This window comes from Cupressus sempervirens, chromosome 5 (genome assembly GCF_028749045.1).
Source record: "Cupressus sempervirens isolate cs-2001-9-10 chromosome 5, ASM2874904v1, whole genome shotgun sequence".
Lineage (NCBI taxonomy): Eukaryota > Viridiplantae > Streptophyta > Pinopsida > Cupressales > Cupressaceae > Cupressus > Cupressus sempervirens.
In genome coordinates, this window is record NC_143122.1 from 49082709 (window position 1) to 49226887 (window position 144179).

The 144179-nt window shown below is 35.2% G+C and overlaps 1 protein-coding gene across 1 annotated transcript; it reads left to right on the forward strand.

Annotated features, from left to right (window-relative positions):
- The first annotated feature begins 58401 nt into the window (after positions 1-58401).
- Positions 58402-114216, forward strand: LOC149554486 (universal stress protein PHOS34-like). The gene is made up of 4 exons (XM_089828539.1): positions 58402-58896; positions 60175-60278; positions 60647-60765; positions 113882-114216. Exons 1-4 carry the CDS (start codon positions 58689-58691, stop codon positions 113958-113960), a joined length of 510 nt encoding a protein of 169 aa, XP_089684665.1. The 5' UTR covers positions 58402-58688; the 3' UTR covers positions 113961-114216.
- Positions 114217-144179: the final 29963 nt, after the last annotated feature.

Below are 144179 nucleotides of genomic sequence, written 5' to 3' on the forward strand. Positions count from 1 at the left end.
GACTAAAATGAATGGAGGGAAATAGATGTGAAGGCTAAACATGAAAGGAATGAAAATAAGATAATCATAAGATAGCTCACAAGATAGCCAAATGTTTGTGTGTAGGTCAACATTTTTAAGATCAAAGAGAGAAGATAGAATGGATGAAGATGTAGAAGAATTACGCATGATGCCTGATTAGTGTCTCGAATGGTGACTCGTAGCTCTCTATTCCTGGAGTGCAAGGGTTTGCAATGGAGGCCCTCAATTTGACCTAGTTCATGCTCATGCAAGTACACCATGAAATGAGAGATTCAAAGAGGAAAAGCAAGAGTGCTAGTCTCCATGATCATCAAATATTTATGAAAATGAAGATGCAAGCTAATCTAAATGATAACAATGCAAAACAAAGCAAGATCTAATCTATGAAAGCAAATATGACTCTAAACTAATATGCAAATGCAATGATAAAAGCCCATGATGAAAGCCATGGGTGCAAGAGAGAATGAGACAAGAAGATAGAAGTTCTCCACAAAAGCTTTAGCATTCAAAACTCCTCCTTCAAAATTTTCTCTCCAATCCTGCAACATAACAATAGCATAATCATGGGTATCCAAAATGAGGAGAGGGCTCTCCCTTATAAAGAAGATTGAACGATCTAGATTGAGAGGAAAAAGATTTAATCAAGGGTGGAGAAATAATGATCCATGTGAAATAAGGATCCACCAATGAGAAAAGAGGAGTGGTTGGGAAGAAAGTGGAAAGATAAGTCCCACTTAGAAATATGTGCATTTAAGTGTAGAGAAATTAAATAAAAGAATTTATTTTATTTCCTTTTTCATCAAAAAGAGATATTTAAGTGAAAATTTCATTTAATTAAAAGGGAGCAAGTTCTTTTAATTAAATAGGAGATATTTAATTAAATTAAAAGAGGGTTTTTTCTCTTAATTAATTAAATGTGGATGAATTATTTAATTAAAAGAGAGGTTTTCTTTTAATTAAATGGGGACTTATTTTATTTAATTAAAAGATGAGATGTTATTTTAATTAAATAAGACTTAGGATAAAATGATCAACCTTAGAAAAATAGAATAATTGAATTTGATCAAGGAAATTGATTTAAATTTAATTAATAAAATATTACACACCATTGATTCAGGAAATTTGATAAATTGATAAATTGAATAATGGGGGCCCATAGTCTAGGCAACCATTTTAGGGTGTATACACTTATCATAACTCCTAAATCTTTATCTCTAATGATTTAATCTGATGCATGATGTCTTTGTACATACTTTTTCAATATAGGTTTTGGTCTTCATTTGTCTTGTTATTGTTCAGTAGATTTAGCATGTTCAACATATTCAATTGTCTATGGATGCAACTTGGCTTCTACTGCCTAATGGTCGACATTGTCTATCTATGACTTAGCTCCTATAGCCTAATTCTCGATAGCCTATTGATGCTTAACAACCACCTTTTTTGGTTTAGGTAAAGTGTTAGGTTTACCTTCATAGATATAGACAAACTTTCTATGGTCTTCAAGTTCTTTCTTGCATTCTTCTTTATTTTTCTTTGCAAATTCATCAACTCTAATATTTGCACTTTCCAAAATTTTGTTAGTGTTAGAATCAAACACTTGTAAGCTTTTCTCTTAGTGGAACAACCTATAAATATGCCTTCATTAGTTTTTGCATCAATTTTACCTTTTCTTGCATCTTTCAATATGTAACACTTACTTCCAAAAACTTTAAAATAATTCACATTTGGGGCATATCCATACTAGAGTTCAAAAGGTGTTTTATTTGTGCCTTTATTCACTTGAACTCAATTTAGAGTGTAGACTAGAGTGCTAAAAACCTCTCTCTAGTACTTCTGTGAAACATCCTTCTCCATCATTAGCACTCTTGCACAATCCATAATTGGTCTATTTCTTCTCTTAGCAATACCATTTTGTAGTGGATTCCTTGGTGCACTCATTTGTCTCTTGATACCTTTGTCATTTTAGAATATATTGAACTCGTCTCAAATGAATTCACCACCTCTATCTAATCTCAAGTATTTTAGACTCTTTCCCATTTCTTTCTTAACCCTATCCAAGTACCACTTAAACATTTAAATATATCATATTTTTCCTTAAGAAACATCACAGTCATCATTCTAGAAAAGTCTTCAACAAACAAAATGAAATAGTTATCACCATAATAGCTCTACACTCCAATAGGACCACACAAGTTAGTATGAACCAACTCCAAAATATCATCAGAAGAATAGGTCTTGCTCTTGAAACTAGACTTTGTTATTTTACCCATTTGACATTGTTTTCACTTCACTTTATCAAGTTTCCTTGATCTTGGTAACCCTATAACTCTTTTCATCTTACTTATTATTACCAAATCATCAAATTTTACATGACACAGCCTCTGATGCCATTACCAAACATCTTCACATTGTGAAAATATACAAGTATCTTCAAATAGGTCTAGATAGAATACATTACTTCTTGTTTACTCTCTACCTCTAACTAGTTCACCAGTAGCATTGTAGACCTTTGCCTTCATATTTTGGAAATCAACTTTGTAGCCTAAACTTATAAATTGTGCAGCACTCAACAAGTTATATTTTAAACCATCAACCCAATATGCATTTTCAAATTTGATCTTATTATTCAGTTTAATTGATCATTTACCTTTCACATAACACGGTGCAACATTACCAAACTTAACACTACTTCCATTATAATGATCTAACTTTTCAAACTTACTTGTATCACCAGTCATATGATGTGAGAAAACACTATCAATTATCCATCTATCATTATTACTCAAATGTGAAATCAATTCAGTTTCCTCATCTTTATATGAATCATCTTTTATTGCAAATTAAATAACTTCTTCATCATGATCATCAAGATTACTATAAGAACCATCATCTTTAGCAATATAGCAAGATTTTGTACATGTGTCCTATATGCTATGAAATTGGTGTCTAAAGAATATAAAAACTAATGTAACATTCACAAACTATATTAAACAACAATACATATGATAAGACAAAGGAAACATTGTAGAGGAAGGCAAACCAAAAATGGTAAGCTCCCCAAGTGTGACCTTGATATTTTGGTGTGTCCAAGCGATGATGGGTGTATGCTTAAATGTGCTTCAAGCCTTTAATGGATATGAGCCTTCAAAGGGGTAAAACATGGTGTATGGGGTGAGTATGGATTCTTGCATCATAAGAGTGAGTTTTGATGATTTTTTATTCAAAGGGGCATTATAAGTTTGCATGAGAGTTGGATGATTTGTGAGAGGGGAGGGGCCCAATTTATAGGCCAAGGGGTAGTGAGATGGAGGGTCAAGATGCAAAGATGGAGGTTTGATGAGGCAAGGCTAGGATTCAAGAAGGTGAAGCACATGGATTGTGCTTCTTCCAAGCCATAGCCTTGTAACACATGTCACAAGGGGATTGGACAAGGGAAGAGGGTCAAAATGGGTGGTCAAAGGGAATTGTGAGGGAGGAGTGTGGAAGAGGGATGTAAGAGACTTTTAAAGGTCCATTAATGCATGTAAAAGCCATTAATGCTCTTGGATAGTAATGTAAGAGGATGATTAGGACTTTGACTTTGGCTTGGATTAGAAAGTCTTAACACTTACTTAAAGGTGTGCACAAGTTTAGGAGGGTGATTAGGCTTGGCTTAGGAGGGGATTAGGAGGCAAGTGGTAGCATTAATGAGATGGGGTAACTAGCTGGCTAAGTGAGGTTAGTATGGGTGAATGGGTTGGATTTGGATAATGATAGGATTATAGGGAAGGTCAAGAGTTAGGAATTGATTTATTTAATAAAAGGGGATGTGGAATTAAATTAAATAGGTATATTTCAATTATTTAATTTAATATAGGAATAGGGATTTAATTGATAATTAGACTTTGGGTTGTCATTTGATTTTATTGATTGGACTATAGTTAATTACATGAATTAATTAAATGGGGATGATGATTAATTATTTAAATATAAAATATTTAATCGATAATGTCCTAGAAGATGACTAAATAAGATTACTTAGTGATGTAATCAAATTTAGGTGTCTACATTTTACCCCTCTTTGACATAGTGTTGGGACAACACTATTTCAAAGAAGTTTGAACATAAATAACATGGAAAATGTTTTTAAATAAATAGGGTTTCCCAAGTCTTGAGTAGAAGAAGAGAGACTAGACTATGTAATGCCCCCTCAAGAAGGTAGTGGGGACAAAAGATGAGGCTCAATGACTTCTTGAAAAGGACAACAATTAGAGGTGAGCAGCAGGACACAGAAGGATTAAAAGAGTTTGTTGCAATAAAATTGCAAAAATAACATGACCAAAGGGAAAAGGGGGGCTAGAGGGGTCAAAGAGGGAAGTAGGACACCCCAAGGGACCTATAAGAGGGTCAAGGAGGGCTAGAAAGGATTAATTGCTCTTATATTTATGGTGATATATTGCTAGTTTTGAGCTCTGATTTGGAGGACGTGATGGTTGCACAATTATGACCAAAATATTAAGTAGACATGGTACAATGAGTATAGTGCAGTAGACACCAGACCAATCAGTAGGTGCTAAAACTTTTCTCTTGTGAATTTAGTTTTTCTATTATAGTATTCTTGAAAAATCAAAAAGGTATTCCCACATGCACGGGTTTAGCAACATCGCTCTAGAGATCCATGGGATCACAATCTCGCAAAAGAGTGGACAGTAAGGGGTCAAATGGTGGGTTTTAAGTTCTTTTCATAGGAAAGTGAATGTGGGTTATAGCCCTTATGGGTTAGCAGTCCTAGCTTATGGTTTTGTGGGATAGCGATTTAAATAGCGAGAAAGTGTTCCCATTAGGGGGATTGCAGTTCCACTGGCTAAGGGTGGGAAAGAGTAAAAGTCAACATGGGAACGAGGAAGATTTTTACTAGAGAGGGGAAATTTGGAGATGTGTTCTTGTTGTGATCTAAAGCTATGGGAATGCAGGAACACAATCCTACTTGCAGGAATGTGGATAAAGGTTTTTTAGTGTTTTAAGAGGTAAAGAGAGGGTTAGGAAATAGAGGTAGAAGGGGTTAATTGAAAGAAGAATTGACTGATGTTTGATGTTTTCTAGATGCATTAGTGTCATGAGAGTGACACGCCATGGTATTGTACGCCAGAGAGGTGGTTCACACCAATGGACTAGGCTAGGATTGACATGATCAAACTAGGATATCTAGCGAGGTTGCCCCATACAAGCACATACATGGTGATGGTGACATTATTGTGCAAGCACTAGCACATTGAGATAGGGACATTTCATCTATTAACACATGATATGATCATCAAATTTGAGGATGTCTACAAGATCTTTCAACTGCCAATGCAGGGCATGCTAGTGATGGTAGACAGGGGAGTCATAGGAGAGTAGGCAGTGCGATGACTGGTGGCACCTAAAGTCTAGTTTCAAATCTAGAGCGGCAGTTCACTTTGGATGAGCACTTGGATTAGGTGGTCATAGATTGATCGATATATTTCTACATGTGTGGGCTAGTGTCAGGATATATATCCCCAAATACTAGTGTGACAGGAGTGACACTTTCATCGATTCCTATGATTACACAAATTGTAGAGAGTGAGTCTCAGCTACATGGAGCTCACTGATGTTGGAAGAGTTGTACTAGGATTTACATAAAATTATGTATCAAGACACAAGGTACCATTAGGGAAGGAGCATGGGCTTTCTAATCCTACTACAAGTTTTGGCTTGCAAGCACATTATAGTCTTTAGACAACTGGGCAAAGGGACAAGCAACCAAAGGAGCCAATGGTATAAGTTGGTGAGATCCACTAGCATACCACCATATTGAGGATGTGGACTACTAGTGAGTCTAGATTGATGAGATCTAGGAAGTGACATGGAGGCCACATGTGGGCCTTGGGCCATGGGTGAAGGAGAGGTAGCAGTTATCGTACACCATTTCGTTGTGTTTCATTTTTGGTCGGTGGGAGTACACAGCTGAGTGATATCAGTCAAATAGGGTGTTGCAATAGTTTTGATAGCCATTGGATGTGCTAGGGGATCCAGTCAGGTACCATAGAGTGACCAAGGAGTCAATGATGTTTTTTGGGGCACCTTTATAGATAGATGATTTATTTCAAACATGGCAAGATCTAGCACTCCAGGATTGGGACCGGCTCAGTGGGGTTGTAGATGTTGGGTCCACTTAGGGCTATAGGGATTCGTTTTAGTGCCTAAGGCTAGTGGGAAGGGAACACATGACTAGGGAAGTTGTGGTAGTATGGTAAATTGCTTGAACAGTGAGGAGCGGGAGGTACAAGGTGAGGGGCCTGAGATAATAGGCAGAGGTTGTGGTGCAAGGTGAGGCACCATAGAGGAGGAGGCAAAGGGAGTGAAAGGAGGAGAGACATGAGGAAGGGAGACATGAGGAGGTGATACCACATCTAGATATGCCACAATAGGAGGGAGGAGAGGAGGCACAGGGGCTAATTGGGTGAGGAGGAGGAGGATCATCCATGGGTGGAGGAGATAGGGGATTAGTAGGAGATATGCATCCCTATAGTAGGAACATGAGGCTATGTACCAAATATTGAAGGATACTCAGTAGGACAGGGACCAGCTTAGAGTTGAGGGAGATCAGTTCTAACAAGAGCAGGATGTGACTCAAGGATAGATGGACAGAGTGGAGATTGTGTAGGGGGGACTACAACTAGAGTTAGGGTGGTTGGAGGGGAGAGTGGACGTGATGGAGTCAGAGAGGGAAAGGCTCCAAGGGAGGGTGGACACTGTTCAGGAGGAGAGAGACATGTTGGTGGTAAAGGTGGTGACTCTAAGGGCACATATGGTGGTGGGGGGAGGTTTGGAGGAGTTGAGGTGGCTAAGGAGGGAGGTGGAGGATCTACAAGAGAGAGAAGGTTTCTACAGGGGGAAGATATCATGCACTTATGTTAGCAAATCAAATTAAGCACTACAAGAAATTCACATGATCAGGTATAGCTAGCACACATAGAGGTATGTAGAGTGGTAGGGTGAGTGGGTGGAGCACTAGGGGCTCCTAGAGGATGGGTGGATCTCAACAAGTAGAGCAGAGCCATAGATCAGGGCAGAGCCAAAGACGGGAGAGGGGGATAGCTAGGAGGAGAAATAAGATGAACAGTTTAAGGATAGATGGGGATAGGATGAGGCCACCGCCGCCAGTGGTGGGAACGGATGTAGAGAAGGATCATTATGAGTCCTATAGAGAGGAGGTGATTGATGAGAATACAGATGAGAAGTGATATGTTGTAGTTTTTGTGATCGTTGGGATATTTTTGATGTATAGATACAGATTTTTGTGGGCACAAACCCAGATGTATTTGTATGGATAGGTGTACTATATGAACATGAGATTGGACTATGATAAACATTGTTTTGTATTCTTTCAAGGGTGGGTGATGCATTCTTTATTCTTTGGAGGATATATATATATATATATATATATATATATGTGTGTGTGTGATGAGCATTCTTTGGAGTGGGATATGTGTGTAATGAGAACTGTGCCTTTAATATTTTATTATGTCATATTTTTTATTTTATTTTTGAAATATATGTGGATACATGTATGAGATGGATAGACAGATGATGCAAGATGTGATGCTTTATATGAGATGTATGATATCCATGATGGTACTAACACTTTGTTATGTAGGCTAGGATGCTTTATATGAGATGTATGATATTCATAATGGTACTAACACTTTGGTGTAGAATGTGATATGTTATAGGAGTGATATGAGATGAATGATGGTACTAACATTGTGATGCAAGATGTGATGTGTTCTAGGACAGATATGAGATGCATGATGTTACTGACATTTTGATGTAGGATGTGATGTTCCTTATGGTTTATAGAAGATGCAAAGAATGATAATATAAAAAAAATGAATTTAAAAATATTATGATGATGTAGAAATAAACCTAAAAACTATGATGATGTAAATAATAACTTAAAAATGAATTGAGAAACTATGATGATGAAAATGATAGCTAAAATGAATCTAAAAACTATGATGAGGCAAAAAAGAAAAAAGAACCCAAAAGCTATGATGATGGATGATGGATAATGGATAACATAAAATGAACCTACAAACTACGGTGATGTAAATGTAACTGAAATGAACCTACAAACTATGATGATGTAAATGTTAACTAAAATGAATTTAAAAACTGTGATGATGCAAATGTTAATTAAAATGAACCTACAAACTATGATTATGCAAATTTATAACTAAAAATGAACCTAAAAACTATGATGATGCAAATGGATAACTAAAAATAAACCAACAAACTATGATGGTGCAAATGGATATCTAAATGAACTAACAAACTATGATGATGCAAATGGATAACTAAATGAACTTACAAACTATGATGATGCAAATTCATAACTAAAAGAACCTACAAACTATGATAATGCAAATGGATAACTAAAAATGAACCTACAAACTATGATGATGTAAATGGATAACTAAAAATGAACCTACAAAATATGTTGATGCAAATGGATAACTAAATGAACCCGCAAACTATGATGATGTAAATGGATAACTAAAAATGAACCTACAAACTATGATGATGCAAATGGATAAAAAATGAACCTAAGGATTATGATGATGCAAAATTGAGATCTAAAATGAATTTAAAAAGGAATCTAACATGTATTATGATACAAATGATAACGAAACCTAAAGAGACCATGATAATGAACTAAGAGATGAATGGATGTGATGTGAATGCAAGTATTATGGTAGGGAATTGAATGTGGAAGTAGGGGATGGATAGGTTGGATGTGTAGCATATCACTAATTGATTGTAGCTTCAGTTGAAGGGATGAATGTGCACAAATTTAAACATAGGTAGTGAGAGATAGGATCTAGGGAGAGTTGGTGGGATAGGGAAATGGGGAAAGGGAAGAGGGATAGTTGTTAGATTGAACCTAGGAGGTGGAGTGGAACACGAGTGTATGGTATGATAGGAATGGGTAGGAGTGATAGTATGGATGTGGTAAAGTGAGATGAGGGAGTTTTTCTTTTTTAGGAAAAATAGAGGTAATGGGGGGGATTGAATTATGCTTGAAGCTTGAGGGTGGGTTACTTCATAAAGAAGTACCACCATGTAGTTTAGTTTGATATAGGAATATTGGGGATATGCTAAGGTTACCAAGAACATCAAGGCATGTTCACCAATATTACATAGGACTAACTCAAAGCAAGCACACAAGGATTTCCCTAGTATCACACATGAATCCCAAAGGAATTAGAGTGGAAATGATACTGGGTGATCCACAAGTGAATGATATTTCCCAGTTACACCATGTCATCAGAAATGATCATATGTTTGGAACATGCAAGGGTCACATCCAATTGAAAAGACCTGATCAACACCTCATTCTCTAATTGCCCCATTTATAGCACACCATGATATAAAAGATCATGTCAACCTTGACAAGGAGACTATTGAATACAATTAGTTAATTGTGTATTGTCTCTGATTTTACACAAAATGACATATCTTTGCTAGTCAATATATGTCAGGCTTACTTGAGAATTGAAGATAGTCTTGTGTGTCAGCCGAGCATTCCAAAGATTGCCAAGTTTAGAAGTCAGTGACTACTGAGTTCACTCGAGCATCAAAGAGAAGTTCACAAAAATTGAGTATTAATTGAGCTCACTCGGTTAATGAAGGAAAAGTTGGATGGAACCAGTGTTAACCGAGCTCACTTGGTTATGAAAGAAAAGTTGTAAAGATGCAGTGTTAGCTGAGTTCACTTAGTTAACACAGTAAAATCATTTCTGAGTTAGAGTCTATCGAGTAGGGTTGGCTAATGAAGGATTTTCTTATTTTGGCATATTGATTTTAATAGATTTATTTGTTGGTTCTATCCAACTAAGGAGATGAATATTAATTATTCTAAGATGTATTCAATTTGACTTGACAAGGCATAACATATAAGTATAAGGTCAAGTTGAAGATTGAAAGTGGGAAAAGAGTATTGAAGAATAGAAGATTCTTAGAGGAAGTGAAGTAGAAGGATAAGCATAATATCCTTATGGAGCTACAAAGATACATTCAATTGAAAAGGATCAAATATAGAAGCCAAAATTGAGATTTGAAATCAAAAATTTAGTTGCATCAGAAATCAAGTCATCTCATTGTTACTCTCTAACCATTGTAGCAGTGATCTAAATCTCTTGACAAAGTTGGCTTAACAATTATTTGTAAATCCTCTAACAAGGTGGCATTTATATTGAAGTGTCTAAAGACCTCTAACAAGAACACTCCTAACAGGGTGATTAAATCCTTTAATAGGGTCACACCTAATAGTGTGTTTTGTAACCTTTAATAGGGTTGGCTCCTAACAGGGATCACTTTAGAAGAGTGAAAATTAGTAACTAGTTGCAATTGGTGGTTTTTCCCAAATTGGGTTTCCACGTTAAATCTCTATGTCACTTATGTTCATGCTATTTATTTTATGTGCATGCAACTAAGTTAAGTAAGTTTAATCACATATAATATCTTAAGATCTACATGTTAAGTAGTTGCCATGTTATTTTAGTGTTTGTCAAGTTACAACATTTTCTAGTGTAAATCAAGTGAATGTGTGTTTATTGAGCATCATTATTTTTAGTGAAGTTTATGTGTATTCTAACATCTAAGGGATCTAGGATTTATTTTTGTGGTAATTGATTCACCCCTCCCCTCTTAGTTACTCCTCTTATATTTCCAACAATTGGTATCAGAGCTTCTTGGTGCTTACAAAGAAGGTTTCAAGGACCTAAGATAAAGATCAAGATGTCTTACAAAAGAGAGATTCCCAAGATGAACAGAGATAAATTTGAAGCATGGCAAGAACTTATGAAGTTGCATTTGGAAACCATCAGTGATTCAGGTTTGAAATATTCAAACACTACTTACAAATCTCTTATTGGTACAATGATTGTGAAGGAGATTGTTGAAAGAAAAATCATAATATCATGGTGATTAACATAGCATCAACTCTTAACTATGTTGAATTTGATGAGGTCAAAGGATGTGCTACTACTCATGCCATGTGGAGCATCCATATTTTCAGTGAAGTTTATGTTTCTTTTAACATCTAAGGGATCTAGAATTTATTTTTGTGGTAAATAATTCACCCCTCCCCTCTCAGTTACTCCTCTTATATTTCCAATAGAAAAAACCAAATTGCTTAAAAGGGATACTTTAAGAGCCGAAAGGTGAAATCCAATATTGAAAGAAAAGAATAAATCCATATAAAGCAACCTTTTGCCAAAGAGATTAGTAGGACTAGATACTGATGGACCAAGATCAGACATGAGGAAGGATGTATCTTGCATGGACCTATTGGTAGTATTTGAGGCTATGACAAGTTTGAAAACTATAAATTTCTAAGGACAATTCTTTGATTACAAGAGATCTCGCATAATGATTCACAAAATTACTTATTCAAGATAATAGTAAATTTTGACCAAACATGAGCTTGTTGAAAACAATTGGTTCATTGTGTATTGTCTTTGATGTTACACAAAATGTCATATCATTGCTAGTCAGTGTATATCGATCTCACTCGAGTGATGAAGATAGGTTCCTATGTCTATCAAGCATTCTAAAGTTTGTCAAGTTTAGAAAACAATGTCTACCAAGTTCACTCGGGTAGATCACAGAAGTTGACTATTAACTAAGCTCACTCGGTTAATGAAGAAAAAGTTGGATGGAACCATTGTTAACCAAGTTCACTTAGTTACCAAAGGAACTTTATGAATATGCAATGTTAACCAAGTTCACTTGGTTAACACAGGAAAATCATTTCTGAGTTAGTATCTCCTAAGTAGGGTTAGCTAATGAAGGATTTTCTTGTTTTGGCATATTGAGTTCAATCAATTTTTTTGTTGGTTCTAGCCAACTGAGGAGATGAATATTAAGTATTCTAAGTTGTACTTATTTTTACTTGTCAATGCATAAAGATATAAATATAAGGTCGAGTTGAGGATTGAATGTGTGCAAGTAATAGAAAATTTGAAGATACTTAGAGGAAGAAAATTAGAAGGATAAGAAGAATATCCTTGTTGAGTTGCAAAAATACATTTGATTATAAAGGATCAAGTATACAAGCCAAAATTGAGATATGTAATCAAAAATTTAGTTGCATCAGAAATCAAGTCATCTCATTAGTACTCTCTAACCATTGTAACAGTGATCTAAATCTCTTAATAGAGTTCTCTTAACAGCTATTTGTAAATCCTCTAACAAGTTGGCAATTTTTGATTAAAGTATCTGAAGACCTCTAACAAGGCCACTCCTAAAATGGTGATTAAATTATCTAATAGGGTTACACCTAATAGTGTGTTTTGTAACGTTTAATAGGATTGGCTCTTGGGCTCACTTCAGAAGAGTGAAAGTCAGTAACTAGTTGCAATTGGTGGTTTTTCCCAAATTGGGTTTCCACGTTAAATCTCGGTGTCACTTGTGTTCATGATAATTTTTTTATGTATGAAACTACATTAAATAAGGCCAACCACAAATAATATCTTAATATTTGCATTTACCAAGCTACTATTTCTATTTTAGTGTTTGTCAAGTTACAACACTTACTAGTGTAAATTGAGTGCCTATATGTCAACCGAGCATTAGTATTTTTAGTGAAGTTTATTCTAACATCTAAGGGATATGGGATTTATTTTTGTGGTAACTAATTCACCCCTCCCCTCTTAGTTACTCCTCTTATATTTCCAATCAAAGTTTCTTGGTGCTTGCAAAGAAAGGTTTCAAGGACCTAAGTTAAAGGTTAAGATGTCTTATAGGAGAGAGATTCCCAAGCATAAAAGAGATAACTTTGAAGAGTGCCATGAACTTATGAAGTTGCATATGGAAACCATTAGTGATTCAGGTTTGAAACATTTAAATACTGCTTAAAAAGATCCTATTGGTACAATGACTTTGGAGGAGATTATTGAAAAGAGAAATTGTAATATCATAATGATTGACATAGCATCAACTCTTAACTATGTTGAATTTGATGAGGTCAAAGGATGTGCTACTACTCATGACATGTTGACCACATTGAAGGATATCTATAAAGGTGATGATAATGTGAAAAGAACTAAAGTAGAAAGCTTGAGAGGTTAGTTTAACTAGATGAAGATGAGAGAAGATGAAAACATTGTAATATATGTGTCATCAGAGCCTTTGGAGGAACAATTGAAGATGTAACAGTGGTAAGAAAGGTACTTAGAACCCTTCTTCCTATATATGCAATCGAAGTGTCTACTATTCAAGAGATGAGATGTGATCTAAATAATAAGATAACCTTGGATGCTCTAGTTGGAAGATTGACTGTATTTTATCTAGATAAATATGATAATTATACTCCTAGTTCTAGCAATCTTGAGTCTGCGTTTGAAGCCAAGGTATCACTTAAGAAGAAAGCTAAAATATCTAAAAGAAAGCAATCTAAAAGAGAGGAGGAAGACAATTCTAACAGTTATCTTGAATCCATTGAAGCATTGCTTGCAAGAAGGTATCCCAAAGGCAAAGGAAAGTATAAAGATAAAATCCCTTTAATATGTTTCTCTGATGAAGAAGTTGGACATATTGTTACAAGATATCCAAATAGAGAAGACAAAGATGAAAAGAAGCCCAACAAGTACAAAGGCAAGAAGGATTTCAAGAACTTCAAGGACTACAAGGACAATGGTAAGAAATCTTGTTTTATGGCTAAAGATTCAGATAATAGTGAAGATGATGAAATGGTTTGTATTATTTTAAAATATGAATATGATGATGAAGGAGATAAAATGGCACTTATCTCTCATGTTAGAAAAAATGATACATGGATTATTGATAGTGGCTACTCACATCATATGACTACTGACAAAACAAAGTTTAAATATATGGAACATTATGATGGTGGAAGTATACGATTTAGAAACAATGAACCATGTTGCATAAAGGGAAAAGGTTGTATCTCACTAACCAATGAACTTAGATGTGATAATTCTTATTAGGTTGAAGGATGAAGACATAATCTATGAAGTGTGGCACAACTAAATAACATTGGATTCAAGGTAGAATTCATGAATGGGAAGGCCAATCTATTGGATGTAAAAGGAAATCTAGTTGGGTTTGGAAAACAAACAAAAGGTAACCTATTCTACTTAGATCTCAGTGAAAGTTCATATTTTATTGCTCAAATAGAATAAAGTTGGTTGTGGCATAAAAGGCTATCTCATGTGAACTTTGATAATCTAATCAAGATAAACAAGAAGAAAAGAGTAAGAGGTATTCCTAGTCTAAGAAAACCTGATATGGGCCTATGCAAAAATTGTCAAATTTGTAACATTGGAAAGACAAGTTTCAAAAACAAGGACTATCATTCAGAAGAAGTCTTGGAGATAGTTCATACAAACTTATGTGGACCTATTGCAATAGAGAGCTATAGTGGAGATAATTATTTTATTCCTTTTATTGATGATTATTATAGAATGATGACTATAATGTATCTAAAAGAAAAGTCTAAAGCATTTCAAAAAATTAAGTGGTATCTAGTAAGAGTAGAGAAAGAAATTGGAAAGAAGCTAAAGTGTTTGAGATCAGACAAAGGTGGTGAAGTCATTTCTAATGAGTTCAATGAATTCTTCATTGAAAGAGGAATTAAGAGACAAGTATTAGCCTCTAGTACAGAACAACAAAATGGTATAGCTGAAAGAAGGAACAGATCCATCATGGATTGTGCAAGAACTTTAATGATGGAAAAGAGTGTTGCAATCAAATACTAAAAGGAAGTAATCAATACTACAATGCATACCTTGAATAGAGTATAGTTGAAGAAAGACTCAAAAAAAACTCCTTATGAACTATGGTATGGCTACAAACCTAATGTAAGTTACTTGAAAGTATTTGGTAGAAAATCTTATATCCCAGAGGAATCCAAGAAAGGTAAATTTGATGTCAAAGATGATGAAGGCATAATCCTAGGATACTCCTGCAGAAGCAAAGAATATAAATGTTTAAATTTATAAATTCATAAGATCATATAAAGTGCACATGTAAGAATTAATGAGTTTATAGAAAAGAGTGAAGAAGAAAACAACAAAGAACCTAAGGATTATAGAAAGTTTATCTGCTATGAACTTGATACATTGCCAAATCAAATTGGAAGTCAACAGACTTCACCTCTCGAGTCCCTAAAATCTCCAAAAGCTACCAAGTTGTAACCAATGCAACCCAACTCATAGTCTGAAAGACCTGAGTAACAATCACAAGCTACCAAGTTATTGCCAGAGAAAACCATGTCTGATGGAACCGAGTCATAGATACTAGACCCGATCTTGATATAGAAGATCATGGTGAGGTTAGTGGAAAAAATTCCAAATCCAAAGTACTTGCATTAAAAAGATATGTCAAAACACACCATGCACCTAATCAGATCATTGGAGACAAGTCAGATGGAACAATGATAAGAAACAAATTGAAAGGTACATGTTTGCTTGTTTAATTTGAACCTAGATCAGTGAAAGATGCTTTGGATAATGAAAGTTGGATTAAAGCTATGAATGAAGAAATAGAGTAGATAGAGAGGAATAATAATTGGACTCTTCTTCCTAGACCCAAGGATAAAAATGTAATTGGCACAAAGTGGGTTTTCAAAAATAAGTTGAATGAAGATGGAGAACTTTCCAAAAACAAAGCAAGGTTAGTGTGCAAAGTTTATTCTCAAGAAGAAGATATTGATTATGGTGAAACTTTTGCTCCTATTGCTAGATTAGAAGTTGTTAGAACTTTACTTGCTTATGGTGCACATAAAGGATTTAAAGTTTATCAAATGGATGTAAAATCGACATTCTTCAAAAGGAAGTATACATAGAACAACCTAAAGGTTTAGTGGATCCTAGCAAAAAGGATATGGTTTGTAAATTACACAAAGTGTTGTATGGTCTTAAGAAAGCTCCTAGAGCTTGGTATGAAAGACTTCATTACTACTTAATAAAGATTGGTTTTTTAAAAAAAAATAATAACAATAGCTTGTATATCAAAGAAGGACCAGACAAGAAGATTGTGTTGGCATGAATCTTTGTGGATGATACTTTATTTACAGGAAATGATGATTTATGCAAGGCATTTTTAGAAGAAATGATTAAAGAATTAAAAATGAGTAAATGCAAGGCATTTTCAGAAGAAATGAGTAAAGAATTTAAAAAGTTCATGTTTGGAGAGATAAAAAATTTTGTTGGATTACAGATCCAACAAAAGAAAGATGGTATGTATATTACTCAATCTAAATATATCAAGGAGATACTAAAGAAATTTGGAATGGAAAATTCAAGACCATTTGGAATGTCTGTGTCTACTAGACATAAGATTTCCAAAATGATGATTTAAAAGAGGTAGTGTATACTAGAGAATTTGACCTATTGGAAGCAAGAGCAAACAAACAAACATTAGTTGCACATGGATATTATGATATTCAAAACAAAATGCAACACAAATAATGTAATGCTTGATTTTTGAAACTCAAAGAAACCAATAAATCAAGTCCTCAAGCAACCTCAAACAACTCAACAAAAGACACCCATGAGAGGCCTTGTTGGTGTGTTAAGATTGGAGGGATGTTGGTGTGCTCTCCCCAAACACAACTATGGTGAATCTCTTGATGTGAAAAATGCAAGTATTATAATGAAACTATGCTATATGAAATGAAGAACACCTCAAACAATGGCTATGGAAGAAGCCATGTTTAAGAGCATTCAAGTGGATGTGGAGATGGAATGCGATAAAGAAACTAAGCTAATGTGAAAACTAAACTAGTATGCAAGTGAAATGAAGATGTAAATGCATGAACAAGCTAATCTAACAATGTAAATGCAATGAACTATCAACTACCAAAGGTTAGTATGCAACATGAAAATCACTATGAAAGCTCTAAACTCAAACTAGCATGATAACAATGTAAAATGAGGGAGATGAAAATGCTTGAGACAAGGGCTCTATATATAGGCTTGAGAGAGGCCCTAGTGAGGTGGAATCTATGTGGCATCCACATAGGTGCCACGAGGAGACATGTAAGAAAGCCATGCAAATGGTCAACATTCAAAGTTTGCTCACACATATGTGGCATCCACATAGGTGCCACGAGGAGACATGTAAGAAAGCCATGCAAATGGTCAACATTCAAAGTTTGCTCACACATGTGTGAGCAAACTTGGAGAGAGGAGTGGGGGACAAAGTTGTAAGAGATGTGGAAGGCATGAGAGGTATGGAAAGTGTGAGTGTTCCTCACACATGTGTGAGCACACACTTAGGATTAAAAGGGGATTTAGCAAGGTGATTAAGGTAAACTAAGTGGGATTGAGTGGTGGGTAGGCTTAGAAGGATGAAAGTGATAGGTGTAGACTAGGCTTTAGGCTAGGTTTAAGATTAAATTAAATAAGATTTAATTTAATCATAGGTTTAGAGAAATTAATGAGATGGAGGGGATTAAATAAATAAGATTTATTTAAAAGGGGATTTATGGAGGATCTTGCATTAAATAAATTCAGTACATTAGGGATGGAAGTATTTAAATTAAATTTAAATACATTAGGAAAGTGAACCTATTTAATTAAATAAGTATAAGAATATGAAAAATATAATTAATTAATTAATAATCAATTATAATGTCAAGGGAGATATTAAATTAATTAATATAGCTTTTAGGACAATTTTAAGTGTTTATAGATAGATCAACCCACATACAAATTAATGAATAGAAAATTGCAATATGTAGTGCACATAAGGTCTGATATTACATTAGCAGTTGGTATGGTGGCAAGATTCCCTGCAAATCCCAAAGAAAATCACATGATGGAAATCAAGAGAATCATGAGGTATTTGAAGGCTACTAAAAACTGTGGATTATGGTACAAGAAAGAAGGCAATCTAGATTTGAAAGCCTTTACAGATGCTAATTGGGCAGGTAGTGTTGATGATAGGAAGAGCACCAGTGGTGGAGCATTCTTTCTTCTTAAAAGACTAGTGCCCTAGACAAGGAAGAAGCATAATTGTATTTCTCAATCTACAATAGAACCAAAATATGTGGTAGCAGCAGTTGATTGTTCCAATGTTATTTGGTTCAAGCAACTGTTGGCAGTTATGAAGATAGAGATAAAGGATCTAGTGGTTATCTTCTGTGATAACACCAGTGAAATTAATATATCAAAGAATCATATGATGCATACCAAGACGAAGCACATTGCTATAAAATATCATTTTCTAAGAGAATTGGTGCAAGATAAAGAGGTAAGATTAGAATATGTGAATACTAAAGAACAAATTACAGACATATTCACTAAGCTATTGAGATGCATTTTTGTATTTAAGAGGTACATTAGGGGTCATTCCCCTATCTGAAGCTCACTAAATAAAGTTTAGTGATGCATCAAGAAGAGCATATTTGAAGATCAATTTGTTGATGCAGTATTGAAAAGGACAGATTGCATATGAATTAGTACATAAGGTACATTGATATTTACAAAATATTATCATTTGCATAAGATGTCAAAGAGGGAGAAGTTTGTGTGTCATATCATAGAAATTTTGTTTGAAGATGTCAAAGAGGGAAAGAAATGTCAAAGAAGAAGAACTTGGTTTGATATCAAAAAGAAGGAGATCTTGCTATTAGAAGAAGATGTTGAAGAGATTTTTGTTGACGAAGGGAGAAATTGAAGGCATGGGGAGTTCAAACTAATAGAGGTAGTTCTCATGGATGAAAATTAGAATGAAACTAAGGATATGTTCCTTACTTTATTCTTTCTCTAAAATTTCATTGTATTATGACATGTTGTGTTGCCACCAATGCCAAAGAGGGAGATTGTTGAAAATAACTGGTTAATTGTGTATTGTCTTTGATATTACATAAAATGCCATATCATTGCTAGTCAGTGTATTTCAAGCTCACTCAAGTGATGAAGATAGTTTCCTATGTCTGTCGAGCATTCCAGTATTTACCAGGTTTAGAAGATAGTATCTATTGAGTTCACTCAGGCAAATCATAGAAGTTGAGTGTAAACTGAGCTCACTCAGTTAATGAAGGAAAAGTGGGTTGGAACTAGTGTTAACTGAGATCACTTAGTTACCAAAGGAACTTTATGAATATGCAGTGTTAATAGAGTTTAACATAGGAAAATTTTTTTTGAGTTAGAGTCTATTGAACAGGGTCTACTAATAAAGGATTTTCTTGTTCTAGCATATTGAGTTCAATTAATTTATTTGCTGGTTCTAGCTGACTAAGGAGATAAATATTAAGTATTCTAAGTTGTATTCAAGCCAACTTGGGAATGTGTAAAGATATAAATATAAGGTCAAATTGAATATTGAATGTGTGCAAGTAACAGAAGATTTGAAGATACTTAGAGGAAGCGAATTAGAAGGATAAGAATAATATCCTTGTTGAGCTGCAAAGATACACTTGATAAAAAAGGATCAAGTATACAAGCTAGAATTGAGATCTATAATCAACAATTTAGTTGCATAAGAAATTAGGTCATCTCATTGTTACTCTCTAACCATTATAGCAATGATCTAAATCACTTAATAGAGTTGGCTTAACAACTATTTGTAAATCCTCTAACAAGGTGGCATTTTAGGATTGAAGTGTCTAAAGACCTCTAATAAGGACACTCCTAATAGGGTGATTAAATCCTTTAGCAAGGTCACACCTAATAGTGTATTTTGTAACCTTTAATAGGGTTGGATCCTAATAGGGCTTACTTTAGAAGAGTGAAAATTAGTAACTAGTTGCAATTGGTGGTTTTTCCCAAATTGGGTTTCCACGTTAAATCTTGGTGTCACTTGTATTCATGCTAATTTTTTTGTGTATGCAACTAAGTTAAATAAGGTTGATCATAGATAATATCTTTGGATTTTCATTTACCGATTTACTATTGTTATTTTAGTGTTTGCCAAGTTACAACATTTACTAGTGTAAATTGAGTGCCTATGTATTAATTGAGCATTAGTATTTTCAATGAAGTTTATTTTGACATCTAAGGGATCTGAGATTTATATTTGTGGTAACTAATTAATCCCTCCCCTCTTAATTACTCCTCTTATATTTCCAATAGAACTGACATGAAAAAATGAGAGATGTACAATGGGACATAGTGAGGGACTAAGTATAGGGATATATTGATGTAGGAGCATCTTGGGTTGCCTTGTAATCCTACACTTTTTGTTCATTCTACCAGTGATTGTCAAGTACCAGTTATTGTCAAGTGCTAGTTACTGTTGAGTGTCAATTATTGTCAAGTGTCAATTTTTGTCAAGTTTCGGTTGCTACTAAGTTCTAGTTACCACCAAGTTCCATTTGCTTCCAAGTTTTCTAGTGTTGACTGAGTGTTTCTTCATGCGCCGAGTGAACATGTTATTTTTTGATACTTGGTTCCTTCTTTGGCCTAGTTGTCTTTCTTTTAGGTCATAGTAGGAGCCAACTTTCATATTTATTTTGGATCATGAATTTAATGGTAGGATCTTGTTTAGGGATGAGTGTTGACCATTTTGGGTTGGTATTTCTTTGATGTAATGTTCTAGAATCTTTTGTAAGTCATTTTGGAAAGTGTAAATAAAGTGCTTAGGCCTAGGTTAAAGGGAGAATTTAGAGGATTTCAAAAGTTAGGGCATATGTTTTTGGAAGTGCAAATTTGAAGCTAGATCGTGGATCTTAAATGTATTTTTCTATCTAGTCATAACCCAAAAGGCCTTACAGCTGGGCATGTATATTGATTACTTGAAAAATTAGTAAAAGTGTTTAGTTCTCTCTCTCCTTGGTGTTGTTCTCTATTGTTTTCTTTCATTGTGTTTACTCTACAAGGTGCTTTTGATAGTTGGGTGTGCCTTTGGCCCTAGTTCTTCATCCCTTCTTACATCAAGTGGTATTGGTTCTTACCAAGGAAGAGGTAATTCTTATTCTAGAGGTGGTTTTTGGGGTAATTGTTTTAGATGTGGTAAAGAAGAAAATAGATCCTTTGAGTGTAGATCCTCTAAAAGTGGGAAAGGTAATAGAAATGTTGGGGTTCAAGGAGACAGTGAAGGTTCACCAAGTAAAACTAAAGTTGGAGAAAATCTGATGTTGAGAAGAACCTATGTAATAAGAGAAGTGACAAGGAACTTATCCCAAGAAGAAGTCTTTTCAAGACCAGATGTAAGATGGCTAGAAAATGTTGCAAGGTGATAATTGATAGTGGAAGTTCTATAAATTTGGCATTAGAAGAATTGGTTACAAAATTGCAGCTACAAAGGTTGGAGCATCCTAAACCCTATTATGTTTCATGGATCAAAGATGAGCATAAGATATTGGTAAGTGAACAATGTATTGTAAAGTTCAAGATGGGACATTATTTTGATGAAGTTCTGTGTGATATTATGCCTTTGGATTGTTGTCATATTTTTTTTGGTAGACCTTCTAAATATGATACATATTCTATACATGATGCAATATTGAATCAATACACTCTTTGGATCAATAGAAAAAAAAAAATATTACTACCTTTGATTGAAAGTCCAAATGAGGTTAATTGTACAAATGTTCTTTTATGCAAGAGGAGATTATGAATTTGGGATTTTTGATTTCATCTTATGCCTTGAAGTGTTGGAAATATAAGATAGGCTAGGTTACTAAGAGAGGAGGGGTGAATCAAGAACCAATAAAACTTATTCTTATATCATCTATTAATCCTTTATATATATTCTGATCTAATTGCATGCATGAGAAATTAAAAGCATAAAAAACATTCATAACACTTTGACACATAATATGGTGACCTAGAAACTATCCAAATAGAAAGTAAAACTAGTTATAAAGTTGGCTGGTTAAGGCTTACAATGATCACTTCTGATGATCTGCCTTGTTAGGAGCAATAAAAGGATTTACAAAATATACAATGAAGTATGCACTCGGTAAAGAGATCTACAAAAGACTATTAAGTCTACCTTGTGAAAGGATTAAACTATTCCACCTAATAGGATGAACCAGTGGCTAATCTCTTATCTACAACTTTGATTTGCTAGTTGAGATTCCTTTGGAGTGTAATGATCACCTGTTGTGATAGATAAATCTTTGCTACTTCTTATATTGCTTGTATCCTTCTTACTTCACACTTCTTATCTTTTACTTACACCATTCTTTATTATATATTATTCTTCTTGGATGTGATACAATACATTACATATATACCAATCCAAGTTACAATTCATCAAAGTCAGCTCCAATACAAGTTTTACCAAAATCCACAAAGTCAACCCAACTGTTGGCATTTAGGTTTTGAAGACAAACTCGGTGACCTTCTGATACTCAACAACCATTTTAAACACTCAAGATCATCATGCTCTCGGTAGACGTAGAATCTTGGTTCATACTAATCACTTCCAAGTAGTCTGAACTCGGTCAACATTGGTGACTTGATGAACACTACAAAACTTGGCATATAAATTGAATCACTTGGTTGACACTACATAGCTCAGTCAACACTATTATTGTGAGCATAGTATAAATTGAATCACTTGGTTGACACATCCTAGCTCAATAAACAATAGATTCACATCACTGAAGCTAGGAACTCAATAAACACCGGATAACTTGGTTTGCATTGAGAAACTCAGTAAACACTATGAAGCTTGGTTTACACTGATAATCACCAACTTGGTAGATATTTCTTAGTGCAAACTGAATACTATTTCTAGAACTCAATAGCAACTATAGAAATTGGTAGAGTCGAAATTACATGGTTAACACTATAAACTACAAGATAAGCTTGGTAGCTGCTAACCATTTCATTAAGTGTGTGTGTCACTAATAAACAAACTTGACTATAATGTTAGCAATCTCCCCCTTTGTCATTAGTGACAAAAACACTATTTAATCAAAACTAAATTCTCAAAACTTTAAGTTCAAAACAATCATTAGTCTCCATCTTGTGTGTTCAACTCAATAACATACTCTATTTTTGAGATTTTTCAAAATTGTTTTTGTAAGAGATGTTTTCTAATTATCTATACATGTATATGTATAATATTATGATGCTCCCCCATACATATATATACATCATGCTTTACTTTCTATATACATATATCTCATGTCCCTTATATTATATCTTCTCTTCTCATCTTCTCCCCATTTTTGACATAAATGCCAAAGGTGTATGCTACACGGTGATACCAAAATGTGACAAGAAGTCAGAATGTACCTTTCAAATCACTGACATTATCTTGTCCCAATTTTCTTGCATGCAATGCAATTTGCACTTTTACTGATAGCTTCATCATGTGATCAGCTATGGAGAAGTTATTTTCATGGATGAGAGTTTTGGCATGTGCAATATTTTTTTGGAATGCATCCATATTTGGAAGAATCATGCCTTGAATGTCTACAAGTGTGGCCCTAATCTTTGCTTCTTTCCTTAATAATTCTACCTACATATTAGTTAGAAATCTGATCTTTGAATGATGAGCAGAACTGTAGCTCAGGTCAAGTGACAATTAGTGTGCACTTACCTTCAAGTCTTCATCTATATTGGAGAGTTTATCTTTGATTTCCTAAGTAAAGATAGATGTATCACATAACTTGCTAAATAATGAAGTAAAATTATTTTTAGAGGTTTCCAATGGGCTGAGGATAGCAGACAGGTCTACTTGATATATTGCAATTTTCTGTGCAACTAGCTCCAATACTTTATTTTCAAATTTATTCTTTGCTCTTCGTGACAACATTTCTTGCCCATTTAGATCTTCATTGAATTTTTGAACAATTCTACTAATTGAACCAAAATAGTTTGAGTAGTATCAACCTCAGTACTGAGTGCACCTACAAGTATCTTCTTTGCATAATCTAGCACTTGGTTTTCTCTGTTCTTTTCCTCTCTAAGCTTCTATTGTTTAACTTTCTTTTGCAATAGCTCACCTACTATGTGTATTATATCCTCATCAAGATCAATGTCTTCTTCTTTACTTTTTCCTTTAATTGAAACTTTAGTACTTGGTTGAGGCTTGCTCTGAACTGTCTTTGTACTAACTATTGTACATTGGGAATTGTAACAATAGTGGAAATAGAAGGACTAGCAACAAGAGTAGATATTGTATTAATAGTAGAAATATCTAGTTGTTGTGTAGCAAAATCTAATGAAGGAGGAAGCATTGATTTCTCAATAGATGAAGTGTTGTGATTGCTTAGTAGATGAAGTATTGATTACTTCAGTCAATGTAGTACTTAGCTAAATAGGTGCAAAGATCGGTTGAGTGATTGGAATTGCAATGGTTGCCACAACCAACTTAGCAGAAGCTTTCTCTAAGATGGATGGCTTTAAATATTTTCTCAAAGAGTGAGGAAATGAGGCCATAACCATTGTTGTAATCTTCTCTGGGTTAGTTTCTTTAATACTCTAAAGCTTAGGGAGATTCTCCTTGATAGCTTCCTATTCTTGCTCCTCATCATCCAAATTAACATCATTTTTTTCTTCTTCATCATCATTTTCCTTGTCTTCCTTTTCATCTTTATCATCATCTTTATCATTGACATGAACAACAAAATCACTCTTCTAATTAAGATTGTAGATATTCTTCCATGTAGTAGTGGCATTCTTCACCACATATTCTATGTCATCAACTAGAATCAAGCAAGTGTTGAATTTTAGAGTAAGTTTTTCTTCATTCCTCTTGATGAATTCTTTCACTTCTTTATCATTAAGACTCAACATGAGCTACCTCAAAGTCTATTCAAATATTTCCTTTGTAGTCTTCTTGGCATGTTCTCATCTTGGTTTTATTCTTTCCATTAGTTCATTGGGAACTTTCTGCACAAGTTGATCATATGAATATTTCCATTTACCTAACTTGGACATAGTCATGTCTTCAACTTGCTTCTTCTCTTCTATGTTTCTGGTCTCATATCTCAATGATTTAAAGTTTTCCATGCCAACTCATGCATCAATCTCTTTTAGTTTCTCTTGAAATGCAGGTGGAGGTCATTTGAAAATAACATCCTCTACTTCTTCTTCACCTAATTTCAACTTCTTTCTTGATCTAGATGCTCTTCGAGTGAATACTAAAGCAGATGACTTGGTAGGTCTAATTATGACAATCTTACCTTTCTTCTTGATTGGCTCTTCTTCTTCCAATTTAGTTTCTTCTACCTCATCTTCTACATCATCTTCTTCCATGTCATCTCCTTTACCTTTTTCTCAGTAGGAGAGTAGAACTTGTTTGCCTTAGTTTTGTTATCCTCTTCTTTCCTTTGATGACTTCTTCAGGAAGCTTTATTTCAAATTCTATTTTGGCTTTGGCTTCATCATAAGTACCAAAATAAGTAGCCTTGGGATCAACTAGTTCATTCAAAAATGCCTCAATGATGTCCTTGGTGTCATCAATGTTAACCTCATAGCTTAGAGGCTTAACTCACACCACTCTAGGTTTGACTGCTTGAATGTATACCTTGTCACAGTCTACCATAAAAAAAAACATCATCCTTGTAATCTTCTACAAGTTTCTTGGGAATTTTGAATCTTTTATTCATCTTTTTCTTGAATGAATCAAAATAAGTATCCATGATATTGATATAGTTTTCACCCATTTTTGCTATATACTCATTGATCTAGTATAGTACAGGTACATATTTTTTCCATATGACTGAACCTTTTGAGGGGAAAAACTTTTTCACAAAGAAGAATAAATAGCTTAAGAGTCAACCAAACTTACATGGGTTATTCTTTGAAGTCTTGATGCTCTCCATATTTTTGTTGAATTGAATTAACATCAGCTCAGCAAGGTCGAAGGACATGTTATTATTCACCACCTTGAGAGCCAGATCAACTACCTCACATGATACATTGTTGAGACGAATGGAGCTATAGATCTTATGTGCTATCAAATGGATTCCAAATTTTAGCTCCATGTTAGTTACACAGATGATCTTCATACCTCTTCCATCCCATTTGACAAGAGATTTTTTTCCAATTCTACTTGACTTGGGGTTTTGGTAGATTTTTCCTTGTTTAACATTTGAAACCTTGTGACTTGATGTATCATTTTCTTTATTATAGGAATAGGTTGCTCCAACCATAGTTTCCCATTGTATACATGGCTAAGGATGAACCTTACCCATTTTATCTAGAAATCTCGTGGCATATGTGGAATGTGGGTTAAACCCTTGGTCTCTAAGTGTTGATGCTTGCACTTCAACGTACCATTCACACATAAATTTTTTAGACCATCATCCATTTCTAGGGTTCCAATGTCTTGAATTGAATAATGAAAATGTGAGTGAATATCATTAACTAGTAGTACCTTTGTTGGAATCTATGACTAAGCTCCAGTTGGATCAAGCATTTTCGCAATTGTTAGACTTAACTTGAAATCTGGTGGCTTCCGATCGACTCCTCAAACCAACATCTAAGATCCTTTCTCATTCTTGTTGTTAGAGGATGTCATGCTCAGTAGAGTTTCTAAAAACATGGAAAAATTCAACAACAAATTGCATAGATCACTTGGAAGCACTGAAATCGTTCTTCGCAAATGGCTCTTCAAAAATTTATGGTGAGAAATGAATTTGATTTTTTTCTTTTTAACAAATTTCACTTTCTAATAGTCATAAATGCTTGGTACGATCACTTGCTTGGTGATATACTATCTTCCACTCGGTTCAGTCTTGGCACTCAACAAATTCATCCTCAGCTCGATGTCCACACAATGTTTGGTTACTCCCAACCTTGCTCGGTAGGGTCTTGCAACCCGACCTAACTCAGTAAGGTCTAGATTTTCCTTAGACACTTGGTGATCCCTTTGCATCTTTAATGCTCATATGGATATTTCCTTCTAGCTTAAGATTTTTGCTTTATAGTCTTAATTCCAGTTGTCCCTATGGGAGATTAAGTAGAAATGCTTGAGTCACCCAATTCTTGAGTGACATGTGCTTCATGGCTTGGACTTGTATTTTTAGAAGATTTTGGAATCCATTGTTGTCTCATCTACTTTCTGATGTTTTCAACCTTGGTTTTCTTTTCATCTTCTATCCTTCTACCATTCATACAGTTCTTGGCAAGGTGTCCAAGTTTTGTATAAATAAAACATCTTCTTGTGGTGTCTCTTGTCCTCATGTGATATTTTTGCTTTAATGTGTCCAAATTCTCCATAGTAGTGACATCTACACCATGTGTTGTAGTCCCAACCAAATATATCTTTCACAATCTGTTCTATTAGGTTCAATATCTTGGTTTTGCATTCAGAAGATTTGTGGCCATGCTTCTTGCATTTGTGACATTTTCCTTCAAATTTAGGTTTCCCTTTGCATTCATTAGCTCTATGACCATGCTTATTGCAATTGTACCATTTTCCATTGAATTTAGCTTTACCATTACTCCAACATGTGTTTGATGTATGACCTAAATTACAGCAGTGATTACAAGTAGGCCTTTGATTCTTTTGAGCTCCTTGCTTGGATGATTCACGTTCTTCTATATATCCTATTCCTGCTTTGCCTTTCTGTCTGTATTGACTTTGCTCATTCAATTGATTCATGTCTGCTTGAGATTTCATCATCCTGTCATTGGTTTGTTTTTTAGTGTTTAGATCATTTTGGAATCTTTCATTCTTTAATCTTGGATTCATGATTTCTTCATTTACATTAGTAAGCTAATCAATGAAGTCTTCTTATTCAAGGGATAGATGTTGAATTTCATTATTCTTTCCTTCTATCTCTTCTTTTTCCTTGTATTTTTCTTCCACAACTTTACATAATCTTACTAACTAAATTTCTTGTTCTCTTTTCAGCTTTCTAACTTCTTCTCAAAGGTTACCATTTTTTCTAACAGTTCTTTGATTGCATCATTTGCTTCATTTGAATTACTTTCTGAATGGATATTTTCAATTCTTTCTTTAGTGTAGAGTTTTGCATTCATCTTTACTACAATATCTTTTCTTCTTCTCAAGGATTGAGAGAGTTGCTCTTTTGCTTTCTAAAGTTACCCAATAGCCAATTCCAAATCTAGCTTTTCATTGTCAATAGCCTTATTAAGTCTGAATACCTCCATTGCCTCTGATCTTTGCTCAAGCTATTAAACTTCTTTTTTGAGAAGCACAAAGCTCTAAGAACAATTATTAGAAATATAAGATATGCTAGGTTACTAAGAGGGGAGGGATGAATCAAGAACCAATAAAATGTATTCTTATTTCATCAATTAATCCTTTATATATTATGATATAATTGTGTGCATGAGAAATTGAAAGCATAAAAAAATTCATAACACTTTGACACACAATATGGTGACCCAAAAACCTTCCAAATAGAAAGTAAAACTAGGGTGGGGATGATACCCACATGCTTTAGTACTATAGTATAAAGTTGGTCAGTTAAGGCTTATAATGATCACTTCTAATGATCTTCTCTATTAGGAGTAATAAGGACTGCTAGGTCCACCTTGTAAGAGGATTTACAAAACATATAATGAAGTATGTGTTACAAGATAGAGTTGTCGTTGCACCAAAAGATCGACCTATTAATGCTCGATACAACCACTAGACTTATAAAACATAGGAGGCAATTAAGCTATGTCACAAATTTCAAAGGGGAAGGTTGGCGGTTAGTCCAAAAATTCCACCCTCGGCATTACCCAAGGAGATTCGAACCTATAACCAAGCTGTGTTACCACTTGTTACAAGATAGAGTTGTTGTTGTACCAAAAGATCAATCTATTAATGCCTAATACAACCAGTAGAATTATAGAACACAGGAGGTGGTTAAGCCTTATCACAAATCTCAAAGGGGAAGGTTGGCAGTTAGTCTAATAGTATGCACTCGTTAAAGGGATTTGCAAAAGACTATTAAGTCTACCTTGTGAAAGGATTTAATTATTCAACCTATTACGATGAACCAATGGCTGATCTCTAATCTATAACTTTGATTTGTTGGTTGAGATTCATTTGGAGTGTAGTGATCAACTGCTATGATAGACAAATTTTTTTGCTCCTTGTACTACCTTTAGCCTTCTTACTTCACACTTCTACTCTTTTACTTACACCATTCTTACTTTGTTATATATTATTCTTCTTGGATGTGATACAATACATTACATATATATATCAATCCAAATTATAATTCATAAAAGTTGACTACAATACAAGTTTTACCAAAATACACAAAGTCAGCACAATTGTTGGTACTCAAGTTTTGAAGACAAACTAGGTGAGGTTTTGATACTTGGTAGCCATTGTCAACACTCAGCATTGTCATGCTCTCAATAGACATATAATTTTGGTTCATACTAATCACTTCTAAGTAGTATGAACTTGATCAACGCTAGTGACTTGGTGAACACTACAAAACTTGGCATATAAACTAAATCACTTGGTTGACACTACATAGCTCATTCAAAACTATTACTGCGAGCTTAGTATAAAATGAATTAATTGATTGACACATCCTGGCGTAGTCAACACTATATTCACATCACTAAAGCTGCAAACTTGGTAAACACTGGAGAACTCTCTTTACACTAAGATACTTGGTAAACACTATGAATCTTAGTTTACACTGATGATCACCAACTTGGTAGACACTTCTCAGTGCAAACTTAATGCTATTTCTAGAACTCGGTAGCAACTATAGAACTTGGTAGAGCTTGAATTACTTGGTTAACACTATAAACTGCAAGACAAGCTCGGTAGTTTCTAATCATTTGATTAAGTGTGTGTGTGTGTGTGTGTGTGACTAATAAACAAACTTGACTATAATGTCAACATTGAAGATGGGTCTCAAAAAGGTTAGAGCAATTTTGGAATGGCCTACACCTAAGAATGTGGCTAAGGTAAGGTCATTTCATGGTTTGGCTAGTTTTTACAAGAAGTTTACAAGGAATTTTAGCTATGTTTGTAATGCTATCACTAAGATAATGAGAGGATATAAAGAGGAATTCAAGTGGACACATGGAGCTGATAACAGTTTTGAGACTTTGAAAAAAAATGTTGTTGAGTTACCTATATTGGCTTTGCCTTATTTCAATAAGGTATTTCAAGTTGAATGTGACACAAGTGGTAGTGCAATAGGAGTTTTATTGAGTCAAGAAGGTAAACCTATTGTTTTCTTTAGTGAGAAGTTGAATGATGCTAAAAGGAAGTATTTTGTGTATGATCAAGAGTTTTATGCTATTGTTCAAGCCTTGAAGAAAGTGGATATATTATTTTATTCCCAAGTATTTTGTGTTGTATACTGATCATAAAGCCTTTTAGTACTTAGGAAATCAATATAAATTGAATCAAAGACATATGGAGTGGGTTGAGTATTTGTAGAGTTTCACATTTGTGATTAAGCATAAGAGTGGTGTCAATAACCAAGGTGTTGATGCATTGAGCAGAAGATGTTCTTTACTGACCGAGATGATGGTTAAAGTTCTTGTTATTAATCAGATGAAGGAGTTGTATGACACTAATCCTAATTTTTCTAAGATGTGGAGAGAGTGCAGAGAAACTAGTTTGACAACACAATCAAGTAAGTTTGATGGGTATTTTTTTCAAGAAGGTATGTTGTTTAAGGGTTTTCAATTGTATATTCCTAAGAGTTCTACAATGTTAAATTTAAATAAGGAAAAGCATAGTGGTGGATTGGTTGGACATTTTGAAATTGATAAGACATCAAGTTTGTTGAAGGAGAAGTGTTATTGGCCTTAGATGTACAATGATGTTCAGAAGTTTGTAAAGAGTTGTGGAGTGTGTCAAGTTGCAAAAGGAGTAAGTAAGAATACTAGTTTGTATACACCTATTTCTATTCCTGAGAAACCATGGAGTGACATTAGTATGAATTTTGTTCTTGGATTGCCTAAGATAGTGAAGGGATATGATTCTATATTTGTTTTTGTGAATAGATTCTCTAAAATGGCTCATTTTATACCTTGTAAGAACACATCAGATGTCGAGCATGTTGTTGAGATTTTCTTCAAAGAGATTATTAGATTGCATGGATTACCAAAAATTATTATTTCGGATAGAGATAGTACGTTTGTTGGTTACTTTTGGAAGACTTTTTGGAAGAAGATGGGTATTTAACTGAGATTTAGTTCTACATTCCATCCACAAACATATGGACAAATAGAGGTCATAAATAGAAGCTTGGGTAATTTTCTGAGATGCTTAGTTGGAGATGAACCACATAATTGGGAGATGGTATTGGCACAAGTTGAGTTTGCATATAATAATTATGTGAATAGGAGTATAGGGAAAACACCTTTTGAGATTGTTATAGGAATACAACCTAGAGGAATATTAGATTTGAGGAATATTGCTAGTGAAGAAAAGAGAAGTGTTGCAAGGGAAGAATTTTCTAATTTTATGGAGTCTTTGCATAATGAAGTAAAACTAAAATTGGAAAAAAGTGATCAGAAGTACAAGGAGAATGTTAATAAGTCTAGAAGACATCATTTTTTTGAAGTTGGTGATGAGGTGATGGATCATTTGAAGAAAGGAAGATTTCTTGTTGGAACATACAATAAATTTATGATGAAGAAGTTTGGACCTTGTCGGATCTTGAGAAAGTTTGACACTAGAAATTCTTATGAAGTTGAGTTACTTGATGACATGGATATATCTCCTATATTCAATGTTTCTTATTTGTATAAGTATCATGAGTCAGATAATGAAGTTTCTGTATAATATGATTATCCTAAGAAGCAGATTGAAGAGGTTGAACATGCATTAGATCAAAGAGTTAGTAAGAGCACAAGAGGGAAAAGATTACTATGAGTATTTGGTGAAGTGGAAGAATAGACCAATAGAAAATGCTACATGGATTTCTCAATCTCAGTTGGATTCAACTCAGATTGTGACACTTGTATGATTCAGGAGAATCATTTCTTTCAACCCTAGTTGTTTGATCCAGGAGCATCCTTGGTTGCCTTGTAATCCTACACTTTTTGTTCATTCTGCCAATTATTGTTGAGTGCCAGTTATTGTCAAGTGTTAGTTACTGTCAAGTGCTAGTTGCTATCGAGTGCTAGTTGCTACCAAGTTCTAGTTGCTGCCAAGTTCTAGTTGCTATCAAGTTCTAGTTACTGCCAAGTTCTAGTTGCTACCAAGTAGTCCAGTGTTGTCCGAGTGTTCCTTCATGTGCCAAGTGAACATGTTATTTGCTAATACTTGGTTCCTTCTTTGGCTAAGTTGTTTTTCTTTTAGTTCTTAGTAGGAGCCAACTTTTGTATTTAATTCAAATCATGAATTTAATGATAGGATCTTGTTTAGGGGATAGCATTGACCATTTTGGGGTCGACCTTTCTTTGATGTAATGTTCTAGAATCTTATGTCAGCCAATTTGGAAAGTATAACTCAAGTGCTTAGGCTTAGGTTAAAGATAGAACTTAGAGGGTTTCAAAATTTAGGACATATATGTTTGGAAGTGCAAATTTGACATTGGATCATGGATCTTAAATGTATTTTTTATCTGGTCGTAATCTAGAAAGCCTTACAAGTGAGCATGTATGTTGATTAATTGAAAAAATAATAATTTTTTTTAGTTATCTCTCTCCTTGGTGTTGTTCTCTATTGTTTTCTTTTGTTGTATTTACCCTACAAGGTGGTTTTGATATTTGGGTGTGTTCTTGGCCCTAGTTATTCATCCCTCCTTGCATTATATATACAACAAATAGACCAAGGGATTCACAGGAACTACTATTCCCAAGAATAGAGGGATGGGACACTTAGTATCATAGGTGAGAGGTTTTATGTATAATGGAAAAAGCTCAGGATGAGGAAGTAGTGGGAAAAAGATGATATGGGGCATAGATTATAATACAGGGGTATGATATACAGATATGATACAATTGATAATTTGCAAAGATACGATATAGAGGATATAATAAATGGGGTAGGATACATGGATATGATACATGAGTTAGGATACAACTTATAGGATACATGGATATGATACACATGGGAAGGGGCATGATAAAATGCATTGCTCTAAAGTGGTGTCCAAACTCACAGAAGGGGATAGTGATAGTGATAGTGTGGTAATTAGGATTGTTGGAACACCTTGGGGAAATAAGAAGATTGGCAACGAGATGTATGGGGAGATGGTTGACAGATGTAGATTATTGATAGATAATAAAAATGTCAAGTACATAAGGTGCCTATTTGCTAGTTTTTCAAAGAGGTACCTATCCAAGGCACTTGAATTGCCAGTTTTTCACCGAGGTACCTATCCAAGGCACTTGAATTGCCAAGTTTTCACCATTGGATGCTTATTTTTCTTTACTATTTTCTTTTGCTTCTTTTTTTTTGGATATTTTGATTTTTTTGATCTTTTTAATAGGATTAGTAGGATACACTAAGGACCTTATGCATAGAAATTCTTGAGGTGAATGATGTTGGTAGGATCATTTAGTGTTTCACCTTCAAGTGTTGATAGTTGATATGCTCCTAAGCCAAAAGATGTGCTGACAACATATGGACCAAGCCATGTGGGCTCAAACTTTCCCTTCTTTTCTCGGTCTATTTGGAATTTCATATTTACTTTGAGGACCATGTCGCCTACTTGAAGTTATCGTAGGTGAACCTTTTTGTTGAAGTTGCACTGGAGGAAATTTTGATAAACTATGAGATGATCATAGGCTTGTTTCCTTTTTTTCATCAAGTTGATCTAGTTGTGTGAGTCTGGCTACTCTGTAATCCTCATTTGATATTTTTCCTTGTAAAGAGATGAACAAAGATGAGAGTTTAACTTCAATAGGTAGGACTACTTCAACATCATAGACTAGGGAGTATGGAGTCATGCCTGTGGATATACAAAATGAGGTACGCTAAGCCCATAAGGCTAAGTTGATTTGCATATGCCAATCACAGCCGAAATCATTAACAACTTTCTTGAGGATTTTGAGTAGGGTTTTGTTGGTTGCATCAGCCTGATCATTACCTTGTGGGAAGTACAGGTTGGAAAAATGGTGATGAATGTGGAGGGAGGTGCACAACTCCTCCATATTGAGGTTTTCAAAATTATCTCCATGGTCAGTTAAAATAGTAGCAAGGACACCAAAGTGGCATATAATGTGATAGAGGATAAATTTATATACCTAAACTCATGTGGCCATAACAAGTGAGACTGCTTCCACCCACTTGGTGAAATAATATGTTGCTATAATTATACATTTTTGGCCTTCTAAAGATAGAGGTGCAATAACACCTATAAGGTTGAACCCCCAGTATCCAAATGGCCATGACAATGCAATGGGTTAAAGATCTTGAGCCAGAGCTCGAATTAAATTTGCATGCTACTGACAAGGTAGAAATCTTTTGACAAACTTATAGGCATTACGTTCTATAATAGGCCAATAATATCCATCTCAGAGTATTTTTATAGCTAGGACTATACCCCACATGTGAGCACCACAAAGCTTGACATGTACCTATTCGAGAGCCATTGTGGCCTCATTTTGGTCTAAACACTGAGAGAGAGAGAGAGAGAGAGAGAGAGAGAGAGAGAGAGAGAGAGAGAGAGAGAGAGAGAGAGAGAGAGTATCATGATAACCTCGATGATATAGGGCGTTAGCTACAATAGTGTAGCAAGATGCTCTGCAAGTACAGTTGTGGCATTGGGTTCGTGTAAGGTGAGGAGATATGATACCATTTTTTAGATAAGCATGGATTTCATGGTACCATAGAGATTGGGGACCAACTAAGATGCATACCCATGTGGATCCATTATTCTTGTATGCAAGCTCATGTAGTTGCTCGATTAAGAATTCATATTGTGCAGCCTCCTAAGGGATCTCCAAGAGTGAACTGATAGTGGCCATGGCATCTGCAACCTTGTTTTGCAATCTAGGCACCTGTGTGAATTGGATCTAAATGAAATGTTGTTTTAACTAATCAACCAATTCTTTGTAGGGTTGGAGTTTATCATCCTTTGTCTAGTAATCATCAAGGACTTTCTTGATAATCAATTGTGAGTCTCCAAAGACTTGTAGTTTTATAATGTTCCATTCAACTACTATCTTGAGTCCTACAATAAGATCTTCATACTCTGATATTTTGTTGGTGCACTAGAATTGAATTTTGAAAGATTTAGGAATATAGTCACCTTGAGGGTTGACTAATAATATGCCTACTATGGGTCATGGAATGTATAAGATCCATCAAAGTATAGCTTCCATGATGGTTGTTCCTCTATCACATAGAGATGTTCATTTGGAAACTCCATAATAAGAGGGTGATCAATGACTAAGGGTGCATTAGCCAAATGATCTATTATAGTTTGTCCTTTGATAGCCTTTCTATCGACATATTGGATTTCAAATTCACTAAGAAGCATAACCCATTTGGCTAGGTGACCTAAGAGTCGTGTGTGTGATAACATGTGTTTTAAAGGATCAATCTTCGATATGAGTTGCATTATATGACTCAGCATGTAATGACAGAGCTTTTGAGTGGCCAAAAACATAGCTAAACAAGTCTTTTCCATGGGTGTGTTATTAAGCTCATAACCAACTAGAGTGTGGTTGATGTAATAGATAGCCCTTTCCTTTCTTTTCATTTTTCATCAAGTTGTGCTAGAAATACACCTAATTCTATTGGAGTATATTTTATGTATAGTATCAATGGTCTTCTAGAAATTGGTAGAACCAGGATAGGTGGGCCAGCCAAGTATTGCTTTATCTATTTAAAGATGCACTGGCAAATAGGATCCCATCTAAAATTCTGATCCTTTTTAAGAAAAATTGTGAATGGCTAACATTTATCTACAAGTTGCGAGATGAATCTTCTGACTAATTGCAACTTCCCATGGAGAGAGTGAAGTTGTCAAAATATTTTGGGAGGAGACATATCCATGATGGCTTTGACCTTCTAAGAGTCAATTTCAATACTGCATCATGATATAATAAAACCTAGGAGATTTCTAGATGTGATGCTGAAGACACAATTTTTGGGGTTCAACATGAGATGGTACTTGGCCAACTATTCAAACACTTCTTCTAGGTGAGATAAGTGATCAAGAACATTAAGAGATTTGACCAAAATGTCATCAACATAATCTTCAGGGGTTTTATGGATGAGGTCATGGAAGATGATCGTCAAAGCTTTCTTATAGGTTTCCCCTACATTCTTTAACTTTAATGGCATCATGTTGTAGCAAAAGGTTCCCCAAGGGGTAGTGAATGTTGACTTATATTGGTCCTCTTCTACTATTTATATCTTATTGTACCCAAAGAAATCATCCATGAGAGATAAGAATTCATGGGTCGTTGTGAGGTCAACAATCATGTCAATATTTGGTAAAGGGAGATCACATTTTGGATAGGCTTTATTGAGGTCCCTAAAATAAGTGTAGATTCTAATATCACTAGAAGACTTGGTGACTAGCACCATGTTAGAGATCAAATCTGAATAGTTAATGGGGCAAATGATCTCCACATCTAGCATCTTTTCTAACTACACTTTGACCAATAAAGAAACTTTGGGATGCAACTTTTGAAGTTTCTACTTGACTAATTTAAGTCTTGGATCTACAACCAACTTAGGATCTAGTCCTGGCATGGCTTGATAAGACCATGCAAAGTGTCCAATATTTTCTTCGAGCACCTCAATTAAAATATCCACTTGTTTTGGTGATAGAGATATCACCATGTATGTGATCCTTGGGGTCTTCGCTAAGATGGTGTTGACTGGTTTGGTGTCCTCTAACAAGATTGATAATACTATAGGCCCATGATCTTTGAAGGAAGGATGAAATCTCCATCCTAAGGTGCCTCAGAAAGTTTTCACCATCGGATATATCCTTTATTTTTATTTCATTGTTTGAATGATCTAATGGTGCTCTAGAAGATTTTTTACTAGGGGATAACTTTGCTTTTTATTTTTTTTCTCTTGAGTATTTTTGCAACTAGATATTTCATCCTCCCCAAAGTAACCTTTGGGATCCAACTTGTAGACATAAGCTGATTGTGGTGGTGGATTTATTATCATGTCTTGGCTCCCATAAATATAAGGAGTGCATGCTCTATAGTAAACTTATCGACATGAGTAACACTTGGTTGGTCCCAATCAATGAGTTTAGGGTGAGCAAGGGGTAATTCTGTGAGGTTAATGGATAGCTAACATAGTACATAGGCTCCTAAGATGAGTTTGCCAAGGAAAATATTGTCATAGGATTTCTTTTCAACTTTTTCTAGGATGTCCTCAACTTATTCAAGGTTGTTTTGGATGTTTGAAAGGACATGACCATTTTTAGTGGTGCCTCTAGTCATGGGGAGTCCATAGCATAGAAATTTCTTCTTCTCCTCTTTGTATGCTTCTATAGGTTTTCTGATGCCTAATTCTTCATAGTCGAAACCACCTCCTTGATAATCCCATTGTTCGATAGCAAGGCGGTGTAAATGTGGATATTTCTATCAAAAATAGTCATGGAGCTCTATACCTTTTGGAGGTGGGTCTTTGTATAACCAGGTACTAATATCAAGGGTTGTTTCTTCTCCATTGAGGATTCCATTAGAAAAAAATGTGGTGGGTTGAAGTTGTTTGAGCTGGGGAGTTGTGTTTGGCTTTGGTCCCTAATAGATCAGGCACCTTTGAGTCTATGGATCAAGTGGTAGAGCACCAAAAACAAAGGCATTTAAAAGACTACATTCTCCACAATCTTGGTTGTTGATCTTAGCTATGGATAGAGTGGAGGATAATATGGTATCTAGATCGTGGCAAGTACCAAAAGAGTTGGCCATGGTATTCCCAATCTTGATTCTAACACAATGGTTATCATATGAGGCATCTACCACATTACAATAAGTAAAAAGTTTAGGATCAGTGTGGATGGTTATCTCACTGCCATGATGCAAAAATTTGATGCACTAATGAAAAGTGGAGGGAATGATCTTCATAGCATGAATCCATAGTCAACCAAGGAGGATGTTGAAGGGTAGGTTAAGATCAACCACATAAAAAACTATTTCTTGAGTGGCAAGGCCAACTCTGATAGGTAGCTAGATAATTCCCTCGGTAGTCTACTCCAAATTGTCATAGGCTTTGATAGTGATGACTTCATTTATAATATCTACCTTAGTGTATCCTACTTGTTTGATGAACTTTAAAGTACATATATTTAAGGTCGATTCATTATCTATCTTTTGATAGCAAAGTCAAAAACCATGATGGGTAGGTAGAGTGGAAGGATATGATCTTGCTCAATAGCTAGAATGTCAAAAGTTTTGAAGGACAATGTGCATGGGGTAGAGAGATGGCCTACCAGGTTTTTAAATTCTATGGCATTGATATCAATAGGGACATGAGATCATGTGGAGTACTGTCAAGGATTTCTTTGTAAAGTGGACTAGTGAGCAAAAGGTCTAGAATAGAAATTCGGGTTGGAGTCTGAAGGTGTTCCAAGATATTATACTGTGGGCCTCATAGAGTAGATGTAGATGGTTCGGCTATGTTGAGTCAAGTTCTTCTTGTAGTAACTACACATTGGTTATTTGGGCCTTTGATATTTATCACATTTACAAAAGGCTCTACCTGAGATATGTAACCAATCAAATTATCATAGTCTAAGAATGTCAATGTATAGTTCTATAATTTGTCATGGTTATCTCCTTGTTTGTTCTAAATAGTATTTGGTTTGTTAACATTACCAGTAGTGGTATCATTTACAAGGGCTTTTCCCATATATTTTTTGTGTGGGGGAAATTCATTTTGATAGATCAATAATCATACATTCAGAGAGGTTTGTGCCCCCACTGTGATTTCCTTTTTCTTGATGAGATATTGTACTTAATCTTTTAGCTACATACATTTTAAGGTGGGATGTCTTTTAACATGGTGAACTTGGAAAAACTCATTTTCTTTATACCAAGATACCTTTGATTGATTTTGGTCTAATGGTTGAGTTTGTGGGTGTTGGATAAGATTTTTTTTGGATAACTTTTCAAAGATGACATCAGTGGTTTGCCCAAAGGCATGTATAATTGGGATTGCCTCTAGACGTGCAGTCTTGGCCCAGCTGTAATAGAAATGACATTAGTTAGATTTTGAGGTTTTGGTGCTTGTGTATTATGTTTAGTGTGTTATAATGGAGGTTGTTGGTAGGATTGTTGGTATACACTCTATTGATAGGAAGATTGTTGTTGTTGTGGCATTTTTTGATAAGGAGTATTAAGTGCACTAGGTGCTGCTCCCATGACATGAACTTTTTAGGTATTAGTGGCACCATCGATGACTGTGTTTTTGTATTTGTTACAATATCATGGTTTTTCATTGTATTGCCCTCATTCTTGGATGTTTTCTTTATAAATTTTGATGAAACCATCTTTAATGAGTCCTTTCTTGAGGGCCATCCCCTTATCCTTGATATCTTTGTATGTTTGCAGGAAATGCATAACCATGTGGTGTGCAAGACTAGGATGTGCATTATTAATGAACATCTTGACAATGTGGCATTTAGGCATGGTACATGAGATCTATGTTGTGAGGGTTTTTCATTGCTATAAGTAATCTGTGAGGCTTTCCCCTCCCTTTTGTTTGGTGTGGGCTAGATCTACAATAGATAACTCGGTCTCAACTAAGTGAGCATATTGTCCCATAAGCTTCCAAAAGATAAGCAAAGGTACTAATTATGCCCTAGGGTATGCGACTCAACCATTCAAGAACAAGACCTCCAAGAATTTTAGGAAAAATCTACATGAGGAATATGTCATTGTAAGCCACTTCTTGGTAGTGCATGTAAAGCTCTTTGACATGTGTGATTAGACCACCTTCTCCCTGAATTTATCAAATTTTGGGATTTCAAAGTGTTTAGGGAAGAGCATAATTGTTATAGTCTTGTCAAATGGATATGAAAAAACCATTTTCAAACTTAAAGGTCTTGGACTCATTTCCATCCTTGAGTGCTTTCAAGGCACCTTTCATTTCTTCCCACTCAGAGTTGATAGGAGTTATTGTTGGTGACTCCAATCCTAGTGCCCACGATGGAGGGTATGTAACAGATCAAGTAGGTGAATGTGAATGACTTTGGCTTGTAGGTTGCAGTGGATGAAATGCTAATTACACTACTACTAGGATGGGAGTTATGGGTTTTTGAAATGGTAATTGGACATATTGGTGTACCTTCTGGATACAGTTTTGATAGGATGGTTGTTGTAGAGGAGGGTAGATGTGAGACCATTGTCCAGTTGGTGGATTCTATATGGAGGTTTGGACATGCGATGACTGCGATTGAATTTTTTGGAAGGGTGCAGGTGATGGATATACTGGTGGTGTAGTTTGAGATTGTGTACTTGGCAGAGGTGGCAATTGGGATTTATATGGCACGAAATAGTTAGTGTAAGGAAATGTGCCTATTGTTGGGACTGACTAGTGTGGTATGGTTTGGCTGCTTCCCAAAGGTGGCATGGAAAAACTAATTTATGATGGTAGGTGTGGGAGTAACAAAGGATGGTGGTGATTGGAAATTAGGCATGAATGGATTGATAGTGAAAAGGTTGGTAGGTGGACCCTATGATTGCACAAAATTCTAAGCACCTAGTGGAAACAAGGTGGCAATGCTACAATTGGTAGTAAATGGGTTGTTATTAATAGTGGGTAGGATAAAAGGTGGATTGCTAGACCCTAAGGAGGGCATCCCTATGGTGCAATGAAGTGTTGACTAGTTGTGTTGCTGAAAGGGATGAACTACACTACTAGTAGAAGCATATGAAGTGGAAGTGGAAAATTGAGGGAAGGAGGATGCAACACTACTGAGTGGGATAGAAGTAGATTGAAAATTGGAGTAGTGAAGGTGGTTTTGTTTATAGATGCAAATGGTGTAGTAGTGGTATGTTGAGATGTTGTTTGAACTAATGATTATGTTATGGTGGGTTGATTACTTTGTGGTATGGGAGCAACGAGTTGGGTTGATGATATATTTGGATCTATGGGTTCTAGTTGCATCATTTGATGTCCTCATTCTAGTATGAAAACAAGATCATTTGGATCAAATGGACCAATAGGAGGTGGTAGCCTTCCAAATAAGGGATGGGTAGGATCAAATATGTCTAAAGGTGGTGGCCTCCCAAAGCCAAAGACACCAACATTGTCTCTCAAGAAGTTTGTCATGATGATTTCCCTATTTCTATCTATGATGGCATTAATAATGATTATGTGTCCTAGTTGATTCATAAAGGCATCTATGTCTAGTGAGGGACCTAACTCTTCTGGATTCTATAGTGACGGATCATGTGTGATTATCGATAATGTTCAATGTAGTTGTGCACTAGCTAAGCTACCACTAATATTAGGATCTATGTCTTTCTTCTTCCTTTTATTCTTAGTGAGATGTGTGGTAGGTGACATGAACTAATGATGTTACTAAGGAACCAAAAGGCAACAAAAAGAGAAAGAAAAAGAGGGAAGAGCAAGAGATAGGGGGAAGGAAAAGAGGAAACAATAATACACAAGAACCTGAAGAGCGAGTAAGAACAGAAGCCAAGAAAGCATCAAGGATGGTGGGGTTTGTTGAGCATGCCAAAATGGAGGTTATCAAGGGTATCGAGCATGGGGTGCCATGAATGGTTAATGGACCATCCATCATCTTGATTGAGGTTAATGGAATGATAGCTAATGGCAATGACCTCTTTCAACTTCATCTTGAAATAATTGTCCTCCTTGGATAAGATTTTGGCATTCTCAAAACAACTATGATGCTTGGTATAACCTGAGTGCTCAGCTAGGGTAGATTTTTGTACCCTCTCATGCTTGATGTCAGTATTGTGCTCTTAGATCCTAGTGATAACAGAGCGACTGGTTTCACCTATGTAGGGCATGCCACAAGAGCACTCAATCTTGTAGACCCCCGAGTCTAGAAGAGAGTTTTTTGAATCCTTGAGTAGGGGAATATAATTTCTTAACTTAGAAAGGGGTTTGAAGGCAACATAAAAGCCCTTATGGTGAAGATTTTTCCAATTGAGATGCCCTCCACAAAAGGAAGAGAAATATTAAGGGGAGGTGGGTTAGCGGAGATCTAATGGCTGCTACAAGAAAGATAAGAGGACTTGGCTTGGGTAAGGGCCTTAGAAATTTTCTTATGAGGGTACCCATTGAACTTGAAAACTTGGTGCAAATGGTCAAGCTCTTGGGGTAATTTTTCTACATCGCAAATTCTATAGGCTCTAAGGGAAAGAGTCTTGAGGATACCAACTTTTTGGGAAGGGTGGTGGTGGGATGAAGAGTGGAGGTACAAATTAGTGTGGGTGGCTTTACAATACACCCAACGACCAAAGGTACCATTGTACTTCTTCATGATAAGAACGTCATGAAAGGGTAACTTGTTGTCAGATTCAAGCTCCTTGGTGAAGGAAATGATCAGGGAAAGCTTGTTGATGTGTTCATCAAACTCCTCAAGTTTTTCCAGCCCATGTGGCCAACACACATTGGTGTCATCAACATAACGCTTTCACCATTTGGGTTTGAGGGGAAAGGTGTGGAGAGCCATCTCTTCAAAATACTCTGTATAGAGGTTTGTTATGACAGGGGAAAGGGGAGAACCCATCGCCACCCCCTCCACCTGTTCATAGATGACATTTTGGAATGAGAAGAAAGTGGATCTTAAGCAGAACTCAACCAAACTAGTGATCTCATCCCCAACCTTACGCCTCACAATTAGTACAGAGTCATGAATAGGAACCTTGGTGAAGAGTGAAACAACATCAAAGCTGACCAAGATATCACATGGCTCCCACTTGGCATCCTTTATAAATTGGACAAAATGACAAGAATCTTTGACGAAAAAATTGGAGTGCGTCAATAAGGGAGAGATAATCTTGGCAAGATGAGAAGCTAACATGTAAGTAGGGGATCCAGTGGTGTCCAAAATAGGTCGCAAGGGAACGCCCTCCTTATGAATTTTTGGAGCCCCATATATGTGAGGGGTCACTTCCTTGGAAGGTACCAATTTTCTCTTAACCAAGTCTTCAAAAGAGGAGTTAGACACACAAAGTTTGACTTTATTCAAGATTCTAGAGCATGGATTACGAGGGAGGATCTTGTAGCTACTAGGATTTGAGAGTAAGTCAAGCATCTTAGAGATATAGTCTTGCCTATTTAGGATGACTGTGGTGTTACCCTTGTCAACCTTGGTAATAAAAATATCATTATTATTGACAAAATCATGGAAAGCACATGATTCTACACCCAAGTTGTTGCATCTGGGTAGTTTGGCATGTTGAAGAGCGACAACATAATCTTGCCTTACTTCTTTTGCAACGCCAGACAGGAGGGATTAGATAGTGTTCTCAATCTCAAGAAGGAAATGAAAGTGAGGAATGGAGTAGGGGGAACTGGAAAAATTAAGACCACACTTCAACAAGTTAAAAGAAAGGGGGTCGATGGTGGCATAGGAAAGGTTCACAACCAACCTATTTTCCCAATCAGCCACCAAGCGAAGAGAAGAGGAAGCAAATGAATATCATGTGTGATACAACTGCTTGTTCTAAGGTTGGTTAAAAGGAGGCTTAATCTCACAAGGAGGTAAGGACCTCGCCAAGTGGAACCTACAAGAAGGATGGGGTCTAGAAAAAAGAGATAAGGTGTATGACATTGAATTTGAGGAAGATAACAAAGAAGATATAGGATGATCACACTAGTTTACCATAGCCTCCATACGAGACAACTGCACATGTTGCTCGATGTTATATTTGGTGACAAGACCTAATTCATCCAAGTGGGGGGTTCAATGAGAGATAAGTTGTTGGGAATCATCATCAGAGAATTTAATGATAGTATTCTCACACATACAAAGAGAAACAGAGGGACAGTTGTGCATACCTATGCGATCTAGTAAGGAGCTATTACAAGAAGGTGAACATTGGGGATCAATAATGGGTGCATTAGGTCGAGCCTCATGTGTCACAAAAGTGAGAATCGAAGCCATTTTAGAGTCAATTTTTAGTTGACAAGAGTGCCCTTGGGAGGACATAGCCATGGGTGAATCTCCATGCAAGAGCGATAGTCCTTTGAGTAGTGAATCATGTTGTATGGTTTGTGGTGAGTCCTTTCGATATGCTTCTCATGCTTCCTCAGCCTTAGATGACACCGAAGGATGTTGACACCTAGGTGAGGACCGGTTGTTGTGAATTGTTTCACCATTGGAGTTAGATGCCTTAAGGAGAGACATGTTAATGGGCGGGGAAATATATTGATGCGGCTTTGCAAGAGTACCTAAAGGGTGAGGGTGTATAGAGAAAAGGATGCCATTATGGGAATGATGCCACCTATGAGATCTATTAAGCATAGCACCAAACTTCTTCTTTTGTCTTTTGATGCACTCTGCTTGACATCCTAAAGCTCTAGCAAAAGAAGTATCCAAACATATCCACAGGTCTAGATGAAGGGAAGCAACAAGCTCCAGATGAAGAGACATTAATCTGGCATTGATGTGGTTGATCATCCTCCTTATAGACTAGATGACCGATTTGAGGGGAGAGAGAGCAGCTTAGAAGAAAATATGTTGAGTGTGCATGATCCACAGATGGTGGTGCACACATATAAAACCTAAAATTAGATTGGAATCTCTGCAATGATTGAGAAAGGCTAAGTTTGCAACTTTTCTCATTAGCTTAAACCTCAGCACTTCTAGTTGTTTAGATTTGTGATATAGCTCCCTCCCATGAAGGGTGTCAATTAACAATAACAAATTACCACAATCCATTTATAAAATAAGATGTTTTTTGGATTCAAAGATGTTTTCTAGAGTCGAGAGCATAGTGTCAACATCAAGCATGACAGGGTACACAAATCTGCCCTGGCTAAGCACTTAGCTTCTACCAAGCATCATATTTGTTTGGAGAATGCCAAAATCTTATCCAAGGAGGAAAATTATTTCAAGAGGAAGTTGAAAGAGGCCATTGCCATTAGCTATTATCCCATTAACCTCAACTAGGATGATGGGTGGTCCACTAACCATTCGTGGTGCCCCCTGCTCGATACCCTTGATAACCTCCATTTTGGCATGCTCAACAGAACCCACCATCCTTGATGCTTTCTTGGCTTTCTCTTCAGGGTCTTGTGTATTGTTGTTTTCTCTTTTCCTTCCCCCCCTCTCTTGCTCTTCCCTCTTTTTCTTTCTCTTTTTGTTGGCCTATTGGTTTGTGTCCACCTCCTCTCTGTCTCGATGTGTGTTGATCTCTCTCTCTCTCTCTCTCTCTCTCTCTCTCTCTCTCTCTCACACACACACACACACACACACACACACACACACACACACACACACACACACACACACACACACACATCATGCATCATTCATTTGAGTGTATTTCATGCTTAGGTCTTTTGTTCTTGTCAATTTTTATTTTAGGTCCCTCTTGCTCTGAGATTTATTCATTTATTATTTTATGTGTGTGTCTGTGGCCTTTCTATTCTACTAATTGGTTTATGGTTTCCCTGTTTATTGTTTTTGCATTTTATTTTCTCTTTTATTTTTATGTGCTTTGTAGCTTTGATAATTTCTTGCACTCACTTATTTTGTATATGTATATATATATATAAACATACACACACACACACACACACACACATAGGTATATATATGCATATATACATTTTTTTTTACTGATATATATACGTGTATATGTGTGTGTACTTATATATGTATACTTATATATCTATATATAGATATATATACACATATATTGATATATTAGCGCATATCTATATTTTATATATATACTACTATGTTTCATAAATATTCTCATATATATATATATATATATATATATATATATATATATATATATATATATATATGTATGTATATATATATGTATGTATGTATGTATGTATGTATGTATGTATGTATGTATGTATATACATATATATATATATATATATATATATATATATATATATATATATATATATATGTATATATATATATATATATGTATATATATATGTATATATATATATGTATGTATATATATATATATACATATATATATACACATATATATATATACATATATATATATATATACACATATATATACATATATATATATATATATATGTATGTATATATATATATATATGTATATATATATATATACACTTAGAATTTTTCATTTTTCATTTATTTATTTTATTTAGTGGTCTATTGACCTTGTTATCATTTATTTAGTGTCTTTGTTCTTTTTTTTTATATTGGTAAACGGCCAAGGCCTTTATATATTAATAATTCAAAATTTACAATAAAGTACCTTCGTTCAAATGGGCACTGGTAGGAAAGAACAGAGAAGAAAACCTCCAATCTTTCCCAGGACCTTAGTCCTATATAATTATAGATTAAGAGGGGCATACCCTAGTTTTGGAAGTTATGAAATAATTGAGATTAGAAATATACATGATACTTTTGATTTTTATTCTTAAATAGTATCATAATACAAATAGTTTGATTCATGTCACAATCTTGGAGTTAGATTCCATTTTTATTTATAGATCTGTTACTCTGTAGTACACTTACGATGCACATTAGTTTGGTTAGAATTAAATAAGATAAAATAAATTCTCAAATTTTGGATGGTGAAATACCTATCATTTTAAATGATTTTTCTATCTATTTTCCTGAATCAAAGATGAAGGTAGAAGTTCATATTGAAAATCCTATTGAAAGACAATTGATACATGTTTCTTAATCCTCATAAACCAAAAATTGATAATTCTATATTTATTCTAAATATGCTTTTTAGAAGTAGAGAATTGGATTAATATTAGACCAAACTTTCTAAACAAAGAAGATGAATTTTAGTTTATTCGATTCAAAAAATAAATCTTATTACTTAAATTGTCCTACTATTATTCAGGAAAATTTCATGACTGCTACCTTATTATAGAGGCTATTAAAACAACTTAACATATATTCTAATATGAAAAAACCCTTTAGAACATCAATTTCTATTTGCTAATTCTTAAGACAGACACATCAATATTTACTAGCCAAAAGGATAAGTTCAATAAGACTTTTAATGACTACCATTTAATATACATTCTGCCTCATTCTTTACATAGAGTTAAGAGTAAGTAAGAGATACGAATGATTAAATATGTTATGTATCTTATAAAATGTGAATCAGATTACTAATCTATATTTGGTCTTCCCATCTTGAAATAATCATTACTACTGCTTTTTAGCTCACTAGGCTACTATGTTTAACCCAATGAATAAAGAGGGAAACAAAGTCAAGTTATAAGATTAAACAAAACGTTATTGTAAACTAGATTCATAATCTCTGTATCACTAGGAAAAGACTCCTCATATATCTGAATCAATGAGAAAACACAACCTCCCAAGCATCCAAGATACAAGAGCCCATGAATTTAGAAAAAAAAAGTCATAAATATAACAACCTTCTTTATCTATTAAGTAGGAAGGATACAAGTATATAAGGAAAATATGTGAAGATCATTCTACCTGCAGCCTAAAGCAACAAGGGGAGCCTAATCGAGAGATATAAAACCAAAATATTTACCTTCCATGCTATATATTACAAAATGGAAGGAGGAAAAAAACTAGATAGAGGACCTAGAAAACTAAGGGAAAGCATAAACCACCATCCAGACCAAGGTCAGAACAAAGAAAAAATAAACACCAAACTAAGAACAGAGCCACAAATAGGGGACACTTATGGCCAACCAAATAGACAACAAAAATGAGGATAAAATGCTAGCGAAAGACTTGAGAGCCCGCCTATTTCTAGTAGACCATGATGACTTCTGATATGTCATTGGGTTTCTCTGGCTAAAAGTTGGGCAGGAATTCAAAGTCAAACTTCTCCCTGTTGGACTTTTCCAAGTTTGGGGTACTAACATTTAGAGCCTCAATGTTACTGAACACCACCCTCGGATGGATGTAGGCTTTAAACAAGTTGAGGTAATTAACAAGACATTCCTTGCTCTCATCCTCTACAATCCCTCTCCAATAGAGGAGGAACTATAAACTAGCCTCCATCCTTGGCCACTCCTGATAGAAGGCCAAACTCTCTCGAATAACTAAGGAGGGGCATTGAAAAACTACCTCTAGGTTAGGGCTGCCCAGAGTGAGAGCCGTGTACATTTTTGAGAGGGGAATCTAGAGCTTACCATCAATTATTTTAACTTCTTCTCCTAGCCCCTTCTGCTAGACTCGGTCAAAAATGTTACAACATAGCCTTATTATGGCCCACGACTCCACCCTGGCTCTGGCTAAAATGCCAATGAATGCACCACCGATGTCACTATTGGTCTACCATGTGTATTTGTAATTGAAAACTCCTTCACTGATGGCCCTACTAATAGCTATCCTTATCATATCATCGACTAGCTTCAAAATTCTACTCCATCTCTCTAGTTTAACCTTACCTCAGAAAGCCATGGTTCTAATTTTTGAAGTGTGAAAGAGACTAATGTTTGAGTCCATCTATAAGAGAAGAATAAACCCAAGGCCAGTGAAAGATAGCTACATCCAATGATTAAACAAAAGGAAGAGCCTAGAAATGCCTAGAAGCTATGACATCATCTAAGGATGACACCAACTTGGGAAAAGTCACAACTTACGTACTAATGATGACTCTGATGGGGAAAGACAAAAAAATCATAGGAGGATGATAGGCTAGACTCAAGTACAAATAGGGCCCGACAAAAGGCAAAAAAGAACCAAGAAGGGAAATAATAGAAAAGCTAGCTCCCTAATGAAATTCATAAGCCTAAACTTAAATGGAAAAAGAAGACACTGACTAGTAAAGGGGGTGCCGAAATAATAAAGACTAAATCAAGCCTAAATTGAGCTACAGGGCTAATTATGCAGATAGAGCATAAAATAATAAGATTAAATACAAGGAAGGGAGGAAGAAAGGAGGGAAAACCAAATTTATCCAATAACTACTTAGAACTATATATTATTAAAAATTAGAAAGTCTTCTCCATTAGCGCCTTTATTAGCCAATTTATCGACCTTTTGGTTACCTTCCCTAAAAATATGTTGTATTTGTATATCTAGGAAGAGGTTCAAACTATTAAGAACTTCTTCTAATATGGAGTTGAGGACCCAATTTGGCATCGAGCATTTCTTGATAGCATTAAGTACAATATGAGAGTTACCTTTGATAATGATGTTTGTAAATCCTAAATCTAGACATATTTGTAGACCTACTTGCAAAGCTTCTAATTCTGCAAGATTATTATTAGTAGGGTCTAAAGGTTTAGCTTTTTTAGTGATCCACCTATTAGATGCATTATTGATAATACACTTGATATCGACAGTACCAGGGTTACCTCTAGAAGCCCTGTCGAAGTTTAACTTGACCCACCCAATCAAAGGCATAGCTCCCTTGCTTCGTTTTTCTTTTTTTTTTTATAGGTAGGAGGGGGGTTAATAAGATTTTTCTAGTTTTTTTTTATAAAACCATCCCAAATTGAGAAAGAACCTTCCTCAATCTGAGTCTTCCTGAGATAGGAATTTAAGGTTTTGACTATGTAAGCTTCAATTTTTTTGAGAATCTCCTCTTACTACATATCCGTGTAACATAAAATTCTTTGATTTCTTTCTTTCTAGAGTTCCCACATCATAATAGATGGACAAATATTCCAAATGTTACTATACACACTTTTGCAAGGCCTAGTAGGCCAACCCTTCAGGACTTTAGAGAGGGAATTAGGGAAAGGAGTTGTCCAACCTAACCTCTGTCAAAGCCACTCCCAACAATGTTGGGAATATGAACATTTATACAAAATGTGGTTAGTATCTTCACTCTCTTGTCTACATAGCTCACATCTTGATGGACCCTCAATACCTATCTTTTTTAAATGATCAGCTATTAAAATTATATTTTGAGAGGCTAGCCAAAGAAAGAAGCCAACCTTGGGAAGACAAGATGCATCCCAACAAAGATTCAATGGGATGTCTACTTCTCCCTAATCAAAGGAGTTAATGATAGCTCTATAACCAAACTTGATACTATATCTCCCATCTTTAGAAGTAGCCCATATGAGGTTGTCCTTTCATTCTAGTTGCTTGATTTTCCTTTCCCAGAGGAGTTCCTTGAAAACCTTTTTTGAAGTAGGGTCTATATCTAGATTATCTACTAACTTCCATACCCATTTGGAATCTCCCTCCGAACAAGATTTGGTTTTGTAATCGCTAACCTTATGCCCCCAAGCATTAGTTAGATAATGCTTTATACTTTTTGGGATCCCCAAACTATCTACTAGGGGATGCCCATCCCAGGAGTCTTCCTAAAAGAGGGCTTCGCCCCCATCCCTACATCCTAGGTAAGGAATCTAAAAAATAAAGTCTCGACTTTTAGCAATGAAGTTCTAGCTCTTAGAGCCTTTGGGAAGAGACTTCATTCTAAAAATAGAATAGGGGTCAACTACATTAAGATATTTGTTGTACAAAACTTTGGCCCAATTTTGTTCTCTTTCAGCAAAGAGACGCTAAGTGAGTTTAGCCCCAAGAGCTTCATTTTGCCAACATAAATTTTTAATTCCTAAACCTCCTAAATCCTTTGGTTTACATATGTTGTCCCATTTGATAAGAGCCAACTTATTCGAATCTGCTAGATCATTCCAAAGAAATTTCATGAATTTGTTTTCAAACTTCTTATACGTATTTTTAGCCAAAGGAAGGCAAGAAAGAGGATAAGTTGGCAGGGAAGATAAGATAGCCCTGATCTTAGTAGATTTACCTGCTTTAGTGAGCCATTTATCTTTCTATACTCCTATCTAAGAATCTAATTTATTTAGGACACTGAACCATGCCTTATTTGATCTACTACCTTTTTCTAACTCTATTTCTAAATATTTGCATGGAAAAGTTCCTTTTTTATAACCCATGATGTTACAAATCTGGGATTCCTTGTCAAAACTGGTATTGATTAAAAAAAAAAATCAAATTTCGAGGCATTCACTTTTTAGCTAGAAGCTACCATATATTGTTGGATGATAGATTTAATGTTTCAGGCCTTTGATGGAGAACTTTCGCAAGGTAGGATGGTGTCATCAGCGTACTATTGGTGAGTGATATTAGGAACATTTTCTGTGACCTTGATACCATTAATTTTCCTTTCTAAGTGAGCTTTAGTTAAAGCCCTTCCAAAGGCTTCTGCCATGGTAATATATAAAGATGGGGATAGCGGATCACCTTGACTAATACCTCTTGAAGTCTCAAAGAAACCTTCAAGAGTTCCATTAATGAGAACTAATATTTTGGTTGTGGAGATGCACTGATAAATGTAGTTTATCCATTGATGTGAGAATCTGAAAGCTTCTAGGACTTTGCATAAATACCTCCAGTCAACCATGTCATACGTTTTTTAGATGTCGAGTTTCAAAAACATGCTAGCCAATTTGTTTTGTTAGTTGAATGTAGAGTTTCTTGGATTATCAATAGACCATCTAAGATGGATCTACCTGGGACAAACCCAATTTTTTCTTTTGATATAATTTTGGGAAGAATAGGTTTAAGATGATTGGCAATAATTTTAGATAAGATTTTATAGATGGTGTTGCAAAGGGCTATCGGCCTGAAATCACCTGGGTTTTTAGGATCTTCTTTTTTAGAAATCAAAGTAAGAAAAATATTATTAATCTTTGCTAGAATCAAACCCCCATTTCTAGAAGCTTCGATTGTTTTCCATAGATCAATTCCAATGATATCCTAACACTTTTGAAAGAAAAAGGCTTGGAAGCCATCTAGGCTTGGGGATTTGTCCAGATTCATGTCAAAAACCACACATTTGATTTCTTCCAAGGTTATTGGTTTATTAAATAATTTATTATCTTCAAAGGACACCACTCTCAGAATAGCCCTCAACATCTTTGATTGAGCTATTAAATTTGAATATTCATGATTATTTAGTAATTTGTGAACGTGGCTAACAAAGACCTCAGCTATTTTCTCCAGATTGTTAATGGTAGAGCCCAAAGAGTCCTTGATTTTGGTTATCTTTCTCTGAGCTCTGTTCTAAAGAGTGCTATTGTGGAAGTATTTTTTTTTCTATTACCTTCTTCTAGCCATTTTTCTCTCAACTTTTGGCTCCAAAAGTCTTCTTCTTTGGCCAAGATATCTTCTTGCTTGGCCAATAGTTCTTTTTCTAAGTTGTAGCTGTCATTATTCATTCCCTTTTTAATTACTTCTGTATTTAATTCTTTTAGTTTCCCTTCTATTTCTATTTTTTCTTTAAATATGTTACTGAAGTGAGCATTGTTCTACTTAAGAATCTTTTCTTTGATCATTTTAAGTTTGGATACAAAAATGAACATTTTAGAACCTTTGAAATTACCTTGCTTCCACTAGTCTTTGATAAGTTCGATGAAGTCTTTGTCTAAAAACCACATTTTTTCACACTTAAATGGGTTTCTAGCTGGTTTAGAAGGTTCAACAAATGTAAACCAATTAGGAAAGTGATCTGAACCTGCTATAGGAAGGACTGAAACTTGGATCTCAGTTTTTAGATCACTGAGATCACCTTTAATAAAAAACCTATCAATTTTCTCTGCCATATAAGTGAAGTATTTCCTTTTATTATTCCATGTATACTTCCCATTGTTAAATGAGATATCTATTAGGTTGTTCAGATATGTCCAAGTCTTAAACTCCTTAGTAGCTTAAGAAATATGTTGAATACCTCAATATTTTTCATCTAAATTTAAAATAGTGTTAAAGTCACCACCAATTAGAATGAGCTCATTACTGTGATTGTTAATGAAGACACTAATTTCATCCCATAAAATTTTTTTAGCATAATTATTGGTGGGACCATAGATATTTACAAGAATAAAATGTAAATTAGTTTTAATGCTACTGACTCTACTGCTTAGACATGAATTATTTGTACTTAAAATATTTAATGAGACTTTCCTAGGGTTCCAAATCAAACCTAAACCACCTGAGGCGCCTCTTGATTCATAAAAATAACTATTCCAGCTACCTAGTCTCTTTTCTAATTTAGATCCTTCTTCTATATTAAAAAATTTGTTTCTTGTAGCATGATAATTTTTGATTCAAATTGTTTTAATTTTCTTTTAATATCTATTTCTTACTAGGGGCGTTTAGGCCCCTAGTGTTCCAAGTTGTGATCTTCATGTTGCCTTGGGAAGGATCTTCCCCTTCCCTACATTAAGTAGATAGCTGATTTTTTGTTGTTCTTTTGCCTTCCCATCTGCTTCCCTGAGTTCCTTAAGGGATTTGCTTCCCCTTTTGGCTTTAACTTTACCATAGTTAGGTGATGTTAGTCCTTCTTGATTCTTCTAGATTCCCAATTGATCTATATTTCTAATAATGTTCAATGCAATATCGAGTTGATTGCCTTCTACTTTGTCTTTATCATCATTGCCTAGTTCTTTCATGAGCTGCTCTGTTGTGAAAGGGAGATCCTTTGAAGGATATTCTTTGCTGAAATTATCTTCATTAGGATCATCTGACTGGACTGCTAATGCTTTATTATCTATTCTTTGGGATATTTCACTTACCTTATTTCTAGCTTCAAAAGAAAACATATCTCTTTTAAGATCTTCATAAGTGTAATTGTCTCCACCTAACTGTAGTACTCGCTGCATAAGTTCTTCCTTCTGTGAATTGCTACTCTTGCCTAAATTCTCAAAGTCAAATACTTGGATCAATTCCTTTGAAAGCAGTTCTAAATTTTTCTTTTCATCCTCATTTAATGCCACTACTTTTGTGTCTTTATCCTCCTCCAGATCCTTGTTCAAAAAATCTTGAAAATCTTGCATTGGGATGTTTTTTAACCTCTTTCCCTCTGTGTAGCTCTCATTGGTTCTATATTCAGGATAATGTATCCTTGAAAGGGGAGTCTGCCAGAACTTGGTGAAAAAATTTGTGGCCTTATTTCTAGATGTTCTGGTATCCTTTGGAGATTCTTTGATCTACTGCTTCGAGGCCTTCAATTTATCTTTCATGTGATTGATCATTCCATAGTTTGGATCTTCATCACCGAATAAGAGTGAGTTTTCCATTTCTTCTATATTTGTTGAGTGCTTTAATCAAAATGTTAGTGTCTTGAGTTCTAGATTCAAAGTCTATTGTAGAATGTATTTCATTTAATTCTTTTGGGCTCTTTCTCTTCTTAGCTTTCTTTCCTTTCCTTTTGGGTTTCCTACTGCAAACTATTTTACTTTGCATTCTAAAGTTAGTCCCATCTTGGGTGTATTCACTTATTACTTTGGCTAGGATTTTGCAGCTCTACTTATTTGGCTTTGAGTGAATCTCTGAGTTGGGGTTGATGCCTTCAATTCCTAACATATTTGGCAAATCCAATATGTCTCTATTCTTCTCTATTCTTGGGGACTTATTAGTGTTTGAAGTATGAATATTTCCTTTTCTATTCCCCTCTGCTACCTTAATTTCTTCCTTATGATATTCCTTGTTTGGGAAAGGTAGGTTGTTATCACTTTTTGGAGTTGTCTTGCTTGCCTTTCCTCCTGTTCCATTCTCTAGCACTTCTTCCCCTGAGATATTATTGGTGTCCATCATGCAGTTTTTCTCAAATGTACGCTCCTTTTAATTCATTCTATAATTCCTTATTCTAATCATGGGGAAGGAGGTGTTGAGATCCAATGTAGGTTGTAGTATTTTGAAAGTAATTTTCCTCTCATCATCTCACCTAATTATTTCTGAAATTTAGCCTTCACACCTCTGAAAGTTTAGTTTGTAGATAGATCTGTTTGTAATAATTTTGAGTAGATTGAGATTCATATTATTAGCCTTACATTTAATTAGGAGTTTTATGTTATTGCAACATTCGAAGGAAGCATCTAATCCAATCAGATCTCCCATTAAACAAACTATTTTCTTAATCATATCTACCTGATTTAACTCTTGAGGGATAGGGTTAATAGAAAACTAAGTTGGAATTAAAAAAATTAAGTTATCTTCCTTGCAATTTGGTAACCATTCAAAAAATTTGACCACATAACCTTTAAAAAACTAATTAGAAGCATACCAAAAATATTTTCTCATAGACTCATCACTGTAATGAATGTAGATTAATATATTAGTGTGGTGAGAAATATTTACCTGATTGCCACAATAGTCCTCAAGCCAATCAATTAGGTTATGCAATTCTACTCTTGGCCCATTCCAAAAAACAAGCAGTCCAACCATTTGGCACTCTTGCCAACAATTTTCGCTGTCTTGGTCGCTAATAATAAGGACCTTATCTTCAAACTTGGTTGAAGAATGACTGGGATGTGGGGGGGACAAGGCAACAAAATGAAAAAGAGGGTTAGGGTTAGCGACTTGCGATGAGGAGGAATATAAGACTTGGGGGAGGATGAAGCTGGGGTAGAAACATATTTAACACCATTCCCAAATTGCTTTTTATCAAAAATTGAAGGGACATCCAAGGGTTTAATGGCAAAACCTATCTACTGGGCATATAAGGGGTTAAGGTTGGATCTTGCATATTTGGTAAGGTTAAAGAAATGAATTTGCTTGTCTAAACTAAGAGTGGACTAGATACAAGGTCAGAGTCTGTCTAAACACTGATATGGGTGGCGATCAAATCAACTGCTACACGTATTCTTTGGAGACAAAAGCCTATATCTTACCACATTGTTGATTCGATTAAAATCCACATTAACCCCCACTTTAGAGATTTTTCTTGAAATGTTGAAAGCATTTGAATCTTGCAAGCCGTCTAGAGTGGAAAATGAATTCGAGGTGTTGACCGTGAAATTAAGACTTGTTTGAGTTTTATTGGAGGGAAGCCCCAATTCAAATTTGTCCTTGGGACTGGTTTTGCTAGATAAATTGGTTGCTTCTTATATAATTTTTGCCAAAAGCCCTAGTTTTTAGGATAACAATACTGACTATTTCACTGTGAATCTGAGTTCGAGTTTATTGCCTTCACATATTTCACTTTTTCACATTTTTCTCTATTCGCCATTTTTTTTTTTGTTGTGTTCAGGTGATTGGAATTCTTCCTTAGTGGCTGTGTTCCTTGTCAGCCTGTGGTTTCTTTCTTTTTTCCCGTTGTGACTATTTGTGTGTCACTTTCTAGGATTAGACATTTCTAGGCATATAGGGTAACACTGTGCATAAAAATATAGATTTGTATACAATATATGTTCATAATCTTCTCTCTCGAGTAGACACATATATATTTGTATATATTTATATATATTCATAGATGTATACATATCACATTTACATATATGTGTGTGTGTGTGTAGATGCAATTATATATTTATATATATCTACATATATATCATTATGCATTTTTAGATTTATATATACTCACTCACATTTGCTTTGATTCCCCATTGCTTTTGTTTTTGTTTTGTGTTTTTCTTGTGTTGGATTTGTGTTATTTCTCCTTTCATGATTATGTTCCCTTGGTTCAACTTTTTTCCTTTAATGTTTTAATTCTTTTTGGCCCTTATTCTTTTATCTCTCATTTTTTATATATTTTTTGGGTGTGGCTCTTTTCAATTTTTTTAAATTTCTATTTTACTTTTATTTTCTCTACATTGTTTTGCATGCTTCCCCTTCTCTTCTTATAGTTCTTGAGAAAGGTCTAGTTTGCATATCTTACTATCCTGCACTTTCTCATCATGATGAAGGATCATGTACTGTGATTCAAAATGTTGATGATAAATAAACACACAATCGAATCCAAAAAACATCTTATAATATCATGCATATTTTATTTATTTTTATATTAATGCAAATTTACAATTTGACTTCATTCAATGTTGCAGTTGGTGGGAAGAATGTGTATTGCATTTTAGTTTGCAAAAGGGGGGAGTCGGTGGGTGAAGTTAGTGCATTTTAGTTTATGCATGTGGCTTGACAGGGATGCTTTAATTAAGGTTTTTGCCTCAATTTTATATATGTAGACTTTAGTAGGAATTTCAACACAAGTCTACTTGCATAAATTTATTTCGTCAGACAATTCAATAATATGGATTTAGTAGTTTGTGTTTAAAATCACTGAGATTGTTTTATCGATAACATTGTTTTTGGTTTTATTTTTATTTTTGGTACAAATAACATTATTTTGAGTGGTTTTTTTTTTGGGTATAGTGGGATGATATTGTAGAGGACTCTTTCTCCACATAAGAAGTGCCTAAATCTTTTCTTGCTTCTAATTTTATATATCCTCTCACATTCTTTACATTGTGTTAAACCCAAAAATTGAATTCGTGCCAGTGAAAGTGAGGAAGCCGGTGTAATTTTTGGCAGAGGTTCAAGGAAATTAAACTCAAATGCTGGAGCGGCCTATTTGGGGTATCATAAGATTCTGCCCTCTTATCTTTGTCACAGTAGTATTTGGAGTTGAATAAATTAATCAGGTTAGAGGAAGATATGGGATGCAGAGGTGGATTTTGATTTGGCTTTGCATTTTCGTCACTTGGATGAGGTGTTTTGGTATGTCACTAGTCTTGGCGCTTCTCTACAAAGCATTGTAGTGATTGTTGAAACTAATTTTTTCACGGTAGGTCACAACCTACAGCTATCATGATTCCAATTATTGGCGAGTGATAAAACCTGCATGATGAGGAAATAAGTTCAAATTTCAGAATACCCCACTGCCATTTTTAGAGGGATTGTACATCAACTGGTATTTTGAACAACATTTTTCAAATGTGCAAGAAGTTTCTAAATTTAATTTTTGATAATTTTTGGTATCAATAAATCTATTTTACCCTTAGGAAAATAAGAATCAACCAATCAAAAATTAGAAATTAATGTCTAAAAAATAATTTAAAAATAAACCATTGCTAAAACTTTAACACTTTGATTCTTTGATAATTAAAAATAATTGTGAACCACAACCAAGAACATTTTTTTCCTTGCCTTATCTACTAGTATAGATATCTTAAATAAATCTATCTAAAGAAATGCCCATAGATATCCACTACAATTTAGTTATAACTTAATGTACTACATCTAAAATTATTTATATTTTTTTCCTCTCCATTTATTTAGTTTTTTACTAACTTAAAACTTTTTATTTTAATTTCTAAAAAAATGGATGATTTATATCTCAAATACTATAATTTAAACAAATATTTTATATGGTCTTTATTAAATTATTTAAAAAATATATTCTATTTATAATAATATATAAATTTTGACATATAGATGGTTGTCAAATTTAACTTAAAAGAATAAAAGTTAACATTAACATGTTCACACCATCCCACTCCACATTATTGTAGAATGCCTATCAAAAGGACTAATAATATTAATAATGACAACGATGATGATGATATGATTTAAAACAATTATTGCCCACATTAAAAAAAAAAGTTTTAATATTTCAAATATACCCCGCCTTCCCACTATGCCTTACCCCATTCTTATTATTATTATTATTATTTTATTTTATATCTAAGCCAACGTATTGGTAAGAGAATGATACTAATCCCGTCGAATCTCTCCCATTCATTCTTAAATACATGGGGTGGGCTCATTTATGTAACACTTCATGTGGCAGAGTACCCACTTGATACAAAACCTCTGCAGTTGACATGGCGTAACGGCTTATCTGGCTTATAGTCCCGCATCCCCACGGAATTATTTTTAGTTTCCATCTCATGATGCAGAGTATAGACGATACCATTTCGAAGTTGTCGGCGACGTAAATTTGCAGCGATCTGGTCGTAAGATTTTGTCAAACAGTTTGCGAGAAATTGAATTGACGATGGGATCATTGAAATGCGTAGTGGTGGCTGTAGATGGGAGCGAGGAGAGCATGCGAGCACTCGAATGGGCTCTGGATAACATTAGATTGCGTGCTCCAATGGAGAGCGATGGAGATAAGGGAGGTACATTTGTGGTACTTCATGTCCAATCACCACCCACAATATATGCCGGTCTCAACCCAGGAGCTATCCCCTTCGGCGGACCTGGTAACTCTTTTCATATGAACACGCACTATTTACCTTAATTGAGTTTCAGATTTTTGTATACCCATGCTCAATCACTCTTTTCCTACAAACGCGTACTGTCCGTTTGGATTTCGAATTATTTCTTTTCCTACAAACACATACTGTCCGTATCGCTTGGATTTCAGTTTTTTTCTTTTGCTAGAAACACATGCTGTCCGTCTCGCTTGGATTTCGATTATTGTTAAACTCTCATTGAGATTAGCCAATTTTAATGTTTGATCACTCTTTTCCCACACTCATAAATTATTCCCCATTCTATTCCGCTTACTCGGGTTTCAGATTTCAGTGTGAACCCACAGCCAGACCGAGAAACTTTTATGGTTTTCAAATTTCACTCCATACCTACAGTGAGATCGACAAACTTTAATGGTTGATGATTCTTGCACCTCAATCATATATTATTCCCCTTCTTCGGACTTCAAAATTTTCTAGACGTTGCTTCTCCCTGCAAATACTCACCGTCCCTAGTCTGGATGTTGCTTTCAGTTATGTGCCCATGAGGAGATCAATAAATTTTACGGAGTGATCACTCTTTTGCATCAAATACACACTATTCTCCTCATATTGCTTTCAAATATCTTCTTCATCGACAATAAAATCAACAATTAATTGTTAATCACTCTTTTTCCCATACACATTTTATTTCAACAAATTTAATGGTCAGCTACTCTCTTCTTGCAAGGGCACAATGTTTTCCTTGCTTGGAGTCCAAATGTCTTGTACACCCACATTGAAATCAATAAATTTCAGCACTTAGCCATACTTTTGAACTTTTCCTTCAAAGGCATGCTAATCCCCTTGTTTGTCTTATAAATTTCTTGTATATCCATAATGAAATCACAAAAATTTAATGCTTAGTCACTCTTCCTACAAACACATACTATTTGTCTTACTCGAGATTCAAATTTGTTGAATACCTACAACGGAATTAACCAACTTTAGTGCTTACCTTTTGCTACAAACATAGCTACTAACCTTAATTTGGGTTTCCAATTTATTCTACACCCACTCTCAAATCAACAGATTTTAACGCTTAGCCCAACCTAATCAGCAATGCCATCCTTGTTCTACTGTACCCAACTCATGATACATCAACAGGGTCATTTGCTTTCTGTCTATTATGTTGGAATTCTGCCTTAAGCATTACTGCAATGATATATTATTTAATCTTGACCATCTATTATGTGTTAAATCTTGTTCTTCATGAAGAGATTTACTTACAGTGCAAGCTGTGAGCAGCTCACGTGGAAGTCCCTGCATTCACAGCAGCAATTGAAGCACACCAGGCTCGTATTACTGAAGCTATCATGACACATGCACTAGACATATGCAGTCAGAGAGATGTATGTCCTCATTCAGATTTCTTATGTTGTTTTATTGATGCTTGCTTGTAGATTCTGATTATTTTTTGGGGTCCTTAGTCAGATTTCAATCCATTTGTATTCCAAAATTTGAAATTATTACTCACAGACGTTATAAGGTTACAGATGAAATGATTTAAGGCTATAAGGTTATAGATGAAATGATTACTCACAGACGTTGTTCATCAAAGAGATGACTTAATTTATACTATTGAGTTCTCCCAAAAATAAAAAATCTAATAAAGAAAATAACTCTAGAAGCTCTTATTTAATTAAACCCATGATATATTTTATCTGCGATGAGTGTTTGTGAAGGATAGAGTAATAGGTTGTAAGGTTTGTGTTTTCAGGCTAATGTGGAAAAGAAGGTTGTGATTGGTGAACCTAAGGAGTTAATTTGTGAGACAACTTCAAAGTTACAAGCAGATCTTTTGGTTATGGGCAGTCATTCTTATGGAGCACTCAAGAGGTATTTCTACATTTGATTTGATCTATGTAGAAATGTACTTTACTTGGTAGATCAAGGTGCAACTTAAAGCTCTATCCTCAGTCATACATTTTGAGGAGCACAGGCTTAGTTTTTTAACTAAGAAGTTTGAATGCTAATCGTTGATGATCTTGTAATTATGTGCATTATTTAAAGAGTTTATGATATTTGCATATTGTCATAATTCAGTTTCATATTATGAGTGGGATAACGGAAGAATCTGTTATTGTAAGAATCTATTATTGCAAGAATCCAAAAGTCCTTAGGTATTGGGATGGGAATTGCAATCTTCTACTGGATATGGGGTACAAGTCTAGAGCTAACTCAATGAAACATATTCCTCATTCTAGACAAAATGTACCATGCCTTAAGTACAACTTGATATTGAATTGGGGGATGAGATCTGAATGATGACTGAAAATAAGAATTTAGCTGTCACGGTGTAGTCCAATTGGAAAGGCCTTAATCATTTTTTTATATTTCCCATGGGGTGAAAAACTGAGGAGGTGCAATTTTTGTACACACACACATATTTGCACATGTATACACATACACATACACATGCATATTTACACATGTATACACATACACATACGCATACGCATACGCATACGCATACGCATACACAATCTGTTCATATAAAATCAAAATATGAAGTGTAGTTAAAAAAAATAAAATCTATTGTAATGCTGTAAATAGTAAGCCATTACAATTTTACCCTATGTTAGGGGTCCTTTCCTTAGCGTCTCTTCTCATAGCTCTTTCCAAGCCTATTTCTGGCCCCGTTACAAGTCCACTACAATCCAAGAGGCAAACATTTGATACTTGAGTGAAAAATATCCTGATTCATACCAGGGGTTTCTTTTTCCAATTAGGTGTATTGACTAGGAAAGACCCAAAAGAGTGGGAATCACCTTTAGGTTTCCCTACATGAGCAAGTCAAGTCTACTAAAACAATGATTTAACCTTTGCAGGCTACTTCCAAAGTATATTGCTTATGGTATAAGATTAGGCGATATTAATTTTCAGGACCAACATATTCGATCTTTCATTTAAGAGCTCAGATCTTAGTGGGGTCAAAAGTGGTGGTTGCTGAGTCAAGTGAGTTTAAGAATGCAATTGGATCAAGAGATTGGGGATGCAAAGAAGATTGAAGGGTGTCGAGCTATAACTACTGCCATGGATACCCTTTTATAGTTTGTAACTATCATGAATGTATATTATAATGCCCAATTAATGAGGTAAATCTTTAACAAAACCAGATATCTGGATTTTACTCTTCTATTTGCAATTCTTTTTCTATGTGCATTTATCTAAAAATGGGAATACTATCTATTGCAAAGTAAAAAGGGATGAACAAAGTTGTATCATGAAAATTTCTAGTGATAAGTTTTTCATTCACAGTTTTTCTCGTACAAAATTGTACACTAGGGAGCATTTTGCAAGATCAGATTACTTTTCCTAACCACGAGAAGCCTATTTAAACCACTTGTTAGTTGCCAAAGAAATACAGTTGTCCATAATCACTAATAAATAGCTCCTGTTGATTACTTGAAAGCCAACCAAAAAATATTACAAAATTGGGTACAACCAAGTTGGTAAAACATAACTGAAGCATTTAATGCTAAGTACAATGAGAATATGTCTTTTTTTGAGTATCCTTGGTGTGTTGTGCAAGGGTTATGATTGTCTAATTTATTATCATATGCTTAGCAAGGGTCAGTAGAAGTTATTTTTGATGTCTTAATCTACCATAGTGAGCTACAGAAGTTGGGGAATCAACAGAAAGCTAAGAATAAACACAAGGAGAACCAATCTTGCGACAGATATATCTTATTCTAGACAAATGATACCATGCTTTCAATATAAATTGCTATTGTTTTTTTTTCAATTAATTATTGAGGGGTCTATAGGGGCCCCTAGAAGTATAAAAATACAATTAGATAAGAGATGACCTAAAGATTGAAAAGCAATTAACCTAAGAACCATAACAGAAAATAAATAAATCTAGCTGACATCCCAAGAAACTAATTACTGTTGACACAAAATTCTGCACGCTTGCTTGAGGTATGACCCTCAAGCGACCTCGTGTAACATGGAAACGACCTCCAAGTTTGGGACTTGCGCTCTGAAGTCAAATCTTCGGAGAAGGCCGACTTCCTTACAATCAGAATGCACCTAACTACTCTTTGAAGAAAAAGAGAGGAGATGCATGAAATCAAACTACCTAATCTAATCTAAAGGGGGCTGATGCACCTAATTGAGATGGTTGCAACTTTGCTTTGGGATGCACAACACATCAATGAAAAAGTCCAGATACACTAGTCTTGACTCTATTCTATTCTCCAAGAATTCACATGTGGGTTTGAATTGATCAAATGCTGAAGGGAAAGACATCTTCACAATACAACAATCATCAACAGTTTGGACATAGCATATAAAGCTTAGAAAACAGAAAGAAACACTCAAAACAAGGCAAAATACATGCACGAATAGTGAATGGCAAGAAGAGGTAAAGAAGGGAGCTATTTCATTAATGGAAGGCAAAGAATACAGTTACAAAGCCTAAGGCTACTGCAAGTAAACATGATAGAACAGATTGGAACCTTTTTAAATATTTACAATTGCCTTTTATAGAGTTTAGGCATAACTCTGATATTACATTGAGTTCAAACTCTAACCAGGTAGAGTTGAGATTGTAGAGGAGCAATAATTGCTGAGCAAAAGAAATCATGATCAAATGCACGTCACCATACAGGATATCAAATCTTTTACGTGCAAATCTGGCCTTGAATGGACAGAAGTGGCGACCATCACCATTCCAATTGGGTAGATGGATAACCAAGTGGCGAAAGGATAAAATCTACATTTACCAGGCATGGGGAACACTCAAAAAGCAACTGTAAGCAATCGAGGACCTGCTCACCATTAAGGAATTGCTTAATGCCGTGTCCACAACCATGCCAAGTCGGCAAAATCATCAGGTCAAAAGGAGTCAACCATCTAACTTGCCACGTGGACCAATGGCCTTGAAATATTTTGCCACCTTGCCCAGCCTCTATCTTATGTTGACCTATTGACTGCTTTAGTTTGCGGCTTCGCGACCTGCATTTCTCTTTAACTGTTTGGCCATGCGAAACCATGACGCCTCATATTTCATGCTTATCACTGCATCGCAGCCAATTCTACCTTATTCTCTTAACCGTGACGATGCTACGATCCCTGAGAAATGATCATTTCTCACCATCGTGGCCTGTTATCACTTAAACCCTTTAGCTATTGCGACCTTGCGCCTGACATGAGATTGGCCCTGCGCACCATCGCTGTGGTTTGGGGTTTAACATCTTTATCCTCTACGATGTTTCGAATGCCTGAGAACTTAACTGTTTGATGTTAATCGCAACCTCGCGGCTGTTTGAATTAACTCGTCCCCTAACCCTGTGAATGAGCAACCGAAGCATTCACACCATCGCCACCCTTGTTTGTGAAAAATGTGGACAAATAGAAAACACACTTCTATGAATCCTTACACTCGAAATCTTTCAAAATAACACCATGAAAACGCAAGATCTTAAGAATCGACTCATAGCTTCCTATCATCAATGTGCAAAGACCTTCAAAGGTTTGAAGTGGTGGTTCTCATATGAACATCGGTCTTAGTCTTTGCAAGTACATCCAATAAACGGAAGATTCAAAATGATCATAAACATGCAAGATATCTCAAAGTCTACAAGAAAGCTTCAAAAATGTCTATAATAATCGTAGCATAAGAAATCATCATGATCGTAGCAAAATAAATCATCTTGATGTCAAAATGAAGGAGGAGGTCTCCTTTATATATTAATCCAAAAAGGCATTCCCAAATTGGAGGGAAAATGAAAATTAAATGAAAGGGTATGACCCACATAAGAGAATGTGCAATTAGCATTTAATTAAGAGATGTGGAAACACTCCATAAAAATTATAAGATGAGGGGTGTTTTTATTTAATTTAAATGTAAAATAATCCCTTTTCTTATAAAATAAAGTGTGTGACAGTTATTTAATTATTTCTTTTAAAATAATAATTGTTGCACATAAAATTAAGTGAGGAGGGGTTTTATTTAATTAAAAGGGAGAAAATTCCTTTAATTAAATAATGCAAAAATCAATATGATCAAACCATTTATTAAAATAATTAAATAAATGAATTCCAATTTAATCAAAGAAATTGATGTAAAATAATAATGATTAATTAAATAATTCATATAATCTAAATAAATTGAATAATTGAAATAATTTAATTTGATCAAAGGAAATGATGATGCAAATATTGATTCAAGCTTGAAATAAATTATGAAACCGGGGCACATAGTCAAGGTGACCATTTTTGTGTGCTTACAACCTTGACCTTAGGTTGACCTTAACCCTCTGCGAGGATGCGATGACCCTTAAACTGTAGATGCTTTCGTGGCTTCGCAATTTGAAGTTGAGTGTAACATGAAATGCATGTGACCTTGCAATGGTAAGAACTTGACCACTAGCATAGCCTCACAACCCTCTTGATAGTTAAGCCCTAATTGCATCTGAAGATGCGAAACATTGAACTTTGACTGAGATGTTGACTATTGCACAGTCGCAAGTTAAAACTTTGAAACTCATCGATGGAGTTAAATCAATCCAACTAATTTGCTTTCATTCGATTAACAATTCCTTCAATACTGGCCCTTGCGATGATGTGATCAAGAGAACTGGAATTGACCTGGCCCATCATGACACGTGTCCACCTGCGGCCTATTCGCAACTTGCAACTAGGGTTTAGCATTTAACCTTGCGAACATGCACACAAGAAGCTTTTTCCATTTCGCAGCCTCGCAACCTACATTTGAATGTTAGCACTTTGTCTTGCAAAGTTGCGCTGACTGTTGAGAAGACTGTGTCGCATCGTCACCACCCCTTTGATAGTTAGGCGATAACCACTTGCGATCATGCAAACAAGCATAAATCGCAAGGTCACAACTTAAATCTCCTTAAGCATATCGATGTGAATATAAGGGGTTTGAAGGCTTAGGGATGTAAATGTATGACCAAGGTTTTAATGTATCCCTACTATGTATACATGGCAATAAACGAATAGTTAAGAACGTGGACATGGCCGCCAACTTGGATATTATGAGTCTGGTCAACGTTGGCATTTTAGAAGGGGGGGGGGGGGGGGGCGCTAAAATGGTTAACAATTACCAACAAGAAAACTAAGCATAGGGGCCCTAGTAGTCAACCTTGCCGTTTGGAGCCACACCCCAATTACCAACTTTTCCACTTGGAGCCATACCCCATCGGTACCTTCTCCATATCATGTGGACCAATATTGGAAGCTTGTAAGCTCCTTTACAAGTTGCATCCAAAGAAGGGAATTAATCCATACAAAAATTCCATGCACTCCATAGCTCTCACCAATTTGCAGGAGTCTAGAGAGGGCAATGTGAAAGCACTAGAAACTTCTTGATGCCCACAAGAGTTGGGTCACATCAAATTCTTAACAACTGGACCCAAATCAATGTTGGCAGTTTTCAATTCCTGTAGTTCCTTGTAGACAGTTAGTGTCTCCTTTCTAGCCAAACTAGCATTTGCTGAACTTCTTACATCAAGTTCAAACTCAACATCCTCTTCATTTGACCTTTTCAACATAGGCGTAGAATCCAAGAAATGTGATGACAAAATAAGTTTTAGCAACTAAATCTAGTACTCAACCACCAATGCCACATTTCTCATGAGCTATATGGATTATAAATTGTTAAATAAGAGTTCAAGCATGCATACACATGGACTTTGTTAATAACACAATGAATCTAGTAAACTAAATGCATTGATAGGTTTTGAACAAGGTTGTAAAACAAGGAAACAAAGGGAATTTTTTGCAACTGTGGTAGTGTCTTGGATTGTACACCATTATGAATGTATCCCACCAATTGTAAATGTGCTAGAACTCAAAGTGTATCACAAATAGTCATCCATGAGACTTCTGGTCATTGTAATTCTTATTGGGTCTGGGATAAGTCTACCATCACAAGGAATCTATAAATAGAGTCTTGTATTGGTTTGTAAATCATGGAAGAAATAAAAAAATCATATAGAATAAGGTTTTACCTGCTGTTTATTGGTAAAGGATTATTCCAGCTAGTGCTATTAAAGGAGCAAGGGCACCTTGCATCTGAGCATCCTATTTCACTTTGTAAAATTGTTTCTCTGATAAAGGTAGTATGATATTTTGATACAATCTAGTTTTCTATCTTTGTGGAGTTTCTAGGATAAACTCTGCAGTCTGTTTTGTGTTCATTTTATTTGCAGCATGTATATTTCCTATTTGCTGAACTATTCCATCTCTCTGACAGCTGCCATGAATTTAACTATCATAATATGCTATTGTATAATCCTTTATTTGTAGAATCTAAATTCAAGAGTTTATAGATCATGCTAGTTTTTTAATAGAATCCTCACAAATGCTAGCCTTCAATCTTGGATGCCCAAAGTTACCAATCTAGATTCTTTAAGGACGTCTTTAACAAAGCCCAGCTTAATAACATCTTTGTTGTTAAAAATATCCCTTAACTTGCTATCTGACATAAATTCCCAAAGGTAAGTATCTTGTTTGTCAGGTAAGCCTCCATGCTGTACTATGTCCATTCCTAAACATATCAGCAAAAGACTTTTACTCTGAGTTAAAATTCTCCAGCATCTTTAGGATAAATTCTCCAATCTGTGTTGTGTTCATTTTTTTTTTTTTATCGGTAAACAGCCAAAGCCTTTATATTATAAGTAAATGTTAAAAAGAAAGTTACATTGTTCTCCATTCAAACGGGCACTGGTAGGAAAGAACAGAGCAAGAAAACCTCTAGTCTTGCCTGGGACCGAAGTTCTATATTATACAAACTTTAAAAGGGGCATTCCCCAATATATTCAAAATTAATGAAAATCTTAAAATTTCCATTTATTAGATCTTATATTGACAGGAATAACTTTTCTTGTAGTATTCAGCTTGTCTTTCAAATTCAGACTTATGATGCTAGTCGAAACTGAATATATCTCCTGAAATAGTACTTCTATACTAACTTGCATATCAAAGAAGACCTTTCTTTCCACAAAGGGTTTAGTAGTATTAGTCCAAAAAAGAGAAATGAAGGGATCAGAAAGAACCTTTTCTATAACAAATTTTAACACTTCTCTTCTTAGCTCTATGTAGATTATTATGAGTTTGTAAAATACCAGCTGATTTATCAATTTTTAATGTTAGTGTCCTTATTATTTTTAAATCTTTAAAGTCTTGATTTATAGCTAATAATTCTTCTCCATCAGCCCCTTTGTTTGCTAAATGATCGGCTTTTCGATTTTCTACTCTAAATATGTGTTGGATTTTGGTTTCCTCAAAGAGATAAAAAATCTTTAAAAATTTTGGGTTTTGGTTTCCTCAAAGAGTTATATTATCCAGTTTCGGATTAGAAGACTGTTCAATTTTCGATTAAGTTACTTATAATTATAGATTAAGATATTTTCACCGTCAACACCCTTATTTGTTGATTGATCTGCTGCTTTATTACCTTCTCGGAAAATATGTAGAATTTGAAAATCTTTGAAGAGGTCCAAGAGATTTAGAATTTCTTTCAGTTTAGAATTTAAAACCCAGTTTGGTGTCTCCCTTTTCTTAATGGCATTTAGTACAATTTGTGAATTTCCTTCAATAATAAGTTTTGAGATACTTAGATTTAGGCAAATTTGGAGACCTTCTTGAAGGGCTTCTAATTCAGCGAGGTTCTTAGTGGTTGATCCTAAAGATTTGACCCTTTTAGTGATCTAGTTGTCAGAATCATTATTAATGATGCATCCTATTCCAACAGTACCAGGATTGCCTCTCGGCGCTTCATCAAAATTTAATTTGGTCCAACCACTAGGAGGTGGAATCCTTCTACACTTGTCCCTTGCCTCTTTATTCTTTTTTTATACATAAGTGGGGGATTAATTAGGTTTTTCCAACTCTTTTTCATTAGACCATCCCACTCTGAAAATGATCCTTCCTCTTTCGGGTTTTTCCTAAGGTGAGATTTTAAGGTTTCAACAATACAAGCCTCGATTTTATTAGTAAGCTCACATACAGTCATAACCTGATCGTGAAATATTATTCTATTTCTTTCTTTCCATACTTCCCAAACAAGGATAGATGGACAAATATTCTAGAGTTTACCATAGATACAACTACTACTATCAGCTGACCATCCCTTAAGAAGATCATCCAAAGATTCTGGCAAAGGAGCAATCCAACCCAGCATATGTTGGAGCCACTCCCAACAATATTGTGTATATGGACAATTATATAAGAGATGATTAGTATCTTCACTGTCATGCTTACATAGCACACATCTTGAAGGGCCCTCAATGGCCATCTTTCTAAGTCTGTCGGCAGTTAGAATCTTATTCTGAGAGGTAGTCCATAGAAAGAAGCCTGCCTTTGGCAGGCAGGAAGAGTCCAACAAAGTTTAAGGGGAGTATTAACTTCTTCCCACCTTTGGGAGTGATTATTCTATATCCATTTTTAACGTTATACTTGTCATCTTTTGATGCTGCCCATATGAGTTTGTCATTTCTCACTAATTGTTTTATTGTCCTCTTATGAATGATGTTTTCATAAACCTTCTTTACTGCTAGTTTCAAGTCAATATTATCCAAAGTTTTCCATTCCCAACTTATATTGCCATTAATATCTTTTTTAGTTTTATAATTGCTGACCTTACACCCCCAAAGTTTGACTAATTGATCTTTAAGAATTGCTGGGATATCCATGTTATCTACTGGGGGGTGGCCATCCCAAGAGTCCTCCCAGAAGAGAGCTTCATCACCATTACCAACATCCTAAGTAAGATATCTACTAATTATAGATCTGCTTTTTACTATAAAATTCCAACTTTTGGATCCTTTAGGAAGGATCCTCATTCTAAACAAGGAGTAAGGATCGACTGCATTTAGGTATTTGTTATACATAATTTTTGCCTATTTTTGATGTCTTTCTATGAATAGTCACCAAGTCAATTTGGTCCCTAGTGCTTCATTTTGCCAACTTAAGTTTTTGATTCCTAGACCTCCTAATTCCTTTGGTTTACATAAGTTTTCCTATTTTATAAGAGCCAATTTTTTCTGTTCATCAGTGTCATTCCAAAAGAAGCTTCTGAGTTTTGCCTCAAGCTTCTTATTAATACTTTTAGATAAATGTAAGCAAGAAAGGGGGTAGGTTGGGAGCGCAAATAAGACTACTTTGATCTTTGTAATTTTACCAGCCTTTGTGAGCCATTTATCTTTCCAGTCTCCTATCTTTTTATCCATTCTTTCAAGGATACTATGCCATCCCTTGTTAGTTTTACTATCTTTTTCTAGCTCTATTCCTAAGTATTTACACGGGAATGTACCTCTTTTATATCTCATAATATTACAGATTTGTTTTTCAGTTTTAGGTGTGGTGTTAATGAATTTTTTTTCTGATTTTTCAGCATTCACTCTTTGGCCTGATGCTTCCATGTACTGTTGAATGATTGACTTGAGGCTTAGGGCCTCTTCTATTGTACTTTCTCTTGGCAGAATGGTATCATCTGGATATTGTTGGTGGGTTATATTAGGGATATTTTTGGTTATAGTCATTCCACTTATTTTGCCATCAGTATGAACTTTGGTAATTGCTCTACCGAAGGCTTCTGCCATGATAATGTATAGGAAAGGAGATAGGGGATCTCCTTGTCTTATACCTCTTGATGTGTCAAAGAAGCCTTTGGGAGTTCCTTTAATAAGAACTGAAATTTTAGTTGTTGAGATGCATTGATAGATAAGATTAATCCATTGGTGCGAGAATCCGAAGGCTTCTAAAGTTTTGCATAGAAACCTCTAGTCAACCATGTCATATGTTTTCTGAATATCTAGTTTCATGAACATGCTTGCCATTTTATTCTTATTGGCTTAGTGTAACTTTTCTTGTATAATGAGTATCCCATCTAGAATCGATCTTCCTGGCACAAAACTTGTTTGTTCTTCTGATATAAGCTTAGGGAGAATCAATTTGCTAAAATTTTGGATATGATTTTATAAATGGTGTTGCAAAGAGCTATAGTCTAAAGTCCCTTGGGTTTTCAGGGTCATCTTTTTTGAGTATCAAGGTAAGAAAGGTATTATTGATTTTAGATAGTAATGATCCACCATTTCTTGATGCTTCAATGGCTTTCCAAATATCAATTCCGATAATATCCCAACATTTTTGGTAGAAGAAAGCTTGGAATCTATCTGGACTTGGAGATTTGTCAGGGTGCATGTTGAATAACACAGATTTGACTTCTTCCAAAGATATGGGTGTATTTAATGCTTTATTATCTTCTATAGTAACCACTTCTGGTATAGCTTCAAGTATTTTTGGTTGAGCTATGATATTCGAACTATCAAAATTATTTAATAAATTATTGAAATGACCTATAAAAATCTTTGCTATACTGTCAGGATTTTCAGTGATAGTACCTGATGAGTCTTTGATTTTTATAATTTTACTTTTAGCTTTGTTGTACAGGGTGCTGTTATGAAAAAAAATTGTATTACGGTCTCCTTCTAGCCATTTTTCTCTTGATTTTTGTCTCTAGAAGACTTCTTCCTTTGCTAGAATGTTTTCCTGCCTAGTGAGTAGTTCTTTTTCTAGAAAAAAGTTCTCATTATTTATACCTTCTTTAATTACTTGTGTGTTTAATTTTTTTAGGCTTTCTTCGATGTATATTTTTTCTTTAACTGTATATTATTGAATTGTTCTTTATTCCACTTAAGTTTATTTTCTTTAATCATTTTCATCTTAGAAACAAATATGTACATTTTGGAGCCTTTAAAATTGCCTTGATTCCACCATTCTCTAATAAGCTCCATAAAATTTTTGTCTAAAAACCTCATTTTTTCACACTTAAAAGGATTTTTGATAGGTTTAGAAGGTTCAATAAATTCAATTCTAACAGGATAGTGGTGTGATCCTGCTATAGGTAGAATTGAGGCTTGGATATCTAAATCCAATTCACTTAGTTCTCCTTTGAGAAAGAATCTGTCCAGTTTCTCAGCGATAAAAGAGAAGTCTTTTCTTCTATTATTCCATGTGTACTTACTATTATTAATAGGAATATCGATTAGGTTGTTAAGGTCTATCCTTTTTGTTAAATTCCATAGATGCTTGGGAAATTTGCTAGATGCTTCCATATTTTTCATCTATATTCATGATGGTATTAAAATCTCCACCTATAAGAATGAATTCATTTTTGTGATTTTTAATAAATAGGCTAATTTCATCCCATAAAAGTTTTTTATCTATGTTATGGATTGGTTCATAAATGTTCATAAAATTAGCTGTAGGTTAGTCTTTATGCTTTTAACTCTGCTGCTCATCCATGAATTATTTGATTTTGGTACATTTAGAGTTACTTTCCTAGGGTTCCACATCATTCGTAATCCTCCCGAGGCTCCTCTGAATTCATGTAAGTTAATGTTTCAATTACCTAATTTCTTTTCTAGCTTAATTCTTTCTTCCTTATTCAGTTTTGTTTCTTTAGTAAGCGTTTCTTGCTAGGAGCATTTAAACCCCTAACATTCCGGGTGGTGATCTTCATGCTACCTTGGGAAGGTTCTTCCGCTTCCCTCGATTAAGTAACTGACTGACCTTTTGCTGTTCTTTTGCTTGCCCATCTGCTTCTCTGAGTTCTTTAAGAGATTTCCTTCCTCTTTTAGCTTTCAATCTGCCATATTTAGGAAAATTTATCCCTTCTTGATTCATCAAAGTGCCCAAATGCTCTATGTTCTCCTATGCATTTAAGGCACTTTCATATTGTTTTCCTTCTTTCTCAGCTTTTTCTTCATTTTCTTGTTCTTTCATTATTTGTTCTGCAGGGTTTGTTTGGCCATCTGTATATCTATTATTTGATACAACTCGTATACTCCCTGTTCTGCCCATATCCGCACCATCTCCTTGTCCTGTTATTGTTCTAGATTCGGTTATTTGTAAAGCTTTACTTCTCTTATCTTCATCCTCAATGATTAACATGTCTCTTCTTAAATCTTCAAAGGTGTAGTTATCTCCGCCTAATTTCAGAACTCGTTACATTAGATCCTCTTTTTGTAAATCACTGCTTTTATCAATATTGTCGAAGTTAAATACTTGGATCAATTCATCAATTAATAGTTCCAAATTCTCTTTCTCTGCCTCATCTGAAATTAACATTTCCAAGTCTTCATTTTTTGACATATCATTATTCAGGAAGTCATGAAACTCTTGTGTTAAAATTCCTTTATCTTACTTTGATCCTTCTCCCTTGCATTGTACTCATTGAGGTTATAAATAGGTGATTCTTGTGTTGTAGTAGGTGTCTGCCAAAACTTGGTGAACAGATTTATTGCCTATTTTTGGGATCTATGAACTCCTTGATAGGCTCTTCTTTTTGTTGCTGCGGAGTATCCATTGATTCTTTTATACACTTAGCCTTACTTTGCTTTGGAGATACATTAGAGAAAAAACGTTTGTTTTCTATTTCTTCAAGACTACTATTAGTATTACCCAAGAGCTTTTTGTCCAGAGACCTAGGTTCCTTTTCTGACAATTTTTCTCTCCCACTAGTTTCTTTTGTGTTAGCTTTCTGTGCTTTCTTTAGTTTCTTGTTTAGCCTTCCGCTGCTGATGACTGTACTTTTCATCCTTATGTTAGACATATTATGTTCAGTTTTTTCTTCTTCTCTCATGTTGATTTTTTTGGGACTTTGATCTTCATAGGTAAGATCAATTTTCAACTATGAGCTAGTGCCTTTACATTCTTTCATGTTTAACAATTCAATAAATTCTTTACTATTATCTGATATTAATAACTTTTCCTTTTCTTTGCTTTGAGATTCTTTTTCTTTTACAGCTTGTAGTATCTCTGTTGCTTTCTTTTGATCTTCCTTGGAGATAGGAGAAGACCTGCTTCTGATCTCTATAATTGGAGTTAGAAATTTTCTTTTTTCTTTTCTTAATTCACCATCCTCCAATTCTGGAACTGCTTTCCCTGCTGTCTCATGAATAGCCTTCAGGAGACCTTTCTCACTTATGGACTTCCTCTGGTATTCTTTTTGGTTTCTTATATTCATCATAAGGAAGGTATCTTTAAGATCCGAAGTTGGTTGATAAGTTTTAAATGTAATCTTTCTCTCATTATTTAATTGGGTTATTTCCAAGATTTTGCTTTCAAATCTATAAAATTTTAAGTTATAGATAGATCTGTTTGTTATTACCTTAATAGGTTTCAATTTCGGGTTATTAGTCTTGAAGTTGATCAAAAATTTATTATTATTGCAATATTTAAAAGAGGTGTCTATTCCTATCAAATTACCAATTGAAAAACCTATTTTCTTGAGAATCTATACATGCATAAGTTCAGGAGGGAGAGATTGAATGGAAATCCAGGTTGGTATGGAGAAGTTTAACAATTCTTCCTTACATCTGGGATCCATTCAAAGAATTTAACAGCATAACCTTAATAACAATCAGAGACAAAGAGGAAATCTTTTTTAACATATTCATCAGTACAATGAATGTAAACTAATCTTTCAGAATGGTGAGATATACTTACTTGATTTTTACAAAATACTTTAGTTAGTTAATGAGATTGATCATTTCTTGTTTTGGCCCATTCCAAAATGCAAATACACCAACATTCTGACAATCCTACCAACGATCTTCCCTGTCCTGATTGCTGATAATCAGGACTTGTTCTTTAGTTTTTTTTAAAGTTGGGGCGAGGAGCCGTGAAGGGTTGAATGAAGGAATGAGTAGGAGACTTGGGATTAAAATTCCTACGGTGAGGGGGGATATATGTTTTAGGAAGGCTGAATGCAGGGTTGAGATTTGAGGTCTCAGTCTTCCAAAGATGCGCTTCACGAATCTTGGGGGAAATCGCATAAGATTTAGTTGGTAAACCTATCTGTTGAGAGAACAAAGGATATCTATTTCGATTTGCATATTTAGTACAATTAAAGAGGCAAATTTGTTTGTCAAGGCTTTCAATGGAACAAATGGTATTAGGTTGAAAGCCTTTCTGGGCAGGGGAATTGACTAATTTGGGGAAATCGTCTCTTTTAATGGTTTGAGGGTTTAACAAAAGTTTACTTGCCTTATTATGATCCAGGGAGACTTGGAGAGTAGAGACCTGGTTCGATTCCAGTTTAGCTTTGGCACTGATATTCCATTGGATTTTACCACTGGTTGAATCCCTAACCTCTTTGAAGATTTTGCTGGAATCTCTAGAGTGGTGGCGCCTGATTTTTTATCAATGATCTGAGGTTTGTAATTCATTTGCTGGATATTAGGATGTTCCAGTTCAGTGGGCTCACTTAGGGCCGAAAAAGGATTTGTCGTCTTCACTGCATACCTTAAATTTGCTGAGTGTGAGATTGAGGGAAGGAGGATCGGTGCAAAGTCTCCCAGACTTATTCAATTCCCTGCTAGTGCTTCGAGACGATGGCAGAGGATGAGGCACCAAATGCTTGCATAATAATTGAGAGCTAGTGTTTGGATTATTCACAAAATACCCCAATTTCTTAGAAGGCTAGAGGTGACTACCTTGATGCTTGTCTTTATTCACAAATTTTGCATGTTTTGCATGTTCGAGATCTACTCTGATTGCCATATTCGAATCTTTTTTATAAAATGACCTAATTTAAGCCTTTGTGCTGCTACAAATTGTTGATTCCCATGACCAGGCATTAAAGGAAGCAATAAACGATCTATATCTCGGGACAACGATGTGGAAAAATGACTAGACACGGTGAAATCCGTGACAAGGGATGGCAAAAGTGGCAGCATCTTTTGAATCAAATGATCTTCTGGTGGAAAAAGAGGAGTAATTTACTGGATATTAATCGCTACTTCAAATATATAGTTTGCCCTTTGAAAGATGAAAATTTAGAATAGAAATCACTGCTCAATTCACTATCGCTGCATTATTAATCTACTTTTTTGCCGAGAAGTTCGCGAGCAGAACCGTGGTTTTTTGTTGATTCTTTGTGTTGTGTTCATTTTATTTGCAGCATGTATATTTCCTATTTGCTGAATTATTCCATCTCTCTAACAACTGCCATGAATTTAACTATCATAAAATGCTAGTGTATAATCCTTTATTTGTAGAATCTAAATTCAAGAGTTTATAGATCATGGTAGTTTTTGAATAGAATCCTCGCAAATGCTAGCCTTCAATCTTGGAGGCCCAAAGTTACCCAATCCAGATTCTCTAAGGACATCTTTAACAAAGCCCAGCATAATCACATCTCTGATGTTAAAAATATCTATTAACTTGCTATCTAACATGAATTCCCAAAGGTAAGTATCCTGCTTGTCAGGTAAGCCTCCATGCTGTGCTATGTCCATTCCTAAACATATCAGCAAAGGACCTTTACTCTGAGCTAAAATTCGCCAGCGTCTCCAGTTCCACCATAAACAGCAATTCACACACTAGAGAGAAAAAGAGAAGTAAAGCTAATGGAAATCCAGAATAAAATGACCCATTCCTTGTCATGTCCCTTTCTTGAAATAGGATTTTATAATAAACAATAGTAATTAAATAAAAAATAATTATTAGTTAAGTTAAATGAATGTTGAAAAGGCATGAATTGAAAGTTGTTTCTCCGACAAACATAAAATTATTAAAATATAAAAGGTAGAGAAGAGAACTTCATTTGAAGGGAAGAAAGGAAGTAAGAAGAAATGGAGCATGGGGATTAAGGAAGGATTAATACAGGGAATGAGAAGTAAATAAGGAAGTGGCTCATCCAAGAGGCAGAAATTATGAAGGGCGCTACTTTTCCAAAGGGTGCTAATTGTGATAGTTTGCGTCTCTTGCTAAAAGAAAAACATGGTGAAGAGATGTGACCTCTCCCTTACATTGGAAGAAGGTTTGGTTTGAGGAGGAGGATTGCTGGGCAGTAAATGTGATAAGGATACAGTTTCAGAACACATACTAAACTGCAGCTTCTATATCTACCCAATTTGGCGGTATGATGTATATTGTGTAATGAATTGTATGATAGTCATTGGACTTTCTTTTGATAGAAGATAAAATAATCCATCTTGCTGCCAATGTGCACATTGCATATTATATGTTATCTTTTCTATATCACTGCATGTGTATAATGTGACACATGTGAGAAATCCTTTAAGACCTCTTATCCATTGGGTCATCTCATTTTGGAGGGGAGATATAGTACCATACAAAGGATGCAAGTAGCTAGGAAGCCACGCTGGCAGAGACTCCTGAAGTGGGGTTGGGAGGCTGAATGAAGGTTGTCATTCCATGTCTTGAATGATCTCACAATTGGTGCTCCATAATGATGATGAGTTTGTTGGATAGGATTTCAAAGGATTTCATAATGATAACTAACTTGGCTGCAGACTCTAAATCAAGATATAAATTTGAAAATCTGCATTCCTGAATATAATACATTCCTGATTTGGGAATTCTGGGGCAAACAGAGTAAGAGTCCCAATAGAGGACACTACATTTCCACAAATGTGAGGTAAATACTGTTAGATAACTAAGAGGGGGGAGGGTGAATCAGTAATGTCTAATTATCTCACTGTCCCTTCAAATATTTATCACCATCAAAGCAACATAAACATCAACGACAATAACTTCAATACATCCAATCACTCTGTAGACATGTCTGGCATATAACTTAACTCATACATCAATTTCTTTTCAAACTGTTATCAAATTGTTCCTTGCATTACCTACTGTCAGTAAATTTCCAGTAATTACTTAGTGATATCTAGTTATTGCCGAGTTGCAATAAACTATAAAACATGTAAATCAATTTGCAACACAAATAACATTCACCCAATTTTGACACCAAATGATCATCTAGACCTTATCATTCCTTATCTAGGACTAAAAAGAGTGGCCTGATTTAAAGGACTTACAAACACCACTAATTGATGTTAACATATAGGATTTCACAGACATGTTAGGTCCACTCGGTACTTGCAAGATTTTCTACTACAATGGTTAAACAGTAACAGTGTAAAGCGATTTGTTAAGAATAGCAACTACGTTTGCTTGATCAGATCTCAGTTCTTACTTTTTCTTTGTCTTTTACTCACTCGACTGATTCTGTCTTCCACAAACTCTTCTTCTTCTCTTATCTTTGTTCGGTTTACTTGGCTCAACACTTCTTTCTTCTCCTTCAACAACTTCGTTCTTCACAACAAATTTTAACACTCCAGCATAATCACCTTTGGGCTAGCAACATGAGATCAGCTCCACAATCTTTCAAAATTAGCTTAGCAGATTAGTGGCCTAAACTGTCATTTTCGCCTCAAACAAATTTCTCAATGCTTCCAAATCCTTCCATCTTTTGCCCCTTAATCAAAATCGTCGATCTTAGGTTTACAACAGAATTCCTTATTACAATGAATTTAGACACATAGAAAATATAACTTTACAAAGAACTTTATGTCCATCCTTATCCTTCTTCAATTTCCTTCATTAGATCCTTCTTGATTTTTCTCTATTGTTGATTTTGCAACAAACTTTGACTCTTGCAATAGGCTTTCTTGAACTTTTCACATTTCCATCAAAACTCGGCCTTAGATTCCAATTGCTCAAACTTGTTCATCTGGTTGTCACTCGGTAAACATTACATTTACTTGGGCAACATATAACTCAGTTAATACTAACTCGCTTGAGCAACATGGTGTTCTTCCTTCCTTTGCAATCGCTTGGGCAATACTGTAGTCACTCGATGAATACAACCTCTCTTTATTAACCTTGTGACTCGGATAAGCTTGTGATCTTCAATACAGTACAATAATATATGATTGTAAAACAATCAAACCAATATTACATAATCATTGTCCAGCTCATTCAAGTACCCATTGAATACCTTACATATCAATTCTGACTTCACCATACTTTCTTCAAATCATCTTCATCAATCAAATAATATGGTACTTTTGTGAGTTAGCATAATGTCTAGCCAATTTAGACTTTGATATCAATGACAATATAAAAATTGATGTGACTCTTTTACGTACATTAATAGCATCATCACTTAACAATCTCCCTCTATCAATTGGGGCTAACAAAAACACACACGCACACAAGTCACAATGCTACTGATTAGGTAGACAAGTCCAACCTTTCCAACATCCTTGCACTCCAATTGCACGAGCCATCATTAATGAGTATAAATATGCCACCCTGCACAAACATGTTGCTAGGAATGGTGAATAGCAATAATTTTCTTAATGAAAACATATGGTGGCTTAAAAGCCAACAGTTCCTTAAGGCTTGGCCAAGAAATGAGGGAAAGCAGCATACAAGGTTGTTGGTGGATCTTGATCAACACCCTTATTGGCCAAAGAATCAGCCACACAATGTGCTTCCCTAAAGGCTAAAACCTAGTGAGTTATTTAGCTCTTGAGATTCCTTTAAAACCGCCAAAGTTTCCAATTGAGGCATTGATATTTTTGAAGGCCATTGATCTATAACCAAGCCTCCGTAAACCACTAATTTTGTACAGGAAAGTGAGGAAGCTAGAGAAACCTGCAGCAACCAATTTTCACCTGGACTCAAACTCTAGGACAAGAGAAGCACCACAAACAATATTCCATTTATCATTTTATATCACCACAGCCCCAACAAAACCTGAATTTTCTAGATGCACCATGAAAATTTAATTTAGTTAAAATTTGAACCAGAACGCAAAGATCTGAAACATAAAACACAAAGATAACAAAAGACACAGAAGACTTATCCTGGGAAAACCCTCCTCTTGAGGGTGGAAAACCTAGCCCACCAAAATATTGAATCTTTATGGACATCAAAACTTCCAATCAATAAGCCTTGTTAATCTTATTCATAGATTTAGCACAAAACTATAATAACAGAATTGAAAAACAATAGATACAAGTATCTCACAGGTACTCGTGTACTGAATTGTTTTACAAAATAGATATATATGTTGCAATCATACACAGATCTTATATGTAAGGCAATGAGCCCTGCATGAAAAGAACCAAAACTCTCTGCCAGGAACTATCTTCACTTGCAGACCTGAATAACATTGTCTTACTTCTACTCAGAATAAGCCTCTCAGAACAATCTTTATTTTTATTTATTTGTTTCATGGATTATATCCATTGGAGCAACACCGAAAATGAAGGGATTCGTGTGGAAGGTGAAGAGTTGACGGTTACAAACATCGATACTTCCAATAGTATTTACAGTGAATGAATTCATAAACCAACAACAAACTTCAAAGACATACCGTTGGCACATGATTACCAGACTTGCTAGGTGGTAAGTCACTAAACACTTTAGAGTGTTCAAATCTAAGATGTTGAATGTGGATGGCAGGCTGGTTTTTCAGTCCTGTCAAATGTAGGCAACATCCTACACTCTACAGCCCAATCAACAATGTTATGATCAAGTAAATGCTGCATCTGCCTGAAAGGAATTAACTTCAAATTGCTATTTTTAATAGGGTTAAGGATGTGTGTTTTACCATCCTTACTAAATCTCATTTCCATTTCTTGGTGCTGAGATAAATATCCTCTATGGTGTAACCAACTCATACCAATAACTACATAGTGCTGTCCATGTTCGTGGAGTAGATATCTCAAGGTTGCTTTTTTCAGGGCTTCCTGCAAGGTAGGTGGATCCAAGGACTTAACCCACCCTCTAAGAGGCTCAACTAAATCCTCTACAAATAAGGTCACCCGTCTCCTCTTTGAAATGTCGTACATCATCATAGATAGGTGCTGAAACTCACTAATAAATGCATTAAGACCCTCTATCTGTCTCAATTATCCCAACTCTTGGAAGTAAGTTTGAAGGGTCCTTCCTATCAAATCCCTCTACCAGCTTGTCAACAAACTCATGGTAGGATACTATCTAGTTTGATGTAGCGAAACTAGCCCATGGTACCACTAGTCATGTGCTACCCCATCCAAATGCAACACAACAAAGAGAATGACATCCTCCTCAGTCATGGGACGCAGAGAACAATATTTGTCGAGCTTATGTATTGATGTAGTGCAAGGTAGGAGAATTCCCAATGGAGATGTCCAAAACCCCAACAAGTAAACTTGACGCAGTGCAAGACAGGAGAATCCCCAAAGGAGATGTCCAAACCCCCAACAAATAACCACACAACGGAAACACAACAACAAGCAACAATAATGCAAGATCTGATACCAAATCACAGCTCTCTATTCATAAAATAATTGATTACATGCAATATGCCCAGCTTTAAGGCCTTCCAGGTTAGGGTCAAATACAACAACAATTATAATAACAGTTTAGCAAGATCCCACAAGATCCAACAACCTCAATCCCAGCTAGTCCAGATCCACAATTGGATAAGAATACCAAGAAAAATCCACACTTGTACCCTCAGGTCTACCAAGCAATCCTCTGGTTCTCAAGCCGTAGCTACTAGCTCTTCAAAGTTCACATTTACCCCTCATCCTCTTCTCCAAGTTGTATCATAATGCCTAAAGACTCCACAAAACCCCCTACTTATACCCAACTAAGCCACAAGTCGGCCGAGTTCATTACAAATTAAACTAAATCCCTTACATTAAATATATGTTGAGCCACAACACAGCTAGAACACAAATTAAATACCCACACATAAATTAAATGCCAAAAGTCGACTCACAGACAACTCGGCACCAAGGGGAACCAAGACCAAGTTGAGTGCTAGAGAAAACCAAGCTGAGCATCAACAAACACCCAAGCACTGCCGAGCTCCTAGTGCATGCCGAGCTCCTAGTTCATGTCGAGCAACCAACACATGCCAAGCACACAGAGAGTGCCGAGCAACAGAAGGTGCCGAGCTCCAACAGCGATCAAGCCCCTTCAATGACTGAGCATCTTGGCCAAAACTACACCCTTCAGTGACCAAGCACAACTGTTTGGTGACCGAGTCCACAGTACTTAGCCAAAATACCTCCAACCATGCAGGATTCTAAGCAAGCCCAGGATGGTCTTGCATCATGTATCCAAGCTCTCACTGCAACCTTCCCACTGCCATCAAAGTAGGTCAAGGTCATCTTGTTGAGTGCCTCCCTTAGATCAGTCTGTCTTGGCCTTTGTCTCTCAGGTGTAGGCTTGCCTCTAGTGTGCTCCCACTTTTGTGTCAAGAACCTGTCAAAGTTCAAATTTTGCGTGATGGCCTGCATTAGAGCATCCCACACAACATAATGTGCCACCACGTCATCATCAAATGGAGCCGTCTCAGTCTCAATATTAGCCACGTCAGACTTGGGTCTCAAGAAAATAGGCCATTGTGGCCTATCATATACCTCTGCGTGCTTAGTCATGTCAATCCTGTCCTTAGCTCTAAAACTGTGAGAGCCTACTGAAATACTTTGGTACCTAAATCCTTGCTTCGTCCTCTAGGGAGAATATTGCATTGCAAAGTCTTCGATAGCTTTTGCAGTACATCGACATCATGGTGTTGACCATGTGCAAGGTCTCTTAGCATCTCCCTAGCCTCCCTGTCAATCTCGAAACCTTTGCGAACATCCCTGTAACTTGTACCACCAGAACCATCGACACCCCTGTGCCAAACTGTATCTTAAGTTCTCCATCACTTGGTGGTGAAGTCCTTTCCCTATGGGACTAATGCATGTCAGGTATGAACCTCTGTGCCATAATGAACCCAGTTCCCTGTAGTTTGGTAGGAAACCACTGTAAGAGCCCTGCTGGCTCACTCAAGACTATGCTGGATATATATTTTGTTTTTGTATATTTTTGCAATGTTTTGCTATTTTTTTTTTGTTTTTTGAATATAAACGTTTTTTTGTATTTTCAGAGCAATATAAATGCTTACACAATACTATGAAATACAAGCTACTATGGATGCTACCATAATATTCAATTGGATTGATATATGCAATTATTACAATTATAAACTACAGATAAACATCCAATTTACAAAACCTGTATTTGGCCTTGTGTATGTTGTAGCAGAGGTAATGAATTGCTATGCCAAAACCAGAGGACGATAACCTTTAATGTGTAACACGGATTATACAAAATTAACACTGCCTAGAATCTACACATTATGCTCAATAACAGATTGCTCCAGCAGTGATCTCTAATGCTGCCCTATGGTGATTACACAGCTCACAAATTTGCCCTTCTGCGGCAATAACAATAGCCATGGATCGGTAAATAAGGTATGCCCAGAATTATGGTGAATCCCTTCACTTAATCTTCAGCCACAACAGTTAAATACTTGTATGAAACGCTTCTCTTGGACACCAATTTCAGACTAGGTGAATATCAAATTGACATACAACAACATCAATTTGATTAGAAATTAAATTCAGATTTTGAAACACAATTCACTGGATCCCTTACCAGCTCAAACTCCAATTTAATGGAGGAATTAGATTTCTCCAAATTCCCAACAATGAAACCCTTCAAGTTTCTCAATTTTATAAAAATGCAAATGACAATAGGATGTTTCGATTTGCATAAGAAAGCCTTTTTATAATTAATATGAAATTGTGGCTTCTTTGATACACCAAATGCCACTAGGCTTCATTGTTACACTTCTCATTAAAGAGGCTTCAACTTGAGACCATCAAATTAGGTTCGTGAAATAATAAAGTTATATATTAAGCTAGGCTTAGTTAGTAACTTGCAATATGAAATTCATTAATTAATCCAGTCAATCACTTAAGGAGCCAAATCACCAGGTGCCTCAATGGCATTGCTAAAAATAGAAACTATGCTAGATCTGACTTACTGTAAATAGCAAGCCACTCAATTGAGACCCTTAAAACTCAGTGTTAGCTCACGAGGGTCGCGATGACGAACTGGCATTGCCAAACTATTGGGACCTGCTAAATTGAGGACATTATGTAATATCCCCTCTTAGAAAGAGAATTTAATAAATATATCATAATATTAAACTATAAATTAATAATAATTATACAAATGATTAAATAAATAATAATATAAATTATTATATAATAAATATAATAAGAAAGAAAACATAATATAATATTTATCAGTTAAAATTCTATTATCATATAATAATATGATATAAAGATTAATATAAATAAGTTAGAACTAAACATGGTATACTGACATATATAATAGAAAGACACATCTGTTCAATATATGAGATATCTAAGGGAGCCAATATCAAACACAAACATACGGAGGAGATTAGGGAGTTCTGAAAAAATATGACAAAGTCTATATTCGAATTTGGAGTTAGTAATAGAAGCACCAAAAATGCGCATTTTCCCTATTAGTATAAAGATCTCCATTACACATGAACATTTAAAACATTTCGAAGGCCATAGTAAATAAGAACAGATAAAAAGGAAGTCAGCAAAGTGAGAGTCAAATGATACTTACATGAAATAGTTCTCACACGGCAGGACATATCAAAACAATGATATATAATTCATATCTGATACGGACAGTCAGCGAACAATATAAAGAGCCGACAAGTTTAATTAGTTCTGCAATTTCCTTAGAACAAAGGCACGAGAAATATTGGGGAAGTGACATTCCTATACAATTGCAAGTTTAATTATTCGTTTGGAATCCAAGGAGATTAGTGCGTATGCAGAGGGCAGATGACAATGAACAATCTATCGGACATTATATGTGGAAAATAATATCTATAGTGGCAGACGTATATAATCTGGGTTGCACAAAGAGACAACGATAGACATCACATGGACTAAGGAAACATCTAGCCAATATATTTTCATTGATATCTGTATATCTTGAAACTGAACAAATACTTTCTTGGACACCAGTCACACCATATACTCAGCAAGAAGAGTAAGGAACACACACAACATAGAAGGGAATCACCATAAGGAACATATTGTTACGGGCATGCTGGAAAAAGAATGATAGATGGAGGAATCTACATAAATTATAGACCATTCAAGAGATCACCTTTATAGAGAAGATAACAGTTCCTTTGCATATGATTGCAGAAAACATGATTGGAGGAGATTCAGAAGTACGGTAAAAATCACTGGGACACCTCAACATGTGAGAAATGATAAACTAATCATTCTACTAAGAAGATATCAGATACAATTATAATTGATATACTCTGCAAACTACACTGTAGATCTCAGAATAGAAAAAAGAGAGAAGAATATTAAATTTCGTTACACCGATTTGGGTTCTCAACTAAGTAAAGAAGGGAATCAAAATAACGCTCAAAGAAATTCATTATTTTGAGAGACACCACAAAGCAGGACAGAAAAATATTATATCAGATTGGTGTTAGAAATCAGTAGAACATGGAATTGGCATATATACAATCAACACACCAATATGAATTGTATAGCTATTCGAGTAATATATTAATATTATAATAAACTCAATAATATATGCAAACAAGGTTCATAGGATCCAAATAAGTCCCAAACATACCAATCTTCAGGATCGGGAACTCATCAGAATTGGAGTTATATGAACATTGTCCCAAAATTATCAAGTTATCTAACAGGGGACATTACAATGGTATCAGAGCCAAGTTCTTATCATCCTGCACGGTAGAAAATATGCAACATCAAATAAGAGACGGCTACAAGAATATCCATCATGCAATCACAAGAAAAGGAACATCATGATTCAGTTAAGAAGGAAGACACATGTAATTATGACAATATCCATTTAAAATGATACCAGAAACATATTGAGATCATCTAAGAATGATATGTGACAAAATGAGTTATTTATAAGAATTAAAAAAAGAGGGCATTCAAAATGGATGTCGTGATTCCTAAAGGGAATCTAGAGGCCCAAGATATTTTTGTAAAGGGCATTTTTGAATGCCGGTCATAGAGGACATTCTTATCAAATGTTGACCATAGAGGGAATTCTTAAATGTCGGCCACAAAGGGCATTCTCTATGAATGTCGGCCATAGAGGGCACCTTTGAATGTTAGCCATCGAGGACATCGTGTGAATGTCGGCCATCGAGGACATCGTGTGAATGTTGGCCATAGAGGACATCGTGTAAATGTCGGCCATAGAGGGCATTCTTGAGTGTCGGCCATAGAGGGCATCCTTGAATGTCGCCCACAGAGGACATCATGTGAATGTCGGCCATAGAGGATATTCTTGGATGTCAACAATAGAGGGTCTTCTTAGTAAACACCACCATGCCTGGTAGAGGGTGCTTGTAGTGAATGTCGCCATTCTTAGCAGACAATCTTCTTAGTGAACATTGCCATTATGGACAGAGGGCATTCTTAGTGAAGCATCACCAGGCTTGGCAGAGGGTGTTCTCAGTGAGCGTTGCCACCTTTGGCAGAGGACGTTGTCAGTGAGCGTTGCCACCTTTGGCAGAGGACGTTGTCATTGTGGCAGAGGGTATTGTTATAGAATGTCACTATTATGGGCAGAGGGCATTCTTATAGAATACCGTCCTTAATGGCAAAGAGCATTTTTGACACTTTAAATTAGAGACTTATTCATGAGAGACAAAAAGCAAGTATCAAAGGAAAAGCACTACATACATCCAAATAAGTTTTACCTTTGGAATTATTATTGGTATTTTCAATTGAGTATTATCATCTTTTGATTTGATATTTATATATATGATGATTCTAATCTTATGTTAATATCTATGTTTTAGGGTTGTTGGAAAGGTACCAAAATTTCTTGAGGGCAAGCAAATTGAGGAAGGGCAGAGTGTGATATGCCTGTTTCTTATAGGAATCCATAATAAACAAATATTAAATAATAAGATTCTAATAAATAAATATTATAATCGGGAACTTAAGCGAGACACATCAATCAAGGAGGAAATATTGAATTGCTTGAGGATAAACAATTTGGGGAAGGGTGGATTGTAATATCCCCTCTTAGAAAGAGAATTTAATAAATATATCATAATATTAAACTATAAATTGATAATAATTATACAAATGATTAAATAAATAATAATATAAATTATTATATAATAAATATAATAAGAAAGAAAACATAATATAATATTTATGAGTTAAAATTCTATTATCATATAATAATATGAGATAAAGATTAACATAAATAAGTAAGAACTAAATATGGTATACTGACATATATAATAGAAAGACACATCTGTTCAATATATGAGATATATAAGGGAGCCAATATCAAACATGAACATATGGAGGAGATTAGGGAGTTCTGGAAAAATATGACAAAGTCTATATTCAAATTTGAAGTTAGTATCAGAAGCACCAAAAATGTGTGTTTTCCTTCTTAGTATAAAGATCTCCATTACGCATGAACATTTAAAACATTTTGAAGGCCATAGTAAATAAGAACAGATAAAAAGGAAGTCAGTAAAGTGAGAGTCAAACGATACTAACAGGAAATAGTTCTCACACGGCAGAACATATCAAAACAATGATTTATAATTCATATCTGATATGGACAGTCAGTGAACAATATAGAGCCGACAAGTTTAATTAGTTCTGTAATTTCCTTAGAATGAAGGCACGAGAAATATTGGGGGAGCGACATTCCTATACAATTGCAAGTTTAATTATTTGTTTGGAATCCAAGGAGATTAGTGTGTATGCATAGGGCAGATGACAATGAACAATCTATTGGACATTATATGTGGAAAATAATATCTATAGTGGCAGACTATATAATCTGGATTGCACAAAGAGACAATGATAGGTATCACATGGACTAAGGAAACATCTGGCCAATATATTTTCATTGATATTTGTATATCTTGAAACTGAACAAATACTTTCTTGGACACCAGTCACACCATATAGAAGGGAATCACCATAAGGAACATATTGTTACGGGAATGCTGGAAAAAGAATGATAGATGGAGGATTCTTCATAAATTATAGACCATTCAAGAGATCACCTTTTATAGAGAAGATAACAGTTCCTTTGCATATGATCGCAGAATAAATGATTGGAAGAGATTCAGAAGTACGGTAAAAATCAGTGGGACACCTCAACACGTGAGAAATGATAAACTAATCATTCTACTAAGAAGATATCAGATACAATTATAATTGATATACTCTGCAAACTACAGTGTAGATCTCAGAATAAAAAAAGAGAGAAGAATATTAAATTTCATTACACCAATTTGAAGAATATTAAATTTCGTTACACCAATTTGGGTTCTCAACTAAGTAAAGAAGGGAATCAAAATAACGCTCAAAGAAATTCATTATTTTGAGAGACACCACAAAGCAGGATAGAAAAATATTATATCAGATTGGTGTTAGAAATCAGTAGAACATGGAATTGGTATATATACAATCAACACACCAATATGAATTGTATAGCTATTCGAGTAATATATTAATATTATAATAACCCGATAATATATGCAAACAAGGTTCATAGAATCCAAATAAGTTCCAAACATACGAATCTTCAGGATCAGGAACTCATCAGAATTGGAGTTATATGAACATTGTCCCAAAATTATCAAGTAATCTGACATGGGACATTACACATTACAATACAAAACTGGTGTGTTCATTGTGCAGTTGATTTTTTTTCATTTGATTTCAGTTGCACATGTTACATTTTCAGTTCAAGCAAGAACTAACTTAAAAATTTGGAATTTGTATCAGTTGAAAATTTCTTGTTTGTACTTGTTACCAATTTAACATACCTCCTAAATTGCTATGTCATATACTGAGCTAAGTGTGTTTTAGTTGCTGAGAATACATATTACAGAATGAAAAGAATGCGGAAAGTAAAGTACAGGAATCAGTAAACAAGAAAATTGATCACTTTTATTCAAAATACAAGTACCAAAACAGTACATTTTTATGGAAATATTCAAAACCGTTTTGATAAGGTACAAAGTGTTCAAGTTTTACACAGTACTTAAATACAATGCATTCAGATATCACACAAGCATCCTCAGCTCCTAACATAATATCTGAATAAACACATTGTATAAACAGAAAAGTACTGAAGAAGATAAGAGGAAAGGCATCCATTGCCTGAACGAAAGATTTGCTGTGCTGAATATTGAAGGGTTGAGCTCGCATCTCCGTCTGGGAATAAACTTGCAAAAAAAATGAAAGAAGAGGAGGATCAGTTCATATGAACTGAGCAATGGAAATCTTTCCAGTCATCTAGTCATCTATACTCTACTGTTCCTACAACATGGTTATTCAGATAACTATATTAAAAGACAAGAAAGTAAGAGAGAAATCTGAAAATAAAACATGTTTATGTTAATGAGTTTGTTTCATGTGGAGATACAAGTATGAAGTTTGAGGTTGTTGAAGAATCTTGCATAAATTACACGTTTGAAGCCTTTCAATTGAATCATGTAGAGGCCAAGATTGAAGGACTAAGGAGGCTATTTTCTACCATCATGTTATCAGAATCTTTGGGTTATTTGTTCTCAGGAAGCCGGTTTTTACCTGTTGGGGATGGTGTTCTAGTTGAGGGTTTTTTCATAATATTCTTCAACATTTGATGAACTCTTCGTAGCCGCTGTTGGGTATTAGCATAATAAGTCGGCTTACACAGTAATGCAAAGAAAACCCTCATATTATCATTTAAACAAAACCCACAAGAAAAAATCATGGGTTCCTGTGCAATATTTATTTATAGCAAAATAAACAGCAATACAAACAACAACCAACAAATTAGAGAACCCTCCATTTTGTATTTTGCAAGTACCCATGATAGGAAATCACTTTTTTGTATGTAACCAACAATTATCCATTCACGGCTCAGGAAAAGGATAAGCCACAGTGCAAAAACCCTATACATTATCATGTATACAAAATCGCAAGGAGGAGAAAAGGACTCACGGCTAGGAGAGAGGAGAAGACCCAACAAAAGTATACCTTAAACCTCAACAAATCCAATGCCAAAGCATAGGAGGAAGCCTTCTAGCAAAGAAAAAACCAACCAGCATGAAATAACAAAGCTGGCCATGAAGGAAGTGCAGATCTAAAACTAACATAAGTCGTCCAAAAAAATCCGCAGGAGCCAACCAAACATGGCGTCCAAACAACCAACCAGAATGAAAGCCGAATGAGAGACCAATAACCAGCAAAAATAGTGTCCATGTAAGGAAGAAAATCGTGCCTAGAAAAGGGAGAATGGTGACCAAAAAAGAAGAAAATCGCAGGTGAGAGAATCCACGGCTAGGGTTTGAAAACCCTCTATCTTTCCTTCCATCCGTGAAAGCCAAATGATCAAAACTAAAACAAAATCTGCCCTTTTTTCCTAATGACATTCCTTTGCCATATTTTATAAAACTTTCGGGTCCAAATAGGAGTTAGGCCTTTTTTTTGAAACTCAATAGCTCATTTCATTTAAATATTATATGCATTATGCCTATATTTATTATTCAATGCATATAAAATTTAAAGAAACAAAGATATTTTATTTAAAGTGCTATATATATTAAATAAATTATGGTAATTAATTATTTAATACATATAACACTTATAAAATATATTTTAGATTCCCTTTATTATATTTACTAATACTAATGTGTTTAAAATTAATTGATATAACATTAAACACATTAATATTAATAAATATAATAAAAAGAATAATATCATTGTAAAATTAATATATCAAATGGTTACAATTATAAAACTATTGATTTTATTAATTAAATAAAGAGAATTAAGAGGAGTTTCAAATGTTTTAATGCTTAAATGCAAGGAGAGCTTTCAGTGGATATCTTTGAACTCCATAGAGACGTTCAGTTAACTCTTTCATGCAAAGATGAGTTCTATTTTAGCAAATATGGACTGTTTGAGATAACTTAACGTTACATGCAGTTATAGTTTTGGGTATGAAGCTATTTTTGGAGGCTAAGGATAGGTTGATTTTCTCATGTAGTGATGGAGCACCTTAGTGCTATTTTTGGTGATTTATGGAGCAATTAAGGTCAGTTTTGCATGCAGTTCATAATGAGAGCCTGTTTTATGCATATTTTGCATAATTATGAGGAGTTTTACATGCTATATTTTTGGGTTATTTGAGGGATCCGAGGTAGGGTTTTATGCATGATTTTGAGGAGCTAGAAGCAATTTTCTAGTTATTTATCAGTTGGGCAAGTGGTTGATGGCAGTTTTCAGAGACTTCTTCATAGTTTTTATCATTTTTAACTTATTTTTTCTAGGCATAATCTTGGAATCCGAATTAGGGTTACGAGTTCTATATATTGTGCATTCACCTCATTATGAGGCATCTTCTTTCGGATTCAGATTTTTGCACATTGCAGATTTTGAGTTGATTGTAAGAGGAAATTTGTAGCAGAGATTTTTTCAGCATTGGTTATAGAGATTCAACGGTTCATTCTCATTGATTCTCGTGCAATATTGTGAATTTTTTACTTTAATGTTGTGTTCGCTTTCATTTAAGTTACATTCCTTATTGCAGATTTGAATCTTGATACGTGTGATTATAGGTCTTTGTTTGTGATCAGTGTTCTTTTTGCAGAAAATTGGTAAAACCTGGGTTTTCCTTTCAAAGCAAAAGATCCTAGTCCTTGCATAGAAACACTTTTTGTGATTGCATGTTTGTCTGAGTATTGTGAATCGATTGTGTCTTTCATAATTCATGTTGATTTGATTAAAGTTACATTCAAAACCATCGGTGTATCACCTCAGTTAGGTTAGTATTCATTATTTGTCATTCACTTCTCACCCCTTATCTCGCGTATACTTTAGGATTAGGTGATCTCTATTTAGGAACCGACCTAGCTTCTGGAGATTCATCTCTCGTTTTAGGACAACCCACCGCCCAAGAGAGTTTTCATGTTTCAACAGGATGGCTAGATTATGCATCTTGCTATAGGCGCAATCCTGATTGACAACAGTACTATTGATGGACAACACCCTTAGTAGTCTATTTGTGTTTTACAAGGTTGCATGGGGACAAGGGTACTTAGGGTACAGGTACCGGTACGACTATTTTTCATAATAGGGGACTAGGGTACTTGGGTATGCCAAACTATATTTTTTATTATACTTTTATATTTATAGAAAATCTGAAATTATGAGTCATGGCAAAATGGTTTTTCATAACAAGAACAATGATAAAGTTTGCAAATGAAATGTACTGTTCTCAATTTCAGATTTGCTATATGTTTGTTGTAATAATAATATATGATAAATGTTTAGATGCATAACAAAGAAGGCAGACTTAAAACATGAACAAGAAGATCATAAATCATATGACAATGACATTGCAAATGATAAACTTTTGACTTGAACAGCGATAAAATTTATTGTTAAATTCTAATCAATATTGTATCAATGTTTCAAATTGATCAGGTATTGAATTAAGCTTGATAAACAACAAGCTGATACGCAAACAAAAAATCGGAAAAGAACTCAGAAATCTTAATCAAGGTCCTTAGCTATGATGCTCTCTACCAAGTACCCGGTACTTGGGATACGTGTACCCGGAACTTGGGCACGTGGGTACAAGTACCAGGGGTGTGGGTACGAGTACCCATGCAACCTTGGTGTTTTACATCTTGGACTATAAATTTTTGAGATTTGTCATGAGATGAAAAATTAAAGAGTCAATTTTTAAATATATGCAAAGCTTTCTCATGAGGTGGAAATTTAATAGGTTTAGTCTTAAATTCTTAATTAAGTAATCACATCCTTAATAGATGCAACAAAATAGGATGCTGATTTAGTTGATTGACTTGATGTCTTTAACTAGAGAGGACAAAATTGAAGAGTGTTAGGCGATAACTACCCAGAAATATATCCTTTTGTAGTTTGTAACTTCTTGAATTTCTACATGGATTGGGCTATAACCACCCATACATATAACCTCTGTAGTGTGTAGCTATCTTGACTTTCTATCATCAGGCTCAATTAAAGAGGTACTACATTAAAAAAAATACCATATACTTCAAATTTACTTTTTCGTAAGAAGTTTTTGTAAATGTTTGTGATGGGAATATATCAGTCATTTGTTATTCTTGGTTGTTATTATGCATGGGTTATGCCTGTTGTTTATTATAGTATGTGAAGTAAAAGCTTTTTGTGTTACAAGAGTTTTAATTTACTTTTGCTAAGCTGCATAATCTGGAAAATGCTCAAGAAGTTAAGAAACACGAAGGAGATCCAACCACTGAAATATACTGTGTTCTTCACATTGCGTTCAATGCACATTGGTATTGGAGTCTAGGACTATTTTTATGATGGTAGATATTGTGAATTATGGCAATTGAGGTGTTGTCCATTTGGAAAGATCCCATATGTTCTTGAACTTTTTGATGAGGCTAAAATCAAGGAGGTACAGATCTATCTATCTATCTGTCTATATCCAAACCTTTGAGCTTTACTTCATTATCCATGTCGAGCATCTTCCACCCTGCACATTCCCTTAAACATGCCAGCCTGCAAGAGGAGAGCTTGGATCCACTGAGCTTCAGAATGTGTACACCTCATCAAGGTTTCATAGAGTGGACATGGTTGGTTTCACTCATTGCTTTTATGTTTGGGAGGAGTTTTTATTGTTCTCTGCGTAATCAAATTGAACTCCCTTCAATTAGACTTGGAATAGTGCAGCCAGCCCCTCTGAAAGAATGTCGAGATCATTCTGTTGAAAAAGTTGTCTTTGATATAGGACCAGAGTATTTCTCTGTATGATTATGCAGTAAGCAGTAACTGCAAATGAAAGGAAAGCAACAATTAATACTTCACAAAAAGAGAATAAATAATAGATGAGTCAAAAAATGACAAAAACTAGATAAACTAGGTTGCATGGGTATGCGTACCCATGTACCCAAGTATTGGGTACACGTATCCCGAGTACTGGGTACTCAGTGTAGAGCATCATAGCTGAGGACCTTGATTAAGATTTCTGATTTTTGTTTCGTTTTTTTGTTTTCATAACAGCTTGTTGCTTATCAAGCTCAATTCAATACATAATCAGTTTGAAACTTTGATAAAATACCGATTAATAGTAAACCTCATTACTGTTCAAGTCAGAAGTGTTTAAAGTCTGCCTTCTATGTTATGCATCTAAACATTTATCATATATTATTATCACAAACATATTGCAAATCTGAAACTGAAAACAATACATTACTTATGCAAGCTTTATCACTATTCTTGTTTTGAATAACCATTGTTATGACTCATAATATTAGGTTCTCTATAAATATTAAATTATATTAAAAAAAGCTTGATGTATCCAAATATCCCCGTCCCCTATTTTGAAAAATAGCTGTACCCATACCAGGACCCTAATTACCCAAGAACGTTAATCTTCTATGCCACATGAAATATCACAAATTGCATGCTACTAGTTGCTCATTCTCTTCTCTCAAAGATTTCTTTCATCTGAAATTGTGTCCTATTCTAGTCCCTTTTACTTTTTTTCTAAATTATTATCTTTTTTCTTGACCTCATCAAATAAATTTTTGTAGCATCTAAGTTTTTATTTTTCTCATTAACTTTCTTCAATTCTCTCTCAACATTATCAATTTCGACTAAAAATTTACATTTTTCTTTTGTCCTTTCTTTGATAATTGTTACGATCTTTGAATTGTATTTCCCGACTTCCATTAATTCTTCTTTCAAAACATGTATCTCACAAAATAAATTTTCTTTTTCTTTTTTTCACCTTTTCACCTATATTTTCCATTGTAATAAACCATTAGAACTCATCTTATTCACTTGATTTCACTACAACGATTTATTTTCCTTGGGCAGCTCATGTGCCTATACTTCTTCGATAATATTCTTACTACTGTGACCAATCAATTAGTATGATTATGCAAAATTTCTATGCCTGCTAATTTCTTTGATAATATTCTTCCTACTGTGACCGATCAATTGGCTAGCACAACAAATACACGATGACTGCACCTTTGTATATGCTGCTAATTACTTTCTTTGTGGACAGATTTTACAATTTCCTTTTCAGAGCAAAAAAGAAACACAGTGAAATTCCTTTCAAATAAAAAACTGCACCTTTACTACCAGAAAGTGTACCTTGCCTGTTTTTTGTTTTATTTAGCTAGCGGCAGGATTTCCTTGGGAACTGCCAACACATCAAACAAAAACTTTTTGACATTTAGACTGGGCGATCAATGTCTTTTGATAGGATCATGAAACTTCTATTATAAATATTTTCTTATTTAGGGGCCTATCTCCAAATGACTAGTCTCTCTTCTGCATTCTTTGTCATGGGTTTCACCAATAAAAATCTTCCTTAGTGTTTTCAAAAATTGTGATATCTATCTCATTTTCAATAGCTCCGACTCTCTTTATTTTTACAAACCCTTGGTGAGGAGACCTCTCCAAATCAATAGGGAGGTGGCTAATCTTGGTATGTATTTTCCCTGTCATCGACTCTACAGAAAATGCTCAAACTTGACATGAAACAAATATTCACTATCTTGCAAGTCTCGAAAATGGCATGCAACATCTGGGCAGTCTCAAAATCTAACATGCACCAAAAGGAGGCAACATGCAAGATCCTGGGTCACCTTTAAACTGACATGCAAGAGTAGTAAACTCATATGCAACTAATAAACTCAATAGGGAGGTTGGAAAACTAGTTTTGACACCACTATAATAACCACCCCTAATTTTTTGCTTTTGAAATCAAATGCAACAAAAGATAACTAATCCTGATTGTTAGCTACAGATTACATGCAGGCACAATAAACCAACATATGCAAATGGTCTCATGGACAAACTAACTGGATTTGTAAGGGTGTCTGCACCAACTCACTCAGTACAACATGAGATTGCAACTGTCAAGATTTGCGGGGGCTTGTCACCATCACTGCTTAATTAGTACTTGCAACTAACTGAGCAGAGGTTCACCACCATCGCCACTTAAATAAATACTTGTCACATGCAGCTAGTATGAAAATTACAATACAAATCAAAACCAGAGATACCCAAATGGTGAAAACTTCTCCAATCTTAAATTCCAATATGGTAAGAATCTCTCTCATCCTTCTACATTTTGTATTGAAGAAGAAAACTTCAGATTTCTCTCTATTGACCTCTTGCCCCAATGCCCTGGAGTACCAGTCTAGGATGGTTTTAAAATTCCTTGCATCTTGTAAACCGCTTTCTCCAAACATAATAGTATCATCAGCAAATTGCTGATATGTAGTTGATGATAGATCGCTGGTAATTTTATTTCCTGAGATATTTCCTAATTTTGGGATATTGTTATAGTTCCGCCTCCTGCTTCAATTTGTTATTTACTATATCACACCTAAATATTATTCTACGTCATGCCTTACTAGTTTGCTAACAGTCGCAATCAAGACGCATGGTGTTTAGATAAGTTTATTTGGAGAAATTCATCTTATGACACTTCAATAGAAAGAGAAAGTCAGACTAACAGGATACTTACAAGGAAGGTCTCTCCCTAAGTTGGCAAAACAAAGTTGACAGTCTTGGGGACCCAAGAGGCAATGACTCAACATTTGTGTGAAAATATTTAAATTTTTTAACTGCAATGTGCGAAGCCTGTAGTAAGTCTAAGCTTCCCAATGCGGAAGTGGGTTTCTCATGAAATATATTTTGTGTCTTGAATCAAGAACCTAATAGTTGTCAACTGAATTAGTGTCATAGTTTGTTTTGGCTTTCTCTAATCATACAACTGTACAAGTGCTACAGAGGAGAGAACATTGGGCACCTTGGAGAGGTATCAAGTACATAATGGAACTCTACTTGAAATCAAGATCAAAATATCTCAGCAGAAGGGCATTTCCATCACAAAGTCTGCACATAAGTTATATGGCCCAACTTTGTGAAGCCTTTCCTTGATTGCCCATTGGTAGCAGATTGTTCACCATTCCTGAAATCTATTTCAATAATCTCTTCTAGATAGTTTGACATTATCAGATGTTTGGGTTCTGCACACCTATCTCTTATTTAATCGTGGACCAAGTTGAGATATTTTGACATAGTTGTAGAAAGTGTTGTCATTTCTCCATATTCGCTATCTCCAGTAAGGAACCAAGCCCCTTAAATTGCCATTCTAAGAAGACAACATCAGGGATGTTCCTAGTATGGAAGCAAACAACTTAAAATGTGTTGGTAAACAGATTCGTCACCGTGAAATAATCTTCAAAATTGACCTTGTTTGCCCTGTGAACAGTGACAACTGTGCCAACAATTAGAGAGTTTGCAAGTGATTACTATCAACTTACAATCTTCCTCTGTGTTGGAGAGGGGCAGCTCCCTCGTATGATGTGGTTATTTGGGGTTTTAGTGTACTTTTCACCTGAAAGTACAAAAGGAGAGAAAACAAAACTGAAAGAACATAGAAATATGAATTCCAATAGTAGACATATGACTACTGATTGAGATCCATCAAAGGTAGGTTTCGGAAATCAAAGTGTGATAATGGTGAAAGCAATACAAAAGACCACAACATACGAAGTGATAAGCCATAGAATACATCCAAATCAAGATACCATGGAATGAGTGTATTTCTTTGCACCAAGTTAAATGCTCCACACAAATGCATAAGAACAATCATCAATTTAACATATGATGAATTAATGATCACAATTAGAAGAACATTTAGGACATATGTATTAGGATTAACCACAGATAGAAATAACAATTACATGCAAATATAACCAATATCAAAAAATAATAAATCACACAGAAGAGAACACAAGACATAAGGATTTAACGTGGTTCACCCAAACCCTAGGCTACGTCCACCAACAAGTCCAATATTATTATTATCCAATGATTACAATCCACAATCCCTGACAGCTCAATAGTAGAGCCTTTTACAATAGTAGAGTCATTTTTGGCTTTGGGGGCAGCACGAGGGCATTGCCTCTCGACCCCACCTTGTATTGTGATAGGGAGCGCACTTGGGGCGCTGCCCTAGGACCCCATCTTGGGGCCCTCGTAGAAATAATTTGGGGGGAAATCATGCCAAATAAACCTCAGAGTCTGATTAGGCTCCACATCATAACAATCTCCCACTTGGGAGATTGATTAGACTCCACAACAATAACCTCCCACTTGGAAACTGATCATAGCATTGCTAAACGTATAACTCCCACTGGAATATCAACCCACCTTGGACTCTGTTGTTCTTTTATTCTGTTCAGTGTAGAAGACCAACCGAAGCTAAAGAGGAGTTCGGCTTCTTCCTTGTTACTGCCTTGGTAAACATATCTGTTGGACTATCATTTGTATGTATCTTCTCCAGCTTTAATTGTCCATCATTCAAAACCATAGTTACACCGCCCTGGGGGATGGGGGGACGGTGAAATGAGGGGACAAGTTTTCGGGACGGGGGACAAAAGGGCCTTAATTTGGGGACGACAGGGGGACGGCGGTGAGGGACAGGAGGGGGATATATATATGCATATAGTACTTCAAATGTTAGTTATGAAAATACGTATTGCAGTATAAGATATAAACATAAATAGTCGAATCTGCAAATAGTCAACATTGGTATGTCCCCCATCCTCGGTGGAGGTCGCGGAATTTGGTAGCGTCGCTGGGGACAAGGGGATAGAGTCCCCAAGTCCCTGATGTGTTGAAGTCTTCGTGACGTGGGGAAAAAGGGCCAGGGGGGGGGGGGATGCACCCCCATGTTACTATGTCCAAAACTAACCGAATGAAATGGTACTACAATTGTATGTGTTTTGTCTTTGAATGTAGAGCAGAATTCTTCACAAGATGAATGTTACTTTGGCTATTCGTGAATACATAATTATCCCTCTGTGGGTGCCCCAATTCTTCCATGAAGAACTGAAGCCGTATCATCTCCTTGGTTGCTTTAGTAGCAGCAACATACTCTACTTGTATAGTGTATAAAGCATTCACCTTCTGTAATCAACAAACTTAACTCACTGCTGCCCAACCAACAACAAATACATAACCTGTAGTACTTTGCCTGGTATCAATATCCCCTGCCAAATCTGAGTCAACATAGCCCTGTAAATCAGTAGTAGAGCCCTGAAAATGTAAACACTTAGTGGATGTTCCTCTCAAATATTTGAGAATTTATTTAACTGCATTCCAATGCTCAATACCTGGATGACTCATGTACCTGCTAACAACTCCCACTGCATGTGCAATATCTGGCCTCGTACATACCATAGCATACATCAAGTTTCCTATAGCTGAAGTATAAGGTACCTTGGACATCTTATCCTCTTCTTCTAGTGTCTTTGGACACATCTCCTTCGTCAACTTCAAATGACCAGGTAAAGGTGTGTTGATAGCTTTGGCATTCTCCATAGACAAACATTGCAACACCTTTTCAATATAATCAGCCTGAGATAATGTCAATTTTTTGTGCTTCCTATTTCTGCAAATTTTCATACTAAGGATTTGTTTTTCTGCCCCAAGTTCTTCATAGCAAATGAATGAGCTAACTATTGTTTTAACCCCTTAATGTGATCTATGTTAGACCCAACTACAAGCATATCATCAACATATAAACATAAAATAATATAGCTGTCATCATCTAACCTCTTAAAATAAACACAATGGTCAGAATGACATTGAGTGTAATCATGATCATGCATAAAACTGTCAAATTTAAAATACCCATTGCCGAGGTGCTTGCTTCAAGCCATATAAATTTTTCTTCAATCTGCACACTAAGTTCTCCTTACCTTTGACCTCAAATTCATATGGTTGTGCCATATATATCTCTTCACCCAAATCACCATGAAGAAAAGTTGTTTTAACATCAAGCTGCTCCAAATGCAAATCTTCAGTAACCACAATACTTAAAACAGTGCGAATAGAAGTCATTTTAACAACAGGAGAAAATATTTCATCAAAATCAATTCCCTTTTTCTGTGCAAATCCTTTGACCACTAACCTGGCTTTATATCATTTCTCACCTCCATCCTCTTCTTTCAACCTGTAAACCCATTTATTTTGTAAAGTCTTTTTACTTGCAGGCAACTTGCATGAATCCGAAGTCTGATTTTTTAGCAAGGAGTCCATTTCTTCTGTCATTGCAGACTTCCACTGAATCTTTGTATCCACCTGCACAACTTCATCATAACATTCAAGTTCACTAACATCTCTTAGTAAAATAGAGTACTTAGCCTTGTTGACCGTCTAACATTTACTAGGGTGTGTGGTATTTGTTGTTGCGGTTGTTGCAGAGCATGAGGACCTACTAGAACATCATCTTTTGGAGTATCATTCAACATTACATAATCAATTTCTTTCTTCTCATGTTGCTGCAACAAATCTTTGTACAATGCTTTCTCATTGAATATGACATCCCTGTTTGTTATAATTTTATGATTTTCAAAATCCCAAAACTTATAACCAAATTCATCAATGCCATATCCAACAGATACACATTTCTTTGACTTAGGTTCTAGCTTGGTTCTATTTCTAGAAACAATATGTGCAAATGCGTCACAACCAAAGGTTTTGAGAAAAGAATAACTCACCTTCTTTCCAGTCCATTCTTCTTCTGGAATACCATAGCCCAAAGGAGTAGAGGGACCTCTATTAATCAAATATACAACAGTATTGACAGCCTACATCCACATGTTTAAGGGAAGCCCAACATGCAACCTCATGCTCCTTGTACGCTTCATTATTGTCCCGTTTATGCGTTTTGCCACTCCATTTTCCTGTGGAGCCCTTGGAACAGTTTTCTGTCTACAAATACCATTAGTGAAACAATAATCTTCAAATTCATGACTGCAATACTCACCACCATTATCAGATCTGAGACATTTTAATCTCTTACTAGTCTCATTTTCAACCAAGCATTTTCATTTCTTAAAAGTTTGAAATACATCAAATTTCAAGGAAATAAACTCATACTTTTCTAGTTGCATCATCAATAAATGTAACATAATAATGAGAGCCACTAAGGGAAGATGCTTGAGTTGGTCCCCATACATTTGTATGCACAATCGCTAATTTCTCATTTTTCTTTTCCTTCCCACTCTTCACAAAACTCACTCTCTTTTGTTTTCCATACACACAACTTTCATAGAAATTCATATTGACACATTTTAGACCTGGTAAAACTTTCTTAGAATGAAATAATTTCATACCTTTCTCACTCATGTGCCCAACTTTGTTGTGCCATAGCGCTATATCAGAATCTACAACAACTGTTTCTTCTCCCTGCTCAATTGCAACAACTATTCCTGAACATTAATTTTTCTTTGAAACAATTAAAGTAGAAGGAACAATATGATTGTACAAAGATATAAGGTGCCTACTTTCGCACCTTTTTCTACTACAAGGGAACCTTTTGAAACATTCCAATTTTTATCATTAAAAATAACTATGCAACCCTCATCACTGAGTTGCTCTGTTGAAATTAAATTCCTACTCAGTCTTGGAACATGTCTTACCTCATGTAGTAGTCAATGATTCCCATTCTACAATTTAATCTTAACTTTTCCCTTTAAAACAATCTAACAGGGTTCACTATCCCTCAAATAATTAAGCCCAAAATCCCCTTGGACATTATCAATAAAATAACCTCTATGGGGTGTAGCATAAAATGAAGCCCCAGAATCTAAAACACAAGAATCATCAACACTTTCTAAAGGCGTGATAAAAGTCAAATGAGACTAGTTTCTAAATAGTTATCTATTTGACTTTTATCACGTTTGGTCTTGATGTGACCTGACCTTCATTCAGACTTCAATGTTCTTGTGCAAGATCGGTTTCAGGGTGACACATTGTCATGCCGATAGTTCTTTCCTGATAATTTCTAGATTATCAATTCCTTGTTGGCCATGTTTTCCTTAGGATTGCAATGTGTGATTTTTCTTCCATTGCTTGCTTAGCATTGCATAATCTCAAATTTAATCTTCGTTTCTAGCATTAGCCATCTTCAATTTCAATGAGTTTCCAATCTGTAACATTGTATATGCATGGTATGACTATTGAAAGAAAAGCCTATGCATGATAAAGAAGAGATTCATTTTGTCTCACCACAGTCTGTATGAACTCTGAATGGTAGTTATTCATAGTTGGGGTTTGGGTTTCGAAAAGTATAGGTTAGGATTAGGGAAAAAAGTTAAAATTTTGGGGAGAGAGAGTGAAAAGGCTAACCATTAACTCCCAACTCCCCAACTCTAACTTTCTGACCTTAACTTTTTCAAAAAGTTGTGTTTCAGGGAGAGAAAAAATGCAGTTTTAATTTTCTCTTCTAATTTGATTTAAAATTTTGAGATTTTGGACTAAATATCAAGGCAACAACTGGCTCTATCTGGGATCTAGGATTGTGCGGGATGCTGAATGAACCTAGATTCAAGCAAGAGTAGTGCTTTATCACAAGGGCTATAGAGTCAATAAGGGGATAGCATAGGAACCGAGGGGAGAAACTGGAGATAAACCAAAATTGGAACACACTACAAAAACTTCTAACTAGCATATATAAATGGTAGGAAATCCCTACCTCTAATCTCCACCTCCAAATGATTCATGCAATCCCATTGACCGGGTGGGAAAAGCAAATGCCATTGTGACTTAACAAGTGGCAACTCCCAAGTTCCTGCGAACTCAAATGCGAGCTTGCTCCTTGAATTCCAATTATGAGATTCCTAACATGCTCTATTGTTCCAGACAAGTAAACATATTCAAATAACCATGCTTCATCAAAAGTCTCTGATATTAGAACCAACTCTTCTTCTTGTCGCATGTCATTAATGACTTCATTTTGAAAGAGCTGCAGTACTATATTCTCAAGCTTCTAAATGTAACTCTGGTCTTTTGCTCCATTTGGAAAGCCCTCTACTTGGATTTCTTGTGATCAATCATCATAAAGCCTTTGGCTCTTTTCTAATACATAGAGGCCTTCTTCTTCACTTATCATGGTCCTTGCTGCAAATCTTGAGCAATGTTTTGGATCTGACAGTACAAACTCCTTGTACATAACTTGCATTTGTTGGCATTCATAATCATATGTACTTAGGACGAGATCTCCCTCTTGGCATTTTAATTAAGAATGTGGTAGGGTCGGTTTCTCATCTACTTCATCTTCATATCTCTTTGTTTCCTGATTCGGACATACTTCATGAAACCTTGACCTTTGTAAAAGTTGAGATGAGGCCTTTGATGAATCATAATCAAGACTAGGAACTTGGGAAAGTTCTATAGTACAAAGAGAGTCACTCCTTGAAGCTTAGTGTAACTGATCAAGAGGGGATCTTGCATAACTTTGAACATTGTCATGAAATTTCTTGAGTTTATTGACACTCACATTTTGTTGGGTACATTCCTTGAGATGATCTTCAATAGTTTTTCTCATGTACATAGTATTGATCTTTTCAAAGGTTGCCTCATCCTTGATATTAGCATTGTTCTTATTTGGAGATTGGTTTTCAATGCTAGAATCTACAATTTGCAATCTTTGCAGTGGAAAACTTCCTACTAACTCATTATGATAAACAAGTTCACTAATCCTTTCCTCATCTTTCACAAGATCATCATGAATTTTACTACTTTGTATAACATTCGAGGTAGAGATGGATGAGTCCATACCTTGAATTTTCCCAACATTTGTCTCCTCTTCAATGAGCAGCGATGGAGAAATGGGGAGATCTTCGCCAAATAAGAAGTGATCATGTGGAGCGTCAAGACATCAACTTGGAATAATGACCACTTGAGATTCATCTTCTGATACTCTCTCATCATCATTCTTTTCATATTGTGGGTGCAAGCACGTATGTAGAGACTTTGATGCCTCTTCATCAAGATCCTTGTTTTTAGATTCATGAACGACTTCTATGTCCTTCTCAAGATGTTTGCAATGCTTATGAAGAGGTTCATTACAAACTTCTTTTCCCATTTCGCCCACTTCTTTTGTATCATTTCCTTGGCATGCATATCTTGATGAATTTCTTTCAACATTCTTCTCATAAGATATTTCATTAGTGAGAAATGATTCTCACATTTATCTTCTTGTTCAATATTTTGCAATTTTAGAAGAAATGAAGGATGTATTTTGTTAGGGTCAAGATGTGCATTACCATAGAATCTTTTCAAAAACTGAATTTGATCATGATCACTAGAAGTTTTCTTCAGTTGAGTAACAGGCGTAGATGCTCGACTACTTTCTTGGTTACCATTTTCCAACTTGGAATCATAGAAATCATGCTTCTGAACAAATTCTCCTTGATCTTTAAATGTCAAATTTCTTTCTGGTAAAGATGTCAGAGTGTGAGAAAAATTGTTTGTCTCTTCCATCGTCTTCATTGATCCTTTGCAAAGTTTGAAGCAAAGATGGATGAATTTTGTCGGATCAAGTCGAGCACCACCATAAAAATTTCTCAAGAAATCAATCTGTACAGGTTCTTCAGGTGCCTTCTTCCTCTGGTAGGAAAAATATTCATCGTCGCTATCATTGTCACTATCACTTTTTACCTTTCCTTTGTACCAAACCATGATTTTGAATTCAGACCTTCAGATAGCATTGCCAAATGTTCAATCTTTGAAATAGAGTCGCCAACCTTCAGTCCAAGGAAGGTACCCTTTATCAGCCAACTTACTAATTATTGTTTTCTTGACCTTAGATATGACCAAGATTTTGTTTTTTCCTTCTTGGAATAGCAAATATTCTCTCAACAATCATAATGTTTTGACCGATAGGAGCTCTTCGCAAGATTTCCCCGAATTCTTCTTCTAGAACTCGATTCACCTGATGATATTGCTGAGCACTTCGTCTACATGTCCAGGCTAGAATGTTCAAATCTGAAATAACATCTTCTTGTGTGTCTTGGAAACCAAGATTCGGTTGGAGAACTGTAAACACATTCTCATGCAGCAACACCATCTTGCTTCATCACAAGCGACTGATTAATCTTTCTTGTTCAATCCCTAGTATAGTTGCCAAAAATCTGTTGGTAAACAGATTTTTGACTGTGAAATAATCTTCAGAACATGCCCTGTTCGCCCTGTGAATAGTGACAACTGTGGCAACAGTTGCAAAGACAAGTGATCACTATCAACTTACAATCTTCCTTTGCATTTGAGAGGGGCAGCTCCCTCGTATGATGTGGTAGTGTACTTTTCACTTGTCAGTACAAAAGGAGAGAAAACAAAACTGAAAGAAATATGAACAATAGTAGACATATGACTACTGATTGAGGTCCATAAAGACAACGATTTACAAAGGGTTTTGGAAATCAAAGTGTGGTAATGGTGAAAGCAATAGAGAAGATCACAACATACAATGTGATAAGCCATAGAATACATCCAAATCAAGATACCATGGAATGAATGTATTTCTTTGCACCAAGTTAAATGCTCCACACAAATGCATAAGAACAATTATCAATTTAACATACGATGAATTAATGATTACAATCAAAAGAACATTTAGGACATACAAACAAAATGTTCTTCATTATCTTCTTGAGAGTATACAAACTAAAAAAAAAAAACCCTTATACATCATATGAAACTGAAAATTATTGAAAGTTCTTTGAGAATTTCTCTAGAGATTACCCTTTGCTAAAAAGTGTCTCCCCCCATTTACATTACATAAGCCTTGTATTTATAGGCCTCTTCACATAACTAACTTCTCAGGTTAGTAACTACCTCAAAAGTTAGAGTTTTGAATTTGGAATGCATTTGAAAACTAACTCTAACTCATGCAAACTTCGAATTCGAATCCTAAAAACTAACCTTAATCAGGGAAAGCTAAGATCTGAACTCTAGTTACAATAAGTGACATAAGTCACTTTTACAATAGACAATTTTACACATATTTTGAGAAGAGAGTCGAATAATTCATCTGGAAGAAGAAGCAGCCACTATGTCCTTTCTCGAACCAAGATCAATTCAGTCATCAAGTAGAACACACTCTTCAACTGTATTTAAATCTGATTACAAAGTGATCATTGCATTTGCTTTTAATTTGACATTATGAGAGGAAGATTCTAACAAGGGTTGTGGAAAGTCACTTTGGGTTTTTTGTCGTCCTTGTTCCAAATTTTCTTCTTTCTATTAATGAGATCCTCCGTAAAGATCCTTGTAGATGCATCTTGCTGATATTGCCCCTTTGAGAGGCTACATTATTTTAAGACATTACATCAAACAATTCAGCTGCATTGTAAGGTTTTGCGCTATGCAGATTGATTGGCAATGTTGACTGAAATGGAGTTCATACTTAAGATTTCTAATCTTCTTCAACTCTATAAACTGTAATCATTCCACTACATGAAATTACATTTTTGCGAGGCATTTTGGGATCTAGTTCAGATACTATGAGGAATTCCACATTGCTCTAACCATCAACACTGATCAATGCAATTGAATCCCACTAAAGTATCTACAACCCTTTTCTACTAAATGCAACACAAAAGGCTCCTTGGATGCATTCTTTTCCTTTAATCGAACACTCCCAACATATAAGTGATATCACTATATCGAGCCCTCACCATTCATGTATTAAAAGCTTGGCCATGGGAAAGTAGGCATGGATGATGACTTTGGTCAGCTTGAACTTGGTCTTCACTAAATCCTCATTGGAATCACTGTATTTGGGTTACATTCACTCCTTTTCTTTCAACTTTTTCATCCGCAGTACATGTTCTTTGATAATGAATAGTGAGTACAACCATGAAGTTGATGATGTCCAGGTACCATATTTGTGTAATGTGTGCATCAACATGGGCCTTAACAACATCTTCCTTAACAAAGATGCGTGTTCATATTTTGATGAATGTTGTAACCAATTCCAAATATATGGTTTCCACGGGTTATAACGAAGAGTTGGGCAATAGAATGAAGGAATCAAGATTTATACTACCCGCTGTCTTCATAAACATGTTTCAAGAGTCATCTAGTAAAGCTTATTCAATACAAATGCTATCATGTCCCCTCTTTTAGCTCAGTTTAGTAGAGACGTGTGAGTCAGCTTATTATGGGGTCTTGTAGGCTGACAGGGTTGGATAGAGACCTAGTATGGTTATTCAGTGTTGGGAACTTGATGTTCTGGTAGTTATTGATCAATTGGGAGACGTTCCTTGTTTTTAGGAGGCAGTTCCTACTTTTTAGGAGGTATGATCTTGCCCAGGGTTGGGTCTCCATGAGATTACTCTTTGGGTTCAATTTTAGAGGGATAGGGCTTGTTTCCTAAATTTTAGGAGCATCCCTAGATTTTAGGGATGAGACTGCCAGTGGATCCTTGATTTCCAACTTCAGTCACAAATAGGTGACAGGATGATTTTATGGTTTGTGATGTCAGTTGGGCATTTTGTGGTTATTTGGGTTATATTTTTAATATTTTCTAAGTTAGCGTTTAATAATTAAATAAGGTAAGTTATTAGCCATTTTGGAGTAATAAGGGGTTTTTGGCCTCATCTGGATGGGCATCCTATGGTGTGATAGCTCGTTGGAAAGGTCTCAAAATTCTCTAAATCTTTCTCTTTGTTCTTAGGGCAATTCGATGAACAGGTTTTTGTCTATGAGGAAAAAGGTCATTTTCTAGTAACATGACCACTTTAAAATAAGAAATTATAACACTTTCACTACCCAATACCACTTGGAATTGAGAGGGGTTATAAGGAGATAGAAGCTTCATTCTAAGATCATCTTTTGCATATTTGACAACTTGTTTATGAATTTGCTTTGAATGGGCGATTTCTAGCTTGGGACGCAAACCCCAAGTTAGTGATTGGCTGGGACGTAGACCTCAGCAATCTTTGGCACCAAATTTTTTAAGCATTGTGCGTGGTGATTAAGGACAGAGGCATCAATTCTCATTGGGGTTTCAGTGTGGCATATCATCTTTCCAGTTGGGATGTGGTTCATTGTAGCCTGTGGGATGCCATTTGTAGTAGATACACCATGTGGTGTATAGAGTATTGCTTGTATTCACCTCCAAATGTATGATGGATTCAAGAACAATCTTCACCTTCCAATTTGACATCAAATTTGTATGTGAGCTTTGGGAAATGCATTGGATTTATTACTTGGCTCTATAATTCAGACAACTCTGTCTGGTATGGTTTGCAATAATTCTGATTTTTACTGAATAACTTATTTATTTCAATCTTGTTTCATGGTTGCTGTTTTCTATTCCTTTCTATGTTATAAAACCATCAAAAACAAACAAACCTTTATGCACTTCTGTCTAGTTCTGCAAGAAAACATAAATAAACAGGAAAACAGATTTAAAAATATAAAATTACAGCAGATCAGTAGAAGAGATCGATCAGGGATCTTTCAGTGGTATTAGAGCTTACATCCTGCCAGCCTGTAGGGTTTGTGAGAAATTGTCACAATAGTTGTCAGCAAAAGTCTTGATAATTCGTTTTAGCATCTGGGTACTAGCTAAAAAGTTTTGATAATTCATTTTGGCATCTGGGTATTGGATACAAAGTTTTGATAATTCATTTTGGCATCTGGGTACTGGCTAGAAAGTTTTGATAATTAATTTTGACATCTGAGTACTGGATCAAAAGTTTTGATAATTCATAGTAGCATTTGGGTAGTCACTAGATGGTGAATTGAATACAAATCTATGCATCCAAATGTTGAGGTACACAGATTTTATACATGCAGGAGAGCTCAACTTGAGCAAGGGTTTGGAATAAACTAGGAACCTATTATCGCAGAAGAACAGGTGGGTGGCACAGGGAATCAGGATGATGAAGAAAGAGAGATGGTGCGGACCCTATTCACTACTCAGCCCAGGATCGCTCAGGCTTTAGACAGAAGATTACAGGATACCTTGGAGTGTTTGGAGATGGGTGGACACAGAGGCAGGTGAAGTAGATCAGTTTCAGTGGCTAGTAGTCAGCGCAGCCATCAGTCCCATTCTTTAGTTGGGAGCTCCCTTCATTCCTCTAGGCGGCATCGCCATTGTACACCTACTACAAAGACCATTGCTTCCTCAGTTCATACTAGGTGAACGGCCGACACAAGTGGAACCACCAGAGGTGGAGTTCTAGGAGTCAGTTTTGGTAGCCACAGCGGAGTGGAGAGCTCTACCCCCTGACGTTAGGGATGTCTTCCCTCTTCCCTAGTATTGTGCACAGTGTAGAGATATAGCTAGGTTAAGGAGAGATTGTGATTATAGACCACCATAGTAGTAGCAGAACTATGACCTCAATAGAGCTACTGGGAAGATCACATTGGCTACATATAATGGCTCAGGAGATATGAGTGCACGAGCTTGGGTTCACAAGCTGGATATATGTCTTTCATTACCGCCCATGCCTGAGCGTGAGGCTATTCATTTTGCTGTGTTGCATCTAGAGGGGATTGCCTATGATTGGTGGCACATTGGATTGGTTACCCAGGATCATGCCTTAGTACATTCCTATGCTGAGTTCACTGGGCGACTCATTACAGGGTTTGACCGTAAGGATACAAAACTTTACTATAGAGAGTTGGCTCATTTGAGACTAACTGGTCATGCAGAAGCTTATATTAATGAGCTCTAGCACATTGCAGTTATGGTACCTGATATGACATAGAAGCGTAGTGTGATGCTATTCATTGAGGGATTGCAGGACAGGCTTAAGGGATTGGTTCGTGCTTTCCAGCTGGCCACTCTTAAGGATGCTATTGATGTGACATTGAGATTGGACACCACTCCTACCTCTTATCAAACTGATAAGAAACCATCGAGGAATATACAGGCACCACAGAGATCTCCTTTACAGGCTAAGGACACGCCGCCAAGGTGGACTTGGATTCTAGAAATGAACTAAGGAGGAGGAAATTATGTTTTTCTTGTAAGGAGCCATGGGTACTCGGACATAGGTGCCTTGGGCAGGGAAAGGCACATATTATTGAGGCCATATCAGATGCAGACGGTGAGGAGGTTCGGGATATAAATGACAAAGATGATGGTGTCCAAATTGAGCTCGAAGATGCTGAGGTAGCAGTCGCAACATAGGGGACTATGCGTACGTTGTTAGGTGCACCGATGATTCACCTCTTCTACATCTCGGGTATGATCCATGGGCATATTGTGTATTGTTTGGTGGACAGTGGGTCTACACATAATTTTATAAATACAAGAATGGTAGACTAATGTGGTCTGCAAGCATAGAATTTTCCAGGAATCGATGTGACTATGGCCAATGGTCTTACTCTGCAATGCATCAAGGGTATCCCACAGTTGAGCATAGGCATGAAGGGATACACCTTGATAGATGACTTTTACATGTGTGATCTAGGGGGCACGGATGTAGTTTTGGGTGTATAGTGGTTGCAATACTTGGGGAGATACAACCAAGATTTTAGGGCGAGACAATTCGAGTTTATGGTTGGGAGAAGGAAGATCGTGCTCAAGGCACGCCCACTTCCGTCTCAGGGTGGATCAGCTAGGAGTATGATTACTGATCAAAACTCAGATAGTAACAATGATTTGATCATAACCCCATGTCCCTCAATATCTCAACACACAGGAGCGGGTGCCTTAGATTTTCCACGGAGATTGTATGAGGTTTGGGACATGTTGCATAATAGGACTGTTTTGGGATCGACTACTGGTCTGCATTTTGACAGGAGGACGGGATGGCCATTTGTTTGGATTCTTGGGCACGAGGGTATTCAGGGGTGGATACTCTACTGTGACGATGTGATCTAATTCACTTCTACACCTTGCAGTGGGGAGTATGTTTGTCATGACGAGACACTTCAGGTTTGGGGTCGATCAGTGCTCTGTATTTGGATTGCTTGGGATAGTGGAGGATTAGTGTTGTATTTCTTGTGGGCAAGCATCTCCGAGAGGGGAGGACTATCATGTCCCCTCTTTTAGCTCAGTCTAGCAGAGACATGTGAGTCATCTTATTATGGGGTCTTGCAGGTTGACAAGGTTGGATAGAGACCCTGTATGGTTATTCAGTGTTGGGGACTTGATGTTCTAGCAATTATTGATTAGTTGGGAGATGTTTCTTGTTTTTAGGAGGTAGTTCCTACTTTTTAGGAGGTATGATCTTGCCCGGGGTTGGGTCTCCATGAGATTACTCTTTGGGTTCAATTTCAAAGGGATAGGGCTTGTTTCCTAAATTTTAGGAGCATCCCTAGATTTTAGGGATGAGATTGCCAGTGGATTCTTGATTTCCGACGTCAGTCACGGACAGGTGACAGGATGATTTTATGGTTTGTGATGTCAGTTGGGCACTTTGTGGCTATTTGGGTCATATTTTTAATATTTCCTAAGTTAGTGTTTAATAATTAAATAAGGCTAAGTTATTAGCCATTTTGGAGTAATAAGGGGTTTTTGGCCTCATCTTCCTAAGGTGTGATAGCTCGTTGGAAAGGTCTTGAAATTCTCTAAATCTTTCTCTTTGGTCTCAAGGCAATTTGATGAACAAATTTCTGTCTATGAGGAAAAAGGTCATTTTCTAGTAACATGACCACTTTAAAATAAGAAATTATAACACTTTCACTACCCAATGCCACTTGGAGACACTTAGGGTTCGATTAGCAATTGAGAGGGGTTATAAGGAGATAGAAGCTTCATTCTAAGATCATCTTTTGCATATTTGACAACTTGTTTATGAATTTTCTCTAAATGGGCGATTTCTAGTCTGGGACGGAAACCCCAGGGTAGTGATTGGCTGAGACGTAGCCCTCAGCAATCTTTGGCACCGAATTTCTTAGGCATTGTGCGTCGTGATTAAGGACAGAGGCATCAATTCTCATTGGGGTTTCAGTGTGGCATATCATCTTTCCAGTTGGGATGTGGTTCATTGCAACCTGTAGGACGCCATTTGCAGCAGATACACCACGTGGTGTATAGAGTATTGCTTGTATTCACCTCCAAATGTATGTTGGATTCGAGAACAATCTTCACCTTCCAGTTTGATATCAAATTTGTATGTGAGCTTTGGGAAATGCATTGGATTTATTGCTTGGCTCTATAATTCAGACAAATCTGCCTAGTATGGTTTGCAATAATTTTGATTTTTATTGAATACCTTATTTATTTCAGTCTTTGTTTCATGGTTGCTGTTCCCTATTCCTTTCTATGTTATAGAACTATAAAAAACAAACCAACCTTTCTACACTTCTATCTAGTTCTGCAAGAAAACATACATAAACAGGAAAACAGATTTAAAAATATAAAATTACAGCAGATCAGTAGAAGAGATCCATCAAGGATCTTTCAAATGCTACAATGTTATATCTTTTCGCTCATGAGATGCTAAAAGATTGTAGCTCTTCTTCAAACAATTTGGCGACCTTTTTTCTTTGGTACACCTTGGTTGCATGAGTATTTGGTTGAATAACTCATTGTGCTCTCTTTGAGAATGCAGATTGCATACTTATTGATGCATTCTATGTGATATATCCAGCATATTAAATAGGTACCTAATCAAGTTTTCAAATCCTTGAAGCAAAATGAGGAGCCATAGATTCTCTTCATTTGTGGACATAACTTTAGTGACTTCACAACCCCAAAATCTGACAAGGAGCTCCATTCATTGTGTTCTGAAGGATGTCTATTATTCCACATTGTGCATATCCATGCTCTGCACTTTGTATTCATATTCCGGCATTTTGTCAAGCAATTGGCATGCTTATATTTTACCAACGCTGCCTTGACTGGTGACTTCATAGCTTCATTTGGTTGAATGCTTGTCCTCATGTGTTCTCCATACTTGATGCCCATGATAAGTAGCATCAAAGATGTATGTAATGTCTGCAATATTGTTATATTATTAAATTGCACGAGATGATCATCTCCTTTGAGCTATTTCTGACAAATATGAGCTTCATCTACAATTTTACATTTTGCATGCTAGCGGCATTCCCAACTTAGGCACCTAGTAAAAGATCTTTTTGTGCTTCGAGCATGCAATCTTCATTGATGATTGTGTGGGCATTCATAACCACCTTCAGAAAACTCCTTTAATTGCACTATTGCAGAGTAGTCTGCCAGCTCTGTCTCTGCTTTTGCACATGATTTGTGTTTCTAAATAGTTATCTATTTGACTTTGATCACACCTGGGCTTAATGTGACTCTACCTTCAGCCTTCAATGTTCTGGTGCAAGATCGGTTTCAGAGTGACACGTTATCATGCTGATAGTTCTTGCCTGATAATTTCTAGATTATCAATTCCAAGTTGGCCATGTTTTCCTCAGGACTACGATGTGTGATTTTTCTTTCATTGCTTGGCTTAGCATTCAATAATCTCAAATTTAATCTTCGTTTCTAGCATCGACCATTTTCAATTTCAGTGAGTATGCAAACCTGTAACATAGTATATGCATGGTATGGCTATTGAAAGAGAAGTCTACGCATGTTAAAGAGGAGATTCATTCTGTCTCATCACCGCCTGCATGAACTCCAAATGGTATTTATTCATAGTTGGGGTTTGGGTTCCGAAAAATATAGGCTAGGATTAGGGCAAAAAGTTAAGGTTGGGGAAGAGAGTGTGCACAAAGGTTTGGGGAGAGAGTGTAAAGGCTGACCATTAAGTCCAACTCCCCAACTCTAACTTTCTAACCTTAATTTTTCTGAAAAGTTGTGGTTTGGGGAGAGAGTGAATGCTGGTTCAGGGGGAGAGTGAAAAATTGCAGTTTTAATTTTCTCTTCCCATTTGACTTAGAATTTTGAGATTTTGGTGGAGTAAATACCAGTGCAACAGAATGAATGAGTAATCACATTTCAGCACAGAGGTAGTTGTGTACCTAGTCAAACTGGCATGCCAGTTTTGGTCGAACCTGTCGAGAATTTTGAAATGCATGCAGATTAATAGATTATTGTAAGCCCAGCTTTAATTTCCTGTATTTAATAAAAAGATCAAAATCCATTTGCATAATGTTTTTAAAAATGAAAATTTTAACTTATTTGTGAGATATTTAGCATTATTTAATTTGTCTTATGTATCCTATTTCAAATCTGTGGAATTGAATTCCATTTACCTTGTCAACGCCTTGTAAATGTAATTCTATTATGCTCCTTTTCTGTGGACTCTTGTTTGTGGCGGTCGATTTCTAATCAGCCCGTTTAAATCCATTGACATAACTGTTGGGAGCACTTGAACTGTTTGTAGGAGTTTTTGGAATTATACCCCTAAATGGTTAATATTTTATATGAATCAACATGATTTTTAACCATCTATCGTTTTGCCTTGATGCAGGATGCTTCTGGGCAGTGTCAGCAACTATTGCCTTAACAATGCCAAATGTCCTGTTACCATCGTCAAGAGTAGTCAATGATGCCCCTGATTATAGTTTCTTCAAGATTTGTTAATCTATGAGCCTTTGTATGAAGTATTTCTGTACATATAATACTTATGTCTTGTTTCTTGTGCATTAATTATTATGATTCGCTAAGGTGGTATGCTTTATTTGAGACATATATTGGCATGACATTTGATATTTAGAGGATCTGCATAGATGATGTGTTTTATTTATTCATTAAAGGTACACGAATCTCTATTGAAGATTATATATATATATATATTTTAATCTACCAGAGCTGATTACAAAGAGCATATTAGGACACTTGAAAGAGAACTACAGAGGAGGAAATAAAATAAGGAGCTGAGTATTGCATAGTAACAATAAATTTAGCAGAATTAAGTTCCGGTAGATGGTAATAATATTCAATAGCTGAACCTTAGTTTGTACATGAAATATAAGAAATTTATGACAACTGAACGTCTCCAAAAAATGAAACTTGTAAGTGCTTATGTAGCTGTCTCGAAAATTTAACATCATCATGAAATTGTAAATAATGAAATGAAATGTCTATTATTCAAAGAAACTTTTCTGGAAGCCACTTTATTTTTATCAAGAAGTTCATTCCTCCTGTGAATTGGCCAGATTGCATTTGTTGCATGCAGAGAATTGATTACAGCTATCATTGGTTTTCGTAATAAGGGTGCACCTCATCCAGAGGTATGATTTATAGATCCCAAAACCCTCCTAAAACTAAGACCTTAGTAGGCATTACTATAAGGCCGCAAATCGTTTCTGCTCATACAAAATTATGAAACTGATTATAGCTGTTGATGGTTTTCCTGATAACGATCCACCTCATCCAGAACTATGGTAAATAGACCTCGAAACCCTTATAAAAATGAAAGCCACAGTTTATTTCCGCTCATACAAATTTACAGTTCAAGTTCAACTTCATTTTGGACAGTTGGCTTTCATCTAAAATACACACGTTATCCTATGGATTGATAACTGATGGACTGACATTTTCTATTGGGATACTATTGCATTCATTCAACTCACTTTTCCAATTATATTGACTAATCATATAATATAATTTAAAAAGCTAAATAGAATTTCAAATGTTTACATTTTATTTTTATTTTTCAAGATTTTATAACTCATAATTTTATAATTCATAATTTGCTTAATTTTGGTAGGGATAAAAATTAATTTCTCCCAACAAAAATACAAAATATATGTCATGTCATGTCAATAATGCATGAATTAATGACAATTTTATCTTTTTACAATTACAAAATGTTAATTAGTTTTTTTGTCGTTGATTAATTTAACAAATTTATCTTTTTATAATTGAAGTAACTAATTTTTTAAAATATTATTTTAACTTGCATTTATACTATAGTAGAATTAAATAAAATTAAGTTAATAAATATCATTTATGGACATATTATTTGACTTCACAGTTTTTTAAGCTAATAGAAAATTAATTATATTGATAATAATCAATGAGTTCAAAAAAAATATATAAATATTGTCAATTTTAAACTAAATGGTTGTACATAATTATCACATTTATTTTATTTAAATTTTTAATTGTTAAAAAAATTCAATTTAATAATGTTACTATTGATATGCTACTTATTGCAATAATAAGATGGTTCTTTAAAGACTTGCTCAAAATAAGCTTAATAGATTTACACATTTTTTATGGAAAATTATCACAATCCAACTCACACATAATAAACTTAACTTTTTTTCGAAGAAGGGAGATTAATTTCAATAATAATAGTGCATGCACACCTTGTTTAAATAACATTTTTCTAAAAAGCCCACTCTATAAGGCCATAGTCTAAGCGCTCATAATTTATTGTACTATTGGCAAGAACTTTGATGCTTTGTATCACTTGTTAGATTTAGATATTAAGCAATTATTAGATGTAAATTTACTTAAATGTATACTTTTATATTAGTATGCATGCCTTAAATATCTATATCTAAAATATTTATAGAGATTAGTTTGGAGGCATCCTTATAGTGTATTTAAGATACATGTACTGAAAATATAAATATGAAATAATGAATATAGTTTTTACATCCAATATAATAAAATCTTATATAAGGTAATTAGAAATTTTGCCCACATTAAAATCAAAGAATGCTAACAACCAACCGCAAAATTCTATTTGTATAAATTTTTATATAGTTATTTGTTTCTCATGCTATAAATTGTAGCTCTACAATTTATTTTAAAATGAACTTTTGTTTAATATCTATATAATTCAAGGATGCGAATGTGTTTTTATATTATTTGGTTTTATTATATAATGTAATATATTTGTTCTAGTGATAAGATAGTGAAGGTGCAAAATATGTAAAAATATGGGAAAAGTGGAAGAATTTTGTTGTGGTAGTAAAAATGTGATTTGGCTCTAGGAAATTACTTTCTAATAATCAAAAAGAATTTTTATGGCTTTGCAACAATGGAGATGATACATGATATTGAGGAGAGAATGATGACATTGGTATTTGAGGTGGTTGCAATCTAAAGTTTTCATGTAGTTATGGCGAAAAAACCAATAAAATCTATTATGCAAAATTGGGTTGTTCAAGGGTCTTGATCAAGTCAAAGGTTGAAGATTATGGTAGAACATGATTGCTTTATATGCTTGTGGATATATTATTATGTATGAGGCAACCTAAGATTGTCTCTTGGCATTTACGTTGTTATCAATTTCCTTTTTGTTGCTACCCTATTTATTGAATTAATATATCTATTGTGCTCCAATAGACTTATTCAAGGTATCACACTTCTAGTTAATGCTACAAAACAACCTTCATTTTATAGATGACAACATGAGTTTATAGTGGAGAAAATGATGCACAGTCTTGATGTTGTTGATATTTTGGTAGCTTTAGTAGGATAAACCTATGAGATCAAAGAGAAATTAATTAAATGTATATAAAATTAAGTTTTCAATTATATTAATCATATTGATGAGTAGACATGTCCTTTCAAGGGACATGTCTCTTATCTTGGTTTATTCCTCAAAAAAATGTAAGGACATTGTCATTTGGAAAACACATACATCTACAAGCAATCTTGAAAATTTAACATGGCATTAGAGCCTTACTTGCAGATGCAAATTCTAGAGAATTGAATGTGAGGTTTGTGGAAAGGAGGGGAGACTGCAAATGATTCTGTGGGTACAAAAAGAGGTTTTGTGACTTCTGGTAGGACATTGAACTAAATAAAAAGGATGCTTGGTCATGCAGTACATACAAGTTTAGATTTGGCAATGGTGTTGTCACTATGGTGCACCCTTTGAATTTTTGAATTTATTGCATCCATTTTTTTGCTCTACCACCTTCTTTATCAATGCTAAGGCCGCTTCCCAATCACCCTTCATGATTCTCTCCTTGGTTTAATAGTGCTTTACAAATGAGATTTGTGTAAATGAAAAGAAAGATACAATTGCTTCTCTTAAATAAGTTAGATTGTTGAACAAAGGATGCATATTATGTTATCTTATTTGAAGACATAACAATTGGATAGAGAGAATTGACAAAACTATCAATAATCTACCTATCAACCTGATACATATGTAACATTCTTAATCAAAGCATCCATGTTGGCACAAACTGAAGTGGTACTCACCATTGCAGGAGAGGCTGAATTTACACCAACTAAATGTTGAAGGCACATGTATTTGATTCTACACAAGCAAAGTGTTGGACAACGTGTGATCAAGCAAAATATTTTTGCCAATTTTTATTCTTAGTCATCGTACATTTTGTATGAATGTTTTTTCACAACAACTCAAACCTATTTATGTCCGGGCCACATATGTGTTTTACACATGCTAGATTTGGTTGAGTAATTGATTTTTTTGTATTATCTGTTAGTTTTGGTAGCTTGGACAACTGTTCATCCATATGCAGTTAATTAGAAAATAATTGTTTTGCTAACTAATTTGTTAGAGTTAGGACAAATATTTGTTAATTAATTGACCACTTTTGGAAACAATTAGAAACCGACTTGGTTAGGGTTGTTAAGTTGCTTTAATCTTGATCGTTTATTTTCCAACAGGAATAGTATACAAGGGGGTCAGGGGGGCATTTGGAGAACAAGAAGTTTGTAAAAGCATTTGCAGTGTTAGCAAATGAGTTTGCAGTGATAGCAAATAGTTTTGCAGTGATAGCAAGGACGTAGTGATAGTGTTGGGGATAACAGCGAAGGAATATCAACAGGAGAAATTAGGAGATTGTCTGAGTTCTGCTAGTGAGAAGCAAGGAATTTTGTATCTGTTGATTTGTTGAAGTTAATAGAATTTCCTCATCTGTAGTACTAGTTTTCCCTTAGGGGATTTTCCAGGGATGATTTGTCCAAAAACATTGTGTTCTTTGTGTTGCGAATCTCCTTTCGTATTTGATAAGTGAAGTTGCAGTTGTGTTATTTTTCGATATTAGCTGGGAATTTATTTTTGATAGTTTAACAATCGTTTACAATAGGAGATTAATAATCAGTGATTGTAATAAGAATTTTCATGTCATCCCACTTGCAATAATATACACATTGAATGCATGAAAAGGGAGAATAGACCCACTGCTAAGTATTAAGACTAGAAGTGGATTTGAACATGGATGATGAATCCACTATACTATTTATATCCAGCAATAAAGGTGGGATGTACCACAGATGATACCTATTATCCTAAGGAGATAGAATATGAAAGAAGTATTAACTTATATAATCAAGATATAGAACATGGAGTAAACAACTACCGTAGGGTGTAGTTAAGGCCTCCAAAGGTATCATGGAGATAGAATGAATTTCAAAGGTAAGTTTGACCTATAAGAGAGAAAGGAGTACTGGCATACATAGTTGATTAATGCTTTTGAGTGGAGTACATTAAGGCAACATGGTTCCATTATTCAGCGTGGGTGATTGTTCATCAAAAATAAGGTAAGTATGTTTTATTAGTTGAATGATTATCAATTCAAAATTTCTTTTATAAAGTTATGCTAATATTCATGATAATATTATTATGGGAGAATTTTCTAATATTGAGAATATAAAATCGGATAAAATTTCATATTGAATATAAATAAGAATGATATTTTAAATATTAATAATAGGATAATAATATTGTTTTGAGAATAGAGATGATATTATTTATCAATGTCATTATTAAATATTAAAAAAACAACTTAATATTATTATTATTATTCTCAAGTACTCTCTCTCATTTTTAAATTTCAATTCATACTATAAGAGCTATGTGCCTTGATCTTTTCTTCCAAGGATGTTATTGCAGGAAAAGGGAGATTGAGAGGGAGTTTGACAATTATGGATGAAGAGCTCAAATGATTTATATTTAGAGGGAGTCTAGCACTTCTTCAAAGGTAAAGGAGCTCAAAAGATTGATGTTTAGAGAGCTCGAGATATCTGTTGGAAGGAGCAGATAGAGGATATGATTTAGTCAACCTTTGACGATCTTGACCATACTAATTCAGAGGGAGTTTTTACACTGGATCAGAGGCAACATTGGACGAGGAGCTTTGAAGATTAAGATTCAGAGGGATTTTGAAATTCCATTAGAAGCATCATTAGATGAGGAGCTTAGATGATTGATATTCAGAGGGAGTTCAAAAGTCTGTATGTGTGACTATGTGATTTTAATGGGCCTACCCCCTATATACTTCATGAGGAAGTGATGACTTCCAAATTATCATCACTTGTATTTGGAGAAGTTGTTGTAAGGTGATGATCTTACAATAACTTGTATTATGAGATCAAATAAATTGAGTAAATGGTGAATGTCTTGCATCTCAACATTTTGGAAGACCATTACTTAGACTATTTGGTGAATATCATTGATATTCTAGGAGGCCAATACTCTTGATATCAGATGTGATGTCAAGCCTTATTTTGAGTACTTGGTGAATATCATTGATATTGTGGGACGCTAATACTCTTGATATCAGATGTGATATCAAACCTTATCTTGAGTACTTGGTGAATATCATTGATATTCTGGGAGGCAAATACTCTTGATATCATATGTGATATCAAACATTTTTTTGAGTAATTGGTGAATATCATGTATTTTGGGAGACCAATACTCTTGATATCATATGTGATATCAAAAACCTTTTGCATACTTAGTGAATATCGAATGTCAATATTTTGGAGACCAAGACTTGTGATATCAAATGTAATATCAAAATGGTGAATATCTTGTGATCAAATATATCATAAAATTTGTCATATCTAATATTGCCAATGGTGTAGTGCATGTCTTGTATTTATCCTCCCTAGCTAAGAGGGAGTGTTGATGTTTTGGTAGCTTTAGTAGGATAAACCTATGAGATCAAAGAGAAATTAATTAAATGATATATATATATATATATATATATATATAAGTTTTCAATTATATTAATCATATTGATGAATAGACATGTCCCATGAAGGGACATGTCTCTTCTCTTAGTTTATTCCTCATATAAATATAAGGACACTGTCATTTGGAAAACACATACCTATACATACATCTATAAGCGATCCTCAAAATTTAATAAATGTGTTGGATTTTAATTATTTTATTTTATGTTCTAAGGAAACAATGAGTAAAATAATTCATAATGACATTACCTAATCCTAAGACAACTTGGATTCTTAACGATTTGTGAGAAGTGAAGCATGGTATTATCACAAGGTACCTTGGGACCCTTTTATCCATTTGAATATTTTTGAAAGAAATGTGGAAATGGATTTTGACCAAAATTAAATATAAACTCTTGAATTGTGGAAATATCTTTAAGTATGATTGGGGAAATAAAAAGGGCTTATATACTCTTTCATGAATTCACTACATTTGACCAAAAGACAACTAGGGATTGGTTATTGAAGGCACTTGGTTTACAACATTTTTGATTGTAAGGGCCTTAGATGGTTTCATGACTTGGAAATATTTAGCCCATCGTCATATTCAAACAACTAGTATTGGCCACTCTTGGGACTTGTATTGGCCACTCTTGGGACTTGGTCAAGTAGAAGGATACACTTCTTCTTTCTCCTCAAACTGTAATGCATCTACCTCGTTTAGTTCCATTTGGAATGCTAAGTAGATTACATCAAAAATCTATTCTTGTTATTGACCAAATTGAGTCTTGGTTAAATTTTCCCACCTCCATTTAGTGGAATCACTTGGTTTAACAAGATTATACTTGTTACTATCAAAAACCTTAAAGTCAAACACCTCTTCAAGGAAGACATTCAAATTTTAAAAATGTGTGGGACCTCATCATATTCAATTATACAACATGGCAACAACTCAAGTTTCAATTCAGTCTTCCCCTTTAGACAAAGCTTCTACTCTAGAAAATATAGCAAAAATTTCCTTAGAAATTGGAAAAATGTCCCAACAATCAAAATATTTGACCTTCCACTCTCAAAATTATTTGTAAACAATTCCTTCAATCTATATAACTCATCATCTCAACCTCAAATTGCATTTCAAGTTTAGTCAATCTAGATTGATCAAGTTAAGAGCTCCAATTTGGAGGTCTAAAGTTGATGCTCATGCCTAATTGATAGCTTGGAAATTTATACATGCTAAAGTCCCTATAAGTGATGAGTTTTCTTCATCTCCCTTCATGTTTTATGTCCCTTCAACACAAAACATGAGTCTATATAACATGCCTTTTGATCTCACCCCATCCCAACAACCCATGGAGATTGCTCTTCTGCACTCTCCACACTTGATTTTTATAGGCTTCATCTTGAAGAATGGGAATTATTGCACTTTACTCATACCACAATCATGGACTCTCTACATACCATAATGAAATTACTTGTAGCTTTAGTTGCATTAAGATTTCAATGCCAAATTACTTTTTTTCACACTTTCTTTTCCCTTCAAATTGAAATCCTGAATTTCTCCACAAATTTTTTCCTCCATATCTTTATTTTACATCCTAAAATTCAATTGGTTGATCTACAAGCTTTAACTCCATGTGTTTGATCTGCATTGATGATGTAAGAATGATTGCCAAAATGCACATTTTATTTGGATTTTGTGTACAAATTCTGCAACTCTTTCTTATGATGGTTGTCAAGTTCTTTAACTCTAATAGAAAAGTCATTTTACTGCTCCAAACCCTTGCAATATTAGATAAAAATTTCAATTAGTTTCTTTAGATTTACTATTATGTCACTACTTTGTAATGAGTTGTGCAACTCTTTTTAGTACTCCCTACTAACAATGATTATTTTCTTAGCTATTTTTTGTATTAATTATAATATGGAAAATAAGGAGATCATTTGATATGTTCAAACACACATGTATTCATGGAGAGCATTTTAATTTCAAGGTTGGTTCCTCAACTAGGGTTTGACTGAGGCAGACCCCTCTCTTCCAAGCGACTTATCTCTTTTCTTTGTACATGAATATGTAATACTAGTCTTGGAACTAGATCTAGAAAGTACATGATCTTGACTATAATTTACAACTAAAAATGGTTAAAAGTATAAGCAATAGGCTGATCCAACTAACCTAGTCCTACGAATAGGTCATCCTATCTGATTTATTCCCTTCAATTTATCCCTAAATTGAATTTGTAGATCAATTACAAGTTTTAGGTTTTATTTTGAATAGATGATTTGTTTGTCATATTTTAATTAGTCTATATTTGCTGAAAATCAACTTTGTTCTTCACTTAACCCTATACCTTATATTTTCCCATTAATTTTACTCTCTTACATCCACTACTACATTGCATAACAATTAAGGAACTCATTGCATCCACTTGTTGCTCAATTCCCTTTTTGGGAAAATGTAGATCATATTCCTTCTAATGCACCATAAAAGAAGACAAAACCTAGTTCATTAGTTTATGTGGACTTACATCTCCATCCATCTCTCTTCTTTTTATGTTACACTTCAAAAAAAAAGCACCTAAAAAGAGTTTTTATGAGCTCGAACAAGGGGCCTTGAATGTTTTGAATATGTGATTATGCAATTTTCTAAAAACTTTAGAAATTGACACCTCAAAGCACTAGCACCATTGTTTAGAACGAAAATTCTACCCCAAATTAAAAAATACCCAAAATAAAGAGTCTAGATGAATATGATATTACCATTTGAAATTTATTTCCATAACTATGACACCTACATCACTACCTCACCTCCAAACTTTAAATGGATGTAGATTTGGCCTCTAATGTCTGATTTGGATGAAACAAAAGTTGATCTTGTATTTTTTGGACCTCCTCAATGTGATGCCAACCTATAATTTACTTTGTCAAGCTTCAGTTCTACTATACAATAGAAATACAAAAAAACAACCTTCCAAAATCTACCATAAAAATGCACTCAGACCTCTTGAAAGACTATGCGATATCATTCTATGGGCTTCGATACCATATAAGATTTGGCAATAGAGATGACCATCCAAGATCTAATAGCCAATTGGAAAGCATTATTAAAAGAGATAAATAATATGATAATAATAAATTATATTCCCATCGATAATGCAATACAGTGAATCATCTGAGTTGAAAATAAATAGGAGAAACCTTGGTTTTATAGCCAAGGTGTATCCACATGAGTGAATGAGACAATGTTGATTTTCATTTTCTCTTTACATGATAATCAAAATTTGAAGATATCACTCAATATATTATGCATAGGTTATAGTGTGATAACACCATGAAAGGTGGATCACTCACTTAAGAGGTGGAATCACACATCCACTAAATGTGGATCACCCTCCAAAGTGGAAAAGTCTATCTGCTATAAGTGGATATGATCGAATAATAACATGATAAGTTGACATACAATGAAAATGATCCAACTAATCCTATGTAATTCACCTAGTAAGATTAAGTGAACTGTAATTATTGGAAGTTTATTGGGAACCTAAGATATTGTGAGGGTGGGGGGGTGGGATGAATCAAGACCTATAGAACTTTTATCCTTCAAAACAACTTAACTGTATTCACCAAATTAACCATCTCATATCTAGCTCATGCATAATATAGATAGAAATATCAAATATTGAAATAAATCTAACTATGCATCACACCCATGAAATGTAGACACATAACACAAGATTTTGGTAAGGTGAAGGTAAAATTGGGGTGGGGATGACACCCAAAAATCTTCACTACTGTAGTAACAAAGTTAGCCTATTAGGGCTACAAATTTGATGACTTCAAATGATCTACCCTATGAGGGGTTTTCTCTATTAAAAGATTTTCAAGATTGTTAGGTCTACCTTGATTAAAGGATTTAATACTTACAATGAAGTAAGGACTTTGTTAAGAGATTTACAAAGGTCTATTAAAACCACTCTATTAAGAGATTTACCTTGATTCAATCTACCAAAACTAATTTAGTACATGATCCTTCAGTTTGCACGTACAATTGCTGATTATGGATCTCCTCCTTCCAATCTCTGATTTGATCTCTTATTTGATATATCTTTATTCTTTCCTTCATTGCTTCATTAGGTTGCTAATTTTGTTACTTCACAACTTTCACATGCAACCTCCAAAACTTAACTCCTTCGCACAATACTTCACTTCCTTTGTCTCATATATCATATCTAAATAGGGTTTGGATTTTCCTATTTAAAGACATCTGTAGAGTCTTCTAGACGTCTCCATTTCCACCTCTTCAACTAATTGGTTGTCCTCATGTCAAAAATAATGTAACAACCACTACTACATTTGGACCAAAATTGCGATGGCAGGATGTTGCAATTGTGATAGTCAATCGCCCCCTAAGTGATAGTACCAAGAAATGGCTTCTGTTGGATGAGCATCAGACTTTTGGTGTCACACATTATGATAACAAGCTCTTCTGTCGCAATTGCAACACAAAAAATGTCATAATCTAGAAGATGGTAACACCAATAGGCCATCATCACATTGTCATGAATGCGATAGGTGGACATCGCAATTATGATGACTCACTGTTCCATTATGCTATCCCCATAGCGATGTCCGTGCTCTATGGCCAAAAGTCATCTGTCAGAATGCCATCGCAAGTGCCATAGTATGCGACAACCTTACCGTGGATGCGATGACAATCCATTAGATTATGTTCGTCAGAGTGCAGTGGACATCCGATGACATTGTTGTTGGTCCAATGGAGTTCTGTTGGGCTGGTTGTCACAATTGTGATGACTTGCTAAAATATTTTTTTAAAAATATATTTGATAGGAGCGAAGATGGGCAATTGTAATATACTTTGATGTACTTATTTTTCTTCTAGCTCTTTAGTTTTGGGCAATTGGAATATATGTGAGATTGTGGTTGTGAGGATACTGACCATACACATATGGTTTCTTGGAATATGTTGGATAAGAACAATAAGCAATAGTCAGATCCTTCAAGGGCACTTGCAAAATATGGAATCCTGATCTTAAATATCATTGTTTGTATTTTTTGAAGAGAACTATTTGTTGTAGAAGGGCATTGCAATGATCTGAAGCATGAGGCATTGCAATGATCTGAAGTAAGTACAAGTCATGGTTAGTGTGATTCAAAGCTATTTAAGGTTTTCTATGTGGTAGATGCAACTAGCATTTGTATTACATTCAATTTCCCTTCTAGTGGTGTGCATTCTAGATAAACCAGAAAATAACAAGAATGAAAAAGGGGACACTATAGATCTTGCTTGTTTACAAATGGAAAAATCTTCTGAACCAATCTCCATATTGACTATACTTCAACTATGGTAACTATAAACTCATGTAGCAGTTGTATTGCCAAATTATTTACATCATATATTACCACTCATATGGTGCAGGAGCACCTTGACCATCTCCCATGGAATTTTAAGTCATAAGTAGCATGTTTTTGAGTCATGTTAGATTAGGGTAATAGTCATTTCATTCCATGTTATTAAGTGTTTAATTAAGGTCATATTGACCAAGTTCATGTTTTAAGCAATGCGGGTCAAAGAGAGTCAAAATGTGGGAAATGCCATGTAAGTCAATAGATATACTATTAAAAAGGTCATAATAAGAAGTTGGACCTATATAAGGTGCCTAGAAAACATGTGAAAGCATAAAATGCAAATATGTGCAAAAAAGTGTAAAATTGTAAAAAAAAAGTGGTTGTAACCAATTTTTACAAAATGACAAGTTTTGTGGAAGATGGCTAGTCATCCATCTTAGACGACTTCTTAGAGGAGGTGAAAGGTATTTTTATGGTATAAAACAATGTAATCTCATGAGGAGACATAGAAAAGAAGAGAGGTAAATTAGAAAAGTGCAGATTATGATGTATAACTTTGTATAATACAAGTTTGTTTTGTTTTGTGAAAATCTGCATATATTGGTATTTGACTTATAGTCTTAGTATCTTCTCCTTTGTCTCGAGATTTTGGTGATTATTAAGTTCTTTTTATATGTCAAGGAATGTCTAAGAATCACTGCTGATGTTAAACTTGTATATAGGATCATTGAGTTATTGTCAAATATCATTACTCCTTGATTTAGAACAACAAACTTGTACTTTGTCAAAATGAAACACCACTTTAGTTGCATGTTATCACTGAATGGAGTTAGAGGAAGATTTTAAGGATCTTCATGGTTGTCTTAATATCCATCTCATGGGTTTGAAACATAATCATTTCCCTTTGTGAAGAGTTAGTTGAAAATCAACAAGATACATGCTGTTGCAAGAAAAATGCAGAGAATCCGTAATTAGAACATGGGAGAAATTTGTATATGATTAGCACAAATTTTTGGAAGATTGATTACACCCATATAATGTTGAGTAACCTTTTTGAAGAGTAGAACAAGCGAAGTATAGGAATTTGAAGGCTAGTTACCATATGGGTAAGTGCACCAAGTTGTGGTGCCAAAAGGGGGGTATAAGTGGACACCTTCTTCCTGAAATCTGCCAATTTTGAACTTCAACAAGAATTTAAAGATAGTTACACTCAAAATTTTAAGATATGATGAAAACAAAAGTCGTAGTCCTTTGAATCTAGTTTCTAAACTACTAATTTTTTTCCAAAATGGTTTAGTTTTAGGTCCTCAAAAAAAGGGGCCACAAAAAGTGGTACTATTTATTTCAAAAAAACATAACACAGTACAAAGTGTGGCCCCCCTAAAATTTTAACTTTTTTTTTGAAATTCTTTAATCTCTCTAGTCAAAAGTTACTTAACACTATGTCATTTATCCCAAATTTTTCGAGTAATTTTATAATGTGCATATTTTTTTTTAATGAATTTTTAAACTAGACACATCCCAAAAACATGAAATATCTGTGTGCTCCCCCTAGAAATAATTGAAGACTAATCTAAAATGAAAACCTTTTTTTTCAAAGTGTGTAGAATGGAGTCTAGTTTCTAAAAAACTAAGTTGTTACAAAATTCGATGAACGAGCTAAAATCTATAGCCCAATTAGTACATGGTGGTTTTTGACAAAAAATGAACATACATTCAAAAGAAATTATAGATGAAAGGCTTGAAATAGTTCAAATTAAAAATAAATTATATGGTTAGATAGCTAACACAGAGACCTATAATGCTATGTAACCTGATCTTATTGATACCCAACCATGAGGAATCTTGAAGGGGAGCACACAAGAAAAATCAATCATTTTTGGTATGTTTGCTAGAAAACATGTCACACCTGTTTATAAACTCCAAACCTTTGGGTTGGATCTCCAAGGCAAAACCAAGCCTTAGGCTTGGGTTTAATGCAAAGATTTCAATAGTGCATGCGCCCTATAGTGTGCACGCGCTCTATAGTGTGCACGCGCTATTGGAAGCATTGAATTCTCAGTAGCACGTGTGCGCTATAGGGCACATGCACTATTGAGGCCTAAATTGCAAACCAAGACCAAAAGAGAGTTGGATTGGGGGGGGGGGGGGTGGGGGGGCAGGGGAATGGCTATGTGTGTGTGTGTGTGAGACAAAGAGATAGAGAGAGTAGGTGGTGGGAGATAGACTGGGAGAGGAAGAGAAAGAGAGAGGAGGATGGGAGTGCATGTGTGTGAAAGAGAGAGGGTATGGAATGGGAGAGAGGGAAGACAGAGTAGGGGATGGAAGAGAGAGTAGGTGATGGGAGAGGGAGAGAGAGTGGGGATATAAATGTGTGTAAGAGAGAAAGAGAGAGTAAGTAGGGGATAGGAGAGAGTGTGAAAATGTAAGAGAGAGTAGGGGGTAGCAAAGACAAAGAGAGTAGAGAGAGAGAGAGAGAGAGAGAGAGTAGGGGGTAGCAAAGACAAAGAGAGTAGAGAGAGAGAGAGAGAGAGAGAGAGAGAGAGAGAGAGAGAGAGAGAGAGAGAGGGAGAGGGAGAGGGAGAGAGAGAGAGAGAGTAGGTGGTGGGAGAGGGAGTGGGAGAGGGAGAGTGAGTGATAGAAAAAGTAGGGGATGGGAGAGGAGAGAGGGGGGATGGGAGTGTGTGTGAAAGAGAGAGAGTAGGGAATGAGAGAGGGGAGAGAGAGATAGAGAGAGTAGGAAATGGCAGAGGGATGGGAGAGAGAAGGAGAGAGTGAGAGTGAGTGAGAGAGAGAGAGAGAGAGAGAGAGAGAGAGAGAGAGAGAGAGAGAGAGAGAGAGTAGGCGGTGGGAGAGGGAGTGGGAGGGAGAGAGAGGTGGAATGGAAGTGTGTAAGAGAGATAGAGTAGGGGATGGGAGAGAGTAGGTAGTGGGAGAGGGATTGAGAGAGAGAGAAAGAGGGAGGGAATAGGAATGTGCATTTATTTATGAGAGAGATAAAGTAGGGGATGGGAGAGAGTGTGAGAGTTTGAGAGAGAGTAGGAGGTGGCAGAGAGAGCTCATACAGGATGGGGGTGAGAGAGAGAGAGTAGGGGATGGGAGAGAGTGTGAGAGAGAGTAGGGGATGGAAGAGAGGGAGTGAGAGTAGGGGATGGGAGAGAGAAAGTAGAGAGGGAGAGAGAGTACTTGAGAGAGAGAGATAACTTAGGTAGTGCAAGAGGGAGTGGGAGAGGAAGAGAGAGGGGGGATGTGAGTGTGTGTGATAAATCTAGAGAGTAAGGGATGGGAGAGGAGAGAGAGAGAGGGGGATGGGAGTGTGTGTGTAAGAGAGACAGAGTAGGGGATGGGAGAGAGTGTGAGAATGTGAGAGAGAGTAGGTGGTGGTAGAGAGAGCTCGTACGGGATGGGAGAGAGAGAGAGTGAGATTAGGGGATGGAGGTGTGAGAGAGAGTAGGGGATGGGAGAGAGAGAGTGAGAGTAAGGGATGAGAGAGATAGAGTAGAGAGGAAGAGAGAGAACTTGAGAGAGAGAGAGAGAGAGAGAGAGAGAGAGAGAGAGAGAGAGAGAGAGAGAGAGAGAGAGAGAGATAGTAGGTGGTAGGAGAGGGAGTGGGAGAGGGAGAGGGAGAGAGATAGGGGGGATGGGAGTGTGTGTGATAGATGTAGAGAGTAGGGGATGGGAGAGAAGAAGAGTGGGGGGATAAGAGTGTGTGTGTTTATGAAAGAGAGAGTAGGGGATGGGAGAGAGAGTGTGAAAGTGTGAGAGAGAGTAGGGGATGGGAGAGAGTGTGAGAGTGTGAGAGAGAGTAGGGGGTGGCAGAGAGAGTATGGTGATGGGGGAGAGAAAGTAGGTGGTGGGAGAGGGAGAGAGAGGGGAGATGGGAGTGTGTGTGTAAGAGAGACAAAGTAGGGGATGGGAGAGAGTGTGAGAGTGTGAGAGAGTAGGGGATGGGAGAGGAGAGAGAGTAGGGGATGGGGGAGAGAAAGTAGGTGGTGGGAGAGGGAGTGGGAGAGGGAGAGAGAGAGGGGGGATGGGAGTGTGTGTGTAAGAGAGACAGAGTAGGGGGTGGGAGAGAGTGTGATAGTGAGTAGGTGGTGGCAGAGAGAGCTCGTACAGGATGGGAGAGAGAGAGAGTAGAGAGGGAGAGAGAGAACTTGAGAGAGAGAGAGAGATAGTAGGCAGTACGAGAGGGAGTGGGAGAGGGGGAGAGAGAGAGATAGGGGGGATGGGAGAGAAGAGAGTGGGGGGATAAGAGTGTGTGTTTCTGTGAAAGAGAGAGAGTAGGGGATGGGAGAGAGTGCGAGAGTGTGAGAGAGAGTAGGGGGTGGCAGAGAGATAGTACGGTGATGGGGGAGAGAAAGTAGGTGGTGGGAGAGGGAGAGAGAGGGGGGGGAATGGGAATGTGTGTAAGAGAGAAAAAGTAGGGGATGGGAGAGTGTATGAGAGTGTGAGAGTAGGGGATGGGAGAGGAGAGGGAGAGTAGGGGATGGGGGAGAGAAAGTAGGTGGTGGGAGAGGGAGTCGGAGAGGGAGAGAGGGGGGGGGATGAGGGTGTGTGTGTAAGAGAGATAGAGTAGGGGACGGGAGAGAGAGTGTGAGAGTGAGTAGGTGGTGGAAGAGAGAGCTCGTATGGGATGGGAGAGAGAGAGTGAGATTAGGGGATGGGAGAGTGTGAGAGAGAGTAGGGGATGGGAGAGAGAGAGTGAGAGTAAGGGATGGGAGAGAGAGAGTAGAGAGGGAGAGAGAGAACTCAAGAGAGAGATAGTAGGTAGTGGGAGAGGGAGAGGGAAAGAGATGGGGGGATGGGAGTGTGTGTGACAGATGTCGAGAGTAGGGGATCAGAGAGAAGAGAGTGGGGGGATAGAGTGTGTGTAAGAGATCTAAAGAGTAGGGGATGGGAGAGGAGAGAGGGTGAGAGAGGTAGAGAGAGTAGGTGGTGGGAGAGGGAGAGGGAGAGTGAGAGAGAGAGTAAAGGATGGGAGAGGGGAGAGAGAGAGTGTAAGGGATGGGATAGGGGAGAGAGAGAGTAGGAAGAGAGAGAGGGTAGGGGATGGGAGAGAGAGTAGGGAAGATTGAGAGTGATGTGTTTCCACATAGTGCGTACACACTATGTGAAATCACCTAAAAATAGACAAAAAGCAACTTTGGGGCCCATTTCATCCATTCTCTACTTTTGGTCTGTTATGCACTTTGTTATTTCGACAGAAATCATAGGTTTCAACATAGCAAACACTATTTCAACAATTTTGGAAGCTAGCAAACACCAAATTCAATCATTGGATACATGATTTGAAGACTTTTTGAATATTCCTTGTATAAAAAATGTTAGTGCAATCTATTTTAAATATTGTTTGTTGATATATAGATACAAATTTGATTATAATTTGACATGTTGTTTAATATATAGTGAATTCATTGAAATTTGTATGTTTGAATGAAATGTTATTTTGAAATGGTTAAAAATTTGACAAGTTGTTTGATATATATTGTGTATTCATTTTAATAATTATAATTTTTATATGTATTTGAATAATTTGTAATTTACACATTTTAAGTAATTCAGATGTTTGAATAATTTGACACATAGAAATAATCATCATGCCAAGTAAGAAACCAAAAACTCAAAAAAATGAAGATAGAGAGAGAGATTTGGCAATTAAAAGAGATAAAATGAAATTATTACGTGAGCAAAGAAAATTGCAAAGTAATAATAAATAATTGACTTTCAAAGAGGATCAAGAACCACCGGTACAAAGAAACAAAGAGAAGAATTGAAAAGACAAAGATAATGAATGAGATTGTTACGCTCAAGAAGACAATTGAAATGTGAAGCTACACCATCTTCCAATGTTGGAGTCATATCATCCACTACACCATCTTCCAATGTTGGAGTCATATTGTCTACTACACCATCTTCCAATGTTGGAGTCATATCGTCCACTACACCATCTTCCAATGTTGGAGTCATATTGTCTGCTACACCATCTTCCAATGTTGAAGTCATCGTTCTCTCATGTTGAGGAGACACTGATTTGTAGATCTGATGATATACACACTCCATCATGTCATGTTGAAGGCACAACATCAACACATCAAGTAGGTGATATTCCATCTTTTACATCTTATTGTCAAGGCACATCATCTTCAGTTTAAGGTACACAATACACTCGACCTTATGTTGATGTTCAAAATATTGAGGGAATGGAAGAGATTATAAAACCTTCTAGAATTCATTTTAGAAGACCAAAATATTTGATTGATATTGATACTAATATTTTGAAATCAATGCCTGACAAGATTAGCAACCATACTTGTCAAAGAAAAGTTAATCGTATGTGGAGATTATTTTTTGAAGAATTAAATATTACAGGTCAATGCCAATTATTTGTTGAAATGATGAATAATTTTAAATTTAGGCCTATCATGAAGATTCTTGGGCTAAGAACGATGGATGATTCAAATGAAAAAAAATTGTAAAGAATCTAATGAGTTCTTATGACAAAGTGGGTTCTAAATGACGCACCAAAGATAGTAATATCACAAGATGAGTACTTACATCGACAATAGTAAGTAGCCAAATGAAGAAAGCTCAACTCATGAGAAAGACAAGCAAAACATTAAAAATTGGTAGAGGTACTCTAAGGAGAGCCATGCTAAGGCGTGATAGATTGGAAGATCCAACAAAAAATAAGTTATGGACATTTACCAGTAGACTACTGTGAAAGGATAAAGAAATTAGTGAAGCCTTGAAATCATTGATTGAAGATTTTTGAAAAAATAACACACGTGTTTCCCCTAATCAAAGAGATGTTGTAAGGAGGATTGTTAGCCAAAATCACGACCCACATGCTAAACATTTTTTGGACTCAACTCAGACACAATTTTTTGCAAAATTTATTGGTATGTATCCTCAAATTCGAATAAGTCAAAGATTTTTTGAGATGGGCCTATCCCCAAACTCATCTCGTTCCCATATGATGCAGACAAAAGTATGATGAGCCCTTTAAACAACCCAAAATGAGCAAAAGTATAGAAGTGTTCCAAGAGATTCTTCTAGGTCTTGATGGGAAAAATCTACAAATAGTCAACTCTAGGAGGTTTCAAGGCATCAATAGGTTTATTTTGGCATATCTAACTTATTCCAATCAATACCTTTTAGTTTCAATACCTTCTAAGCCAACATGCTCAATGTACGAAAATGTTGTCAATGCAAGTTTTTCCAATTTTGTGACAACAACAAGACAAATTGATCAATGAATTTTGTTTTTCCCAAAAGACTCTTTGAAGAAATGGATGTTTTGGATACCCTTTATCCTTGCACAAAACATATATAAAACTTAGATACCCTTCCTTTGGAAAATATCAGAGATCCTTCATGCTGCTCCTTTTTCCAACAATGTAAGCATGATGCAATTACAAAGCAACTGATAGGAAGACTTAAGATCTTGTATGTTGATATCAAACATAAATTTGGGGCCATTCTCCTATCTAAAGTTAACTAAAGGAATATGTTGATTGTATCAATTCATATGTACTTACGAAGAATGTCATATGTATAAATTGATATAGTGGTATAATCCATTGAGCCAAGAGTTTGATTGAGGATTGAGTTAAAGAGCTTTTGAGCCAAGAGTTTGATTGAGGAATTGTTAGAAGCATTCCAAATCTCATGATGCCCTTTATCAAGCTATACCCCACTACACTAATTACAAACACTTTCGAGTTGTTTAGGAGTCTTTAAGACCTTCAAAATTGACTTGTAACTTTTTATGCCAACTTCAAAAACAAGAAATTTTATTACATTAAATCTAGGCATTATATTTCAACAAAAAGTTATTAGCATTCTTATTTAGCCCCATCCAAAGTTTCGAGAAAGGTATAGGCGTAATTTGTGCTGAAATGTAAACTTAATTTAAATAGTAACCTTATGAAAATTCAAGGTTGACATTATCCATGAACAAATCATTGCTCAATCAACCTTGTCCCCTCCAATTTGGAGTTCTCCCTTGTCTACCAAATTAGTCTACAAAAAAACTCAAAAAAGCCTAATCATTCTCAAATTTATTATGTTTAAGAAGGGTGCATTGCACTCACCTTCAAGGTGTGAATCTGTTTGTAATGATAACATTGCTCTCACAAAAGCCATAATATTGAAACCCAATGAATGCATGAAAATACCACATTGTAGGTCATGTGTCTAATGGCTTCTTGTTTACTCATTTTTCTTATATTCATTACACATCCAAATTGTCACCAATTCTGTAACTCTCTATCCTCCACTAAAAACATCAAATTGCTAGAGGCAACTCATTGTTTTGTGTTGTTTGTCATGACTAGGGATGATAAGAGTATGAGTAGATATAAAATATTTTCTACAAAATATAAATATATTCCTATGTGACAATGGATAATCAATATTGACTAACTTTAAAGATGTTAAGAAAAGGGGAAATTTAGTTTAAAACATTGGAAATTTAGTTAAAAACATTGATAAATTGTTAATAAAGATAAAATAATGAATGGACTTATATCAAAGGTAGTGATGTAAAAATAGAAGATATGAGTCAAAGGGGGAGAAATGAACTATTGGAGAATGCTACTCAGGGAGAGAAGTGTTAAAGTTAAGATATGAGTCAAACAGAGACATGAAGTAGAGAAGTGTTGCAAGGAGGAGATGAAGGGTTTATTAGTTCTATGAGTATTTTTAGAAGGGGGAATATATAATAGAAAAAATTGGAAACATTATTGTGTTTCATAATAATTTGAAGATGATAAATATTGGTGATAAATATTGGTGAGTAGAGGAGGTAGAGTAGATGATAATTTGAAGATTTCAACCTAAGAGGAATTTAAGTCCAAAAAATCAGAGTAGGAGACCTACAAGGAATTCTATGATAGTCAACATTTTGTACTGTATGACAATTGGAGGGTTAAACCAAGAGTTGATTCTCAATCAGTTCAACATAAGGAAGGTGTCCCAATAGAAAATTGGGGTTGGTGAAGCCATTGGTGAAGAGTTACAGTTATTGGCTTGGAATAGGGCTAGTATCCCTAAAACAAAAAGGTGCAAGATCTTGATTGGAGAAGTACTCACCTTGGAGGAGTTCACAAATGAACCTATCACTTTGGATAGGCCACAAAAATGATATCCTAAAGGAGTAAGATATTAGGAAGGCCAGAAGTTTAGTTTGGTAGATTAGGAAGAAGAAAGTGCTTAAACCTCACTTCTTGCTCAACATCTTTGCATTAGTGAGGGGGAGATGAAGAGGATAGATGGCTACATAGATATGGAAAAAATAGAAATATAAAGAGGGGGGGGAATAAGAGAGAGTGAGATACAAGATAGAGTGAGATACAAGGATAACATGAGCCAAAACTACCAAATTGTAGTGCTTGAATCCTTCATTAGAAAATTGACACCCAAATTTGAATACGAGTCTACAAAACAACATGTTCCTTCCACTTGTCATACTCTTTTATTTCCTTTTAAAGATGCTCTATGATTTTCCATAACATGCATTGTAAATTCGTTAACAAGTATAACTCCCTCTTACAAGTATCTTATGTATCATCTTAGATTCGTCCCCCTCTCATGTGAGATATCTCTCTTTCTTATACATAACAACTATTTATTGAAGCTCAAAAAGCTAATTGTGTTTTTTATTCTTGTCTATATTCTTTTTGTAACAATGATTTTTTCTTCTACAAAAACTTTGTGACCACTTGTGATCAAATTTTTATCTTATTTTTAACATAAATGTTTAGAGAAATTTTGATCTAATTTTGTTGGATAGAGTAATTTCAAACTACTAATTTCTTTCATGGAGTTCCTAATAAATCTCAAAGTTCTCATTTAGGTGACCAATTGCGAGGAGGTCCTAATCAATCTTGACTGATAAAGTTTATTGCCAATCAATATTGTATCAAAAATTCAAACTAATTAGGTATTGAATTAAACTTGATAAACAAATGATAGAGAAGGAAAACTTTAAACATGAACAAGATCATAAATCATATGATGATGACATATTGCAAATGATTAACTTATGCTTAAACAGTGATAAATTTTATTGTTAATCAATATTCTATCAAAGTTTCAAACATATTAGGTATTGAATTTAATGTCATACATAAACATATCTAATTTAATGTCATACATGCACATATCTAATATAATGTCATACACAAACATATCAAATTTAATGTCATACATGAACAAACATATAATTTAAAATGATAACCAATAATGTCATGTACATTAACGAACACATAATATATTATGATAACCAATAATGTCGTGTATGAACAAACATATCATATATTAACCAATAATGTCATAAGTTGAATAATGTCATACATCAAATATGTATCGAATATGTCCACTGATGCCTATATATATATACATGTCTAGATCAACTATACCTTTTCCTTCCCATGAGGGGAACGAAACAAATCTCTTGATGTCTTCTGTCATTGTGCAGAGGGAGATGGTGGAGATGATGGGGTCCTCCTGACATGCTTGCTCATCCTCTTGTTGAGCATCTTCTCCAACTCGAGCTGATACAAACAAAGTAGATATGAATCAATATTTATTATATGTTGAAATCAAATATATGTACACACAAAATCAATTATTTTCTTATTGCCATCAAATAGTTACTCTGTAAGTCCACCTCGAAGGCTCGTGGACGATCAGGTGTGATGAGACCCTACAACAATTCAATAAATATAATCACTTATAAATAACATTAGAAATTTTGAGACTAACTATTATAAACAACTAAAATGAAGAAAATTCTTTCATACCTCAGTCAATGGCTGTGAGCTAGCCATAGCTATGGCCACTCCACGATCAATAGACTGTCAGAGATGAGGTGTGTCCGACGTCATGAGTTGCATGTCATACAATACATGTTACATGTAACATGAAACATGAAATAAATATAATCAAATGAATTAAATTAACATGAAAAAATTGTACCTGTACGAAGCTCGTACGATGTCTATGCTTTGAGTCTGTAGTAAAGGTTGAGGGTCCTGTGGAGAACTGATGCACATGCATAATTTTTTTTGTCAATCCTTAATATGATTACATTATATATATATGTATGTATGTATGTATGTATGTATATGTATATGTATATATCTGTATATGTATATATATATATGTATATGTATGTATATGTGTGTGTGTGTGTGTGTGTGTGTGTGTGTGTGTGTGTGTGTGTGTGTGTGTGTGTGTGTGTGTGTGTGTGTGTGTGTGTGTGTGTGTGTGTATTAATTAAAATAATTAAATTGATACATACCTCTGGACTTGTGGAGAGGACAAAAAATGGGCCTGGAGGATCGCTGCTAGGCCCAACAACACTCTGACCCTAAATTTTGAACAATATCAATAGATGCTAATTAATTAATAATTCACTATACATATGAAATGTCATCATATTAGTAAATTATAATTGTAATTTACCTGTGTGTCAATGCCAAATGGGTCATTTAGGAACTCATCAGTGATGAGCCCATCATCCTCACCATCTCCAGTATGAGTGCCAAATGTGCATAGGGATCCGCATGAAGTGCACATGTGACCACGACACACAGAAGGCTCCCCCTCAACTAATGGGCTTGTGGAATAGATGAGGGTCTGCATCAAAGCATTAATGGTCCCTAGAGCGCTGACCTCTACATGTTCCTTCGCAACTGAAGGAATAGTCACATGCTCATGCTATGGCTTGACCACAGGTGCCCTAACTACATTAGGTTCATGACGTGCTCTCGGCCTCTCAAATGATGACTCCCAACCTCTACCCTAGGAGTCTAATATATCAAAATAATTGGGAATCTCCCCAAGGACAAATTCACAATATAATTTCTTAAAAAACTACATGGGGACCTCATGATTGTTGCAAGGAGGGGCATCAAAAACCATCCACCATCTATCCCAAAAATTATTTCTAATAGCATTGTGTATGCACCAATGGATAGGGAATCATTTAGTATCCTCTCTAACAGTATTTTGCTCATCGAGTTTTCTAAATAATGCACATATACTACCTTTTGGTATTTTTTTTTTTTTAACATCTTCATATGACAATTTATTTGCATAAAATCATTTTTGTTTATCCCTCTTAACCCTCCAAATATCTAACTAACCACTAACTGAGGCTATTTGGGTCTTAATGGATTCGAGAGATGATGCCAATTGAGCCCTCATTGGATTGGTTTGTCTAGATTCTTTCAACTGAGCAATGAGACCTTCTAATTCAGTTTTGCCTCTCTCTATTTCATTTATTATATTTTCTTGTGTGCCTAGTAGAGGTCTTGCAATTGGTTTGGGTTGTGGAATTTGTTATTCTTCTTGAAGAGGGTTTTGGTTTTGAGGTTGTTGAGGTTCTTGTGGATTTTTCGGTTGATTATGGACATTTCCTAATAAAAAATCAATTGAAATCCAAATAAATAAACAAATCTAAATGAAAATTGTAAAAACCCTACAAAACAATATGAAAAATATATCAAACAATGCAAATTAAGTTTAGATCACATACGGCGTCAGCGTGGGTGCACTTGTGATCTCAAATTTTGTCAACGACGAAGCATATTGGCAATGGATGGTGCAAAAATGTTGAAACTCCAACCCGTGTACGCGCTGCTCTATAGGAAAAGGGCAAAAAAATTGATGGAAATGATGGGTTGTAGGTGTGCAACCCATCATATATAAATTTTTTATTTTGCTAATAGCACGTACGTGCTATTGAAAATAGAGAAAAAAAAAGTTGGCACCTTTTTGGCACCACAACTCGGTGCATATGCCCATATTCAATAGTGAACCCCTCATCAATTCAAAGGTTTGAAGGTTTGGGTATCTCCTCAATGACTAGGAGCCCAAAAATCAGAAGGTGGAGAGGTCTTAGTAAGATAATTATGAATTAAAGTTCATTTTTTATTTTTCTTTGAGAGTTTAGTGAGTTTGGAGTTAGAAGGTATGTTTTAGGCCTATTTGTCTAGACTCGAGCCTGCAAGTTATACGCTTTATTGAACACTTGGGGGTCTTTATTTTTTGGAATTTAGTCAAGCTTAGTATTGGGTATCTTAGTCCCCCATTGGTTTTGGTGCCCAAATTTATTATACTATGAGAGCCACATTCTTCCTTTGCCTCTACTTAGTTTAAGTTCCACATACACCTAACTTCATCATAATTCAAAACATATATTGGCCTATATGATGAGCTTTCATATGACACTGTCTAAGAGAACATATCACCACAATATTCCTCTATTGTTAACATCTATTTTTGTTTTTTCAACCTTATTTCAAGTTCAATCTATTTTTCTAATTATTTTATAAATATTCTTGTACTTACACTCATAAAAATCATTTTTTCATAATGTAGGAGAAAAAATTAAGACTTGATGAATAATTAGAACTCTGATCTTACATGGGATCTTTAACATAGTATCAAGCCTAGTTAAAAGAAAGATTAGATTTATTTAGAGAGATCCCTCTTCTACGATGGAAGGTTCTATGGAGTTTGAAATAATGTCTATTGATGTTTGTTGATACAAGATCAACTATCTCAAGAGTTTTTTGCTCTTTCTTAAGACAATGACTATACTTTAGGATCCTCTGATTCCTCCCTATAATATTATTCAACATATCACCACACTCAAAAAAAATAATGAGAATAGTTCATGAATCAATGTATACTTTAGAATGCTCTAATATCATTTGTTTACACTATTCAAATTCTTCTTTATATCTCCCAATTTACAACAAAAGTTATCAAATGCAATTAAACATGATTGCAGATAAATAGAAAAAATATAATACCTTAGAGAGGAATAATTTGAGTCAATCCCATAGTAAGCCATTCTTTTGAAATACTTCATATACTGCAACTAAATTTCATAGATAAATGAGTTTGACTATGGTGTCCTTCCGCATTGCCTAAAACCAAGAGATTCACATAGTTAGTTGTCATGCCACGTGAAGGTAACATCTAAATTCTCCCCCCCCCCCCCCAAACATCTAAATTCTAAAATTCATTCATCAATTAATAAAATGTAACATTCATGAATTATCACATGATAACATTCAATAACACATTAGTTTCACTAGAACATTAACATTAACATTGAAACATAAGATTCATTAGAACATTCAATAGAACATAAATAAAACATCTATACATAAACACCAATCATTATCAAATTAGTTACATAAATAAGTTACAATAAGTTAAATGAATTATTTCCGTTTTCATTTTTTGTCCTTCCCTATATTGTTGCGGATACATATCCATGTCGTCATCAATATTTCTTCACACTCGTGAATGTGCGCTTGCTTTCTTTTGCAAAGGAAAGTCCTCTACAATAAAAAAATAAAGGTTAAATTTTAAAAAAATTGAGACTTTAAAGATTTTAAAGAATATTGTAGCACTCTCTACCTTGTCCAACCATATCATCTTGCTCGCCAGCTTGGAACTCAACATGCTCATCAGGAACAACCTCTACATTCCCTACAGCTGGAATACAAGATGTTTTTTTAATCCCAACACATATTATAGTTAAATTTGTATTAATACGACAAATTCAATTTAAAATTTTTACTTGTATTAATAATTTAGAAAAAAAAATCAAATAGAAAATATATATCTTGAGTACTAGGATCCACATTCAAATCGCCACCTCCACAATGCTCGGTTGATGTATCAGGATTGGCAGGCTGCAATCCAATCTAAATAATTAGTGCATTTATCAATAATATATACATATAACTACAAGAAAAATACTGAGAAATCTTAATCATTCATTTTAATACATATAGAAAATATATAATCATTGTTTCCTTACTTTAAACAAATATAATGACTTATATTTTTGGAACTTAATATCAAATACAGTAATTGGTAGAGTATTCAATTTGAAATAAAAATCAATTAACTTATTTACCTCATCGGTCGATCCAACATAAGAACCTTGCACACTCATTTCTCGAAGTTGTTTAGCCATGACTATATAGTCTTTTGTATAGCCTAATTTCTTATTCTCTTCAAAGATTATTTTTTTAAACTCCATGACCTACATTTTTTCTTGGTATCATGATTTTTTTATAATCAATTTCATCAAAGACCAAATTGTTTACAATTTATAAATATTTGCATATAATTTTCCATTTACTGATACTTACAACTTGTGCAACAAGTTTTGAATATCCACTCGAGTTGAGCTTGTACTTCCTGTGCTTCTATTTTCTTGCTTCGGTTGCCTTTGATGTGTCAGACAACCTATGTGAAGTTTGAAATATGTTATATCACATAAGTATTAAGAATAATTATTACATTATTTTTCATTCTTAATATTATGATATACCTTCTTTCCTTGGGTGGTACCGGTTCTCCATCATCTCTTTCTTTTATCTTAGTGGCATCCTTTATAAGATTATCCCACTCAATAATAGGGATATAGGGGGGCCATTGATAAAAAGGTTTTTTTAAATTTGGGTCATGTAGTTGAACCTAATATACTTCAAATCTTGGCTCGCTTTCTCAAGGAGCCTAAGACTTTGAAAGACGTTGGGTCCAAAAGTGATGTCATGGCATCAATGAGTTGGTCCTTTAACTCTTTCGCTTGTAAATTCCACCTTAAAAAAAAGAAAAGAACTATTAGATTCATAAATGAATTGAAGCTACCTTTTAATTATTTGAAGAAATTGATCAAATTAAGGAAACATGATCTAGCAATGAAATCAAAATATGATACCCTGTGTGTATGGTTGGCCCAAATATATGTAAACATTCATCATTAAGTTTTTCATAAAATAAATTATTCTTTGTAAAATAATAATGTAATTAGTAGTTATTGCAAGGGACTGCACGAGAGGTTAGTGCATTTGATTATGAGTATAAGATTTTAAAGTAAAAGAAAGAATCAATCATTAAAGTACGTAAAATTTGCAATACTTTAAGGGGAAGACCATCTTCATTGGTAACGAGCAATTGATCAAAGTTCTTTAATGTTTCCATACATCTAACATAGGAACACCTAGGAAGGTCCTCATTGCCTCCTACATAAAATGAATCCAATATTATAAAATGCCCCCTAAGAAATAATAGTTCAAGTGAAATAAACACATGAAAAATGAGAGAGAAAAAAAGAAATCGGCTTACCAATAGGCAGTGCCACCACATCTATCATCAAGGCATGTGTTGTCAAATTTGCAATCGGTAGTGCTTCTTCGGTTCTGTTCCTTGTAGCAGGTGGCATAGTGAACAAAGGATCAATGGTAGGAGCTAAAAATGAGATTGTTAGAGCACAATAAAATAAGATTGTTAGAGCTATTTAAAAAAATAATGTTCAAGAAAAACACAAGTGTAGGATAGAATATGCGATGTAATTGAACCACCTGAAGTATCATCCTCTAGGGGATCACCCCATAACATCCTTACCATCCTCTTGAAAAAATAACACATGCATTTTATTCAATGACATAAATAAAAGATTATACTATAAAAATTGTTATTGAACTTTTATTATAATTAAAAACTACATTAATACTTATTGAATATGTATGAACCAGGGTCAACAACCTATTGATCATATCTTGTGTTGTAGGAGTTTGAGGTTGAGTTAATGTTAGTTCTGATAATTTTTTTTCCTATATCATTAATACACTTCTTCAATGCAAAAACTAGATTAGGGGCTAAATTAAAATCAATAGTAAATTCAGCTAGCTCATTGTGGTGCGACTCCTCATCCTCATGGACTACTTTTTCCTTTCCCTTATCCTGATCACCATTGATTTGCGAGAGCAATATCATTAGCTCTATGTTTAAAATCAATCCAAAATAGTAGTGAATGATAAAACATAATAAAAAATACGCATTAACATATTTCTTGTATCTAATTTGTACAACAATGAGTTTTACCTGTCTAGAAGAAGAACGATCACCACCGTGTGGATCCTGTGGCTGTTGATCCATATTATAGCCTTGCATGACAAAAAAAATCAATGAGACATGTCAAAATACATGTGTTATTATTCTAAGTTAGCAAAAAAAATACAAATTTAATGGTGTGTTTATCTTCATCGCTTGGAGTTGATTTTAAATGTGCATAGTACGTACCACCTCGCCCATGATACTAGCTTTTTTTGTATCTGTGCAATTCAAATTGTAATCAATAATAACCTCTTCACCTCAATGTATTGATTTTATTGCACATATAAATACATGATTTCCCTCGTGCACCTCAAATATGCAATTGGGTTGCTTCTTAGTTGATGCAGGTCATGTACTATTTATAAAACTTAAAAATATTCCTTGATGCTTTTGGCCTTCTGTTAATGTATATAGCTACTATTTTACTTTTTTCACTAACTTTTTGTTGTATATAATTTTCCGCAAGTGCATACCTACACATACTTTTTATATATCTAACAATCTGCATCCAACTACTATAATCATAGCAAGGTCCAACATACTCCATCAATTCAACAACCTTGTTGCAAGAGACTTTATGCCATCCATGGAAAATAGGCCCAAACCATGTAATGAGGATGGTGCTATGCGATATATCCTCTCTCCAACACAAAAATCAGTGTTTACTGGAAGACGTTCATTGGGGACCCATTGTTTTTGTAGATGTTTCTACCTAAAGAGAACATCAAAGTTGCCTTTAATCTCATCATCATAAGAACATGACCCTCCTTAAGCAAGGAAAATTTTTATGTGCTTATTGAATTTCTTTCTGATATTTTGACCTCAAGTCGATTTTCTTGATTCAGACATACTAAATATCCGACTTTTTTCTTCCATTCCTACATTTTCCTTGCTCGAGAAAGACAGATCTAACAAATACTTATTCATTGGTACCTGGACTCCATGAAATAAGAGAGATAGGTGGAAATGAGAGATATTTTACAAATGGTAAAATATATTAATCTCTATGGTGTGTAATGAATTATACCTAATGATCCATGAGATTGTGTGGGATGCTCGTGAAAGGGCTTCACATTTCTATAATACTCAATCAATTGTCTTATGTTAGCTAAAAAATTAATGATACATATACTCAAAATTACATTGAATATTAGCATCACATATGAATTATAAACAGTAAAAGGTTATAATCATCATCATCATCATCCACGATCATCCTCCTCCTCCTCCTCATCGTGATTAGTAGAAACATCATCATTGTGATCGGTAGCAATATCATTTGCATTAGGAGCATCATCTACTTAATGTTTATATCTACACATATGGTTTTGAATGAAAAATTTGGTGTAATTAATGTGTCTATCTACAAAATTTTTGGACATTTTATACTTAATGTTTATATTTGCACATATGGTTTTGAAAGAAAAATTTGGTGTAATTAATGTTATATCTACAAAAATACTAGACATGTTGTACTTGATGTTTATATCTGCACATATGATTTTGAAAGAAAAAATTGGTGTATTTATGCCTCTTCATTTTGATTTTGTTCAAGGGAAGCCTGTCAATGG

Bases quoted from the DNA above. Each gene is read 5' to 3' on its own strand.
- LOC149554486 (XM_089828539.1), top strand. From the start codon at position 58,689: ATGGGATCATTGAAATGCGTAGTGGTGGCTGTAGATGGGAGCGAGGAG. The intron at 60,279-60,646 runs GTATGTCCTCAT...TTGTGTTTTCAG, and splicing joins ACATATGCAGTCAGAGAGAT to GCTAATGTGGAAAAGAAGGT. The intron at 60,766-113,881 runs GTATTTCTACAT...GCCTTGATGCAG, and splicing joins TCTTATGGAGCACTCAAGAG to GATGCTTCTGGGCAGTGTCA.